At 37.0% G+C, this 113,060-nt stretch overlaps 5 protein-coding genes across 6 annotated transcripts; 1 reads left to right on the forward strand and 4 right to left on the reverse strand.

Annotated features, from left to right (window-relative positions):
- Positions 1-7,147: 7,147 nt before the first annotated feature.
- On the reverse strand, positions 7,148-16,083 carry LOC136217996 (nuclear poly(A) polymerase 1). 2 transcript variants are annotated; one of them, XM_066004714.1, is made up of 13 exons: positions 15,823-16,083; positions 14,324-14,923; positions 14,150-14,227; positions 13,887-13,994; positions 12,291-12,353; positions 12,034-12,195; positions 10,797-10,910; positions 10,620-10,682; positions 10,196-10,525; positions 9,666-9,830; positions 8,687-9,556; positions 8,189-8,265; positions 7,148-7,361 (listed from the first exon to the last, which is right to left on the reverse strand). In XM_066004714.1, the coding sequence occupies exons 2-13, from the start codon at positions 14,447-14,449 to the stop codon at positions 7,316-7,318; spliced, it is 2,202 nt and encodes a 733-aa protein (XP_065860786.1). In that variant the 5' UTR covers positions 14,450-14,923; positions 15,823-16,083; the 3' UTR covers positions 7,148-7,315. The 2 variants fall into 2 exon arrangements, with proteins under 2 accessions (XP_065860786.1, XP_065860785.1); XM_066004713.1 differs by having other exon boundaries at positions 15,819-16,083.
- Positions 16,084-45,535: 29,452 nt separating this feature from the next.
- Positions 45,536-61,541, reverse strand: LOC136217997 (2-oxoglutarate and iron-dependent oxygenase domain-containing protein CP2-like). Its single transcript, XM_066004715.1, has 9 exons — positions 61,005-61,541; positions 52,662-52,709; positions 51,702-51,878; positions 50,578-50,728; positions 50,410-50,496; positions 47,385-47,509; positions 46,690-46,808; positions 46,032-46,143; positions 45,536-45,863 (listed from the first exon to the last, which is right to left on the reverse strand). The coding sequence occupies exons 1-9, from the start codon at positions 61,329-61,331 to the stop codon at positions 45,828-45,830; spliced, it is 1,182 nt and encodes a 393-aa protein (XP_065860787.1). The 5' UTR covers positions 61,332-61,541; the 3' UTR covers positions 45,536-45,827.
- A 21,992-nt stretch (positions 61,542-83,533) lies between these two features.
- Positions 83,534-85,152, reverse strand: LOC136217998 (shewanella-like protein phosphatase 2). The gene has a single exon (XM_066004717.1). It carries the CDS (start codon positions 85,004-85,006, stop codon positions 83,819-83,821), a length of 1,188 nt encoding a protein of 395 aa, XP_065860789.1. The 5' UTR covers positions 85,007-85,152; the 3' UTR covers positions 83,534-83,818.
- A 2-nt stretch (positions 85,153-85,154) lies between these two features.
- LOC136217999 (uncharacterized) lies at positions 85,155-90,992 on the forward strand. The gene is made up of 3 exons (XM_066004718.1): positions 85,155-85,439; positions 85,656-85,793; positions 90,552-90,992. Exons 1-3 carry the CDS (start codon positions 85,311-85,313, stop codon positions 90,732-90,734), a joined length of 450 nt encoding a protein of 149 aa, XP_065860790.1. The 5' UTR covers positions 85,155-85,310; the 3' UTR covers positions 90,735-90,992.
- Positions 90,993-92,487: 1,495 nt separating this feature from the next.
- On the reverse strand, positions 92,488-94,700 carry LOC136218000 (uncharacterized). The gene is made up of 2 exons (XM_066004719.1): positions 94,364-94,700; positions 92,488-92,897 (listed from the first exon to the last, which is right to left on the reverse strand). Exon 2 carries the CDS (start codon positions 92,880-92,882, stop codon positions 92,706-92,708), a length of 177 nt encoding a protein of 58 aa, XP_065860791.1. The 5' UTR covers positions 92,883-92,897; positions 94,364-94,700; the 3' UTR covers positions 92,488-92,705.
- Positions 94,701-113,060: the final 18,360 nt, after the last annotated feature.

Consider the following 113,060-nt stretch of genomic DNA (forward strand, 5'->3'; position numbering starts at 1 on the left):
CTCTCCAGAACGAATTGGAAGCTGTACTGAGGCAGGAAGAGCTACTTTAGTTTCAGAAATCTAGAAAGGCTTGGATCAAAGATGGAGATCGCAATACCAGGTTTTTCCACCTTTCTACTATTATTAGAAGGTAGAGGAATCGGATCGATGCTATCAAAGATTCAAATGGAGATTGGGTCTATGAGGAGGAGGAGATTCGTCATTCGGCCCTTAATTTTTATAAAGACTTATTTAAAGAGGAGAATGTGGATCTGGATAAAGCTCTTTCTAGGACTTCGTTTCCTAGGTTGGAAGAAGAGATGATTCAGGAAGCTTTCCATCCTATTGACCAGAAAGAGATTGACCTGGCCTTCTCGAGTATTGGAGCTACCAAAGCTCCTGGGATTGATGGTATTCCTGCCAGTTTTTATCACAAACATTGGGATACTGTAAAGGAAGGCATTTACAGTTTTGTTAAAAGAGTTTTCAGTGGTTCCGACGATATTAGGCTTGTGAATAAAACTCTTCTGGTCTTGATCCCAAAAGTTGAGAAACTGTCCTCCTTTTTACAAATGAGGCATATTAGTCTTTGTAATGTGTTGTACAAAGCTATTACAAAAATTGTGGCTAATAGACTCCGGTGTATTCTCCCTGAGATTATTATCCAGAATCAAGGCAGTTTTGTTCCTGGCAGACAGATGATGGATAATGTTGTTATAGCCCAGGAGATGGTTCACTCCATGAAAATTAAAAAGGGTAGGAGAGGTATTGTGGCTCTGAAGCTGGATCTGGAGAAAGCTTATGACCGTTTAAACTGGAGTTTTCTTCTGGATAGTTTGAAGAGAGCTGGTATCCCGGATAGTTGGAGGAGATTGATCGAAGTCTGCATTTCTTCTCCTGTTTTCAGGTTTTGATTAATAGAGATATGTCGGAGGAATTTACACCTTCCAGGGGGATCCGTCAAGGGGACCCTATGAGCCCTTTCTTGTTTGTTATAGCTATGGAAAGACTGTCTCACCTTATCCAAGAGGTTGTGGGCAATGGGAATTTCCATCCAGTTTCCATCAACAAATTTTGTCCTGCGATTACTCATTTGTTCTTCGCAGATGATGTTATGATCTTTGTGGAAGGGAATGACGAGCAAATTGGTGTGGTTATGGATATCCTTAACTGTTTCTGCGCCGCTTCTGGCCAGAAGCTTAATATCCAAAAATCTCGGATGTTGTGTTCTAAAAATATGAGTAAGGGTGTCTGCAAAAGGCTAAGTGAAATATCGGGTATTCCTCTGACAAAATCTTTGGGTAAGTATCTGGGGGTTCCTCTCCATAGTGACAGAGTCTCCAAAGCCTCATTTAAGGACACTCTAGACAAAACTAATGGAAATGTGCAAGTCGGAAAGCTAAGACTCTCTCTCTTGTGGGCCGTCTTACTTTGATTCAGTCTGTCAATAGTGCGGCTCCTAATCATATTATGCAAGCTTGTAGATTGCCTGAGCCTGTTCTTAATGATCTTAATAAAATCAATCGGTGTTTCCTTTGGGGGGACTCGGCGGAGGGGAAGAAGATCCATCATGGGAGGCCTGGGATAAGACAAGCCAAAGACAATAATAAAGTTTTATTAATGAAGCTTCTGTGGAGAATGTGGCAACTCCCCTCTTCTCTTTGGGTTCATCTTCTTTGTGGAAAATATAGAAAAGATAAGATTTTTGGGGGCCCCAAGGAGAGAGTTGTCAATTGTTCTTTTCTTTGGAAAGGCCTCAGTTCTGTGTTTTCAGAGTTTTGCTCTGGGATAGGTTGGGAGGTGGGGAATGGTAAGTCCATCAGCTTCTGGAATGACATTTGGATTGGAGGCAAATCTTTATTAGAGGTGTGTAGCTCCCCGCCGCCTAGTAATATCTGCAATTGGAGGATCGCTGATGTGGTGGATTCTGATGGGGATTGGATTTGGTCTAAATTTGACTCTTTTTTTAGTCTGGATACGCTCCTAAGGATTAGAAGGGTTAAGATAAGTAACAAGGAGGAAGATAGGGATAGTCATTATTGGGCATTGACAAACAATGGGGCTTATACCTGCAAGTCTGCCTTTGAGGCTTTCAACTAGAATGGTACGGGTCCTCACTCTGAAGTTTGGAAAATCATTTGGGCTTTAAAAATTCCTTATCGCATTAGGAGCTTTTTGTGGCTTGGTGTTAAGGATAGGCTGCTCACTAACTTGGATAGAAATAGACGGCATCTGGTGGATTCAGGTGCTTGCAGCAGATGCAGAGGGCATGTTGAAACTATTTGCCATGCTCTTAGGGACTGTACTAGGAGTAAAGAGGTGTGGAGAAAAGTTCTCCCTCACCACCTGCTTTCTACTTTCTTGGCTCACTCTGATCATGACTGGTTTACAGATAGAGTTAGTGGGAAGTTGTTGGCTAACCTTGAGCATGGTGATATTTTCTTTGCTATTGTTTGTCACCAGATTTGGAAGTGGGGGAATGAGGAGATCTTTGGAAGAAAAATTGTTTCTATTCCTAATTTAGTTGAGTTCTTCTCGGAAAAAGTATTCAATATTACTGATAGCTTCAAAGGAGATTCTCTTGCTAGGTCAACCCAGAAGAAGACTGTTCACCTCCTTGGTTGGTGTAGGCCTAGGGAAGGGGTGGTGAAATTAAACACGGATGGATCTTGCCTGAAGGACGGTAAGATTGCTGCAGGAGGTGTTCTGAGAGATGATGGGGGTGCCTGGGTTTGCTCAGAATCTGGGTTTGGGTTCGTCCTTTTTGGTTGAGCTTTGGGGGATCTTTTCTGGCCTTAAACTTGCCAAGAGTCCGGGTTTGAAGAAATTGATTGTAGAATCTGACAACCTTGAGGCTATCAAAATGATTTCCGATAAACAAAAATGCTATTTGTTTAACTAGTCATAATCTTATCAAAGGAATTAGAAGGTTTTGCTCTTCCTTTGATTTCATAAATTTCAGCCATATCTTCAGAGAACAGAACCGGGTAGCGAATCGTTTGGCGGCTGTTGGCAGGGCCGGCCCTGGGCCTAAGCCAGGAGTGCGCTGGCCTAGGGCCCAAAAATTTTATTAGTTGTAAACGTTTATATAAATGGTAAAAAAATATATACAAAACTCTTTAAGTGTCCAAGTGGTAAGGCTTGCAAACCTCATTCTATGCACATATTATTTTAGATATCCCTTATGTGGAGAAATCAAATTTTTTTTTTCCAATTTTTTTTATACAAATTCGATTTTGGAAATTCATTTAGAATTATATAAAGTGATACTTTCTGTTTAGCCCATTTTTCTGTTTAGGATATAAAGTGATACTTTAATTATGTCCATTTTTTTTTTTTGCAAATTCACTTTTAAAAATTCATTTAGAATTATATAAAATAATACTTTAAGTTAGGTGCCTTCTATGCTTACTTTATAAAAAAACAAAGTAAGCATAGCCTAACCCCCTTAAGTTATGTCAAACAAATAAAATTATTATTTTTAATATATTTTAAGGATTAAGATTTAAAATTAAGAGTTTAGGATATATTTTTATGAATTGTGGTCTAAATTTTTTAAATTAGAATATAAAATCATACTTTATTTTTTATATATAAAAAATAATGATATATTGAAAAATAATTTTTTTGATGATATGATTTAATTGTAATTTTTTGTAACCAATTGTGATATTCATGTAAAAAAAACTTTAAAAATTATTTAGATTTTAAAGGATCCAAATAATTAATATTTTAAACTCAAAAGAGGCCCAATTGATTTATTTTTTTAATATAGATTGATGGTTAATTGAAGAATTACGCTCATATTTGGTTTTTGTAGTATCCAAAATTTTATCATATCATTTGGTAATATTTTCCCATTGAAGTATTTCATAAGTGACATTTAACATATTTTAGATGGAAAATTAATCGATTTGTTAATTTTTTCGCTACATGATACAATTTTTGACATGCCGTATATAAATGCGGAAATTAATTTAATTTTTTACCATATAGATTTAATATGTAAATAAATAAGTAATTAATTTTTTTTATTTATCCACATATTAAGTCTATATAGAAAAATACAATAAAAAAATTATTGGCGAAAAATTTAACAACCCAGTTAGCTTTCTTTATCCAAAATGAGTTAAATGTTTCTTATGGAAATACTACAAGGGGCAAATGTTATCAAATAATAACACATTAACCAAATGATAAAATTTTGGATATCATGGGCAAATAAGGGTTTAATCCATAATTTAAAGAAATTGTGGAACATTATTTTTTATTTTGGATAAACAATTGTATTTAGTGAACTCCGTATAATTATTAATAAAATACTTTTTTATGTATCATGTATTAAAATATATTTTTTTTTACGTAAAATATTTTTATTAAAGGGGCTTTTATTTATTATTTCGCCTAGGGCCCGTGAATTATCAGGACCGGCCCTGGCTTCTGAGCATGAGAGGATGTTGGGGGTCACAATCTTTTCTTATCCTCCTGACTATCTTTACTCTCTTCTTAGAGCACCTCTAGTGGGTGTTACAAGGTTGTTCCTTGGAACCCCCAACCACTAGAGGTGTTGTTACATCTTTGTCATTGATTTTTGTAAGTTACAAATTTAAGTAACAAAGAGCTAATTAATGAAGTGGGCCATATTGTTATTTTTTATTATTTAATTGTACTAACTCAATGATGTGATTTATTATTATTATTTGTTTATTCTTCTTATTTATGTTAACACATTTTTTTTAAAAAATAATATAATATAAAATGGACCTAAGTAACAAGGATTATAGTGGGTTATTTTTTTTGGATGTCTTCAATGCATAGGTGGCACTTCTAGTTTGTTACCACCACTATTGTTGCTCTTATGGAAGATGTGGTAGGGTTTATCTTCTCTAGGCTAATCCCAAGCTAGGTTTTTTTTGGCTTTTGTTTTTCCTTTTTTTCTTTTCCTGTTCCTATCAAAAAAATATATATATATATATAAATATATAAATTTATTAATCAATATTAATAGACGGGTCGGGCTCAGGGTCGGCTTGCCTTTAAGGCAACCAAGGCCACCGCCTAAGGGCCCAAAAAAAGTAGGGCCTCATATGTATCTTTAGTTTAATATATTAGGACCATCATGAAATTTACTTATTCTTCTATCCAAATCCAATATATATCTGTCAATCAAATCCATATTTTATATATACACATGTCTATCGAGTCTATATTCTATATATTTGTCTGTCAAATCCGTATTTTACCGTTTTTCAAAATCTTGCAACGTCTCTATTTTTTACCTTAAAATGACATAAAAAAAAAGCTATATATACTATTAAAGCACATGGTTTAACTTTATTATCTATTGAAAAAGAAACATTAAAGGACATTGAATTTAAAATTTTAATTAGTGATTTTGCATATCAAAAGGCTAGAATAATTTTTCGATAAATATTAAATTTTATATTACATGAATATATATTTTTTTCATCTTTTTTTAATTCTAAAGTATTTTTATGTCAAAAGAGAGGATATTGCATATATATATATATATATATATATATATATATATATAATATAATTTTACTTTTGTATAAAAGGCCTATATTTCATATCTCGTCTAGGGCCTCAAACAGTCCGGAGCCGGCCCCGGTCGGGCTGGATAGCTATGTGCTATTTTTATAAATCTCAAGTCCGTCCAAAAAACAGGCGGGCTTTAGAGCGTATGGACCAGACTGGGCCTAAAAATAAAATTTCATATCTTAGTCCGACACAGAGGATACGGGCCGGACGGATACCCAGACCCGTGAACATGTCTAGTTAAAATGATTGAATTAGTTTTTAGATGGTTTGGATGGATTGAGTTATTGTGGATTGGATGGGTTATTGATATATATAAATTAATTTATTTATTATGGGCAATAATATACAACAATGCAATTCTACTTTTTTTTTTTATATATTATATATGTTTTTTATGTGTTCTTTATTACATGTTTAGCTTAACATTTTTTATTGATTTCTTTTAATTGAAATCATTTATTTATTTGTTTGTTTGTTTTTTATACACTAAATTAAAACTAACTGATTTATGTTTATTTGGTATATGCATTTTATGCTTCAAACGGAATAATATAAATTTAAATTTATGAAATAGAATTGGTAAGTTTAAACTTTTATTTGAGTTTTAATTTGGATCCTTTTATGATATTTTTCATTGAATTATTGATATTCTTAAATTTACGAAACAGAATTAGTGAATTTAAAATATTGAAGTATATCAATTATATTATTGAAAGGATACTAGTGACAATATTGGTATAAATTAATAATGAAAATTTTATTTTTTTTAGAATGAGATTCCCTGTGGAAAGATAATGCATGTAGGAATGGGGGTAAAAACATTTCGAATCTTTTTTTTTTTTTAACTTCTCTGAAACTATATCCACCCTACTCCGTTACCATCCCTAATTTTTTAGTTTCTGATATTTAAACTTCATTCTATAGAAAATTGAACTACAAATCTTAAATTTGATCCTAACATTATTTAAATTTTGTATTATTTTGTGTTATTTCATTTTTTCTCATTTTTAAGTTTTTTTTTTTCTTCTCTCTTTTATTTCTTCTTTTTCTTTTCATTCTAGAATTTTCCATTTTATAGGTTTTCTTTTCTCATTTTCTTGATTTTTTTTGTTTTCCCTTGTTTTCAATTTTTCCGTTTTTTAATTTTTTACATTTTTTTGTTTTCTCAATTCTCCATTTTTACAATTTTCATTTTTTCGATTGAGAAAATAAAAACATATATCAAATCATGAATAAAAATATATTTTTTTAAATTCAATTGAAATAAATGAAAAATGAAACAAAAACATAGAGAATTAGATAGATGAATGAATTATATGAATTGCTAGTTATAATAAACTATAACCATAAACATTGTTTTTTTATAGATTGGATGAGTTGAAATTTGGTAGATTACACCCAATTTTGAACACCCTAAAAAGAAGACTTTAATTCTTTATTATTTCTTTCTCATTTGAATTAAACACATAAAAGAACAACTTATCTTGTAAAAGATTTTTTTTTTTAAACGAAATTTTGAAGATTAAAAGCCCCGGCTAACGTTTTCGGTAGAGATACAGATTTGAAGGCTTGTTAATCATATAAATTTCCTACCCAAGACAAGAAGGAAAGACTTGCAAATCAAAATTTATTTATTTAAATATTAAATATTTTGATGTTACATAATTATTTTTCCCTTAATTTTCTGTGTCAATACAATAAAATTAAGGTAGACCTTGTCACTTGCACATTTAACATCAATTGATCTTCTCTTTCCTTTCTCCTTGTCTCTTCTCTAGGAGCTTTTGCTGTTGGCTTTACCAAAAGAAGTGAAGTTCATCCTATGCAAGTAAAAGCAACATATAAATAAAACGCCATTTCCATATATACTCTAAGGGGGTGTTTGGTTTAAACTTCGGAATCGGAAACGGAATCTGACGGAATCTGAATCGGAATGACTATTTATTTATTATGTTTGGTTCAATCTGGAATCGGAATGAGATTCTCTTTGAAGCTGTTTGGTTCTTTAATGATCGAAATCGGAATGGATACAATATTTATTAAAAATAAATTTTGTAAATAATTATTATTATAACATCAATTAAAAATAAATATAAAAAATATTAAATCATCTATTAATGTAAAAAATTTAATATATTAAAATAAAATTAATGGTTTTTTCACTGATTATTCTTTTTAGTATTATTATAAATAAAAAATGGTATTATAAATTCAAAAGAAAATAAACATTGGTATATAATATTGATATAGTAATATATAAATATAATAATCATCATTTACTTACCAGGAAAAAAAAACCATTTGAAAAAACAAAAAAAAAATAAGCATAACTTTGAAAAATAACCATTCCAAAACGTGGGTGGGTTTTTCACAAAAAAAAAAAAAAAAAAAAAAGAAAAGAAACAGTCGTGGGTATGTAATTTTTTTTTAATTTATAATAAATCAACCAGGAATGGGAATGGAAATTTGATTAACATGGAGAGCGGAGGGAATCAATTTTTCCCATAGTTGGGGAATGAGATTATCATTCCCAAATTATATTTGATTAACCAAACAATAACAAAGGGAATAATTAACTCTCATTCCCATTCCATAGCTTAAATTTAGTGAACCAAACACCCCCTAAAGGATTTTGCATATAAAGTACCTGATAAGTGGCTTCTTCTGTGCCACAGGTGCATGAAATGAGAACCCGCTACATACCGGTGCAACAAGCTCGGCAGGCTTCACCAAAAATGAAAATAAAGAAAACAAGCATTAGTACACTCAGTAATTTAGACAAATTTTAGTAAAGCAAATATCACATTAAGTTATCAAATTTTGAAAAAATAAAATAAAATAAAAAGCTTCAGTAAAATACTATATTCATTTTGCTCAGGGAATTCAACCGTTCAAGCACCTAATAATCTTTTAACATACGAGTTATCAATTAGGGACAGGTCATTCATGCAGGCATTTGCATATGTTGAATCCATCTCAGAAGAGTGTAAATTCTACGCATGAAAAATTAACTCTTTCCAGCCAATTAATCATCTTGATTCCCAAATGTACACAAGATATACAAGGCTTAAATTAAGCAACCAACCAAAATCTAGCATACAAGTCTAGCAAAGCAATTGACATATAACACACAGTGCGAAAAAACCTCAAGTTCCTCCAGGAAGCTGCAGTTGGATGGACCAGCTCCATTCACAGATATTACTGGTGCACTGACTGTTGTATTTTCTGATGGAGATTCCAACAGATTGTTCTCTGTATTACCCCTTGATTCTTTGACCTGATGATCTCTGTATGCGAAGTCATCTTCTAGCTCTTCCAGTTCTTGTGGTAATGCTTGGTCGGTATCATAAGGACCAGACATCATTTTCTCAATCGCAATCTTCTCAGCTTCCTTAGATGGTGCGCCACTAGTATCTGATGGATTAAGCTCTTCGTTTTGAGCAAAAATCCCTCCTACATTTATTGGAGTTCTTAAGCCATCAATTGGACTATCTTCTGTTTTCTCTTCCATTGCTTCTCCTATCTGATTTGTACTCACACAAGGGCTTCCTTCAGAAACTTCAGCACTTACAGGGGCTGTTGCTGGGGACGTAGCAGTCTTAACAATATTTGCCACAACATCATCCACCCGTTTTCTTTTCTTTCCTTCATCCGATCCATCTGAAACTCCTTTAGATTCAGATGACTTTTCTGCTGAACTTCGTCTACTATCCCAAGTAGCTCTCGATGGACGAGAAGCACGAACACCACCAGGAAAAACATAGCTAGGTATGTTCCTCCTTTTCACATGGGCTACAGAGATCTCCATACCAGGTTTCCACATGGTATATATGTTGACAGAGTGCTTAAATTCCTCGACAGTCAACCTAATATCAAATTGTTCACCTTCATTTGCAGCAAGCCCTTGCTTACGCTGCAGACCCATAAAATAAGAACAATGTAGATATCTTGATTTATCTATAAATTCGCCTGGATGTGGATGACACTGAAGCTTGTCGAATGTGTGCCTCTCAATCTATGTTATAAGATAGACAACACAAATAAATTTCTCAGTATACAATATACCAAAAAGGAAAGCTGAAATGAGCATCCAATGCTTGAGGATGGGAGCAAGGGATCTTCACCTTCAAAGTAAGCTGACGTAGACGAGATTCTACCCAACCTTTCCACTTCCTTAAATCATCTTCATTTTCTGCAGCGATATCTATCTGCAGATAATGCTTGTATGCGTCAAAGAAGGAAAAAGGCTCAAATAGAGTATCCCAATCGGCCTTGCTGGCTTCCATTGCCTGCAACCCCAAAAAAACATCAAATTAATGGGAGAAAGATGACGATGATGATGACAGTAATGTGAAGAAATGTATGCAACAAAACTGAGTATAAAAAGAAAAGCAAAATGAACAAATCCATTTTCTGTCTTCCTTCACAGATTTTGAGAAAATAAAAACATTTCTCCACTCTCTTTACATCTGTACTTCGTAGCAACAAAAAGCAATTCAAGAACTCCAATCATACTTGATAGCAAAGACAACCAATCATTAACACAAGACATTGGTGGAAATTCAGAGATGATACAAAACCAATCACACTTAAATCTGTATATCAGAAAATTAGAAGGAACAAGTAAGCTATCGCATGAACAACATAATCATACCTCACATATCTCATTCCCCCTCTGGAACTCTTCTAACATTATGCGCAAAGTGCTTGAGGACACATTATAGCTAGAATTCATGGATGGGTAAGCAGGAGTAATGATAGGCATCAAGTGAAACCTATCCTTGGGATATCTTCTAGGATCCCAAACCTGAAGACCAAGGGATCCTTCTTCTATTGCACAAAGCATAACTGGATTTGGCCAACGCCATTGAGTATATACCCTGAAGAACCGAGACACTAACATATTGGGAAGCGCATTGGGATAAAGCTGGCATATGCGAGCAACAAGTAATGCCCAATTTATACCACCAAGAAACCCTGCAACCTGGAGATGAAAAGCAAGAAAAAAAAAATTGTTAGACAAGAAAAAGCAATGATAACTGCATCAGTATAATATTCAATACCAGAGAGAATCATACATTTGAATACACTCCACGCCGCTTTGCCCAAAATCTCATGCATCGTAATGTTGTCCGGAAATTCTGGAGTTCAAGAAAGAAATTGATCAGAGACAGAGAAGAAGGGGGGGGGGGGGGGGGGGGGGGGCAAGACAATCAGAAAAGCATAAAAGCACAAAAAAATTAAGCCCACAAAACCTGAATATTTGGGACCAAACTCAAAATCTGATCAGTAACTCTGCAGCCATTGAGACTGCGTACAGTCTGTTCATCTGCATTTTGTAGTATTGAATCTTGTGATATATCCAAGTCCTGTGACAAATCAGCTATAGTGTCAAGCTAAAACATACATGATTGTTGAAAAGACACGGGAAGTCGAGCATCTAGTGTCACACCACAAAGAACATGCGAAGACATGGTTAGTGTGCCCAATCAGCTTATAAGGGTTCAAGTGTCTGTAAACTTTTGGTACAAGAACAAGCTTAAATATAAATAACAATAGATTTGGTAAGAGCATGGATTAACTTCGGACATAGTAGATTATAAACTAAGAATAAGAATATGTGTGTGTGTGGGGGGGGGGGGGGGGTGTTTATAAGTTCTCATAGAGAAAATATGGATATTTATTGAGAACATAAATTTATACAGATTATGGAACATTAATTTGTTTAAGCTTAGAAAAAGAAATAGAGACAGATAAGTATTGGATACAGATAGTATACAGTTAGTGGCATCCAGATTTGGTACCAAAACTAATTCAATAATCGGCCTTGGGGTGGCTATGGCTAGCATACGCAATTTCTTGGGTGTCCTACCCACTGCAATCCCCAGTACAGACCAATAGCATTTACCAAGTAAAGCATGGAACATTCAATAATAAAGAAAAACAAAAACAGGCAGTTAGCACAAAATGCACAGAAATCATGAGTTAAAAGCATCCACTGTCACTAAAGTTTAACCTATGTCCCACTAAGGCCACTAAATTTCAATCTGGCAAGATGGCTCCGTATCTGACTGGTACCTCAGCACCAGGTAGGTGAATTTTTTACACGGCATTGGCACGTGTCTGACTGTCAAAATATATATTTTTTCATTTTTCTGGCATGAATCATCCCCGAATCATTTCGGGACTAAGGCTTTGTTGTTGTTGTTGTTGTTGTTGTTCTGGCATGAATCATGTCGACCATGTATCAAAAATTCACCTACCTGGCGCTGACACCTAGATATGGAGCCATTTTGTAAGGTCATCATTCCAGTGGGTTTTTTTTCAGGGAACCAGTCATAGTGACTTTATTGGTCAAAATATCAAAGTTAAGATATTTTATTGGTAGAAAATGAAATTTATTGATCACCATGGAACATTGACCAAACTTTACTGACCAGGGGTGCTTTTGACCATAGAAATGACAGATCCTATGCTAGACCAATGACTTACTTCAGGAATGACCCAAAGGGAAAGTTTTGCGTAAAGAAGATCTATAGAAACACCCTGAAACTTGAATCTCATCACTGGAACATGTGCATCAGGCACAGGATGCAACTCTGTCACTTCAGGCAGCTCCGAAAGTATTCTATGCAGCTCACCGAAAAAATCTTCCTGCAATCAACATTAGAGGCATTGTTAAATTTGTTGAGGATTAAACATAACTGATTAAAATTTGCTGCATCACAATGGGCAAGAGCTGATCGCACTTCTCGTGTTGCGTGCCTTGGTCCCACGCATAGAGTGTCTATATCTGCACCAGGGCCATGCACCTGAAAGAAAAAGAGACGATATATTAGAGACAGCCAAGAAGTATGTCCACCAGCAGAATAACTGAAAACATTCTGAATGTAAACCACAATAAAAACAGCATATTTTTTCCTTTTGAATTTTTGAATAAATAGAAAAGATTCAAAATGGCAGACAAGACACCACCATATTCTTCTTTACTTCTCTAGGTTACAATATAATCTGACTAAAATAATTATTTGGAATGATGACCTGATACGCATGAGACGAAGAAGATATAACAATTCAACAAACCCACATGACCATTTTCTATAAGTTGCATATGATATTAAGAAAGAAATGCCCATAAATTCACTCTAAATACGACGGTGAAAAAGACTGGTCAGCAAATTTATTCTACATATTGGTAAATTTTAAATGCCAAATCAGTTACATTCAACTCAAGCACATTAACAACAACATTACTTTAAAAATCCCTCTCAAACTTGATATATAACCTCTTTTCTCATGTAAACCAAAGAAAAAAAAGGCAGAGATGTAGTGCCCGCCAGATATTGTCCATGGGAAGAGATTAAAGTACCAACAAATCACTCTAAAAATTCATTACAAAACCTTATTAGCATAAGCATTCAACAAAGCAAAAAAAATAAGAATTTAAAGCAAAAGAAAGCTAAAGAAAAATAAAAAGATAAACATAAACTGACATAGCTCAACTGCTTTTTTTTTGTTTTTGAGAAAGAATTATTTTCAACATACTTATCTTGTTTCCTGTAATTTTAAATTACTAATTCTTATTCTGTAAGTTCTTAATAGTGCAAATTGCACCAAGTTCCCATAGAGTATAGCAAAAACCTTCAACACGGATTTGAAAGCAACTGTGCTGATTAAAGAGTTCTTTCCCCTTTCCTTCTCCCTCCCAAACCTCATTATTATCTTCTTTGATTGATTGTAAACAACACAGTTGCTAGTTTCTAAAACAATAACATGCTTCTTTCATATATTATGCACAACCAATGCCCGCAAACTAGAAAGTCCGGTCAGCCAGAACCTCTCCATTACTTCTAAGTCAAACTTTGGAAGAAGAAAATCTATAGTAGTTCAGATGCCTCTAAGTAAAGACAGGAAAATCATTCATTTTTTAAGTTAGCAGAAACCCTCTACAGTTATATAAATTCACATGTCAAAGCCCAATGAACCACATCAAGGTACTAGCTGTCAGAGAATGGACATTACTCAACCAACCCCCAGATAAGACATCAGTATTTAACATATTTGCATCAAAATCATATTTCATCAAGAGGGATCTTCAATTATGACATTTGCAAGAATCTCAACCATGCCACACAACTATAACCTTATCATGCACTAGAGAATAAAAACAAAAGAATCACTAAATAACTGGTCAATCAGAAAACAAAATGAGCAGAATTATACAAACAAAACATCTAAGCATCACAGTAAGGGATAAAATCAGCTAGCTCAGAGTAGAGCATTGAAATCATTCCTCCTGTCCCCAAAACAATTTTCCATGATAAAAGATAAGATTAGTAGCATACCCCAAGTCGATAAGAACCAAAGGTGAAAATCTTAGCATTTGCTTCTTGCACTAGTTGCTCATTCAACCCTTTTGCACGGCTAATCACTTTCACCCAATTCTTCACAATCTGTTTCATTTTATTTCATCAGCATAAAACATACTTCTTTACAGGAAAAGATAAAAAAAAGTTCTATTAAGCTCCTGTTAAAAACAGAAACGTTAATGGGGAAAATAACAAAACATGCTCTCTGAAAATTGAGCAGAAATGAAACAAATGTCAACCTGGTCTAGTCTCCCAAGAACTTCCTCTCTACTCACAGCTTCCTCGCTACTTTCGTACAGTCCCACATCTTGCAAACACTAAACATGTTCAAATATACTGAAATTCAGCATTTATAGAAACCTAATTTAACAGTTGCAGAATAAAAAAATGCAAAAAACCACAAAAAAGAAAACCTTTTCAAGTTCCCGACTCTTCGTCACGTCATACTCTGTTGGCCCACCCAGCGATATAGGTTCTGTAATTCCTAATCGCTGCTGCTGATGTCCATTATTTCTAATGCTTAAACCTGGGGTCCCCATTAGTAATTTGTCACAAAATTTTATTATTTTTTGGTTTTTAATGCTTTTTTCCTCTCCTTTTTTTTCTTTAATATATGGGGATGTCACGCACAAAATTTTATTGATGATACCGTTCAACAAAAATTAAGGAAAAAAAAAGAACAATAAAAATAAAATAATAAGAACCAAGAAATAATCGTTGATTGTACAGTATTAGACGAAGAGAACTACAATAAAATGGTGAACAACAAGGCAACCCCAAAACTTATGAAAATGAAAATCCAAAATCAGGAACAAGTAACATCTAATTAATGGACTGAGGAAATCCCCTTGTAAACGCAGATGCTCCAGTGAGTGGCAGCTCCCAGATCCAGTAACGAAGTATGACAAATGATCAGTTACTGCAATGTTTTAAGAAGCCTAAACAAACCAGCTGCTTTCCTAATGCAGGATACTCAATGCAGAAGGCTTGGACTTCAATGGAGAGATCCTTAACTGCAAAGACAATATAGTTTGTTACTTGCCAAAATCCATGGACTGAGCTAGCCAAAAAAAAGTTTGGAAAGAGGAGACAGACATGTAACAGTAGTGATAAAAAAAAATCCAAAGGAAGTGGGCATGAACAATCTTTTGTAGAACATGAATATGCCAATAGACAAAAGCCTAACGTTCAAGAATTGCTTCGTAATGCAGATTGCACACAGATCAATCAAATCAACAAAATAGTTGTTAAAAAAGAATTTTCGGTCTATCCTGCAGTGCCAACACATTAGTGAATATAAGATGCAAATATGACCAAATTGGCAAGATTAAAAAAGCATTCAGCTACAACCTAAACTGTGATATTATAGTGTACAAAGAAACTTTCAATTGAAGTGTAGTAAGAAACAAGAAATCATCAATGATTCAAAGTGCAATACTACTGCAGATTTTCCAACAGGCTTCAACATTAGAAATTCACAACAGAATGCTAAACTTGCTCTTCTTTATATTCTCTTCAAAATAATAAATGGCGGAATTCCAATAATTCAGCAACTAATCATGAGGCCTTTTCCGCATGCAACTTCCTGAAATTCACCCATAGAAGCTTTTACATAGAAATTCCACGTTATAGAAAAAGCTTAGTTACTATTTTACTTCAATGAACATGGAAGCAAAGTATGCAGCGAAGCAGAATTTTATCCCATCAAACATCAGTAGTTCTTTCCGTAAACAGAAAAATAAGCATGATAAGCCAATATTCCCAATCGCAGAAAACCCCAATTTAGAATTGAAACAAAACTGATTAACTAACCCCAGAGGAATAGAAACTCAATACGCACACACATAAACACAACAAGAAGAAGAAAAACATATATAATTGTTAATGAGACCTAGGGAATCAGCGAACCTGCCGTAGGGAGAGAAGCGAAAAGTTTTTCCGGCGATGAAAAAGGCGATCGACGAAGATTGATGAAGAGTTGAGGAAACACTGAGACAGAAAGGCGAACAGCGTAGACGAATAGCAAGAGCGACGATGGAGATGGATATCCTGACGGATAAAGATGGAGCACAAAAACCGGCGATGAAGATCGTGCAGTTGATGAGAGAGAAGAGGGGCCGAGGAAAACTGGATTTAGTGGATATAATAATGGGGTTGGAGGGTTATTTATACGGTTTCGAGCAAAGTTACTTAGGTTTTAATTTAAAACTTATTCGGGTTGAGTCACCGTAGTGGGACTTAGCTTAGCCCGTAGAAATAGGGATAAGTTAACTGATAAGTGTACGAGGAACGTGTTTACAATCTAAAATGTTAACATTCCTACTCAGATGGAGTATTTACTTTCCTTTTCTTACTCGTTTATTTCATCTTAATTAACTAGTCTTTCACTCCGTGCACGGCTGTATAAAAATTAGGGTAATTAATTTATTAGTCCTTATATTTTTATAAAATACACTGTTTACTTTCTGTATTTTCAAAAACACATGGTAAGGTCCTAACTTTTTTCTCGATGAACTGTTTAGTACCTAACGTTTTTCTCGGTGAACTGTTTAGTCCCTAACATGAGTTGAGAATATGGAGAAAATTAAACTCACCATTGAAAGTAAGAGGACTTCCACCTTCAATTCGAATAGGAAGAGTAAGCGAGAGAGATTTGAGTCGATTTCTACATTCAATTCAAACATGAAGAGTGAGCATGAGTGATTCAATTATGGGTTAGGGATTCAATCATTTCTCCACTTTTTTTGTGAGCGCGAGTTGTAAGAGAAAGATATAGAGGTGTAAATTGCTTTTGACTGATAAATAGTAAAGGGTAATTTAGTCATTTCTGAATTCATAAACGGTAAAAAAACCTAACAAACAGACGGAATGACTAAACAGTTCATCGAGAAAAAGGTTAGGGACCTTACCGTGTGTTTTTGAAAATACAGGGACTAAACAGTGTGTTTTATCAAAATATAGGGACTAATTAATTAATTACCCTAAAAATTATATAATAATTTGTGTTTTAATATTAGAAAAAAGTATAAAAATAAATCTTATGAGTTATACTGTTTTCAAACAACATACATGTGGTTTAAAATTTTATAAAATAACATCATGTATTTCATTCCGTTAGCAAACACATACCAAATTGACTAATGGTGTTCAAAATCAAAGGGAAAAGAGTTAATTTGATCCTTATATTTATTTATTTTATAAATTAACCCCCTTGTTATCTAATTATCACAAATAAATCTCAAAATAAAAAAACAAAAATCAATTACATCATCTTTTTTTATCTCTTTTTTATTTTTTACTTTTTTTCTTTCTTTCACCTCTTTTTCTACTCTTTATTAATTTATCTCTCCAAAAAATAACTTAAACCTATTTTGATACTTCAGCGTAACTTAATATGATTAAGAAAAGAACTCATATTCAAAATAGGTACCTTATTCCATAAATTAATATGGTTAACAACCAATATTTGTGATATTAATAAATTTAATATTTGTATACATATACTACGACCGCATGTTCTTCTAGAAAGCAAAAATAAAATGTTATTTTACGACTTAGGTGTCGTTTGATAAAACTGAAAATTAAGTACTGAATTTTAAGTGTTGAATATTATAAGTGCTGAAATTATTAAATGATATAAGTGTTTGATAAATATTAAAAATAAGTGCTGAATATTAAAATATTAGTTGATAATGTTTAACTTAAAATTTTAAGTTAAATATTTTGACTTAACAAAATAAGTGATGTGTAGCTTAATTAAATAATTTAAGTGGTTAATAAAAAAAATCATTATCAAACACACTTAACCTAAATAAGTGTTTAATCTATTAATTTAAATGATTTTTATTGTTATCAAACAGGACCTTACTTTTCTTTTTGGGTATATTCTTTCTTGCTCCTCTAGAATCCAGCCATGGCCCTTTTTTAAGCTACATACTTATTTTCATCATCATACATTTCATATTCATATTTATAATTTGTCACTTCATATCCACTACAACAATATATCCAAATCTTCAATTCTCTTCCTTCCTACCTCCCCAATCCTTCCTTCCCTTTCCATGGATTTACAACAATGGAAGTTACTAAGTACAGTTCTAGAACAAGAAAGAAGAAGAAACACTTTCTCTTGTGATATTGCCTTAAATAAGAGTACTAATTCAGATGGTTCATTCCATGAAGATCAAAGTTCCTCTTTTGATGATCAAGACATATTCAAATTCGTTAGCTCTGATTTCATTACTTATCCCAAAGATAACATCATCTTTTGCGGTAAAATGATTCCATACAAAGGAGAAGAAAAATAGCACAATTTAATCAATTTCGCCGCTAAACCAAAAAAGAGTTTTATATTTCCCTGGAAATATTCCTACTCATTCTCATCGTTAAAGATGGAGGCAGAAATGACTTACATAAATTGTAAGACATTTCCAGAAGCAGTAGCGGAGGAGGAGGAGGAGGAATTTCCGGCGAAAAAGGGAGGGAGGCGGAGGAGGTCAAGATGGTCCTTGTTTGCATTTGGGATGGGAAGATACAGAGGGGATCAGATGGAGCTCAAGGATATTAAGACGAGGCAGAGTAAGATGATTAGCGACGGAGCTTGAAAGGTTATGATGAAATGGAAGAGAGTGAGAATGAGATGAGAGAGAAATTAAAGAGAGATATTAATAAAGAGGAGAGAGAAAGGAAAAAATAAAAAATTAAAGAGAGATAGAGAAGATAGTGTAATTGATTTTTATTTTTTATTTTGGGGGTTTGTTTGTTATAATTAGATAATAAAAGGAGTTAATTTATAAATAAATAAATATAAGGACCAAATTAACTCTTTTTCCTTTGACTTTTAATACCGTTAGTCAATTTGGTATGTGTTTGCTAACGGAATAAAGTACATGGTAACATTTTGCAAACTTTTAAACCACATGAGTGTTGTTTGAAAACAGATATAACCACAAGGTTTATTTTTATACTTTTCCCTTAATATTATCATGTAAATAAAAGTATTATTAAGTATAACATATTTTCAATATTAAACTACATAACTTTTTCAGTCTCTACTTGATGACAAAATTGAGTATTGAAAGAAAAATGTTTATGTTGTTGGATTTATGTGTATTGTGATAATTCTATAATTAATTAAAGGATAAATTTAAAAAAAAAAAATCCTGGTTTCATTTTTTTTTTTTTGCTGAAAAATGATTATGGTTTTTTCTTTTCAAATACAGGACTATAGTTTATTCTATTACACTATTTACGGATTTGATGAAGATGTCGTTTATTTGCTGCCGTGGCTAAAGGGCAAATATGGGTTTTTAAAAAAATTGGGGTAAATTAAAAAAAAACCCTATGGTTTCACTTTTTTGCGGAAAAAAGACTGTAGTTTTTTTCTTTTCAAATACATGACTGTAGGTTATTCCGTTACACTATTTATGGATTTGATGAAGATGTCGTTTATTTGCTGGCGTAGCTGAAGGGCAAATATGGGTTTTTCAAAAAATTGACTATAAAAGGCCTTGAACAACCATGTGAGATTTGCACTCATGTGAGATTTTATAGTCAATATTGTAGCCTCAAAATAGTTATAAAAAAATTCACTAGTCAATAGAGTATACCTATGACTAGGGAGGTCATGGGTTCGAATCACATTCGGGTGGAGTGGAGATTTTTCTTTCTTCTTAATGTAAGCGCATTGTGCGCAAATTTTTAAAAAAAAAATATTGTAGACCCAAAATAGTTATAAAAAATCCATTGGTCAATTTTTATAAAAACTCATATTTGCCCTTCAGCCACGTCAGCAAATAAACGGCATCTTCACCAAATCCGTAAATAATGTAACGGAATAAACCACAGTCTTGTATTTGAAAAGGAAAAAACCACAACCATTTTTCTGCAAAAAAAAATGAAACCATAGGGTTTTTTTTTTTAATTTACCCCAATTTTTAAAAAAACTCATATTTGCCCTTCAGCCACGTCAGCAAATAAACGGCATCTTCACCAAATCCGTAAATAGTGTAACGGAATAAACCACAGTCCTGTATTTGAAAAGGAAAAACCAGAGTCCTTTTTCTGCACAAAACAAAAAAGTGAAACCACATAGATTTTTTTTTTAATTTACCCTTAATTAAATAGGTATGTAATAAATATTGTGTTTTTGGTGCTCTTGGCCTACAGATTTTAATTATTGATTAAGATCATTTTTTTGTCCTATGATTTAGGTTAAGCCTCATATACCAATTTTGTCTATTATTATTTTGAGGAAAAAATCTTAGTTGTATTTATCAGAATTAAGGGTAAAATAATCTTTAGATTTAACAATCAGGTTACTTTAGTCCAAATCCAATTATAAGTATTAACTCAAGTTGTTGGTAATATTTGAGAAATTAGTTTAAATATGATGAGTTTTGATACCTATAAATTTATAAAATTTGAATTGATTTATTAAATGTTATTATAAGACTTGGTTGATACCTAAATTTCATTTTAGATTAAACTTAGTCATATTTATAAATTTTATGAGTAATTTTAACTCTTAAATCCATTTATTATACATCCGATTAATTTTGTTATTGTTTATATGCATGTATAACCTACATTTAGGTTTTGATATGGGAATTTCAAATGTTCTAACATTTAAAATACAAAATCTCAGTCTTATAACTTAATTTGCTCTTACATGGCTATTATGATTTAGTAATGTCTAAGTAGAAATATATTGACAAATAAGATCCATTTTTTACCTTTGCTAGTTCAAATAAAAAAAAATATAATAATTACAATTTAAACTGCTCTCCCAATAATTGATCTGAACTCTTGAATCCCCTAAAAATAATGCTTGAAAATGTCGCCCAGTCTTTGTTTGCTTCTAGTTTCTCCAAAATTTTAAGGCACCATCTTATGTTGCTTCTTTTGTTCAAGTCTACTTTGGTCTTTATTCTTTTCATGAGCTTCACTTTGATCATCTCATACATTGTGATGATTCCCTTGTCTCTTGCATAAAGAATGTATTTGTTGAAGCATTCACAAAGGTTATTTAATAGCATATCACATTGAGCGCTATAACATTATACACAACATACCTATTATAAAATTTATAGAAGTCGCATATGTAATTTATAGACATTTATACATAGGAATTATCTATCAAAGAAACACACTTTATCCCAATGTTCACTTGGTCTCTTTCTTAACCATTTTCTAACTTTAGGTGATTTCTCCTCTATCTTTTTCAGTCATTCCTCGTGTTTGACCATGTATAGAGCCTTGATTGAATTATAGAGAAGATCTTTCAACTCTTTCTTTTTAAATTTATTTATGAATTTAGCAACAATTACTACTAAATGATACCAAAATAGCAATTCTCAAATATATACATCACCAACTGCATAGTCATGTTTTTTTCATTGTCCCATTATAATGTAAAATGATAGCAAAATAGCCAAATTGAGGATCTATAAGACATGTAAAAAAATAACTAAATTATTAAACTACATCAAAAAATTGATACAAGGACAATTAACTAATTAACAAATCATATCATAAAAGATAATTAACTAACTAACTACACTAGCAATTAACTAATTAACAAATCACCAAAGGAGCATAGTTCAGTTGGTACACCTCTGAAATTAGAGGTGAGAGGATGTTGGTTCGAACTCATCCTCTTACAAAAAAAAATCATCAAAAAAATTTAACTAATTAACAATCATAACTAGTAATCATAATTATTAAGCTACACAATTCATTGTAACAAACATAAGAGATAGAGATGGAGGAAAGCATGTGGAAGAAAAACTTACGAGTAAGTGTAGGTCTTGTCGAGTTCATCAAATCCCAATGAGATTTGGATTTCTAGTGGGAGACAACGAAGAGGTTCCCGTATTAGACGAAGAACATATGACTTAAGAGGAGGCTCTTCTAAACCCACACTCCAAATCACGGCTTGAGGCCATGAATTCTGAAATGGACCATATGTACACCAACCAAGTGTGGACTTTGGTTAATCCATCAAAAGGGACAAAACCTATAGGGTGCAGGTGGGCCTTCAAGAAGAAGACCAATATGGATGGAAAAGTTAATACCTACAAGACTAGGTAGGTAGCGAAAGGTCATTGTCAAAAGCAAGGTGTTGACTATGATGAAACATTCTCTCTAGTAGCCATGTTTAAATCCATCAAAATTTTGCTTGCTATTGCCGCTCATTTTGAATTATGAGAGGTTTTACATTAAAGATGCAAATAAAATTTGCAAACTTCAAAGGTCCATATACGGACTTAAGCAAGCATTTAGGAGTTGGAATAAATGTTTTGATGAAACCATAAAAGAATTTGGTTTTATGCAAAACGATGAAGAGGCTTGTGTGTACAAGAAAACTAGTGGGAGCTCGGGTCGTTTTCTTAGTGTTATATGTCGATGATATTCTTCTAATAGGAAATGACATAGCTATGTTGCAATTGGTGAAAATTTGGTTATCTATTAAGTTCTCTATGAAGGACTCAAGAGAAGCAGCTTATATCTTAGGGATTAAGATCTATAGAGATAGATCGAGAAGACTACTTGGTCTCTCCCAGTCCACATACATTGATAAAGTGCTAAAGCAGTGTTATGGAATCAAGTTAAGTAATCTTCAGTGGCCCAAAACCGAGGATGAAAATAATTGCATTGTTGTTATTTCATACTCCAGTGCGATTGGTTCGATTATGTATGTCATGCTTTGCACCAGGCCTGATGTAGCTTTTGGACTCAGCATGAAAAGTCGCTATCAGGAAAATCCAAGTGATGGTCACTAGACTGCTATCAAGAATATTCTTAAGTACTTGAGAAGGACTAAAGACATGTTCCTTGTGTATGGAGGAGATGATATGAAAATAAAAGGATTTTCAGATCTAGCCATCTACGAGAATGATTTCAAACCCCAAACATGATACATGTTTATTCTAAATAGGGGCGCGGTTAGTTGGAAGAGTTCCAAGCAAGGAAACGTAGCTTTCTCTACAACCGAGTCAGAGTATATTGCACCTGCTGAAGCGACAAAGGAAGTTGTTTAGATTAAGAAGTTCGTGACAGAACTAGGAGTGGTACCTAACATTGTTAATCTCATTACTATATACTATGACAACAATGGAGCCATTGCACAAGCAAAGGAACCACGATCTCATAATGTATCCAAGCACTATCTTAAACGGTACCATTTCATTCGATAGATAATAACTAAATGAGATATGAGAAATGAAAGAATGTCCACCGAGGACAACATCACAGATCCTTTTACGAAGACCTTACCCTAGAAGGTTTATGTTCGTCATGCAAATGCTTATGGAATTGTTTTTAGAAACAATTAGATTTAGTCCAAGTGGGAGAATGTTGGTTTAATGTCCTATAGACAATTATTTTAGAATATAAGTTACTTGATTTATTTGATATAGTAAGTTTAACTATATAATTTATAAAGGCATTTACTTTTTATCAAAACTAAACAAGTTAAATAAAAGTAATGCCTAGTTTATATAAAAGTAATTATAAAGTGCTCATCCAAGATGAAGTGAAATCATACTTTATGATTCTAATTGATTCTAATTAATTGATAAACTTAAATAAATCCAAGTCAAGTATTATGTTCTGGGATTAACATAATACCATATAGACTTGCATGTAACAATGTCTTCTGTTCCTGAATAGAAAGTTGATCTCATAAACTTTAGATATATAGACAGTTACATAGATCCAATGAAAAATTTCATTAAGATTGAAACCCGACTTGAGATAACATGATGGATGGATCTATCTAGTGTCGCATGTCTTATCTCAAATGTATTAGTAGGTATAACTAATCCTCAAACTCAAACACTCATTAATTAGTGATTTTGGAGTATATGGTGTGATGCTTTGACTCTGTTATCCAACACGACAGATACGTGGGGTGTGCCTTGGGCAGAGATTGGGTATCACATGAAGTAATTACATAATATTTAATGATAAATTGAGCATTCGTCGCTCCTGATAGATGGGAGATATATGTTGGTCCCGTGTGATTAGTTCCAAGGGGGGGTTAGGAACTAATATAACTTTTTCGCTAATTAATCTTACTGACTTAATAATTTTGGTGAGTTTATTGACTCAGCCTTTGGTCAGCTTGGTCGAACTTAATGTAAGACAGCTTTAGTCAGATGCTGACTAAGACTGTTTTACTTGTGAGTTGGGAATTGACACTTGTGTGGTCAGCTTCCAACTCAGCACTCCAATTTACTCAGTGTCAGCTTCTAACAGTTTATATGCTGAGTAAATATTACAACCAACATAAGCACATATATATATATATATATTTGAGAGAGTTAGAAATTACTCAGTATCACTTATCCTGGTTCGGCCTCTCCGCCTACGTCCAGTCCCTAAAATCCTCCGGGCTTTCAGAATCCAATACTGAACTCTTTAAGGGTAGAGCACAAACCGATTACAGGCAGTTGAATATGCAAGAGTACCTTCCTCTATTCGTCTACTCAACTCCTACTAAGTGCCACAACCCAGCACTTAGATTTCTCTACCACTAAGTACTAAATACCAAGTACTCAGCACACACACTCTCAATATTACAATTGATCACACACTTATTCCTTTTAAGATAAAGAACACTTTAGATGATTACAAATAATCAATCTAGCATTTACACAAAGAATAGAAGATTTGGTGTAAGCTTTCTCTTTTGTTTTGAGTGCTTTGAATTTGTATCTTTCTCACTTGTAATTTTCTGTAAATCGGCAATGTTCCAAATGATATCCTTGTCCCTTTTATAGTTGAAATGTGAGGAACAAATCATTTGAATTTGATTTGTCCGTTGAGTCCAAAACGGCTCTTTTGGGGGGACAACTTCTGGTCAGCTTCAGATGTGCAGGCCAATCCTGTCTTTTGAATTCTTCAGACGTCAGATTTGTCTTCTTCCTACAGACTTTGTCTTTTTGCGGCAGTTTGTCTGTAGCATAGAACAGTTGACCTATGCATCTTGGAATTTGGCTTTTGCGTAATTCAAAGCTACTATTATTGGTGCAGACAGTTGTCGAATTTGTCTTTTAGCTAACGGATCATTCATGTTGTCCTGAAGATTACTCAGCTTCACTTCAATAATCACTGTCTTCAATTTTCACCAAGTTTCATACTGAGCTCTTTTTCTACTCAGCTTTCATGGTCAGCTTCGTTCTGTAGAATCCATTCCTTTGAGCAGATTTCTTCTGTGCTAAGCTTCGCTTTTACTCAGCTTCTTTAATTAGCTTTATTCTGAAGCTGTTATTCTGAAGACAACTTATCTTCTCTTATGCTGAGTTACTCTTGACTCAGCTTGTGTTGTGTTCTCATGCTGACGTTGTTGGTCCCTTATAACGTTACAAGTATAGTTCCAAGGGGGGGTTAGGAACTATTTAAAAATTTTAAGCTAGGGCAGACTTCTTTTTTGTGAGAAAAAGGTTTGGACAGCGGTGCTGAGTGAATAGCAAGATACTGGCTTAGTCAACTAGTGACTAGGTCAGTTTCTTTACTTGAGTCAGGAGATAGCACTTAGAGTCTATTCCTGAGCTCAGATATTCAATGCACACAACTCAGCTTGACCTCTTTACTTGGTCAGTTTTTGTTTAAGCAAGCAATAAATATATAAAGGAGTTAAAGGTTAGAAATATGTTACTCAGCAGATTTATCCAGGTTCGGCCTCCAAGCCTACGTCCTGTCCCCGGAACACGTTCCGAGATTTTGAATTCTCTACTGAGCTCTTTAACGGTAGAGCATCAAACCTTTTACAATCTTAGCAACTGAGTATAATAAGAGTACCTTCCTCTATACCTCTACTCAATCCTAATCTCTCGCTGAGTACTATAACCGAGTACTCAGCTTCTCCTTTCTAATTCTAGAAATGATAAGTGTTTGTCCTAAACAACGATTGCTAAGACACCTTAGATGATTGAATAATCACTCTAGACTTTTACACAAAAGATATGAAATTTAGTGTAAGATTGCTTTGCTTTTTCTTGCAGAACTTTGCGTAGAAATTTGGTCAGCGTAATGGCTTGATCAAGTTCTGTGTTGAATGAAGCAACTGAAGGGCTCTATTTATAGAGACGTCTGAGGTGTCGGTCATTTCGAATTTCGAAATAACTGTTGGAGGGAAACGGCTTCCTGTCGTTGTCATCCTGTCTTGCTCAGAGCTCTCGGCCAATCAGATTTGAGTATCTTCTGTCCTTGGTCAGCTTTTGGTCAGCTCGGTAGAATGTCTCCCCATTTATGGTAAGGTCAACTAGACAGCATTCTGTGTCTTCTGAACTTTACCCAAAGTGGAAACACTTTGTCTGGAAGTTGTTCTTGCTCAGCTGCTGTCTTGTACTCTTTGTCGAATCAACTCAGCAGCTTCGTCCCGAAGTTGTTCCACGAAGGTCTTCTAGATCCTTCTTCCGCTGAGCTGCGTTTTGTACATAACGACAGCGTTTTGACATACGCGGGCCAAGTTGCCTTAAACTGTTTGACTTGGGCTTTTGACTTCCGTATTGGGCTTTGGGCCTTCTAATCTTTGTGTCTTATAAACAATTTAACTCAACATTGAACAAACACATTAGTAGAATAAATCAAAGCATTTAAACTTAGTGTGTTTAGAATATTTTTAATTACACTTAAACAATTTTGTCAAATCAAAATTATGTGGAAAGGTGTTTCAACAAACTCCCCCATTTTGATGTTGGCAAAACTATTCAGCGAAGAACTCAGTATTGAGCTCCCCCATGATAGTTGACCTAATATAACATAGCAAACTCCCCCGTCAGGGTTGAGCCACTGACTTAGTTTTACTCTAAACATTTAAAAGTTTAATCGAGTAAGTCTGAGGTCAGTTTTCAGATATAGGCCAGCTCATGAAACATATTCTATTTTACTTAGTGTTTAAGCGGAAGTTTTAACATTCAGAGGGCGCTGAGTAATTTGTTGTTCAATGAGTCTTATAAGACAATGTTTTATAAACATACAAGTCAATGTCAAACATGTTATCAGCATTGGGTACGATCAATAAGTTTTATAAGCACTAAACATAGTTGATGTACTTGAAGATACATACTAACTTAATACTCAGCATCGTATATAATAACTCATAACTCAGGTTTGGAGAAAAAGATGCAAGTATTGATATTAATAGAAGTAGTCAGCGTATACAACAAAAGATAAACATAGACATAGAGACCACAAACTTAGCATAACTGAGCTAGCCTAATTTCTATTTCTTTTTCTTTTGTTTGGACTGACTATGCTCATGCTGTGTTCTAGCTTGTTCTTTCTCCCCCGTTTTGTCAGCATCGGGAGGAGGAATCCTAAAGGCGTCGGTTAAGACGGCTCTGGTCAGTTCTGTGGACAGCTCCTTAAGTCTATCGGCGCTTTCATTGACGCCGTTAAAGATAGCAACTCCATCATCGGAGACCTCGGTGGGTATATTGAGTTCAGCAGCGCTGATCATGCTTACTATGAAAGCTTGAGATTTACCTATCCAGGTAAGTGCATCGGACAGACCAGCAACGACTTGATGAAAAGTCTTCAGTAAGGAAGTGTCGTAGTATTGACGCTGAATGTTACTGTGACGTACATGGTTGAAAGTTTGTCTGGTGACAGATAATATCTCATTTTGCTTCATGGCGTCAGTGTCCATCTCTTGTTTGTTCAAGTTCAACAATCGAACAGCCTCTCCAATTTGCTCCACTGAGCATTGAGAATATGAGACCATTTGCTCGTTGGTCTTGATTTGCTCGGTGTGAAGCTGAGCAAAGAGCATTTTGACTTCATCAGAAGTTGCATATCGCGTGTTCGTAGCTGACAAGGTCTGAACTTGACCTTGAAGAGTGTTGAGGTGTTGAACAATTGTCAGCTGGAGCTCAGCCAGCTTTGTGATGGAATCCTACTTAGGTTGCTGTGCTTGAATGGAAACTATGACATTCAGTAAATCCTTGAATCCCTTAACTTCATTGAGAAGCTGAGTTACGTGGGAGAGCTGAGTTGTCTCAATAGTAGAAGACCCAGCAGCAGGTGGAGTGGTTTGATGAAGGTCTTTAATTAATGTTTGCACCGAGTCGATGATTCTTTTACCAGACTCGGTGGCATGCAAGTACCTGAGAGAGCCTTCATTAACTTGCCTAGTTTTCTCAGTTTGACCGGTTGGAAGAGGAGTCAGAGGAATAATATGGTCAGTGACTGGAAGTGTGTTTTCAATCTGCACTTGAGTCTCGGGTAGAGCTGATTGATCGGCAGATGTGTTGATTGGAGAAGAAGTAATTCGAATGCTGTCTGTGCTGACTGGAGCAGGAATGTCTTGAGTCAGTACAATGCTTGTAGTAACAGCATTAACGGGAATTTGCTCCATTTGGCTTGTGGAATTAGCTGAAGCATTCAAGTCGGCGTGTTCCTTTGGTGAAGAAACAGAGGCTTGCTTTTCAAGAGAAGCCGATGGAGTAGAAGATGGTTGTTTTCTGAAAAATTTCAGCTTGAGTGTAGAGGGATCCTTGGTCGGCTTCTGGATAGCAAAGTTAGGGACAGTTGGTTTTTGAACAGGAGGGTCAATGACAGACTTCTGACTTGCCTTAACTAATCTTCTTCTGGGAGGAGGAGTGTCAGCTTGGATAGACTCTCCTGAGTGAGAGGGAGAAGTTTCTTCTTGATCAGCATTAAGCTGGTCAGCTTGTTCTTGTTCTTGATCAACATTGGGTTGGTCAGGTTCTTGTTCATCTCCAGCAGCCAACTCAGTATTGGTTGGCTCAGCTTCAACCTCACTAGCTGTCTCCTCAGCGTCATCAGCGTCATCCTGACCGCTTGCTTCTTCTTGTTCATCATCTTCTTCACTATCTCCATCTAACTCTTCCTCAACTTGTGCAATGAACTGATCGTCCAGATGTACATCATCTTCTTGATGCATAGCTTCGGTTCCTAGACACTGTGTGTAGTGAGAATCACCAGGAACAACGAAGTCAGTAGGGATAGCATCAATAGGGGTCAGCTCTGAAGACTTATTCTTCTTCAGGGGATGCTCTTCTGTTTCAGGCTCATCTTGCCTGCTCCTCTTTTCAGCTGACTTAGGTCTCTCCTGACCTTTTTCAGCAGCTGACTTAGGCTTCTTGGCCTGAGGCTCAGCCTTCTTTGAAGGAGTCCCAATAGCTTTCCTCTTTCGGGCAGCTGGAGCCTTTGTCCTTTTGCCTTGCTTTGGAGCGGTTTCCTCAGCTTGTTGTTCAGCAGCAGCTTTTCCTTTCTTTATTGGCTGATTGAACTTCAAAGCCCTCAGTGAAGCAGCTGTTATCTCAGATCCTCTAACCTTAGTTTCCTCAAATAGATCAATTTGATGATCTAGGAGGATTCTGGTGATGAGCGATCCCAGCCTGAGAGTTCCAGTGCTCCTTTGGAAGCCAGCAATCAAGAATACTGGCATGTTGATCGGCTTACATATCAGCATATGCCATATGAAGCATTGCTCAAAATTTGTTGCTGAGGTGGTACAGTTGATCTTGGGATAAATAAGGTAGGTCAGTAAATAGTGGGCCATCTTTTGGTGCTGACCCATAGAGGTGCTGGAGATTTCTCCAGAGTGGCCAGCGGGCTTACAGAAGGTGGTATCGTACCCAGTTCCTTCGTGCTCCCCAGATCTCCTCAGTTTTGTTCCCTCATTCTTTAACTTCAGCAGGTTAGCAAGATAGGTAGGGTTTATAAAGATGGTCTTTTCCTTTACCACAGTTACCAGATAGTCCTGGTTATCATTGGCAACTCAGAGGTTGTGGTAGAATTCCCTTACTAGGTCAGGGTAGGTGTGGTCTCTAATGGAGAACAGCTCGGTCCAGCCATTCTTCGATATCCATTCGCAGAAGGGTTGCTCGGATTTTACGAAGTCTTCTGACACCCATCTAGAGAAGTCTACTTTCCATTCCCTAATGTCTTCGAATACCTTGGTCATCTTTCCCTTAGAGGAGGTAGCTTGGCCAGCTTTGCCTTTGCTCGGCGTAGTGACCTTGGTGGTTTCAGGCAAAGTAGTTTGCCTGGAGGGTTCATCGGAGCTGGTCTTAGGGTGACCGGCACCGGAGATGTTGACGGAAACTCTAGTCATTATTTCCGAAAAAGGTTGGGAAGCTTTTAGAGTCTTAGAGAGAGAATGCTTTGCCAGAGATTTCGTTAAGTGTAAAGAAAATAAAAATGGGGATTTACCCATTATTTATAGCGGTGAAGAGTGGATCTTATCAAATCCATGTGTCAGTTTTGCCTAGGGATTGTCAACCGATAAAGATCCTGGCTTTTATGAAACATTAGGTGCATACGTCATCCTAGGTGGCTATTCGCGTGCTTTTGCATTTAATGCAACGGATCTTATACTCAGCGTTTAGAATACTAAGCATTTTAAATTCTAAGTGGTCAGTTTTATACATACGGATGATTTCTCAGTTTGAGATTACTACTCGGTGTGCACATTTACTCAGTATTGATATATATTGCGTTAAGTACTCAGCATAACAATCACTCAGCATGCATTTGCATAAATCATTCAGCGTAGTAATTCACTCAGCATAAATTTACATTTAGAACAGGAATTTACTGAAGAGGGTTAAACATACCAATGGCTTCTCTCAGTATGCTGAACTGTTCACGAGCCAGTGGCTTTGTGAAGATATCCGCAAGCTGCTCATCCATTGGGACGGAGGTCAGCTTTATCTCACCCTTGAGTACATGGTCTCGAATGAAGTGATGTCTTATGCTGACATGCTTCATTCTGCTGTGTTGAATTGGGTTCTTTGATAGATCAATTGCACTTTTGTTGTCACATTTGACCTCAATTGTCTTTGTTTGAACACCATAATCTTCAAGCTGTTGCTTAATCCATAGGACTTGAGCAACACAGTGACCAGCATCAATGTACTCAGCTTCAGTGGTATACAAGGCTACTGACGCCTGCTTCTTGCTGAGCCAGGATACAAGACAGCTTCCTAAGAAGTGACATCCTCCAGAGGTGCTTTTTCGTTCTAGCTTGTCTCGACCATAGTCAGCGTCAGTGTATCCAACGAGTGTAAAGCCATGAGTGTTGGGATACCATAAACCTGCGTTCACTAAGCTTTGCAAATATCTAAGGATTCTTTTTACAGCTATGTAATGAGATTCCTTAGGGTTAGATTGATATCTAGCACAGTAGCATACTGAGAACTGAATGTCCGGTCTACTTGCTGTTAAGTAAAGTAGAGAGCCTATCATACCTCGATATAATTTGCTGTCTACCGACTTACCATTCTCGTCAGCGCAGAGGACAGTATCAGTGCCCATAGGAGTGGATATTGGCTTGCAATTTTCAAGATCATATTTCTTCAATATCTCATTGGCATATTTAGCTTGACTGATGAAGATGCCATTTTTCCCTTGTTTAATTTGAAGTCCAAGGAAGAAGTTGAGTTCTCCCATCATCGACATTTCAAACTCAGTCTGCATTTGCTTGCTAAATTCCTTGCACATTGACTCATTAGTAGCACCGAAAATAATATCATCAACGTATATTTTGAGCCAGCAGGGTATCTTTACCCTTTCTCTTAATGAATAAGGTTGTATCAGCTTTGCCCCTGACATAGTTTCTAGTCAGTAGGAAACTGGTCAGCCTCTCATACCAAGCACGTGGTGCTTGCTTGAGCCCATACAAAGCCTTTTTGAGTTTATAAACGTGGTTTGGGAATTTAGGATCCTCAAACCCTGGAGGTTGATTAACATAAACTTCCTCGTTTATAACTCCATTAAGGAATGCACTCTTAACATCCATTTGAAACAGTTTAAAGTTCATGTAAGATGCATATGCACATAAAATTCTAATAGCCTCTAGCCTTGCCACTGGGGCAAAGGTCTCACCGTAGTCAATACCTTCTTGCTGACTGTAGCCCTGAGCTACAAGCCTTGCTTTGTTCCTGACTACATTTCCTTGCTCATCCAGCTTGTTGCGGAAGACCCATCTTGTTCCAATGGTCTTCTGACTCCTTGGATGTGGCACTAGTTCCCATACATCGTTTCTTCTGAATTGGTCAAGTTCCTCTTGCATTGCGCTCATCCAGAATTCATCTTCCTCAGCATCAGAGAAGTTCTTAGGTTCCTGAACTGAGACGAAGGCTACGTTGCTGAGGTACCTCCTGAGTTGGTTTCTTGTCATCATGGTATTCTCAGCGGCATCAAGGATTGCACTCTCTGAGTGCCCTCTTGGAATCCTTATCTCCTTGGGTAGATTGATGTCTTGTGCTGTCTGTGTTTCAACAATCTCTGCAGGTGTAGACTAGTCAGTGAAAACAATGTTTGGTTCACTTTTACCTTTGGTCAGCCCTTGAGGGAATGACTCAGCGGCTGTATCTTGGTCAGCGGGTGCTGAGTGTGGATCATCCTCGGTCAGCGGCAGATATCTTCCTGCAGGGTTAGTTTCGTCGAACTCAACATGGACTGACTCTTCTAAAACTTGAGTTCGTTTATTAAAAACTCTGTATGCTTTGCTGTTTGTTGAGTAGCCTAAAAAGATAGCTTCATCAGCTTTTGAGTCAAACTTAGCTAGGTTATCCTTAGTGTTTAAAATAAAACATTTACAGCCAAAGGCACGAAAGTATCCAATGTTGGGCTTTCGTCCTTTCCAAAGCTCATAGGGGGTTTTCTTTAGTATAGGTCTAACAAGAGCCCTATTAAGAATGTAGCACGCTGTGTTAACAGCTTCTCCCCAAAAGTACTTTGGAAGCCTATGCTCACTCAGCATTGTCCTGGCTATTTCAACCAGTGTTCTGTTCTTCCTTTCAACAACCCCATTTTGTTGAGGCGTTCTAGGAGCAGAAAAGTTATGGTCAATGCCGCTGGCTTCACAGAATTCAACAAACTGTTGGTTTTTAAATTCTCCACCATTATCACTTCGGATGTGAGCCAGTTTTAGGTCTTTATCATTTTCAAGTTTTCTAACCAAATTTGAAAATGTCTCAAAGGTCTCATCCTTGCTACTCAGCAAGATGACCCAAGTGTACCGAGAGAAGTCATCTACAATGACCAAGGAAAATCTTCTTCCACCCAGACTCAGCGGCTGGACTGGACCGAAGAGATCCAAGTGTAGTAATTCTAACGGACGCTTAGTTGAGACAATGTTTTTGCTATGAAAAGATTGTTTGGTTTGTTTTCCAGCTTGGCAAGCGTGGCATAATTGATCTTTTTCAAATCTAAGTTCAGGCAGTCCCTCAACCCATTACTTTCTTGCTAATTTGGCCAGGAGGTCCATGCTTACATGACCAAGTCTCCTGTGCCATAGCCATGAATTTTCTTCCTTTGAAACTAAGCATACAGTTTTTGAAAACTTTTTCTCTAAGTCTAGCATAAAGACATTATCAATCCGAGGGGCAGTTAAAATTAACTCATTTGTTTTTCCCTCGTATATTTTACATCCAGTAGCATCAAATATAACTTTTCTCCCATTGTCACATAGCTGAGCTACACTGCGTAAGTTATATTTGAGTCCACTGACTAGGGAGATGACTCAATAGTAGGATTACCTCCGATGGTTCCTGACCCTACTATCTTACCCTTTTTGTTGTCTCCAAAACTTACGCTCCCTCCTCGTTTACGCTCAAACGTGATGAACTGAGTTTCATCACCAGTCATGTGCCTTGAGCATGCGCTGTCAATATACCACATCTTTGACTTCTCAGCACACCTCAGGCTTACCTGCATTGTAGCTAGTTACTTTTAGGTACCCAATTCTTTTTGGGTCCTTGCTTGTTAGGTTCAACAGGTAAAGCATCATATTTTATTTTATGGCGACATACTTGAATAGTATGGCCATTCTTTCCACAGAAGTCACAGCTGACTTTCCATTTAGGATTTCTCACTGACTGGTCAGCACCCCAGTGCTGAGCGTGCCAACACACCTTTGTGGTGTGTCCTTTCTTCCCACAGAAGTCACACTGGACATTCCGCTGGGGATTCCATCTCTACTGACCAGTACTTCGGTACTGAGCGTTCAGAGGAATATTTCTTTTGTTTTGAACCTTTAGTTGGTTCTGGATATTTGTGATGTCCTTTCTCAGTTTCTTTGAATCTGATTGGACTTCAGTGACAGACTTATGTATGATCTCCATGTTATCATGCAAAGTTGAGTTGTCCTGAAGAAGGAATCTGAGGTCACTTAGCTTGACCTCTTCAACCTCGTCACAGCGCCTGCTGAGTGCTTTAATTTTCTTATTACACTTTTTGACAAGTGTATAGAGGTCACTCAGGGCATTACCCATTTCATTTCTGAGCTGGGAAAGTGATATTACCTCATTTGATTGCTCCTCATCATCAGATGCAATGGAGGGGTCAGCATGCTCAGAGACGCATGGCTCAGCAAGTTCGTCAGCCATGAAGCATATCTTCGCTGACTCGGTGGCCTCAGCTTCTGTTGATGAAGACTCATCACTGTCGCTCCATGTTTCCACCATTGCCTTTTTGTCGTTCTTCTTTTCTTTCCTCAGCGTGGGGCAGCTTGACTTGATATGGCCAGTTTGATGACATTCAAAGCATGTAATGGGCTTTGAGTTGTCCTTCTTGTATTTGCTGTCGCTGGACTCAACTTTATACTTATCAAACTTTCTGTAAGGCTTCTTAGAGTATTTGTCATTCTTTCTGAACAGCCTTTTCATCTTCCTTGTGAACATAGCCATCTCCTCATCATCTGTTGAGCTCCCATCAGTGGAGTCAGCTTTCATGACAAGAGATTTTTGCTTCTTGTCTTCAGACTTTTCCTTCACCTCGAAATTCTTCATCGAGATCTCATGGGTCAGCAGCGAGCCGATGAGCTCATCATATTTGTAGGTGGTTAAGTCCTGAGCTTACTCAACAGCGGTCTTCTTTGCTTGCCAGTCTTTGGGAAGGCTCCTGAGTATTTTCTTGACTTGTTCTTCCTCAGTGAAGATCTTCCCAAGTCTCTTGAGCTCATTGATGATGTTGGTAAACCTTGCATTCATGTCAGATATTCCCTCATCATTGTTCATTTCGAACAGCTCGTACAGTCTCATTTGCTGGTTCACCTTGGACTCCTTTACTTTATTTGTTCCTTCGTAAGTGACCTCCAGCTTCTTCTAGATCTCTTGCGCCGACTCACAACCTGAGATTTTATTATATTCTGCAGCATCGAGCGCACAGTGAAGCATGTTTATAGCCAAAGCATGATTTTGTAGCTTCTTGAGATCATCCTCTGTCCATTTGGCCTCAGCTTTAACAACTGTTTGGCCAGCCACAACTTCGACAGGTACAAATGGACCTTGGACTATGGATAGCCAGGCACTCATATTTGTAGCCTGAATGAAATTTTTCATCCTATTCTTCCAGAAGGTGTAGTTAGACCCGAAGAATAGGGGAGGCTGAGTAATGGACAGCCCCTCAGGTAAGATCTGAGTTGTTTGGTTTCCTGGGAGAAACCGAGTGCTGTTTTCGCCCATAGTGGGGATCAGCTCAAGGTGGTTAAACCTTTTACAGTGAGCTTTTAAGCTCTGATACCACTTGTTGGTCCCTTATAATGTTACAAGTATAGTTCCAAGGGGGGGTTAGGAACTATTTAAAAATTTTAAGCTAGGGCAGACTTCTTTTTCGTGAGAAAAAGGTTTGGACAGCGGCGCTGAGTGAATAGCAAGATACTAGCTTAGTCAACTAGTGACTAGGTCAGTTTCTTTACTTGAGTCAGGAGATAGCACTTAGAGTCTATTCCTGAGCTCAGATATTCAATGCGCACAACTCAGCTTGACCTCTTTACTTGGTCAGTTTTTGTTTAAGCAAGCAATAAATATATAAAGGAGTTAAAGGTTAGAAATATGTTACTCAGCAGATTTATCCAGGTTCGGCCTCCAAGCCTACGTCCTGTCCCCGGAACACGTTCCGAGATTTCGAATTCTCTACTGAGCTCTTTAACGGTAGAGCATCAAACCTTTTACAATCTTAGCAACTGAGTATAACAAGAGTACCTTCCTCTATACCTCTACTCAATCCTAATCTCTCGCTGAGTACTATAACCGAGTACTCAGCTTCTCCTTTCTAATTCTAGAAATGATAAGTGTTTGTCCTAAACAACGATTGCTAAGACACCTTAGATGATTGAATAATCACTCTAGACTTTTACACAAAAGATATGAAATTTAGTGTAAGATTGCTTTGCTTTTTCTTGCAGAACTTTGTGTAGAAATTTGGTCAGCGTAATGGCTTGATCAAGTTCTGTGTTGAATGAAGCAACTGAAGGGCTCTATTTATAGAGACGTCTGAGGTGTCGGTCCTTTCGAATTTCGAAATAACCGTTGGAGGGAAACGACTTCCTGTCGTTGTCATCCTGTCTTGCTCAGAGCTCTCGGCCAATCAGATTTGAGTATCTTCTGTCCTTGGTCAGCTTTTGGTCAGCTCGGCAGAATGTCTCTCCATTTATGGTAAGGTCAACTAGACAACATTCTGTGTCTTCTGAACTTTACCCAAAGTGGAAACACTTTGTCTGGAAGTTGTTCTTGCTCAACTGCTGTCTTGTACTCTTTGTCGAATCAACTCAGCAGCTTCGTCCCGAAGTTGTTCGACGAAGGTCTTCTAGATCCTTCTTCCGCTGAGCTGCGTTTTGTACATAACGACAGCGTTTTGACATACGCGGGCCGAGTTGCCTTAAACTGTTTGACTTGGGCTTTTGACTTCCGTATTGGGCTTTGGGCCTTCTAATCTTTGTGTCTTATAAACAATTTAACTCAACATTGAACAAACACATTAGTAGAATAAATCAAAGCATTTAAACTTAGTGTGTTTAGAATATTTTTAATTACACTTAAACAATTTTGTCAAATCAAAATTATGTGGAAAGGTGTTTCAACAGACGTTATCCTGTCTTATTCTTTATTTCTTTTTTTTGCATTTGTACTCAATATTGAACAAACGGATTAGTACAATTAAATCAAAGCACTTAAATTTAATTGTCTCTTAATCATGGATTAAACTTAAATGATTTTGTCAAATCAAAATCTTGTGGAAAGGTGTTTCAACAATATATGCATGGCCTCTTGTGGAGAATTGACTTGAAATCCTTGCAACGTGATAAGGTTAAGAGATGAAATGGAGATTTCGCTTAACTTATTTATTCAGAGTTAATTCTGCCTGGACAAGTAAAACAAACTTCTTTGTATATGTAACTTGACAGTTTTTATAGTTACGATTCGTTTAAGGATATAGCTGATGGAGGATCGTATTGTACTGCATCTAATACAGAAAGGTAAACGTCAAAACTAACCTGACTTCTTATGGATCTAGGAGAATATGACGATTCTAATAATTTAGTCTGCGCACTCATTCTATTATATGTTTTGATTGAATTAGTTTGATTAAGTCAATTGCAATAAACGTATACGGCCAGTTGCGGTAAGAACCTAATAGATCACATACTAAGAATTAAAAACAAATGAGGAAATGGTTATTAAAGGTGAAAATGAGAGAGGGTCGAAAATTGGTGTAGTATGGGATAAGTTGTTTAATTGATTTATTGTATAATTATAATTAGATTATGATTATGGATAAATTAATTAAACTTATTATAATTCTAAAAGGAAATATGAATTCCAATTAAAATAGTATATATATATATATATATGAGATATAATTAGTGATTATATTTCCTATTTAATTATGTAAGTATATAATGATTAAATCAAATTATAATCCTGAAAGGAAATAACAATTCTAATGAGATTAGAATTAGAATTATTAATTATATTAATATAGTGTATATATATATATATAGAGAGAGAGAGATTAGAATTAGTAATTCTTTTCTTATTTAAATTAGTTAACCTAACGTGATTAGAATACTAATTAGTTAATTTAACCTAATTAGATTAGGAGTATAATTAAAGACATAAAACCTATATATATATCCTACACTATGCAATTCGACTACACACATATAATTTGGTGGCAAATTTTCTATATAATTCCAACACAAGTAATTACCTCGTTCGTTCATTCGTTTCTTAGTGTCTCGATATTACTAGAGGCAATCTATACGTGATTGCTATTCAAGGTTGATCAAAGAACGTTCAAGCTTTAGGTTGATCTAGTTCGTTGAGAAAATTGATAAATCTACGTGGACATTTCGTTTGCAATGGTAGATTGTTCTTCAAATAAGGTACATAAGCTTAATCTTTTGTGATATGAAATCACGATTAATGGATCTTACGGGATAAAGGAATAAAAAAATTTTGTTTTCCGTTCTGCCTATGACGTTCTATTTCCTAACATTTGAGCAACACAACTACCAACAGAAACCTATTCTGCTTCAGTTGTGAACATAGCTACAAAATTTTTCTTTTTACTAGACCATGAAACCAGGGCATTTCTAAGAAAATGATAAATTCTTGAAGTACCTTTCCTTTCTAATTTGCAGCATGCATAATCTGCATCATTGTATCTAATTAAATTTAAATCATTGCATTTAGGATGCCAGATGCCTGTTCTAAGAGTACCACTAAAATATTTGAAAATTTGTATGACTGTTATCAAATGGGGCTCCTTTGGATTGGCTTGAAAGCAGGCAAATAAGCAATCACTAAATGGAATATATTATCCACTAGCAGTTAAATAAAGAAGTTATCCTATTATACCTCTATATTTCCTAACATCCACACTATTTTCTTTCCCATTTTTATCCATATTAATGGACAAACTCATAGGTGTTTTGAAACCTTAGAGTTTTCCATCTCATATTTTCTGGTGAGTTCCTTGACATATTTTTCTTGGCTGATAAAACTAGCTTTCTTTCCTTGTTTAATTTGCAAGTCTAAAAAGGATTTCGATTCTCCCATTTGGGACGTTCCAAATTCATCATGCATTTCCTTTGAGAAGAACTTACACAAGGATTCATTTGTAGAACTAAAATTGATATCATCAACATATATTTGAATTATGAGTAGATGATTATTTTCATATTTCATAAGCAATGTAATGGTTTGGAAATTTGGAGTCTTCAAAACCCGGGGGTTGTTTAACATAGACTTCTTCATTTATGACTCCATTCATAAATGCACTTTTGACATTCATTTGATAGAGCTTAAAATTCTTATAGCAAGCAAATGCACATAAGATACTAATGTAGCAATTGGAGCAAAAGTTTCATCAAAGTCTATACCATTCTATTCGTTATAACCCAGAGCAAATAGTTTAGCCTTATTTCTAGTAACATTACCAGACTCATTAAACTTGTTTTTGAATACTCATCTAGTTCCTATAATATCCTTAGGCTTAAACACTAGATCCCAAACTTTATTCCTTTCAAATTTTTCTAGTTCTTCTTGTATTGCAAGAATCCAACTATCATCGCTTTCGGCTTCCTTAAAGTTTTTGGGTTCTATTTCAGAAATAAAAGTTAAATTACTAAAGCATTTACTAGAATGGGCTATAGTCATAACTCTTTCAGTCGGATTATATATAATGTCTTCCTATAAATGATATCTAGTGAACCTAATTTCTTTAGAAAAAAAAAACATTATCACTATTGTTGTCATCAACTTTACTTGACTTAATATTATTTGGTTAGAGATTGGATAGGAAATGATAGATGAGAGATGAGAGAAGTATGTACTTTAATGGTTATAGGAGGGAAACCAATAAAGGGTACTTTAATAACTACACAAGGAATGAGTTCGACTTTTTCAAATAGATATGATGAAAATGTGGCAAGTTGACTTTCATTGACATGTCATTTTTCCAAACTATACACCAAAATATGAGGTCACCTATAAGGTTATGTATTTTAGTGTGTAAAATTAAAAGCTGTACACCAAAGTGTGAAATTGTGCAAAAGTTGTACATCATGTATATAATTTACCCTCATTGATAGATATGAATGTATTTCAGTAGGATTTTACCTTCATTGTCAAGCTTCTATGTAGTTTTCACGTAGCATTTGTTTCTGTCTCCGAGTTACTAGTCATTGTTGTAAGTGCAACAATTATACTGAGCACTTATTGTAGCATTATTACTTAGGTACTCGATGAGCTATTTTATTGGAAATTTTTAGCTGCTTACTAAGTTCATGAATTTTATAATGTTTGATGTTATGGTAGTGTGTATGTTGTGTGTTGCATGGACTCTACTTTCTTATTGATTTTTTTTACTCTACCTTCTTATTGATTTTTTTTTTCATTTATGTTATGTATTCATCAAAATCATGCAGGTTGTATGCTTTGGATGCTAGATTGTAATATTTTTTTCAGTACTTCTTAAATATTTTCATATTCTAGAGAAATGTAGTACGCTTTCATACCGACCGGAGACTATTATCATCTTTGATCTTCTGAATCAATTATTAGAAATGCAAGTGCAAGATCATAGCTACAATGTAAATATATATTTATTTTTTTGGTGAAATTTAAATATTTTATTTAAAACTAGAGTATATGTGTGTGTTTATATACATATTATTGTTTTAAGACAGTTACCCATCCTGTCTTGTTTGCATATTGTGATATATGTTCTTATATGGAAATAAAATTCCTTTATAGAAAAAATATGGAATTGATTTCTTAAACATTTATAGTGTTTGATATTGGATTTAGGAAATGTTAGAAAACGACATTTTAAAAAAATTTATTTTAATTTTACAATAATTTTCAGATAATCCACAATCTAAGTTTCAAGTTCCGTTGATATTTGAACCTGTAGCCGAAACTATGCTCTATGCAAGTAGTTTACTAATTAAGTTGTTCATAACATACAAAAATTGTTTATGTTTGTATTTTTACATTAAATAGGTCAATACAATGAACTTTTCACAAGGTAAAAAAAAAAACTGGCCCAATGAATTACGCGTCTCCGCTAAGGCAGGATCTAGAAAGAGGTCACACCACAAGATAAATCACAATAAAAATAAAGGTATTGTTATTTACCGCTTCCAAATTACCAGTTACTGCTCCTTATTGGACAAATTTACCCTTTTTATAAAAAAAATTCAAAACTGAAATTTTATATTTTTTGAGAGAATTCAAGGCCAAGGAGGAGCACAAGGAACACTGCAGTAGGCAATACTCAAGACAGCAATGTAACTAATGATTCAAGCAGAAGACCATGCACAAGAAGTTCCCAAAGGCCATGGCGTTAAGTGTTAATTGTGTTCTACATTATGGGACCTGTTTTTGATGTGTTCTGGCATATGTTTTTTGGTGTTCTGGCACATGTTTTTGGTGTTCTAGCACATGTTTCTGATGAAGTTGTAAATTTTTGGGACCTGTTTTTTATTACGGTATGTGTATACCCAATAGTGCATTTTTTGGGACCTGTTTTTGTTATGGTATGTGTATACCCAATAGTGCCTTTGTAAATCTTTTAAACACATTTTGCTCAATGATAGCAATCTCTGTTTTTTTTATCAATGAAAGCAGTTTGTTGGATCATATTATAGTATGCTCAAGTTGATGAATATAAATGTTGGTTTTAAGCCCCATAACAATGTATTTCCTAATGACCCGTAATAATGCCCATTCCTATATGTGTACTGCCAAATGACCCATAATAATGCCCTTTGTAAATAATGAACCAAATTACCATTCTTTTTAGCACTTGATCCTCGGTATTGCCTAATGCCACACAATAATGCACACGATAACTAAAACGCATAATTCTGAAAATAATGCACCAAATAACCATTCCTTTCATACACTGTCATCAGAATTCGTTTACATTGAACTACAACCAACAAAAGCACAAAATAATGCACCTAATACCATCAAGTCTATCTAACCCAGCAATATCTTAGAAATACAGCTACCAAGCAAAACAGCACAAAAAATCCCAATCCAGTTGCACATTTGTCCTCTCTTGCTGTCTTTCTCATTTCCCTGGCTCCGGATTAGTGTCATTCCTTCATCTGTTTCTCTTTCCATTGGCAAGCAATTATCATCGTTTCCTTCTTTTTCACAATTCTTCAGTCTCTCACATTCTTTCTCAATTTTATCTAACTTCCGCAGTAATCCCAAGATGACAGATTTTGCCCTATCGTTCATTGGAGGATCCTTCCACTCAAAGAATTTACATGCGTTTCGATTCTGATAGAGAGAACAAAAAAAATTAACAGAGCTTAACAGAGCACAGAGAGGATGAAGCAATTTTTTGTTTTAGAACTGACTTACCCCAAAATTCTTACAGTTGAAATATCTTCTCCCTGGGTTTGAATCGCTCCAAGACGTTGACAGAGGTGCTTGGATTCCGCAATGGCAAATCCATCTTCCCCCAAAGTTCTGTCCGTTCTGCGCAGATGATGAAGAAGGCATCTTGGATCTTTTTTTGGATTTCGCAGCCTTTAGCCCTTGCGTTGAAGAAAAACGATGGATGAACGAGGAAGACGTAATGTCAGATGAAATATGAGAGAGGAGAGAGGAGAGAGAATTTGATTGCTTTTATAATTTTTTAGGGAAATAAGAAAGGGGGTATTAGGGTCTTTTCGCAATTGGGGGGGCACGTTTTTTTTTTGGCAGAAAATGAACTTAGATGACGTGGCAGCGTTGACCGTCGTTGACCGGTCATAATAACCGGGTGTACACTTTAGTGTGAGGTCACCTGAAGTTTGTACACCAAAGTGTGATAAGAGGCAAAGGTTGTACACCACATATGTAATTTACCTGGTACTCGATGAGCTATTTTATTGGAAATTTTTAGCTGCTTACTAAGTTCATGAATTTTATAATGTTTGATGTTATGGTAGTGTGTATGTTGTGTGTTGCATGGACTCTACTTTCTTATTGATTTTTTTTACTCTACCTTCTTATTGATTTTTTTTCATTTATGTTATGTATTCATCAAAATCATGCAGGTTGTATGCTTTGGATGCTAGATTGTAATATTTTTTTCAGTACTTCTTAAATATTTTCATATTCTAGAGAAATGTAGTACGCTTTCATACCGACCGGAGACTATTATCATCTTTGATCTTCTGAATCAATTATTAGAAATGCAAGTGGAAGATCATAGCTACAATGTAAATATATATTTATTTTTTTGGTGAAATTTAAATATTTTATTTAAAACTAGAGTATATGCGTGTGTTTATATACATATTATTGTTTTAAGACAGTTACCCATCCTGTCTTGTTTGCATATTGTGATATATGTTCTTATATGGAAATAAAATTCCTTTATAGAAAAAATATGGAATTGATTTCTTAAACATTTATAGTGTTTGATACTGGATTTAGGAAATGTTAGAAAACGACATTTTAAAAAAATTTATTTTAATTTTACAATAATTTTCAGATAATCCACAATCTAAGTTTCAAGTTCCGTTGATATTTGAACCTGTAGCCGAAACTATGCTCTATGCAAGTAGTTTACTAATTAAGCTGTTCATAACATACAAAAATTGTTTATGTTTGTATTTTTACATTAAATAGGTCAATACAATGAACTTTTCACAAGGTAAAAAAAAAAAAACTGGCCCAATGAATTACGCGTCTCCGCTAAGGCAGGATCTAGAAAGAGGTCACACCATAAGATAAATCACAATAAAAATAAAGGTATTGTTATTTACCGCTTCCAAATTACCAGTTACTGCTCCTTATTAGACAAATTTACCCTTTTTATAAAAAAAATTCAAAACTGAAATTTTATGTTTTTTGAGAGAATTTTTTGATTTTACCCTCAATGGCCAGGCGGAAATTTTGCCCGCCTAGGGCTAAATCAAAATTTTGACTCCAAAATGCAAAATCGGCCAATTTTTTGTGCTGAAAAATGCACAATCGTCTAATTTTTTGTGACGAAAAATGCAAAATCGTCCAATTTTTTTTTACAACTCATCAATTATTTTCAGAATTTTAGTTTTTATCGGAATAGAGATACCATTCAATAACGTATATTTTCACGAAAAATGTATCTCATCCAATTTTTCCGACTCGTAATCATCCATTTCTGGGGTTATCGGGTTGTCACGCATCAATTATTTTCATAATTTCAGTTTTGATCAGCCTATTGTCATGCATTTTTTAAAAAAATGCATCAATTTTAATGTTTCTGACTCGTAATCATCTATTTCTAGGGTTCTCAGGTTGTCACATATCAATTATTTTTATAATTTCAATTTTGATTGGAAGAGAACCAATTAACAGTTTTTAAAAGAAAAATATAAAAAAAAAAACGCAAAAAATGTCGACATGGGGTGGTGATAAGCAATTTGGGGGGGCCGGTATCATCACATTTACATTTGTTTTCAGTCACATTCCAGTAATAAACATATGATTCTACACAAACAAACAAGTAGAAATACATCTTGATTATGCCCCAAAATACATGTACAATTATATGTTCATAATGAACATTGCCACCCTTAGGTGTCGTTTGGTTCGCGGAATAGAATGGAATGGAATAGAATGGTTATTCCAAAGGAATAAAATAGCAAAGAATGGTATAGAAATTCTTAGGAATTGCTATTCCTATGTTTGGTTGGTGGAATAAGGTAGAATGGAATAGATAATTTTTTTATTAAAAACACAAAAACAAAAGAAAAAAAATGAGATAAAAGTGGAAAAGGGTGAAAACGCGAAAACATATAAACGTGTTAACAAAAAAAAAATGAAAAACGTGAAAAAATCGAAAAACATGAAAACATGAAAAAGTGTTAAAAACACGAAAAATGCGTTTATAACGTTTTTTTATGTTTTTTCGTGTTTCCCAAGTTTTCTTGTTTTTTCCGTTTGTTCACGTTTTCGTATTTTTCACGTTTTGTCATGTTATTGTGTTTTATTTTGCATTTTTTCGATTTTTCACGTTTTATTTTTTCGGTTTTTCCCCTTTTTGTTTTTTTTCGCGTTTTTGTATTTTTCGTATTTTGTTACTTTTTCGTGTTATTCACGTTTTTCCATGTTTTTCGTATTTTTTCATATTTTTGTGTTTTTAACGTTTTCGTGTTTTGTTTGCGTTTTTCGCATTTTCATGTTTTTCACATATTGTCACGTTTTTGTGTTTTAGCATTTTTCGTATTTTTTCGCATTTTCGTGTTTTTATTTTTCACGTTTTTTAATATTTCGTGTTTTGTCACTTTTTCGCTCTATTCCTATTTTGTGTTTTCGTGTGTTTGCTTTTTTTTTGCGTCTTCGTGTTTTTCGCATTTGTTCACGTTTTCATGTTTTTCGCATTTTTTATTTTTTTGCATATTCTCGTGTTTGTAACATTTTCACATTTTTCGTGTTTCATATTTTTACATTTTTTAACGTTTTCGTCATTTTTCCATTTTTCACGTTTTATATGATATAAATTATGGATTGACCAAAATTTATAAGATTTGGGAAAGTGATTAGAGAGAAGATTGAGGATTTAATGGAGGATAATTTTGTAAATTACAAAAATATAATATTAGGAATAGGCTATTCCTAACCTAAATTGAAGAATAGCTATTCCATGAAATCAATGAATAGGGATTCCATGGAATAGCTATTTCATAAAAAAAATCAACCAAAGGTGGGAATAGCTATTCTTTAGGAATAGGCTATTCTATTCCCTCTCTATTCCGCGAACCAAACGAGCCCTTATATCTACAAGAAACCGTAAAAGATAGTGAGTTATGAGGGGTAAACACGATTAAAAAAATGTACCAAGGATGAAGCCACATGTTCAGTTTAAAATCAAGTAAAAAATAACTTCATTAATTAAGATCACAACAAAAATTACAAGTTACAGAAATTATTGACAATGCAAATGCCCGAAATCCCCCCCCAAGCAAGTATAATGCTAACTAGAGCGGTCAATCTTTCTACAACAAATGAAATTGTGAAACAATTTTTTACATACATGATTTCAGAAGAAGTCATAAAGCCAACTTGGATCGGTTAAATTGCCGGTGCTGTACTGCTATGTCATCGCAGTGTCTACATAATGTTACAAGCACCAGACAACATCTTTCTTACTGTTAACACCTCATGCTGTGGTTTCACTGTCTCTCCTAAGCAATTCCTACACAAACATCAGATCAGTAATCAATTTAAGCAAGCAGATTATATGACCACTGCAAAGCAACTACTAGATAGGAGTAGTATACTTCAGAAAGAAAAAGATACAAACATCCTAAACTATCCTGAGCAAATATACAAGAAAGGGGAGAAAAAAAAAGTTAAAAATTACTGATTTCGTGACAGCAATAGATGCCTGCTGCCTTTCTTTCTTCTCACGCATGCATTCTCCACACCAAGTAGAGAAATCTTTTTGATATTTTTTCATCTCTCTAAATACTGAGCTGCAAAGAGAGCATGAATTCATGTGTAAAGCCAAGAGATTTTTAAATTGAAAATTTAAGAAAAACTCACAATGAAAAGCTTATTGAAATTTTGAAAAGAAAAAACAACTAAGATGGCCACAAGATATTTGCCAGTGGAGCTAAGTTGTAGTTCAGATATGTATATTAAATATGAGAATAATAAACCAAGTACAGTCCTCCACACACGTGGTACCAATAGAATTGTCAGCCACTGTTAACTGGAACATATCGAAAAGATTTTTACCAATAGAAGATTTAGTAAAATAGCTTAAATGTATACATTTAAAGAAAACAAGATCTTGAGTCTTGACAGATAGCATCAACAAGCAATGATCAAAACACTGCATGTTTGACATGGAATTATCATGCAACAATCAAATGGCTGGATGTTTCAAGAGAATAATGGTGTTCAGAGATTCACAATGGTGGCTCTAAAAATATGATTTGAAATTGAATCCTTGTAATACAAAATTTACAAATAGTTTATCAAACCATATAGCCTTGCAAACATGAAGAGTTGAGTACCTTCTGCACCACAGAAGAAGATTGATCCTATGACCAGCTGTTGTGGCCCTAGCACCATGCCTGTGACGTCCACGATGAAGCACAGCTTTACCAGCTTCATGAGAGTAATCATAGATTTCCTGTTTTCACAGAAATACCTCATAAAGAAGTGAATAACAATGAGAAACTCATGGGCGAAAAGGAAAAGCTATTAATAAGCCAAAACACTACGTTAATATATTGATTCTAACGACAGGGAAAAGACAGAAATATCCCAATGCTATGTCGTCATATAACCAGAGATTAACAATTTTATTAATTCCTGAAAGAAAAAAAACAAGAACATGTTTTGAAACAAAAATTCCTTTGAGCATCTTCTTGATAAGTGATAACAATGAAAGGTTATGTTTTTTTGTAGCAAAGTATGTCATGAGACCATCATATACACAAACTTACAGTAAAGCCATTTGTAAGGAACTTTTTGAGTACTCATTCCAAGAATATACAGCAATTGCAATAATACAAATTAGATACAACACAACACATGCCTTCACTCCAGTAAACTAGATGTTTACCTCGCTAATATTTACAATTGAATTATAAGTTTTTATTGTGTACTCATAAACCATAACAGATTCTTTCTTTGGGAAAGATAAATGTAATACACTCTAAGCTATGTCTGCTTGACAGTTGCTCCATCTTCATGACTAACATACCTCAGGCTGACTTCCAGTATTTACATGTTTATCACATCGTATGCCACGGAAGAACAATTCTCCGCCAGAAAATTGCTTACCCAAGCAAACATTCAAAGTTACCTCAGAGTCGTCCACATGAAAGCCTACAAATGTAAAATCATTTACTTAGACTCCATGGTTCGGTAGAGAATAATCTCAAACTATCATGAAAGGCTTTAGTTATGTTTTGAGTTGCAATCACTGCTAGAAGCCAAGAAACCTGTCACTTACAATCATTAAGATAAAACTCGCTGACAGGCCGTAAACCAGCTGAATGGGCATACATGTCAGCCATTACAATGTACCTTGAAGAATACTTTCTTGCATCAGAGAGGAGGATACTGGATATATCAGCAGATGTTGATACTAATCTATCTTATCCACACTTTTTATTGCAACTCATTACCTAAAACGATCAAAATTTTGCAGTTTCTGTGCTACAGTAGCTGAAATCCTCATGTTTTGGGAATTCTATTCAATGGAAATTCCTCTTTCTTTTCCTAAATAACAAAGACTCTATCCTGCATATTAACGATTACTTTCATGCCTAACCTTGGGCTTTTAAATTTTTTATTAATGATATCACTAAGGGCCATCTTGGCATTGCTGTGGCCAACAGAATAGAAGTTCTAAAGGTCAAGAAATAAAAAATATATAATATTAGGTTATATTGAAAGTCATGGCTATTTTTATCCAAGAAAAATTAATATCAGCTTTCTTGATAAGTTGTGACACTACTTTCCTCAAAAGCTAAAACTTGTAGCTTTTCCAGAAAGCAGCTTCCCAGCTCTTAAAAAAGCATTTTTGCATTTACCAAATGCTCTTTTTAGCCGGAAAAGCTTGGAAAGCTGCTTTTAGGGTCTGGGAAAGCAATGTCAAACGCGCCCTAAAACAAATGGCTTTAATTAATGGCAATTGAGGCATGTCAAAGTGGGCTCAATGTTAAAAACGAATCTTCCCTTTAAAAAGAATTAAATGTGAAACTGCAAACTCATTATCATAAAATCACCAAACTGTTACAGTAGCTGAAATTCTCATGTTTCAGGAATTCTGAACAGAATCACAAAATGTGGGCCAGGCCTTAGGTAGCTCAGATAATGGTCCGAGAACCTTGAGGATCTATACAGGCGTAAGAACTGAGATTACAAAAGGAGAAATAAGACAGCTAGACAGTTTTTATGCAACTTCGTCTTTACTGTTACTGAGCTGATAGCGTAAGGTGTAGGTAGTACCTACAGCGGATTGTCTTTGTTCAGGGGTATGACAATTTGGTATTGGCTTCATGCTAGGCTCTATTAATGCTTAGTAGAGAAGGAATTCTAGCAATTCCTCGGGGATCTGGGTAGTGATATCTCAGATTCAAGTCTATTCTTGTTCTTTCTTTTTATTGCTTGATTACTTCAAGAAAAGCTTATCTCAGTTAGAAAGGGCCTAATCTTTTATCACTGTGCTGTTACCCTGTGTGCATGTTTGCGAATAAGTTTCTATTAAAGTCTATTTAGTAGAAATTCCTCTTTCTTCTTCTAAATATGAAAAAACTTTTTCTCCTGCATCTTAATGTTTAATTTCATGTCTAAACATTAGCCTTTTAGAATTTTTATTTATAACATCCTAGCTACTAAAAAAACTTTTTCTCCTGCATCTTAATGTTTAATTTCATGTCTAAACATTGGCCTTTTAGAATTTTTATTTATAACATCCTAGCTACTAAAACAAAATGGCTTTAATTAAAGCCAATTGGGGCATGTCAAAGTGGGTACAAAGTTAAAAATTTCCTTCAAATATAAAAGAAAATGTGAATAGTTAAGCTCACAGATAATTGAGTCCCTATCTCAGAATTAGCAAATCATCCTGGTATTATTCTTCATAAAAAAAAAAAAAAAAAAAAAAAAAAAAAAAGAAAATACTAACTCAGGTATCAGAAAAGAATTAAGATTTTGAAATTATAGGATTATATTAAAATTTCAAACTTTAAGTACTGATGTTTTAATGCAAATTTTACGTTTTTATAAAATAAGTTATCAATATACAATATTTATTTCTAACAATAATCAAACATTCATCACATGATTTTCATTTTATGTAAGTAAATGAAATCAAAGATTACCATAAACAGTTGAACACGATTTAATATTTCTTACTAGTAAGTTGTTGGTTTGTAAAATTTTAGCATATCTTCAATAAAATTGATAAAAAATGTTAAGTTAACCAATTGAGCACACTACTTAATTTAAAATGTAAAATGTAAAAGCAATGCTTCAAAATTATTTTAATCCATAGATTTTTTCTTTTCTTTTCTACTGGTTTGTAATGTTAAAATTTTCACAAATGACCTTTATTTGGTATTGATAGATGTAAAATATTACCAAATTACTTTTTCACCGATTCATCCAGCATGAGCTACCAGTTGAGAAATCATAATTTAACTTTGTTAGGCACATGTACACTGATAACAAAAATCAATTATGTTTTATATGCTCTTATAATCCTATTCTAATATCTAATCTTATATCCCAGACTCCCAGTTGTGTAAGAAAACTAATTATTATCTAGATAGTATCATGCTAAACATTCTCTGTAATACCATTCCACCACCAATTTAATTTAATGCAAACCCTCATGCAACCATATTAAGCAAAAGAACGCCTGCAATAACATTTCACCTGCAATGCAGTCTTGTACAGATTGGTCATTATCAATCTTAACTATACATTTAGGATCTTTTAATTGCTCTTTTAGTGCCTTAGAGTAGTGGCATGTCAACTCTGCTGTCATATTTTCCAATTAATGCTCATGAAGACATTCCATAGTCAAGTTAACAGACTAAAACCCATGATAGAGCAATTCATGTGGTTCCTACGTCACAGATTTCTCCACAGAACTATAAGCTATAAACCCATAAACTATAACCCATGAATCCATGATACACAACTGCAAGCTATAATAACACCAGAATGAGAAGGTACACAATTTTTAGCAAAACAAAAAAAAAAAAATAACTTACCCAAGTCAACATCCCTATCTTTACCATATTCAACAACAAAACCATGATGAGAGTCCAAAGTTGACCCACCAACTTCAGGGAAGAAAACTGCATTGAAGGAAAAGAAAGATGAGTTATAATATGCTCTTTGTGCACCCATCCAGAAATTTAAAATGTACAACTACTAACCTTTAGAAATAGGACGAATGTAACCATCCATAAGCTTGTCGAGCATGGTCTCAAGGCCAAAGTCATCAAGGACAGCACCATACTTATTCATTGTATTTGGCCGCATGATGCGAAATTTTGCATCCTCAACCCACTTCTCAAAATTTTCAACCTAGATAAACACGAGAAAACATAAACCATAGACAATCATCGGTCAATCTATTTATAGAGTAAGCCTAAACTCTGCACTTTTCAATTTTAGATCTATTGACTTCATCAATTTTACCCTTGACCTTTCTTTTTTTTTTTTTTTTTTTTGTCTGCATTTCAATGGGGAGCACCAATGGAGATGATAGAGGTCAATGAAGATGGAAAAAAAAAAGGGGGTGGGATGGTTAAGCAAAAACCGGCGGGGAATAGAAAATGCTACTTTTAAGTAAGGGGATGCGAAAACATTCAAGGCAATTAAAAGTTATTATTTTGTTACTGTCCAGAATCAACAGAGGCTTCACCAAGTGAAAACTAATAACAAAGTTCTGCAAATTAAGAGTGCAGGTTATAAAAGATTTCTTATGTGGTCTGCTTATCAATCCAAATAGAAACCTAAATACATGCAAAATGCTGGTACGAATTCTCATAAAAAAAGGGCAGCCCAATGCACTACGCGTCCCCGCTAAGCGAGGGTCCGGGGAGGGGTCCCACCACAAGGGTGTACTGGGTGCAAAAGCCTTTCCCTGCCAATTTTTTGGCAAGAGGCCGCTCCTAAGACTCGAACCCGTGACCTCTCGGTCACACGACAACAACGTTTTACCGTTGCGCCAAGGCTCGCCCTCTGGTACGAATTCTCATACAGAAAAAAAAAAAAAAATCAGTGGATTAAAAAAAACAAAACAAAAACAAATTGAAGTTCAATGACCTTACCTGAAATTTAAGCAATCAGTTGAGTGAATATAGGTAACTAAGCGTAAAAACCTTGTTTTGCCAATTTCAGTGACATGGTCAAAATTGTTACATATGCAAAAGTCTAAAGTAAAAATTGATGCAATAAGACTGAAGGAGTGCAGGAGATAGGATATTCTATGGACCTCTCAAAGCAAGAAAGTATCTAAATGCAATAGCACAAAAGGAAGAAAGTAGATAATTACCTCTGATAATAATAAGTTACAGAAGTGTGGCTGAAGCATCTCGAATGTAAATACACCAGGAGAAGGTTCAGACATTATACTTCTAAAGCTTTCTTCTGTGTTATCACTGAGTGCCTTTGTAAAAGAAGGGACAAAGAATGTTGCCGGGTGCATTGAATATAACTCCCTATTCAAGGGCTGCACAAACATCACAACTTATATGTACATCCATAAGGCGGGTTATCGTCTGGTGTAAGCATATATGAACAAGAAAGGAACTTCCAAGTTACACCCTTTTGAGAGACAAAGTATTGACTCCATAAAGCAAAAGCATGCCTAACCAGTGAATCAAGTTTTTTTTTTTTAAATAGTGAATCAAGTTATTTAGTCTAAAAAAACTTCAAATTCCAGTTCAATTTGATCAACAAAAAATGGTAACTTTAATAATACCTATATAGTTTCAGTATATAAAGTTATTGATTATAAATTGTATTTTTTTTTACTAATAACCAGAACAATTCAACAAATTGAACTGAAAGCTATCTAAGGTATTCAATTCCCCTTATCGTTTAAAAGTTCCTGAAAAATTCTATTAGCATGAATGTGTTGTCCAACCCAGTTACCGAAATGGTGTATTTACAATTAAAATGAATCAAAAAGGTTGCAAATTAACAATAGCCATAACATTTCAATTGCAAGATAACAGCTAAAATTGCAAGCATAAGTTTCATTTAATAAAATTCTATCCTTTGCTTTCCTGGGAAAAGAGGCATGAGCAGAGTGGCCAACTTTTAAATGCCAAAAAAGTAAAGAAGAAAGTTTATGATCATAAGTCTGCCCTAGCAAACAGAGATATTGATCCTTGTTCTTAAAAGAGATGGAAAAAGGAAATCACAACATTTTATATACTATTTCAGTGCAGGAAAAAGCAAAGTGAATGTCCCTGTCTCCAAATAAAGCCAAATATCTCATGCCTTGTACCTGATAATTTGATATAATCTTCTGCCTGTAATCCCTATGTCTCTGAACCTAAGAAAGGGCATCAAGGAAGAAACATACTTAAAACTTTGAGATTACTCAGTACACTTTAAACACATAAACAGCCAGTTCTTGCATGTTGTGTGTGTCAAGAAAAAAAAGCGAACATCTGAACAGACGAAATATATTTTATCATTCAAAATGTTTACCATAATAAAGTTCCAATTATTATCCATCAATAAAAAAATTTAAGATCTATAACATTACAAGCTTACTACTACATTGGCATCAAAGATCAAATTCACCAATATCTTGATTCTAAAAGAAACTTAAATAATATTCCAATGGGATTCTTTTAATAAGATGAATATGACTTTATTACAAAAATAAAATTTATTTATTCTCTCTTAAATAATCATTTTAAATTCAAATAATAAATTCATGTACATGCACCACCACATTACATATAATAAATGGACCAAATAAGACAAGATTTTCATATTTGTTGTGACATAAACCTAAAATGATCTGTAATTTCTATGTCAATTGAAACTTATAAAATTAATGATTATTTTAACAGAAATAAATTATTCACAAGTACAAAATATTAACAAATTATATAGCACAAAAAGCAAAATAACTAGTGCCTGAAACTCACACATGCACACGAACAAAAAAAAATAATGGGTTTCAAGAAATATAATAATGGTGCAAATAACCAAAAACAGCTAATTATAATGTTAAGAATCACTAGAAAGAAAGAAAAAGGAAACAATGGACTGATGCCTTAGTAATATTAATGAAACAGTAGAATGGTCTCCTCTACAAATGGAATACCACACAGGGACAAGCCCCCATTCCTCCTATCGAAGGTGGAATCCCCCAAAATAACATAATACTAGCCTGTCCACTACTGAAAAACTTAACTGATATCAAAGAAGAAAAAGGAAACAATGGACTGATGCCTTAGTAATATTAATGAAACACTAGAATGGTCTCCTTTACAAATGGAATAGCACACAGGGACAAGCCCCCGATCCTCCTATAAAGGTGGAATCCCCCAAAATAACATAATACTAGCCTGTCCACTACTGAAACCCACAGAATTATTTTCCCCACTACAGACAACTAACAGTTACCCTACTAACAGACATCCTACCCTTCTTACGTCCGTTTAACATTTCTTCTTGTGTATACCCTTAATACCTTGTTGGCCCCTTTCCTCTTTGTCACCTTCTCTAACATTGCCACCCTCTTGAGAATCAGTCTTTCCATCAAGACTGATTGGGAAATTGAGATTTGATATGGATTCGTCCTCCCAAGTTGCTTCGTCCACAATCTTGTCATGCCATTGGTTCACTTGTTCACCTCTTTTATTCATTTTCCACGTAGCCAACACCTGTTCCGGACAGTCAGAATCACCAAGCGAAACCTCAAATCCTTCGGGAAGGAATGGTTCAACTGGGCGTGACTGGTTCGCGCTTTTCAACATGGATACATGGAATACCGGATGTATATTGGACTGCTTCGGTAGCTGCAATTCGTAAACCACCTCTCCAATACGTTGAACAACTTGGAATGGATCATGAAAACAAGCTGCCAATTTCTAGTTGATTCTTTTAGCCACCAACTGCTGCCAGTGTGGTCGCAATTTCAAGTAGACCCAGTCCCCCTTTTCAAAGCACACATCTCGCTTCTTCTGATCAGCCTTTCCTTCATTGATTGCTGAGCTTTGCGTAGATTAAACCATAGTTGAGCTAGGGCATGAGTGCAATCAGTAAGCTCTCTTGCACACATCTCGCCTCTTCTGATCAGCTCTTTCCTTCAATGATTGCTGAGCTTTATCTAGATTAAACCGTAGTTGAGCTAGGGCATGAGTGCAATCAGTAAGCTCTCTTGCACACGTCTCCCCTCTTCTGATCAGCTCTTTCCTTCAATGATTGCTGAGCTTTGCATAGATTAAACCGTAGTTGAGCTAGGGCATGAGTGCAATCAGTAAGCTCCCTGGCCACCCATTCAACTTTCCCCGTAGACCACCTCAAAATGGCGTAGTTCCTAAAGAAACTCGAAAAGATGTGTTGAACCAGTATTTGGCCATGGAAGCAATGACTCCAAGTGCGGGGTTGCTCCACTGAGAAACACCTTAGATAAGCCTCCAAGCATCGGTTTGTCACTTCAGTCTGTCCATCCATTTCTGGATGATATGCCGATGATAACTGTAATTTTGTCCACTGTAGCTTAAAAAGCTTAGACCAGAAACTGCTCATAAAAATAGGGTCCCTATCGCTTACAATCTCCTGCGGAATACCATGGAAGCGGACGATTTCCTTGGTGAGAATGTCCACAATGGTCCTTACTGAATATGGGTGCTTCAAGGGAATGAAGTGCGCGTATTTGCTTGATCTGTCCACCACAACCAAGATAGCCTCAAGCCCCCTTCGACTTTGGCAGCCCTGTTATTTAGTCCATGGACATCCGTCCACACAACCTCTGGAATATTCAACCTGCTGGAGCTAAGGTGGAGGCTTTGAACCTTTGACAGATTTCACAATTTTTGACATAACTTTGCACCCTTTTGCTCATACTCAGCTAATAAATGTTCGCTACCAGTTGCCTAGTGTTAAAAAAAAATGATCATCAGGCCTTGTCTAGGCGCTCAAAATCAAGAATTCATTTCGATTTTTCATGATTAGTCCCTCAGAGTTTTTGGACGCATGGCGCCGCCTCCCAGATGATGCCTAGACCGCCTGCCAACACGTTGATCTAACAACAAGCATCTTTTTATTATTGTTTATTATTTTTACTTTATTATAATTCACTTTAAACATTATCAAGTGGTTTTTGATGAATTAGGTTTTTATTTCCAAATATTTTTGTTTAATTGTGTTTTCTACTTGATATGGTTTAAGACTTTAAGGACATTATTTCATAGTTTTTGGTGAGTTGTATTACTTATTGAATTTTTTTTAGTTGTTTGAGTTGTTTCAATCATATTGTTGTTGAAATATTATTGTTTGCACATTTGTAAAGATATATTTAACAAATACACATGTTTTTCTATATTAAATCATTCTATATTATTTTAGATAGTATAATACATAATTTAATTGCATTTATATAATAATTTATTTATTAACAAATAAAAAAAATACAAATCCGACTAATCCTTGAAGGCCAATCCGCCTAACTAGCGCCTAGCATTTTTTACAACCTTGGTCGTTGAGTGTCCCCTGTAGGAAAGGAGTGGAATTCATGCAATAAAGACGGATCAAAGAGGACCTCGTTGAAATTACCAACTTATTTCTGTAAAGAAGCACCCCTACTTGCAATTGGAACCTGGCTTAGCCTGCAGATTTTGTTGCAACTCATCTCTAATCTTCTTCAACTGGGGATCTTGTGCCCATCTTCCCATTGTAGATAAGAATTGATCAAGCCCAGTTCCCCAAAACTCAGTTCCCCTTCTTCCTACGCCTAGAAAGTGCATCAGCAGCTACGCTGTTTTGTAAAATATGTCAAATTGTTAACCCAATTTTGTTGATCACATGTCGTAATCCGATGGTTGAGGAGGTGCTTTAGGCTTGTTTGATTCGTAAAGATTCGGAATTTTCTGCCTAACAAGTATGTTCGCCAATGGTGTATTGCCAATGTTAAACCTATAATCTCCTTATTATAGGCAGATTTCATCAAACTTCGAGCTACCAATGCCTTGTTGAAAAATGCTATCGATCTTGAATTCAGCATTAGAACAGTGCTCACTCCCTTCCCTGAAGCATCAGACTCTATGTCAAAGGTTTCCTCAAAATTTGGTCGAGCAAGGACCAGGACAGTAGTAAGGGCATGCGTTAGGGCTTCAAATGCTTCATGTGCATTACCATTCCATTCAAATCCGTCTTTCTTTGTGAGAACAATTAAGGGCTTTGCTATCTTCCTATAATTGGCTGTGAATTTTCTATAGTAGCCCGTCACACCGAGGAATCCTCTTACACCCTTGAGCGTCTTTGGGACCGGTCAAGCTACAACAACCTCCAATTTGGCGGGATCCATAACAACACCGCCGCCCTAATGGCATGCCCCGAGTACTCAATCGTAAGGCCAAACTGACATTTCCTCTTGTTAGCAAAGAATTGATGTTAAGACACATTCAGCACCTCCTCCAAGTGTTTCAGATGTGATTCCCAACTATCACCAAAGACTAGTATATCATCAAAGAATAGCAAGATTGAAATCGTAAAAACGAGTGAAATGTCATTCATTGAAGCTTGAAATGTGGCTGGAGCATTTGTTAATCCGTAGGCTATGATGAGGTACTCATAATGTTCGTTATGGGTGCGGAAAGCCGTCTTCTCCACGTCATTCTCTCGCATTGGCTTTTTTTTTTTAAAAAGAGGGCGAGCCTTGGCGCAACGGTGAACGTTGTTGTCGTGTGACCAAGAGGTCATGGGTTCGAATCTTAGGAGCGGCCTCTTGCCAAATAAATTGGCAGGGGAAGACTTGCCCCCAGTACATCCTTGTGGTGGAACCCCTCCCCGGACCCTCGCTCAGTAGGGACGCGTAGTGCACCGGGCCGCCCTTTATTATTTTATTTTTTTAAAAATTTGCGCACAATGCGCTTACATTAAAGAACAAAGAAAAATCCCCACCCCACCCAGATGTGATTCGAACCCATGACCTCCCAAGACATAAGTAAGCTCCACGTCATTCTCTCGCATTGGCATTTGATGATACCACAATTTCAAGTCAATTTTCGAAAATTAGCTACCCATATAGCTCCTCAAAAAGCTCCTCCACCGCCGGTATCGAGTATTTATCTGGAACCATTACCTTATTCAAGGCACGATAGTCCACACACATTCTCCAAGATAAGTCTTTCTTTCTAACTAGCAAAATTGGGCTGGAATAAGCACTTCCGCTGTTTTGAATTATGCCCTGTTCCAACATGTCTTAAACCTACCTCTAGATCTGAACTTAGAAGATAATCCAATTGTTTCTATTGATTGCCCTCCAACTCACCTTCCTTCCCCATTTGGCCGTGCTTAATGGCCATAGATTTATCCTTATCAACCATCCACATCTGAAGCGAAGCCATTTCTTTGCTGCCCGTATTCATCGTTGTGGTTTCTACCAACTTCCCATCTTTCCAAAATATCATTCCTTTTACTTCGAGCCATGTCGCACCTCGCCAAGGGTTTACAACCAATCGATCCCCAATATCAAATCCAAATTCTCGATATCTAACACCAAGGACTTAATTTGGCAATCTCATTCTCCCATTTGGACTCTGATACGTGGGCAAAGCTTCACGACCTTCACTTGATACCCATTCCCCTAGCGGGTAGATAACTCCCTTCTTCACTATTGAGCCTCAATGCCTTGACAAAACATCCGGATATAAAACTACGAGTAGCCCCGATGTCTACAAAAATTGAAACTGGAATTCCAGCAATCGTGCTAGTGAATTTGAAGGTTTTTAGGCCCACATCTCTACTCTACCTGCACTCTCCCTCTGTGTTGACAACTTCGGCAAGAACGATTTCCCCTGCATCAACTTCTTCATCGTCTTCCAGCAATAAAATTCTCAAACTCCCCTAAGCACAACGATGTTGAGGTGTATATGGTTGTGTGCATCGAAAGCAAATATTATTCTTCTCCCTCTCATCCCATTCTTTCTGGGTAAGGTGTTGCAGTACTTGATTTTGCAAAACAAAAGAAGTTTGTTATTGAGGACATGGAAGAAGCGAGTTATCCCCTCTAAACCCAACTGACTGCTTGCTATTTGACACGACCCACTTGTATCCATCTTAGCCCATGGAATTATTATTTCTAGTAACATTGAAGCCCTCCACGTGCTCTTGGTCACGTGACTACTATTGCCTTTGTCCTTCAATCCCAAGTTAGAACCCATATTAGCATTGGCTCCCTTGTTCTTCATCGTCGTTGATTCTGCAGTCCGAGCAAGACACATAGCTTCCAATCTAGTTGGTGGGTGGTGCATCTATACCTTGTAACGTATGTCTTCCTTCGGTCCGTTCACAAAATAGCCCACATATTCCAACTCCAACTAACAAGGAAGTAATGACGCCACCAACTCGAACTCTATGAAGAACTCTGTCACAGTACCCCTCTGTTGCAATGCGGCCAGTTCTTCATAATGGTTGGGAAGGTCTGATTGACCAAATCGTTGCAAGAACTCTTCTTGAAAAAAAATTCCATGATAGTTCTGAGTTTAGATTCTCAGAGAATCGTGAACTAGTTAATCGTCAGGCCTTCCATACGTATTTCTGCAATACCAAGTTTATGTCAGAGATTAATATAAGATCTATGATTGGGCCTTAACTATTAGCTTAACCTTTTAGTTCAAACAGTTCCATGAGAGTCTCAACCTTTTTAGTGTTTGGTTAATCCTAAAATAAGTTTCTACTCTAGTAAGCCACCCACGAGGATCTACACCATCTAACATAAGCAACTTCACCATTCGTCCGACGAAAAGTGGATCCGTGTTGGAGGAGTTGGTTTTAATATACGGAGTGTCATTTCTGCCAAGTTCAAGAACACGTTGGGATTGAACCTCCTCTCCCATGGTCGGTGCTCCCTTCTGTTCCGTCAACAATCTTTGCTTCGCCCCAAGAAGCAGAGTCCTCACCACTGTCAAGTTGTTTGTCCAGTATCTCAACTGAAGTCAGAAATTGAGCTCTGAAATCTTCCAAGGAATGTTTCTCCACTCTGGTAAGTTGCTTCTCCACTCTAGTAAGGTGTTTCTCCACCCCTGCAACTTGCTTTTCTACCCCCACTATTCATTCTTCTGTTGCTTCAAACCTACTCTAGATCCTAGGTTCCATATAGCCGCCAATTTTGGACACCGTCGGACCAAATGTTAACAATCACAAGAAAGGAAGCAACTTAACCAATATCAAAGAAAGAAAAAGGAAAGAATAGGCTTATGTCTTAGTAATATTAATGAAACATTAGAATGGTCTCCTCTACAAATAGAATACCACGCAGGAACAAGCCCTCATTCCTCCTATCAAAGGTGGAATCCCCAAAATAACATAATACTAGCTTGTCCACTACTGAAACCCACAGAAATATTTAATACCCTTGTTCCCACTAGAGACAACTAACAGACATCCTACCTTCTTACGTCTATTTAACATTTCTTCTTGTGTATACCCTTAACACCTTGTTGGGCCCCTTTTCCTCTTTGTCACCTTCTCTAACATATAACCAGAACTCCATCACAAAAACTAGTCACTAGCTTAATCACACACACCGTGGATGTTAAAGAAATTAGAACAGTGCATCTTCTCTAGCTTAGAAGACAATTGTACTTTTCTATTCAGAAATAAACATTATTACACATATAGGATCTAACAGTCTACATACAGATATAACTTCCAATTTTGAATCACTTTCAAGAAGATAGATGGAATTCTAACATATTAACTTTAGATTAAGATTTTTGCTGCACTTTTAGATTCTAGTGGATGAGATGCAAATAAGCTATGGCATAAAATGCCCTTAAAATTTGAACCTTTTTGCCTTCAATTTCAGCAAGCAAAGTACTTTCCAACTCAAGTAAATTGAGTTCACTGAACACTAGAATTCTTTTCCACGAAATCCAGATTCATTTATCTATCAATTACTGCCAAAATAACACACTATCCAAAGACATCGTTGAGCAAGAACTATTCACAGAACTGAACTCTAGCAACTATGTCAGCCTTCAAAACTTTGACTTTCGTCCCTTGAATACTTTTTCCTACACACAAATACTTGAAAAGGCCATTTATTCCTGATGTTTCCATCCACTAAAATATATGTAATTCTAACATATTGGCTACATTGTTCAAGGGACCTGAAAAAACTACTCCAGAGTCCTATAACAACTATGCATTTCACATTCTTCTGAACCTTCCTCTTAATCCAAGCAATTATACAGCCAACTTAAGCAAATCTTGCCACCATAATTGAAAGTGGGAAATGTGTGCGTGAGTGTGTTGTAATTGGGTCTGAACGTCGGATGCAAGCAACAAGAAGTGCCTGCGCGCTCAAACAGAACGCAGGTTGTAACAACATTCCTTTCAAGTAAAAACTTCGATTAATAAAATCACATATTCCATCAGAAAAATAAACAGCAATTGAGAAATCCTAAAAGCAGAATTTTACAATACGCCTAGCTTTGATTGTTAACCAAAAAAAAGGAAATTCCAGGAGAAGAGAAAAGCTGACAGTGAGAACAAATAGGAAAGAAACAAATAAAATTCAGTTCAATCTCCATTCATTGCTCAACTTAAGTGATGCAGTTTTGTTTTTGGAAAAAAAAAAAAAAACAGACATAGTTGAACGTACCCTGGTTCGCTCTCCATGAGGCAAGTATTTCAACAGAATTTCCCTCATGAACTTCACCTTATCGTCTCTACTCACACCAAGCATACTCGGCGGCAAATACCGCTCCAGCGAACTAAAAACGGACGGAGTAAAATCCAATTGCAGATCCTCATAAGTCTCTGGCTTATGATCTTTATTAGGGTTCAACCTAAGCCTTTGGCTAGGCGTCACTGAAGCAAGAAGCGGAACAGTAGCCTGCTTCCCATACTCCCCAGCTGCTGCCACGCCATTTCCATTTCCCTTTCCATCTTTGGAAGCCGGAGTGACATTCCGGCGATCGCCGGACATAGTGAATGTGACAATGAATGGATTATAGAGGCTAGAACGAAATCATAGGAAGTAGAAAGTGGCAATGGCAGAGGGTAAAAGGGGAATCTTGAAGCGAATTAGGGTTTTCAATTGTCCCTGTGGATGAGAAAATGGTGTTTCTCGGTGCAAACGTGATGTTTTTTGCCCGTTTCAGTTAGGGCTTGGTTGTTTTTGCGCGAGAGCGTTACAATTTTTGAAGCAGTATAATTTTTATACCCGCTCTTTTGGAGCGTGGAGAGAACGCTTGCTTTTAAATGGATAATAACTGGTTTTTTGCCTTTCAAAATGGAGCGTGCATTTAATTGTTTAATTAGCCCATTAGGTGGCAGGGTAAGTTTTAAAATGTGTTCCAGGCTAAATATCAAAATATCAAAAATAAAATGTTATAAGGGAAAATTATAAAATTGAGTTAAATTAGAGCATCATTTACACATCCAGACACATTTAAAAAAACATTACATATCTAAACTATTTCATCATGAATTATTTATAATACACTTCATATATATAATAATTTATTCAAATTGTTCCTCTTTTTTTTTTATATCTTTCTCTCTTCCTTTCTTGAAGTTAGATTGGAATCTTTCATTTTTATACTTCAATACAAGATTCAAGCTTTTCAAGTAAGTATTATGTTAATTTCATATATTTAAATCCCTTTGAACTTATTAGTTTTGTGTTTTTGAAGTTAGAAATTTGAAAATTTTGTATTTGAAGTTAGTTTTGGGTAACCCGATAGCTTCGCAGTATGTGATTTTTCTTTGCAGAAACGCAAACTGCGAAGACCACTTTACATCATGAAACACATAACTACATTCGTAGATTCATGATATGCAAAGACTGCGAATTCGCAGTTTGATGATATGCAAAGACTGCGAATTCGCAGTTTGATGATATGTGAAGACTGTGAAGTAAATGTAATTTGTTTGCTTTAGTACATTGTTTGACACAATCTTTTGGTTTCCTTGTTGTTTATCTTTGGTAGCAGTATGTCAACCAACCATTTATTGTGTGATTATGTGAAATGGCCAATAGAAAACTATTGGAAAAACCATGACATACGAGGGGTGAATCAAAGTTGCTTCGGTTGTCAACGAAAATCAACTTTGAAATGCTTCAAGAGAGAGTATACACTTCTGCACATGTTGATTCAACATCATTTGAAGTACGTATGCCTATGAAAACTACATACGGTCCAAAAAAAGTTCCTGGGATAGTAGTTTTGATTGTTGATTTAAGTGATATTGAGTGTTTCATAGAGTATTCTCGAATGAATCCAAGCGATGTTATCCTGCTATATGTTAATTTTGAATCACGAACAATCCAACTACGAGCTATGAAGATAGAGAATGTTATTCAATCAAGTTGTGATGCCACCATTGAAGTGGACACAACCGCTGAAGTAGACACAGTCGTTGAAGTCCGAACTCATCAGTCAGGAAAAGAAAAGATTACTATTTTCAACCTTGCATCCAACCTTGGTTTAAATGATATTAGCTCGAATCCGATTTTCTTTTCGAAAGAAACGACGTACAAATAAGACATATGGGGTCATTTTGACACCGAAGAAACGATAAACAAAGAAATAGGAAATGATGAACAACCTATCCCTCAGAAACAATCTCATCACGAAGATGTTCTGCAAAGTAATGTATCTGCAAGTATATATGAGGCGGATGATTAAGGAAGAAGAAGAAAGAGGACCACTCCATTTCGATGGCTCACAAAGGTCCATGATGCACATGTTCTTCCTATTGAAGCTAATACATCAAAAGGGGTTGTCTGTTTAAATATGCATGATATATTCTCAAACAAACGAGCATTGCAAGATGCATTAGGAAAATATGCAGTTAAGAACATGTTCGAATGGAGAGTGTACAAGTCTAACAAGTCCATATTTAAAGTTAGATGTAAGCATGATGATACATGTAAATGGCATGCTATAGGTATTGCGATACCCAATTCTGATATTTTAGGCTCCGAAGAATGGATGAAATGAAGAAACACACATGTGCCAAAGATCAAATGTTACCACATCTTGTAGCCTGAACTAAACAATAAATTTGTATAATGTGAGATCAATGTTGAACTTCTGAAGGAAGGCGGTCCTTCCAATCAGGATGATGACGGTCGACGTTCCTTGAGGATCGAACCTCCTGGATGAAGGTTGAACGTCTCTGGATGAAGGTTGAACGTCTCTAGATGAAGGTTGAACGTCCCTGGATGAAGGTTGAACGTCTTTAGATGAAGGTTGATCTTCCTTGAGGATTAACCTGTTACAGTGTGGGAAGCGGTCTTCCCACAAACGCTCTGATGCTTAAGTCAAATACCGTAAAATATAGTATTCTTTTCTCTCTCAAAAAGCCAACCTTTTCCTCTTCAGCTTTCAACCTATTTATAGGAAAAAATGAGGAAGTTACCTGTGAGCTATCGGTAAAAGATCGTGCTGAACATGGGTACAATTATCTAGGACTATAAATACGTGGGTAGTGGTTATATCAATTGCTCCCCACTGTTATTTTCGGATTATTTTCCAAAATAAGAGTGAGAAAAATAAATATCCATAACCGCTCGAGAAATGATTCTAAAAAATAGTAGCACGAATCTCCCTGATAGGATTATCGATTTCGTACAAGAAGTAAAAACGGAATAAGTTTTTTGGAAAAATGAATGAAAAGTCGGGTTCTTTCCCGATGAAATAAAAAAAGAAAAGCATCGAACTTCAACGCTTTTTTATGATTTTTGTTTCGGAATAATCGACCCTCAATGGAGTTTGCGTTTTCTATTTTTTCCAACAGTTCGAACTTCACCGTTTTTCCGACCTTTTGCGTTTTTTGAATAAAAACGATCCTCGAGGTTTTTGCGAGATCGAACAAAACTCGGACCTCTAACGTTTTTGTGTTTTGAAAAAACGATCCTCAACGTTTTGCGATTTCGAACAAAACTCGGAACTGCAACGTTTTTTCGTTTTGAATAAAAACGATCCTCAACGCTTTTGCGGTTTTAAACAAAACTCGAAACTCCGACCTTTTGCATTTTTTGAATAAAAACGATCCTCGGGGTTTTTACGAGTTCGAACAAAACTCGAACCTCTAACGTTATTGTGTTTTGAAAAAATGATCCTCAACGTTTTGCGATTTTGAACAAAACTCGAACCTCCAGCGTTTTTTCATTTTGAATAAAAATGATCTTCGAGGTTTTTGCGAGTTCGAACAAAACTCGAACCTCTACCGTTTTTTCATTTTGAATAAAAACGATCCTCAACGCGTTTGTGATTCTGAACAAAACTCGAGCTAATGTTTTCTTGTTTTTTATGAAATCGATCCTCAACGCTTTTTGACGATTTCCATAGTTCGAACCTTTAACGTTTTTTCACGTTGGATAAAATTGATCCTCAACGTTTTTGCGATTTTAAATAGAACTCGAGCCTCCACCGCATTTTTGTTTCGAATGAAAATGATCCTCAATGCTTTTTGCGATTTTCAATAGAACTCGAGCCTCCACCGCTTTTTCGTTTCGAATAAAAACGATCCTCAATATTTTCAAACGAAACTCGAGCCTCTACCGCTTTTTCGTTTTGAATAAAAACGATCCTCAACCGCTTTTTACAATTTTAAATAGAACCCGAGCCTCCACCGCTTTTTCGTTTTGAATAAAAACGATCCTCAACCGCTTTTTGTAATTTTGAACGAAACTTGAACCTTGGCCCTTTTTTGCATTTTTTCTATTTTGAGTGTGGATCGATCCTATGACGTTTTTGCGATTTTTGTCTTTACAAAAAATCGAACACGCAAAAGTCTTTTGCGATCGAACCTCAACGCTTTTTGACGATTTCCATGGTTCGAACCTTTCCATTTTTTGTCTTAATCATTTTTTAGCTTTTTCTTCTGCATCTGGCTTACTTCGTCTGAAAATATTCATCATGGTTCGCACTAAGCAAACATCAAGACACATATTCAAAGCATTAGGGCCACACTCCTTGGATGTATTAGCCCTGTGTGTTCCTACTTGTCTACCACAAGATGATGTTCGTACTTTCAAGACAATGTTCTCATTTCCGTCTGATTGGGAGGTCCGCCTCCCTTCAAACTCGAAGACTTCTTTTGCCTTTGTGCCTTCAGAATCGTTTGCCATTCATGAGGTCTTGTTGGAAATGGGAGTTCGTTTTCCTTTACCTTCTTTCTTCATGAAATTTTTGAAGAGCAACAAATTGTCTCCGTCTCAGCTTCATCCTCAAGGATGGAGATTGCTTCTGGCATTTTACGCGCTTTGTAACGAAAAAGGGAGTAGTTCCAGTCGTCAACATTTTTCATCTTTTCTACCTCTTTAGATCTCTCAAGGACAAATCTGGGCGATTTTCTCTTCAGAGAACCTATATGTGTGAGGAGGGATTATTCATCAATGATCTTCTTCCCATCGAGAAGTATGAAGATAGAGGGATTGTCGTTTTTCCTCCTGAAAGGACATGGAACATTCCTCTTCCATGGAGCTGGTGTTGGATTAGGCGAGGTGTCTCACGTCCATCGCATTCCAAACTTTTAGATAGATATTCATCTGAGATTCTTATTCTTCAGTATGCGAAAAATCCTCTTAGTCACTTTTTAAAGGCTTTCCGTCGTATCACGATTGGTTTGGGAGATTACTCCATCCTTGACATCTGCGAAAGAAGGCAAGAGTTTTTGCTCTTTATCGGAAAAAACAACTACGGCCTCTGGCCTTATGGACATGACATCTGCATCTGATTTTGTCGATAGCCCATCCTTGGTTGAGCAACAATTTAATGTTCCTTTGACGTCTCAATTGTCGAAAGATTCTCCACAGTTCATACCTGAGCCTAGTGAATGACTTAACATGTTACGACTTCAACGCTTTTTTTTTGACGATTTTCATCTTAATCGTTTTTTGAGCTTTTTCTTCTGCAGTTAGCTTGTTTTGTCTGAGGTAAATTCCTCTTTGAGGTAGATTCCTCTCTGATGTAGATTCCTTTTTTGCAGGAAGCTCAGGCCTTGTTTGATAAAACACTTAATTGCTTAAATTAAAATGTTAAGCACTTATTTAATTTAAGTGCGTTTGATAACGATTGTTTCTCTTGGTTAATTAAGTTAAAAATCACTTATTTTGATAAGTCAAAATATTTAACTTAACGTTTTAAGTTAAACATTATCTACTATAATATTTTTATAAAAGTTATATCATTCAATATTTTCAGCACTTATAATATTCAGCACTTAAAATTCAGTACTTATTTTTTCAGCACTTAATTTTCAATTTTATCAAACAGCACCTTAGTGTAAAAGATGCTTTTGATTTGATTTTGATCCTGAACCCTTCTAGATTCAATCATTCCTGCTCCCCAATCACTTGAAATTCACTCTGAATTGAATGTAGATTTCTCTCTGAGGTAAATTCCTCTTTGATGTAGATTCCTCTTTAAGGTAAATTCTTCTTTGATTTGATTTTGAACCTGAACTCTTCTAGATTCAGTCATTCCTGCTCCCCAATCACTTGAAATTCAATCTGAATTGAATGTGATTTTGATGAACTTTATTGATATTGCTTTAATAGAAATAACTGCGTGCACTTTGGTGAAAGCATTTAGCTTTTTTCTTTTTTTTTTCTACACCAGGTGTCTTAACAGCCTTGATAACTGCGTGCACCGTGGTGAAAGCGTTTATGCTTTTTTCTACACCAGGCGTCTTAACAGCCTTGATAACTGTGTGCACCATGGTGAAAGCGTTTTTGCTTTTTTCTATACCAGGCGTCTTAACAGCCTTGATAACTGCGTGCATCGTGATGAAAGCGCTTTTGCTTTTTTTCTACACCATGTGTCTTAACAGCCTTGATAACTACGTGCACCATGGTGAAAGCGTTTTTTCTTTTTTCTACACCAGGCGTCTTAACAGCCTTGATAACTGTGTGCACCGTGGTGAAAGCGCTTTTGCTTTTTTCTACACCATGTGTCTTAACAGCCTTGATCCGCGTGCATTCATGGTCTATTACACCCATATGTCTTAACGGTTTTGATAACTGCGTGCACCAAGGTGAAAGCGTTTCGCTTTTTTCTACACCGGGTGTCTTAACAGCCTTGATAACTGCGTGCACCGTGGTGAAAGCGTTTATGCTTTTTTTTACACCAGGCGTCTTAACAGCTTTGATAACTGCGTGCACCGTGGTGAAAGCGTTTATGCTTTTTTCTACACCATGCGTCTTAACAGCCTTAATAACTGCGTGCACCGTGGTGAAAGCGTTTATGCTTTTTTCTATAGTAGACGTCTTAACAGCCTTGATCCGAGTGCATTCATGGTCTGTTACACCCATATGTCTTAACGGTTTTGATATAGACAACTACATATGCAATGGTGAAAGTGTTAGCTTTTCCTCCATATTATATATATATAAAAAATTCAGGAGTATGTATCATAAATAAGGTAAGATGAGATGTCAATCGGTGAAGTCCTAAAGGAAGGCGGGCCTTCCAATCCGAATAAGGAAGAAGGTCGAGTTCCTTGAGGATTGAACCTCCTTGAGGACGGTTGACGTTCCTCGAGGATTGAACATCCTTGATGAAGGTCGAGTTCTTTGAGGGTCAAACCTTTTTGAGGATCAAACCTCCTTGATGACCGAACCTTCTTGATGATCGAACCTTCTTGATGATCGTTCTTGATGATCGAACCTTCTTGATGATCGAACCTTCTTGAGGATTGAACTCCTGAAGAAAGGCGGACTTTCCAACCAAAATGATGACGAAGGTCGACGTTCTTCGAGGATTGAACCTCCTTGATAAAGGTCGAAGGTCCCTAGATGAAGATGAAGGTTCTTTGATGACGGTTGACCTTCCTTTATTCATAATGAGCGTTGTACAATGCAATTGCTTTGAGCTTCAAGTAATTTGCCTTCTATGTCTTGTGAATCTTAAGCGTTGAACTTCTTTAATGGACGTAGGAGGCTTCATCTCTGAAATAGCTTGGATTTTCTCTGGACTTGCCTCAATTTCTCTTTCAGTTATCATGTAACCTAAAAAAAATTTCTGATTGTACTTCGAAAGTACATTTGTTAGGATTTAGCTTTATAACGTGGGTCCTCAATACATCGAGCACTTTGTCGAGCTTTTCCGCATGTGATTCACCCTTCTTACTTTTGATAATCTTGTCATTTACGCAAGTTTCTATGGTATTATCCAACAAAGATTTGAAGACTTTGTTAACCATCATAGGGTATGTGGCCCTTGCCTTTTTAAGCCCACAAGGCACAACTTTGTAGTGGTAGGTTCCTCTTTCAGTGATAAGTACAGTTTTCTCTTCATCAGGAGGGTTCATCTTTACTTAATGATACCCCATGTATGCGTCGATAAAGCTCAACAACTTATAGCTAGATGTTTTGTCCACCATCTTGTCGGTTTGGGGCAACAGATATGAATCTTTCGGACAAGCTTTGTTCAGATCAGTGAAATCTATGTATACTATCCACTTTCCGTTGGGTTTCTTCACCATCACAATGTTTGCAAGCCAATCTGGGTAATAAACTTCTCGAATAAAGTTTGCCTCAAGCAACTTGTCAACTTTTTCTTCTAAAGCCTTTTGCCTCTCTGGAGCTATTATTCTTTTCTTTTACTTGATTGGCTTGATGTTTGGATCAACATTCAAGTGGTGGGAAGGTACCCTCAACTCCAATAGAGGAGGTTGACTAAACTCCCACTGTCAATGAGAATTCTTTCCACTGGGAACTTCATTATGGTAGCAAAAACCACCATTGCATCATCATGGGGTATCACTACATTTCCTTGATCTGCAGGGGTAAAAGTTATGGACTCTTCTTCTTGGGCTTTCATCACATTGTTGACCTCATAAGCTTGTCTAGCATAAGCCTTCTTTGATGAAGAGGATCCATCTGTCGGTTTGTTGTTAAGAGCTGGAGCTTTATCTTTTTTTTCTTTTTATCATCTTTTGCTTTCGGGTACCTTCGACCATCACTTTCCTAGTTCTCCATGTACCTTTCTCCTTTTGGGTTTCGTGGTTTTCCTCCTCTCCAACTTTCTGCATAAATGAAATTTTTAAGCTTACCTTATCGTACTAGTGATTTGATTTCATTCATCAATTGCTTGCATCAATCAATTGAGTGATCTTGAGTCTTGTGGAATAGGCGTCTGTAAACTTTTCCCTCACTCTATCGACTTTTGGAGGGAATGTAAGAGGCCTTGATCTCTCAATAGCTGCTAGGATGTTAGAATGAGGTTGGAGTGAAGGCATGAAACCCTCGTATCTTGATTTAGGGATATGTCTTGATTTATTTCTTCTTCCAACTTCATCTCTTTCTTTTCCTATCTTGATTTTTCCTCGCCCCTATGTTCTTCATCACATCCTCGGAAAGGATGAACTTATTAGCCCGGCTGAAAAGATCTCCCAAGGTTGAGGGTTGATCATAAGAAAGAGATTTTTAGAGATCTCGCGATCTCGTTCCCTGGAGTATTTCTGCAACTGCCATTCCAGCTTGGAGATCCTGAATCTCCAGAGTTGCAACACGAAACCTTATTTTTCATCTTGCTTCATTGTGAGGAGATACATCGCATCCTTCTTCCTTCTGGTGTTGATGATGAATGTTGTTATGAATTCTCTTCTCAATTGATCAAAGTTAGAGATGGAGCTTTCCTTTAAGCTATTGAACCACGCGCAAGCATGATCTGATAGAGTGAAGGAGAAAGCTCGACACATTATGGCGTCTTCCCATCCGTGTAATAGAATTACTTCTTCATAACTCTGCATATGATCGTAGGGATCACCCTTTCCGGAATAAGTGGCGAGTTAGGGCATCTTGAATTTTTGAGGGAGAGGTTTATTCATGATCTCTCCCGAAAAAGGAATTTTCCTTGCTGCTTGTTCGTCATTGCTCGGACCTAGCTTCTTTTGTTCTAGGACCTTTTCAATCATCTTCTTAAGGTCTACTGTCTCTTTCGCGTTGAACATGGATTCTTCTCCGGCTTTCTCATGTGCCTTCGAATTTTCCATGCAAGAACTTTCCACAACTTCATGGATCTTTAAGTTGTTTCCCTTGCGCTTTCCTCCTTCACGTGGTTCTGAGACTTCAATTTCATCGTGTGGTATCTCTACTTCAGGACATTTTTCCTTGTTTAGAAACTCTTTGTCTCGCATTTCTTCTTGGACAAAAAGCATTAATTCTTGGAGTTGATTATTGTTTTCTTCAAAAAATTTCTTCAACTCTTCATAATCCGCCAAGGGAACGGTAGGTGGATTTGTTCTTGACGGCCTATGTTGGTCTTTAACATTTTCAACACGTTCTTCTTCGTTGGTTGGATATGCATCGTGTTCGTCCGGAATATGGGATGCTTGAGAAGGTGGAACTTGAGATTTCTTGGGAGGCATCTTTTTATTATGAAAAGTAGATGATGTAGTCCCATAGACACGCCAATTGTTGTAGCCTGAACTAAACAATAAATTTGTATAATGTGAGATCAATGTTGAACTTCTGAAGGAAGGCGGTGCTTCCAATCAGGATGATGACGGTCGACGTTCCTTGAGGATCGAACCTCCTGGATGAAGGTTGAACGTCTCCGGATGAAGGTTGAACGTCCCTGGATGAAGGTTGAACGTCTCTAGCTGAAGGTTGATCTTCCTTGAGGATTAACCTGTTACAGTGTAGGAAGCGGTCTTCCCACAAAAGCTCCATGCTTAAGTCAGATACCGTAAAATATAGTATTCTTTTCTCTCTCAAAAAGCCAACCTTTTCCTCTTCAGCTTTCAACCTATTTATAGGAAAAAATGAGGAAGTTACCTGTGAGCTATCGGTAAAAGATCGTGCTGAACGTGGGTACAATTATCTAGGACGATAATGGAGTACGTGGGTAGTGGTTATATCAACAGGAAAACAGGGAAACGAGTTGTTGCAATACTACTTGCAGATAAGTTTGAACTCGAGGATAAAGCGTATAGACCAAAGGACATTGTGAAAGATTTTGAGAAAGTGTATAAAATCAACTTGTCTTACATGCAAGCTTGGAAAGCAAGATGTTAGGCGTTAGAAGATGTGATGGGTTCACCAAAAGAATCATTTATGTTGTTATCGGACCACTGCGAGACACTGAAAAAATGCAATCCAGGTACAGTGACACATATTCAAACCAACGATAATGATAAATTCAAGTACTTCTTTATGGTGTTTGGTCCTTCACTTGGAGCGTTTAAAGAACATATTTGCCATGTTCTTTATGTTGATAGAGCATTTTTAAAAGGTAAATATCTCGGCCAATTATACATTGCAGTTGGCAAAGATGGTAATAACCAGGTTTATCCTATTGCTTTTGGGGTTGGACCAAACGAGAGCAATGGGGCATGAACTTGGTTTATGGCCAAGTTTAAAGAATGTATTGGGGATGTAAAGAATTTTTCCATAATCTCGGATAGGCACAAGAGAATTTATTATGTCGTGAATTTAGTGTTTCCAAATGTGATACATGGATATTGTTGTCAACATATGAGAATGAATGTGAAAGCTAAATTCTGGAAAATTAGAAAGCTAGATGAGGTGTATTTGTGAGCTGATAAAGCTTATAGAGTTTCATATTTAGAGCAAGCTTGTATTGAGAAATAGTCACGTGCATACTTTCATACCCATCGGTATAATATAATGACCATAAATATTGCAGAATCATAGAATGCAGTTATGGTGGTAGGAAGACGGCATATCACAATGTCGGTAGAGTACATTAGAGCTACTGTCCAACGATGGTTTTACGAGAGACAACAATTGGCTGGTAAACATTTTAGATATTATATCTTTTGAATATTGGATGCTATATAAGTATATTAATAGAACAACTTTAAATTTTAGGATCACGACAACATCATTTGTCGTATTAGAATGAAAAGAAGATGATGAGTCATGTAGCCAAAGCTATCCCTTGTACGTTCTTTGGAATAAGCAAACATGCATTTCAGATCGGAGATCGAACAAAAGGGGGAGTTGTGGACTTAAATGCAAGCACTTGCACGTGTAGGAAATGACAACTTTCTCAATTTCCTTACAAAGTTGCGTGTCAGCATCGTCTGAGTAACGCATACCAATGGGTGGATAGTCAAATTCCTTTCACTATGCATCATTCCTCTCCATTCTAGATCCAATATATGGTTGTGGTCGTCAATTCAACTTTTAACTACCCAACAACCGTTTTCAAATGCAGCACCGATTTTAGCTTTACAACCTACATTTTTGTACTTTTTTCGAGCTACTATTTCCCTCCTTCTGTCATAACATAACGGCCTATACTTATCTTCGCCTCCTTTGCCTTTCATGGATGATGAAATTATAACATAAAAACCTTTGAAACTCTCATTTTGTCTGTATATACCAGTCAAACTCTATAAAGTCGGATATGACATTTTTATCTATGGATCATGTTTCACGTCTATATTGTTATCACCTGATGTACCTGTTTCTTCATGAATGGTATTGTGCTCAACTGTAACATCATCTGTTTACTTATTCAGGTTTGTGTTATCAATAAAATTGTCGCTATCATCATTTTCTTCATTATGCAGGGTTGTGTTATCACCATCGCTATCGTCATCTGATTATCCAAACATCTGCTCAATTGCCGATCACCCATCTCTCTTGTTAATAGAGTAAAATTTGATGTTCAATTTGCTTTTAGAGGAACAACATGCAATTCCAAATGCACAACCATTCATGTGTATTTAAATGGAGGAGGCTATTATTTAATATTTCAGCAATCATTACATTTCTCGTAAATGAAGAGCATTAGATGGAGGATGTTGTTGCTTAATATTTCATCAAATCATTACCTTTCTCGAAACCTATGAGCATTAAATGGAGGTAGAAATTGTTTAGGCGGGAGTCTAGATGTGCAATTGTTCCTGCCGAAATATGCATAGTCTAGCGGCAAGCTATACAATGGTAGTTTATGTCCAACCAGAGAGGGAAGCCCAAGTACCGACCTATGTTGATCGAAGTAGAGGCCCCTAAGATGTGGGATATCACAGAATTCAGTTCCGATGCTACATTACTGCTGCAAAAGAGTCCTGACTTTCCAAGGTTTACCGCATGCCCTGATGCCGCTTAATAATCTTCCAACACTTGTTTCACAACCCGACTCTCAGCAATTGATGTTCTGAAAAGCAAGAATGCATCATCAGCAAACAGTAAATGTCTGATAGGTGGCGCTCCCCGCGCCACATGGCATCCATGTAAATTGCCACACGTTTCCTCCTTTGAAAGTAAAGTCGAGAGTCCCTCTACACAAAATAGAAATAAGAATAGGGATAGCAGGTATCCTTACCTAATACCTCGATGGGGTAATAAGACCCACCACTTCATTATTCACCTTGACAGAGTACTTAACCGTGGAGACACACAACATCATCATATTAACCCATTTAGTTTGAAAGCCTAATTTCAGCATCACAGCTTTAAGGTAATTCTAGTCCACCCTATCATAGGCCTTGCTAATATCAATTTTGAAGGCAACATCCCCAATTTTTTTTTATGAATGTTACGTTTCATGTTGTGTATGACCTCAAAGGTAATAAGCATATTATTTGTGATACTTCTACCCTTAATAAAAACTGATTGTGATTTAGAGATAACCTTGGGCAAGACTCTCTTCAATCGGTTTGCTAAGAATTTCATAAAGATCTTGTAAAGTACGTTGCAGAGGGTGATTGGTCGAAGATCCTTCATGGTGCGTGGCTCCACACATTTGGGAATAATGCAGATGATGGAATCATTGAGATTATCAGGGAACTTACCCGAGTCGAACCACTGCTGACTTGCTTCAAAAATATTATCTCCCAAAACATCCTAAAACCTCTAATAAAAGCTAGTCTTGATGCCTTTAGGCCCTGAGGCTTTGTCAAGGTGCATCTAGAACAGTGCCTCCTTGAATTCAGCTTTTAAGAGAGGGCCTAAAAGCATGGCATTGTCTAAGGTAGAGACTTTAGGAGAAATGAATTGCAGCACCCGGTCAGAATTACTATTGCTAGGAGAAAATAGGTCAAAAAAGTACCGTGATGCAATCTGGCAGAGACCGACATTATCATATTCCCAGACCCCTTCATTATTCTGTAGGCGGGAGATTCTGTTACGCTTATGTCTGCCACTGGCATATGAGTGAAAGAACTATGTATTAATATCCCCTTATGTGAGCCAAAATATCTTAAACCATTGTCTTTAATGATCTTCTTCTTGTAGTATGAGGGATATTAGTTTTTTTTTCTGTCTTGTATTCAGTAGCCACCGTTGGGGAGGTTGACTCATGGAGCTGCTCTAACTTCCTGTTACTAGACTTGACTTTTTGCCTGTAACTTTTGTTTAGTAGTTGTCCCCATTTACTTAGATAGTCAGCCACTCTGCTCAGCCTTTCAGATATCGGGAGGAAAACCAAAGCCTGCCATTCTTAAAGTACAAGGTCGCTGATGTCGGGCTCCTGAAGCCATTTATTTTCAAAGAAGAACCATCTAGATGAGTGGTCCAAGATCGGAGCGATTGTATTCTGAGCGAAGTTGTTCGGAAAATTAACTGCTAGTTTGTCGAAGCAAAAACTCGATCCAATCTTTCTTGAACCTCGTTATCTTTACCTCTATGTCGAATCCAGGTGAAAGGGTACCCTTCTAGCAGAATCTCATATAACCCACATGCCTTAATGGTTTCTCGAAATCCCTTAAAACACCAATCCGGGTGGGCAACTAGCCCCTTATTATCTGTTGGGGAAAGCAAATCATTAAAGTCACCCACAATTGCCTAAGGAACTACTTAAGCTACTACAATGTTGCGTAAAATTTACCACGATTGTTTCCTTCTTGAACTCTCCGGGCAGCCATAGAATCCAGTCAGTCTCCAGTTACCCCTCTCTCTATCTTTAATTTCCAAATCAATGTAATTAGTGGAGAAGGAGAGTAGTGCACACCAATATGCAATCTTCCAAAAACACATATACCTCCACTTCTCCCCACACAATCCACTGCATAACAACCTTCATAACCCAAGCGAACTCGGATTTCCTCAACTCTAGTACTACACACCAACATCTGAAATAAAAAACGATATCTGGTTTATGAGCTCTAATAAGCTCACAGAAAATTGGAACTGCCTGGACATTCCCTAGTCCCCAGCAGTTTCAGCTCAGTACCTTCATTGCGCAGGGCAGACCCGAGCACTCAGGTCTGCCAATTTTCCGTTTTTTGAGACGAACTTCTCATTCTGTGCTGTTGTAGTTAGGACTAGGCATTTGGACTGAAGATACTGGACTGGGCTGAATATCCGAGTCAAAATATCCGAAACTGGACTGAACTGTTGACATTTTTTAAAGAACCGGACCGTTGACTTTTTATTAAAGAACTGGACCAAAATTATCCGAAACTGGACTGATAACCGAATTGGATTGAATTGGATCGAACTGGATTGAAAAAACCGATAATTTATTGACATAAAATTTATCATTTCAAATTTTATTATTAGTTTTATATTTTATAAATAATTAAATGGATAGCATAATAAAAGGGTCTACAATTTGGGGATTATTCAGTTAATGGGCTTCAAATTCGGTTGACCTAATGATTAAACCCAACCCAATTCAAACTCAACACAAATAAAACCCAAATCTAACCTAACTAAACCCTAACTATATATATCCTAAGCAACCCTCACTATTTTCTACGCCTCCCTATTTTCTCTGCTTCCATCTACAACTCTAATTCTCTATCAATTAACCCTCTCATCTCCCTCTAACTTTTCACTCTCTTACTTTCTTTTCTCTTAACTTCTCTTAACTTAGTTTTTATTGTTTTTAGCTACATCAAAACCCCCTTTTTTGTGTAAGTTTGGAAACGTTGTTCTCCGGTGATTCAGGGTGGGCTTTTTGGTGATGGTAAGAGATCTCCCTTTTAATATTTTTATTTTTTCGAGTTTAATAATCAGTTTTCTTGGTTCGTTTGATCTGATTTTTTTAGATCTATATTAAAGGTAAGATCTTGATGAACTAAAGGAGAAAGCAAAACATCTAGTGGTAAGTGGAGTTGGACGAACTCCGATGACTGTGGACGGCGGACGATAGTGGTTTAACGGAGGTACAAACATTTTTGTTTTTATCTCTGTTCTTGGTCTCGGCTTTAGATCTAGATCCATGTATAAATGTGTGTTTTGATTTTGTGAGATTTATGTGGTTGGTGTTTCGAATTAATAATATTATAATTATTAAATTTTTGTTAATTTTTTATTAGTATTTTTTTATTTTGTAAAAGGAAAAAAAACAAAAACTATTTAATTAGTTTCTAATTATCTTAGAAGTGGCCTTCACGAATTGGACAGATGCATTAAAAAAATGAATTTGACACTATGACTAAAAACAATGCATATAATGAAGTGGGTGTTTACTATATTCTATTTCATTAAACAAGTGGGTGTTTACTGTATAGTTACTGCATAATTCAATTTGAACTATTGTTTTTTGGGATATTGGTTTAGTAATTCGTTTGAACTAATGTTTTTGTAATTTAATGAAGGAAAATGTCTTCTTCGGGCATCAAGCGGAAATCAACGTGTGATAGTTCATCAACAGATAGTGTTAAATTTAACTCTATGCTACCACCCCGACCACAATCACATGCTGATAGTACTAGCATCAGTGGACCAAATATCCAAACTGACATTGTTGGCTCTTCTCCATCTCAAAAAGGTGATGCATCTCTTTCTCAAGAAGATAGCAAAACTAGATCTTTTGTGTGGGAACATTTTACAAAGCTTCGTGATTCACAAGGAGAGTTAACTGGTAGAGTAATTTGTATTTGGTGTCATGGAAATTATCAAGGAATAAATGGGAAAGGAACTTCAAGTCTATGGAAACATTTGAGAGAATCTCGTAAAAAATTTCCACATAAAGAAGATTTGACTGAAGCACAAAAAAATAAAGATAAAACTCAGCCAATTTTAGTATTTAACAAACCAAATGATAGTAAGAAAGCAAAATTGGTTTGTCATAGTTTTTATCAGGAGCGTTGTAGAAGAGATTTGGTTAGAATGATTGTAATAGATGAATTGCCATTTAGGACTGTTGAAAAACATGGGTTTAGAGATTTTTGTGCTAACAATCTTCCAGAATTCAAAATCCCTTCAAGGAGAACTATCACTAGGGATTGTTTTTCTTTGTTTAACAAAGATAAAATGAAATTGAAACTTTTAATCAACTCCCAATGTCAAAGAGTATCTTTAACTACAGATACTTGGGCAAGTCTCCAAAATGTGTCATACATGTGTTTAACTGCTCATTCTGTTGATAGTGAATGGTGTGTGCAAAAGAAAATTTTGAATTCCTGTGTGGTAGAAAGTCATAAAGGGATTCATCTTGCTAATGCTATTAGTTCTTGCATGGAAAAGTGGGGATTAACTAGGATAATGTGCATAACTGTTGATAATGCTTCAGCTGATGATGTTGCAGTTGAACAATTGAAGAAAAAATTGATTAAAAAAATGCACTTGTGTTGGATGGAGTTTCTTTTCATATGAGATGTTGTTCTCATATTCTTAATTTGATAGTCAAAGATGGTCTTCAACTAGTTGATGAATCAATCAAAAGAATAAGAGCTTCAGTTAAATACATTCGTAATAGCCCACAGAGACTTGCTACCTTCAAACGTTGTTGTGAGTCATCAAACATTAAGTATATAAAAGCATTATGTTTAGATTGCCCTACTAGATGGAATAGTACTTATTTGATGTTGGATGTTGCATTAGGATATCAAAAGGCATTTGACAAGTTAGAAGATCTTAATAAGAAATATGCAGAGGAATTTGTGAATGATATTCTTGTTGAGAGTGATTGGGTGAATATTAAGAATCTGTGTAGGTTTTTGAAAAGGTTTTATGACATAACTTGCAAATTATCTGGCTCATCATACTCTACATCAAGCCTTTATTTTCCCGAGGTGATGAAAATTCTCAAGGATATAACATTATGCCAAAATAGTAAAAATTCTTCTTTGAAACACATGGGAATTCAGATGAGAGCAAAATTTGATAAATATTGGGATTCTATTGACACAATGAATATGATGCTTTTTGTAGCAGTAGTTTTAGATCCAAGGTATACGATGAAATATTTGATGGCTAAATATATTGAATTTTATAGCAAGAGTAATGCTAATGAGTTGGTGGCACGAGTTACAAAGATTATTATTACATTGTTAGATGAATACAAGGTAAAAGATGTGGATTTTGGAGCACAAATTTCTAAGTTTGATGAAGTGGGTGATGACATTGATGATGATATTGATGATTATTTTTTGAATGTCGATAAAAATAATGTGGTAACTGAGGGAGATTGGGATAGTCAATGAGTTACCTGAGAAATATGTAGTTGATTTTGACCTTCTAACGTGGTGGAAGGTTAATGCTATAAGGTATCCAGCTTTATCTCAAGTTGCTAAAGATGTTTTTGCAATCCAATGTTCTACTGTGGCTTCCGAATCTATATTTAGCACGAGCGGTAGAACTTTAGATCAATTTAGGAGTTCTTTAACTCCTATTACTGCTGCGGTGTTGATTTGTTGTCAAGATTGGCTAAGAACCTCGACTCTACCGTTCAAATATGAAGAAGAACTTGATGATCTCGAAGATATTGAACAAGGTAATATTTCCTTAAAAAAATTATTTTTATTTATTTATTTTAGTGTGAATATGAATTTATTATGTGCATAATTTATTATTTATAGATTTTGATAAAATTGGATTAAAAAGAATTAATTAACCATTTGTCTTCTTTAGGTTATACTGATTACATATTCAGATGTATTCTTAGTATGAATTTATTTTTAACTTTGTTCTCTAATTTTGCAGAGATTAGTTCTGATCCTGATGTTGCAGCGTCTTTTACATCCATATTTCAATTGGAGTGTTGAAGTTTTTCAAGCACATTGATTTTGTTTGACAATTAATATGTATTGTAAACAAATGTTATTTCATTTGGCTAAGAATTTTTATTTTACTTAAATATTTTTATATTTTTATCTTATAAATTTAATTTTTATTTCATTAGAATATTTATCCGAATAACCGAATAACCGTATTGGATTGAACTGGATTGGACCGGAACCGATCTCCGAATCTCCGAACTGGATTGAATCGAACTTTTTGGTACAATCCAATCTTGGAGATTTAATCTTTCAATTCAAGTTTGGAGATTTCTATTTTGATATCTCCGAACTACAATCCAATCTTGGAGATTTTTGAATCTCTGAATTGGACCGGACTGTACCTAGCCCTAGTTGTAGTTACTGTTTTATTGCCAGGCTGAGTGGTCGAGCGGTGCTGATGAACATCAGTTTAATTATCCTTCAGGTTGTACTGGTCCACTTCCATTGTGCTCACGACATCTATTACTGAAGTGCCTGTTAAATTTACTGAACCCCTGTACCCGAATCTCTCTCTTGACCCACTATAGCTGCATTACATCTCCTTTTTTCTCCTTAGGTATTTCTATTCCACTTTTCATGTTCTGATGAATTAATGATGTCTTGAAGCACTGCCTTATCCTTTCTTATTAGGCTGGCCCCCAAATTGTTAGCCAAACATTACAGATTTCTCAGACCTAGAAAGCTGCCTTGGCCACTTCCCTGAGACGGTGAAGACCTTGTGACTTTGTTTAGAGTTGTGTCTTGTGTTGCCAAACTTGATGTATTCCCTAGACCATCCGCTTCTTCCTTGAACCATCTCTCCCCTCCCAGATTAGCCAAATGTTTGGGTATGGCACAGAGCAAGATATCCCAGTCTCTGTTTAACTCTTCAGCGGCATTTGATAGTAACGTTCACAATTTCGATCAATGTGGCATATGAGCCCACAAATAAAACAAAATATTGGTAACTTCTTATACCTGAAGGTGAATGTCAGCCACTCTCCTCCTGCCTGCCTTCCTTAGTTTCTTTTCCTTTTTCAATGGAAGCCTTATATCAATTCATACTCTGATGCACATAAAAATCTTGCCATGAGTCTAGACGTTTTTAGGATCATAAGAGATAAAGCTCCCAATGTAGTCAGCTAATGCCTTACCCACAATTTATGTGAAAAAGCCCATTGCGAAACCATGAACCTGCACCCAGAAATGTGCAAAATGTAATGGTGCTTCAGACGGGTCTTCCCTAGGAATCAATTCATAGAGAACCACGAGATGATTATCGAAGGTCTAGGGACCCCATCCATGACCCATCTCAAATCATAGGCGTGGAAGAAATGAAAGAGGATTAATTTGCTTCACAATTCTTCAATCTGTAATCCTTTCCCAGGTTGCCAAACATTAGCCAAACGATGTTTCAGAATTGTGAAATTGTACGAACGAGTTGTAATTACCGTACCAACCAGACAAAATTCGTATTCGTTTGGCAGATGAGAGTTGACTAGTTCTTGAAACTCAAAGCCATCGTCCGCAATGTTTAAGAGTTGTAGTTGATCTTCCATAGTCTAACACCGAGAAGAACTTCAGGCGAAAGAGATGTATAGAAAACCAGAGTCCGCGGTTAAAAACAAACCAGAGGAACCTTCGAAAATCCCCACCCGACCAAAAAGAGAAGACATCAACTACCAATTCAAGGGAATTGGCTTTTGCGAGAGAAGTGAGTTGGAGAATTAAGAACCGCAGTGAGAGGAACAACCAAGAGGCGGTGAAATCAAAAGGTATGGGATGGAACCCTAGCAATCCTCAACAGGGGAAAAAAACCGCAACTCTCAACAGGGGTAAAAAATTTCCGTTAGTTAATTATATGTATTTAGTAAACCATTTTATATTATTATTTTTAAGTAGTACAATACATATTTTAATTCAATTTATATAACAATTTATTTATCAATAAATAAAATCCGATTAATTTCTGATTAATCGTCAATTAATTTCCGATAAATTTTTAAGAGTCTATCCATCCAATTAGCGTCTAACACTTTTTTACGATGTTATTTATCCTATTAAAAATAATTTCTCTCTAACTACCATAATTATGTTCAACAATTATACCCATTCTCAAATAAGTGAGGATATTTTACTTTCTCTAGGAAAATATTTCTCTCAAGGAAACATAATTTACTCTCAATTAGTAATAGGGTAAATTTAGAAAGAGTTTTACTATTTAATGCCCCTAAATTATTTATCACCGCCTCTACCCTTTTCATAATTTTTTTCAAAATTGAATTTTTTTGAGAGAATCTGCCAAAATTTGGCCTAAACGGATGCGACATTCGTTTAGGCCAAATTTTGACCAATGCAAAATCATAAAATTTTTAGTGACGAAAAATGCAAAATTGTCGTAAAATATATATATTATTTTCATGAATTCTTTGATAAAAATGTAAATTTTAATGTTTCCGACTTGTAATCATTCATTTTCGGAGTATGGGTTGTCACACATGAATTATTTTCATAATTTCAACTATTGTTGTTCGGGTTTATGATTTTGGAGAGAGAATTTTCAGTTTTTGATCAAAATTATGAGAAGGGCAAAAAAGTCAAGATAAAAACGGTGATAAGTAATTTGGGGATGATATTTAGCAGTCCACATTTAGAAAACATAAATTGTCAAGGGTTTTCCATGCTTTGATATGATTATCATTTTATATCATATCTAATCATATCAGTTATATTAGATCACATATTAACATGAATTTAGCTTTTAACTATCATCTTCAATTTTCAATTCAGTATCATCTTAAATTTTTAATTCAATTGACTATGTGACACGATATCGAGCATCTTTAACTAAGTGATCAACGATTCAATTTTCGACAATTCTATATATTGATTTATTTTTAACACATGTCATGTGAATTGGACACTTAGCTATGAGCTTAAACCTTTAGGCCCCGTTTGGTACTATGTAATGGAATACCTATTACAATGAAAACTCATTACCAAGTTTGGTTAGTCCTATAATTTTTATCGTAATGGAATCACAAAATACATTATTCAATTTTTCAGTGAAAAAACCGAAAACGAAAAAAAAGCAAAACCCGAAAACGAGAAAAAACGCAAAAATTGAAAAACGGGAAAAACATGAAAACGAGAAAATATGTGAAAACACGAAAAAAAGAAAAGGAGAAAAACATGAAAAATGAGAAACACGGAAAAGACCAAAAATAGAAAAACAACGAAAACTGGAAAACCGAAGAAAGAAAAAAATAATGGGAAAAACATGAAAACACGGAAAAAAAAGAAAACGGAAAAATGCGAAAACAAAAAAAAACGAGAATGCAAAAAAAAAAAAACATGAAAATTGCATTTAACTAGAGCTTAATGCATATTTACACCCTTAGAGCATCTCCAACACTAACTAGCTATTTGACTTTCTAAAATAATATAAAATATTAGTTTAGCCAAATTTAGCTAGCCAAATTTATGCTTTGCTCCAACCATACTAGCTATTTGACTCTCTATTTGATTATTTTATTATTAAAAGTGATTAAATTTAAAGAAAAAAAGAAAAATTAGAAAAAAGATACAAAGAGGAAAGAGAAAAAATAAATAAAAAATAGAAATAGCAAGCCAAAGAGACTAGCCAAATTTAGCTAGTGAAAATGGCTAGCTATTTAATTTAGAGAGCCATATCACCTTGTTGGAGTGATCACTCTCTAAATGGCTAGCTAAATTTAACAATTTAGAGAGCCATGTCACCCTATTGGAGATGCTCTTACAGTCGGCAAGTTTTGCCTTGAACTTTTTAAATAACTTATCACAAACTTATACTTAGCTAAAAACCTATCACACACCTATAGTTTACATTAAAAACCTATCACACACCTGAAGTTGGCTCATTCGGACCTCCTGCACACAAAATCACTGATCTGTCATCTTTGACATATGAGATGACATACAGAACGAACTAATACGCTTTCATTTTTTCTATAGCACTCACATGCGTGTGTAATAAGTGTTTAAAGCCAACTATAAGTGTGTGATAAATTATTTAAAAAGTTCAAGGTGGCAATAGTCAAAACTTGCCGAACTTTAAGAGTGTAACTTAAAGTATTGTAATGATAATTTCATTTTATATAAAATTTGCATGGTAATAGAATAATTATTTCATTCTATTTTATTCCGCATTTAATTACATTACATTGTATTAAAGAAGTACTAGTTCAATTCGTTGTATGACAACCTGCATGGAATGTGAAGAGTATAACTAGAAGAAATTGAGATAGTTAGCCCTAAAAATTAGCCAAATAACATCTGTCCAAATGGTAAATAATCTAAAAATTGCAATGCCAGAAATGATTAAAACCTGATGATGCCATTTGCAGCCCAAATTCCAGGGGCATTTACAGAGCCACCAATAAGAGTAGTGGCTATCATATGCAATTTTCAAAAAGAATTTATCAACACAATTAAAGGAGCAAGCTTTTCTGCTTTTAGAATCCCTGTTTCTGCTGCTGAACAAACTCCATCCTTCCATGATTGAATTCTCACTCTCTAAGCTTTCACTTCCACTTGCATCCGCAACTCATTCCCTTCCTTCTTCCTATCAGCTTCCATATCCAAATTTGATGTATACTTGTTCTGATACCATGGATTGGATGTCAATATCCTTAATTCTGACTTGTCATTGATCTCCAAAACTTCAGGCAACCCATTTGTGCAACCTCTTGACATACCCACATCAATCCTTATTGCCTTATTATCACAAGCCCCATTAATCCCAGCTTGCTGAATTGTGTGCCCCATTATCATTCGCTTCACCCCTGGAACTGTAGCAAGAACATGCTCCAGAGCTGCACAATCACAGTTCATTGCTACTTCATGTGAGAATTTCCTTAACCATACCACTGAATCCCTTCCTCTGCAATAACTTGGTGCTGATTTTTGGGCTAACCCACTTATCCAATCTCTTACTTCCTTGTTCATTCTCTCCAATCCATAATCTACATGTTCTGCTAATAATCCACCATGAACAAAAATTGAATCCCCAATGACCAATACTGTCACATTCTTGGACAAGAATTTATTGGCAATAGGGCCATCAGGCCTTAATGCAGCAATTCTAGCTCTAATGCCATTCAAGAACTCTTCTTTGACTCCTCTGAAACAGGAAGGAATTCCAGCAAAGATATCCTTTTGCTTTTCCAATCCATTGCATAGAGACTTCATTTTGTTACCTGAAGAGTACCAAAAGGCCCAATCCGAAAACTCTTGTAATCCTAACTTTGTTACAAACCTAAAATCGCCTTCTATATTCATTATCTCATGGTTCCCGTTCATAGTGATCAAATTGCCTCCAGATTTCGTTGCTTCTCTCTTCAATTTCTCCAGAAAATAGAGGATTTTCAGCTCCTCTCCACCGCGATCAAGTACATCACCAATTTGAACAACCGTTGCAGATCCTCCCGACCACCGATCGGAGCCATCAACCAAGCCCGCTAACCTGAATGCCTGTTTGGTTTTCTCCAAATCTCCATGCAAATCCCCAACTGCAATCAGACGATTCGGAGAGGGATATTGAGTTCTTAAATCCGAGGTTTGTTGATTTTGAGAATCAAGAGAGGGCAAGAAAAGACCACCACTGACAGAGAAATCGACGAATGTATCAACAAAGGAGGAGAGAAGAGACGGGATAGCTTTGCAAATCGGACTGCTTGCTTTGACTTCCATTTCCCTCTCCATTGGAAGAATGTGGGTATTGATTGATTTTTGAATTTTGAGGATTTTGAAAGCAGAAAGAGACCCAAAAGAGACGGAAAAAGAGACAAAAACGATCTTGATCTCCTTACGTTTAAATGGGCTGGGTGTTGGGTTAGAAATAACTTTTCGACCCGATCCACTTATGACTTTCTGTGCAACCGATGCCAAAAACCCTTAAAACCCTCTACCTACTATTGCAGCATACAAGGCAAAAACCCTATTCCTTTCCTTCAAAAAGAACTGGTTGAAATCTCTCACATTGGTAGCAATTTAATTGACGGAAATAATGGATCACATAGCTGCAATTGAACAGCAGATGGTGTCAGAGAGATTAAGGAAGAAACTCAACGATGTAAATGAAGCTGCACAGACCCATCTCTCTCCCATCCAAGATCACGTCAATTTCACTCTTCAGGTTTGCATATGTTATCTATTTCCGGGGGTTGTGAGATTTAGGAACCTTTTTTTAGGGTACTTCTGGGTATCCAAGAAACTTTATTTGGTTTTGCTCTACCTTTTAAGCTTTTGATATTTATCGGAGAAATTATTGATTTTTTTTAAATAGCCAGATTGTATCAGGTTGTCTTTATGAGTCCTTTTTGTATAGTGTTTGAAACGTAACTTCTTGCAGCAAGCATACTTCAAATGTGCATATGAATGCTTTGATAGGCAAAGAAAGCAGGAAGAGATAGGCAGTTGTGTTGAGAGATGCAGTGTTCCTGTTGTCAACGCTCAACATCTGTTTGAGAACGAGATGGCCAAGTTTCAAGTAAGTTGTTTTATATTTCTGACTGATTTTTTCTTCGAACATGATTTTGATGTCAAGTTAAACTTAAACATGATTTTCAGGATAGAAATTGGACTTAAGCTGAAAACATGATTTTGATGTTAGTCAACTTGAAAATAGACTTGGCAAGCTAACAATGTCGTTCTATGAGATTGATAATTTAACCCAGACATATGAAGCCTGATTATTGTGATCATACCCCACCGTCATTAACATTTTTTTGCAGGGTTTCATTGTCAGCTAATTTTTCCCAGTGATGTTTAGAATTCTAAATAGACTAAAAAACATTTGATTTTCTTTTTTAAATAAAAAAAGCAAGGCAAACAGTTTAAAAGAGAATCAAAGCACTCAACATAAGCCGAAAACAAACCTCAATAACAATAATTAAACTTCAGGAAATATGTACCAAAAAAATGAAAAAATAGCTACATTCACCCATAGAATGCTTCAGTGTTAGATACATCACATGATTAGATATGCAATAGAAAACAATAAGCTAATAATAAACTTGCAAAGACGAAAAGGAAAAAAAATCCATACTGCCCAAAACCAGCTAAAAGCAAACTGAAGTTATTTACCTCATAATAGAGAAACAGTTTAGCTTATGTTCAAGTGGGTGAAGTTAAGTGGCTAATTTTCTCAGTTACTGCCACCATCTTGGATAAACTAAACTGTCAACATATGGAGATGCAAAAAAGGAGCACGTATACTTACTGTAGTACGTGATATTATCGCCTTGAATCACACTATCCTCAAAGCTACCATCTTTTGTGTCATAGATTCTAAGCATGCATTGGCTTCCATAATTCTTGTTGGCCTTCAGAGTTATCATCCACACTTCCTACAGACTCCTTGTGTGATTCATCACTTTCAAACATTTGAGGTTTGCTGAAGGCAGATTCACATACTCCAAACTTTCTTCCACCAAAGGAAAATTATATCATAAAGTTTGTTTCCTCATCTTCATAATACTCTGTTGTGTAAACAGATTGGTGGAATTCGATCCTTTTCTTTCTAAATTAAACACCACATATATTATCATTACCCGCAGGTGTAGTTTCTCCCTCCGCATGTGAGGGTCACTTGGTGGCATTTACAGCCGGTCCCAAGCCCAGACAAAGGAGGAGGGTTGCGGTAGGTTTGTGGCGGCCAGCGTAAAACTTAGCTACATCTTATGACATGAACCATAGTATGAATATCGTGGGGGTGTTCCCTACTCAGCGACGCGCTGCACTTCTTAGACCCGGGTGTAGTGAAAAATATGCAAGGGTTGCTAGGTCGTCGCCCCGAAGCGGCGCGCCACCCCAAGACCCGGGGGTGGTGTCAAATATGCAAGGGTTGCGGGTAAATAAGCTAGTCCATGGTAATGGTAGGGGTAGGGGTAATAGGTTACGCTTTGGGACATGGAACATAGGCTCTTTGACAGGAAAATTAGCTGAAATTGTAGATGTTATGAAGAGGAGGAGAATAAATATAATGTGCCTACAAGAAACCAAGTGGGTTGGAGCCAAGGCTAGAGAGATAGCTCATTGGGGTTATAAATTGTGGTACTCAGGAAAAGATAAGGGTAGAAATGGAGTAGGTATTGATAGGGAGTATATTGATGATGTAGTAGCGGTGTCTAGGAAGAGCGATAGGATTATGAGTGTTAAGCTTGTGATAGGAGATGAGGTTGTAAATGTCCTAAGTGCATATGCACCACAAATAGGATTAGATGTCTCTATAAGACAAGCTTTTTGGGAGGACTTGGAGGAAGTGGTGCAACAGGTTCCTAGCGATGAAAAGATGGCACTAGGTGGTGATCTCAATGGACACGTAGGTTCTAGGCGAGATAGGTTTGAGAGTGTTCATGGAGGGTATGGTTTTGGAGATAAAAATGAAGCAGGAAATGATATCTTGGAATTCGCATCAGCCTATGACTTGAGTATCATGAACACATGGTTTATGAAAAGAACATCCCACTTAGTGACTTATCGGAGTGGCGGTAATGCAAGCCAAATTGACTTCTTCCTAGTAAGGAGTGCTTGGAGAAAGAGTTATATTGATTGTAAGGTGATCCCTGGTGAGAGTACGACAACCCAACATAGAGTAGTGGTGCTTGATTTTCGAAGTAGGAGATGTATGAGAAAACGAACACCACAAGTGGAGACTAAGATTAAGTGGTGGAAACTGCAAGGGGAGAATCAACAAAAATTTGTGGATGAGATGGCCAAAAAAGATATTTGGACATGTAATATGGATTTAGATATAGATTCAATATGGACTAAGATGGAGCATAGTATAAGGGAAGTAGCGAAGGAAGTTCTAGGGGAATCTAAAGGTAGCATGCCACCGGGTAAGGACACATCTTGGTGGACAGAAGAAGTACGACAAGCAGTAAAGAGTAAGCGAGAATCCTATAAAATATTAGGGAAGTGCAGGAGTGATGAGAACTACGAAAAGTACAAAGAGGCTAAAAGGGAAGTAAAAAAGGTCATACGAGATGCTAGAGCAAAGGTGAATCGGGATCTGTACACAAGATTGGATACGAAGGAAGGGGAAAGAGACATATATAGAATTGCTCGGATGAGAGATAGGAAGACGCGAGATCTCGGAAAAGTTAAATGTGTGAAGGATGTGGACCAAAAAGTCCTAGTTGGAGATAAGGATATCAAGGAACGATGGAGGTCCTATTTTGATAACTTATTTAATGGAGATCGCGGACAAGAGGTTGGAGATATAAGTATCCCTCACGATATGATAAATCGTGAATGCATACGGAGAATTCAAAAGGGTGAAGTCAAAATGACATTAAATAAGATGAGATTGAAGAAGGCAGTAGGACCTGATGACATCCCTATTGAGATTTGGAGATGTTTGGGAGAGAGAGGAATCGAATGGTTGACGACGTTCTTCAACAAAATTTGGAGAAACAATAAGATGCCATCCGAATGGAGGAAAAGTATCCTAATCCCGTTGTATAAGAACAAAGGCGATGTCCAAGATTGTGCCAACTATCGAGGAATCAAATTAATGAGTCACACTATGAAATTGTGGGAGCGAGTGATCGAACAAAGGCTAAGGAGGACGGTGAAGATCTCGGAAAACCAGTTTGGCTTTATGCCGGGAAGATCAACTATGGAAGCCATCCACCTAATGAGACAATTAATGGAACACTATCGAAATAAGAAGAAAGACTTGCATATGGTTTTCATTGACTTGGAGAAGGCATATGATAAGGTACCAAGGGAAGTACTTTGGTGAGCCCTAATAAGGAAAAGCATTTCGCGGAAATATGTTGACATCATAAAGGACATGTATGAGGGAGCATGCACGAGTGTACACACTAGTGTTGGGAAGACTGAAGAGTTCCATATTACGATTGGAGTGCATCAAGGTTCTGCACTAAGCCCATTTCTTTTTGCCATCGTTATGGATGAACTAACGAGTTCACTTCAAGATGGTATACCATGGTGCATGTTGTTTGCAGATGATATTGTGTTGGTTGATGAGACGAAAGAAGGCGTGGAGAGGAAGTTGGAACTATGGAGACAAACTTTAGAATCTAGAGGCTTTAAGCTGAGCCGAAATAAGACAGAATATTTGGAGTGTAAGTTTAGCGGCGATAGGAGTAGGGAGGCAGGGACAATCACCCTAGATGGGAGAGTTGTTCAGGCATCGGATTGCTTTCGGTATTTAGGATCTATTATCCAAACGGATGGAGAAGTAGATGGAGATGTTGCTCATAGGATTAAATCTGGTTGGGCGAAGTGGAAGAGTGCTACGGGTTTCCTTTGTGACCCCGACATGCCCAATAGATTGAAGGGAAAATTCTACCGCACGGCAATCAAACCAGCACTGTTATATGGGACGGAGTGTTGGGCAGTGAAACCCTGTCACACTCATAAGATGTCGGTGGCGGAGATGCATATGTTGAGATGGATGTGTGGTCATACGAAAAAGGATCGGGTGAGCAATGAAATAATTAGGACAAAAGTAGGGGTTACATCTATTGAGAATAAAATGAGGGAAAACCGACTAAGGTGGTTTGGCCATGTAAGACGAAGAGCGCTTGATGCGCCGGTTAGGAGGACTGAAGAGTGGCAAAGGGATGTAGTGGTGAGGGGTCGGGGAAGACCTAAGCAAACTTGGAGGAGGGTGATCGAGAGTGATATGAGTATATTGGGGATTGAGGAAAATATGGTAGTGGATAGGAAAGAGTGGAGGGAAGAGAATTTGTGTCGCTGACACGACTTGATTTCACGGTTTTATATGATGGTTCATGTTAGCCGACCCCAAATCATTTCGGGACTATGGCTTTGTTGTTGTTGTTGTTGTTGTATTTGAATGTGATTATTGAAATATCCAAGTTATGGGGGTTTGAGGTGGTTATTTCTCATATATTATACCATTTGTATGTTTTTGTTTCATTCAATGGACTAGGTAATTCTGTTTCAGAAAATCTCAACTTTTCTGTGAAAGTGAGGAGGAAACATGTTACTTGTGCTTGAAAGCTATATATCAGTTTTATTTTTTCCAATTACTTCTGCTGAGCGAGCGATCTGTCTTGGAAGCAGAGAGGAACCTTTCAGACTGTGTTTGTGGGGAGAGATTAGAGAAGCACATATCTAAAAAGCTTTTAAATAATGCATCATTGCTTCTATAGTGTAACTCTAAAATGCATACAAGTATTTCAGGAATGGATTGTGAGGTTACTGCATCACTTGATACTGATATTGATTTGTTATTGAATTTTGGCAGGAAAGGTTGAATAGGTCATTGATGGTATGCCAAGACAAATTTGAGGCAGCTAAGCTCCAAAAGATAGGATCTGATGCTGTGAATGTTCTTGAGTCATGTGTGGACCAGTCGATTCAGGATAATCTCAAGAGCCTACCACATCTGGTTGGAAGATTGAAAGCATCTCTTTCCATCAGAGATTAAACTAACCCATATTTTGACTTCGGATAGGTACTAAATTCCTTTACTGGATATTAAGTCATGAAAATTGGCAGCAAGTAGTAGTAGTAGTTACTTTGTTGTGCTTTTTATGGCGCAATGAGGTGTATCTGTTAAATTATGCTTACGGAATCAAATTTGAGGCTGCCTTCAGTCCAAAAGGCAGTAACAACATTTTTTTGATTTAAGTTTATTGCTCTTGGAGAAATTTAATAATAATAAAAGTATACTTATTTCTAGATAGTACGAGTAGGTTTGGTTTCTCTTATCTTTTTTTGGTAAGCCTAATATATATTAGGTTATATTGAAAGATATGACTATTTTTGTCTAAAAAAAATTAATATCAGTTTTCTCCAAAAGCTACACTTTCCCATCTTTTCCAGCTTTTAAGAAAGCAGTTTTGCACTTAAGCTAATTAAGCAGGAAAAACTGTTTTTAGGCTCTTGGAAAGTAATGTCAAACTGACCCTTAACGTAATATGCCTTCAAATTAAACTTAATTTAAGCTCATCTTACTGATAGTTTGGATCTCTCTTATGTCTTAATAATTTCAATAATGAAGAAATTACCTGCTTGGAATTTACTGATTCTTGTACTGGGTTAAATTTTCAAACTCACCATAATGAGATGTATGCCTATTTGAGATATTTTTGCCAAAAAAAATATTGTGCAGTTAAATATTTTTCTGATTTTCGATGTTTGTTTGTTTAGGAAAATAAGTTAATGGAAAATTTTAGGTTAGTAAAAAGAAAAATATATGAATAAAGTAAGTATTCTTTGAGAAGAGTAAAACATTTGGAACTCTACTCCAAAACTTTTTACTGTTTTGAAAATAGTTGTTATCCATCATTTTTTCTCGTTTTCTTTTGTTGTTGTAACCAAACACCGACAAATATTTTATTTTCCATATTCCCTTGCCCAATATTTTTTTAAAACACTATATTTTTCTTTTGTAAACAAATGGGGCTTAGCTTATGTTGCAAGTTAAAAAATGCATATTCCAGTTTCCAGTTTCTATAGATAGCTTTTCTCATTTGATTCGAGACTTTATTAGCACTAAAATTTGAATTTGCCTCGATAAAGGTATTAAAATCTTATTTTCTTGACAATTTTCCAGCATTTCAATGTCAAATTGCTTACTTGTATGGTTAAAATAAACAATTTAACGATTCTAGCGCTAGATCAATAAATTTCAAAATTCATGAATAACTTGTTATCCATTCACATTTTGACAAATTGACATTAATCTGATTGTCATTCCAGTATTAAAATTGACAATTTTTTTTTTTTGCCAATTTCAACAAAACTGCCTGTTTATGTTCAATGAGATCATAAACAAGAAAATAAAAATAAAGTTTTATTGAAATTGGCATTTTTCTTTTGACATAAATAAGAAAAGAATAATAAAGAAGTTTTTTTAAACCATTCGTAGCATTATATACTGCTCCTAAACCGTTTGCCTGCAACCATACTTTAATGGAAAATAAACAGTAGCAATATATTTCACTACCTTGTCTATCGCCAGCTAAAACATCCATGATCGAATGTTGATTAAAATTCTCATCCAACATTTTATACATTTTCTGGAAATATGATATCTGATCGCATCTCAAAAAACAGTCAAGTGCCATTTCATGCAGGACACTTTCTGACTTGAGCCATTGAGCTACTGCCTTCAGACTCGAGAGAGAACCTGGAGGTTCTATATTACCCTTAAATAGGCCATATGCATCATCATGGACTAAAAAATCTATATTCAAATACAAAGGCAAAAAACAACATATGGATTCCTTTTCCTAAATATTATTTTTAAACAAAGCTAAGCTTGTTTACCTTCTTGTTCAATATCCATGCAGATCAGAAATTGTACAAAATGCAAATACAAAACAGCTCCGTCTGAAAGATTATTGTAGTTTCCATTTACATGATTATATGAGAAGATGATGATGATGATGGCTCAAGCATCTTGCTTGTTTTTGTGGCCTTCAAACTTATCTATAGCAACCTGTAGCTCATCTGTACCTCCCACAGCTTTCATGGTGTAGATATACACCCCTGCTACAAAACCAGTCAGCCCACCAGCAACTAACAGATTCTTCGTTTTCGGTGCAAGGCTCTTATATATTCCACTCATCTTGCAACAATGATGCTGAAAAGTAGCCAAGAAAACAAAAACAAAGATGAAATTAGTATTAACCCCTCGAACCGGTATCAACTTTAAAATGCCAGATCCAAAATTCTTGTTAACACTAGTCACAATAATAGAAACTAGTCTAATCAAATCACCCTAAAACCTAGCCAAATTGTACAAAATAACCCACGAGATTAAAGTTGAAAGGTTGATTTTTTTGCTTAGTTTGAATCAGGAACCTTTACCGAATCAAGAATTATTATTTACTCCCTCTCGCTATTATCTCCCATCATTTTTTTATAGCAGCAGAAACATTCCCCTAATATCAAAACTCTAGAACAGGGAAGAGAAGCATATCCTAACCACCATAGTTTTTGAAGATATGAGGGAGAATGAAGTCATAAAAATAAAAGTAAAGAGCAGAAAGCAAGAAACTAATCTTAGAATTTACTGACTCTGCAAATATCAAAACCTTGCGAATCCTTCAAAATAGGAGTGTCGACAAGTACAATACTCACGAAAAGTGCTCTACCCATTCATTAAAGATCGAGGTATCTGAATTTGTCCCAATAAGATTAAAATTGTATATACACCCTGTCCTAATACTAGGGATGTAAATGGCGTGGGGCGGGGATTTGATTTCCCATCCCCATCTCCGCCTAAACGGGGATTCCCCGTCCCCGTCCCCGCCACCTAAACGGGGACAAAAACTATCCCCGTCCCCGCCCCACGGGAAACCCCAATTAATACAAAATTATAAATTATAATTTATAGTAAATTCTAAATCACCTAAAAATTAAAATATATCATATTCATAATTTCATTAAAAAAAAAAACCAAATCACACCACAATCACCTAAAAATGAATGAGATTTAAACTCATTGATGAGTGCCTCACTAAAGGCAACAAACACCAAATACAAATCATATATAACCCCAATATATTTAGATGAATACAATTTAAAAAACTTCAGAGTTTAGAACGTCAAATATAAAATTTCAAATACAAATCATCAATAACACCAAATACAAATCATCTATAACTGAAGGCAAACTACAGTCAACAAAACCTCCTGAAACTACAGTCGCTTCCCGTCCAAGCAGTATTGCTGCCATTAGAATGAAGATGCAAGAAACCCAACAAGCACAATAGTGGCTCAACAAGTTTGTCTACAAAATCACGAAATCCATTTTGTCTGTAAAAGTACCAGCATTTCCAAGCTTCTCATCAAAAAATTTGGTTACAAGCTTAAGAATTGCACTGACTGTCGAAATCCACGAGTCCAAATTTTCATTTGACAAGCCACCATGATATAAGAATACAAGAGAAACACAATCCAGGACAACACTATACAATTTAAACTCATCATCAGTAAAAGCAAAATATTTGGAATTCGAAGATGTCTCTGTGAGTAAGAACAATGCATTGCTAGCAATAGAACCAAAGGCTCGCAAAAAGGTCCTTCAGAGTTTAGAAAACTTACCCGAGTAGGAGAAGCGAAGAGGTGGAGGCGGCGGTGGAGGAGGTCGAGATCGAGAGGTGGAGGAGGTGGAGGCGGCGCTGGAGTGGAGACAGCGAGTAGGAGAAGCGAAGCCGCTCACTGTTTCCGGCGTCGTGTGCGAGGTGGCGGTGCGAGGTGTGCGAGCCGACGTGGTGGTGCGAGGTGTGCGAGCCGACGTCGTGGTGGTGGTGGTGGCGGTGGCGGCGGCGGCGACAGAGTTGAGTGTGAGATATAGAACCCTAGAATATGAAGGAAGCAGAAGCAGAGAAGAATGGAGCGTTGCGTAACAAATTAACAATTTGTGAATCTTATTTTATGAATTGTGTGAAAATTCTAATATTCTAATATTTCAACCTTATAATATATTTTACATAATTAGTGAATGGTTCAAAAAGTGGAATGTGTTCGGATGGTGAATACATTTGACGGTGTTCAATTGGTTAGAGGTTTGATTCTCCATATTTACATTTTAAGTAAATAATTTTGCATTTCAGTTATAAACGGGGATTTAATCGGGGATTCGTGACGGGGCTTCACGAGTACGGGTACGGGGCAGGAGGGAATCCCTGCCCCGTCGGGGCGGGTATTCCCCGCCCCAGTTACATCCCTACCTTTTTTTTGGTAGAAAAAAGAAAGAAAAGACAAGCAAAACACCAAACCAAACTAGCCCGGAATTAGACTAGGAAAGCTAACCCCACATTATCCTCCGAGAGCAAAGAAAACAGGAAGTCAGGAGGAGAAGAGAAAGTTGAAATGTCCAGCACCCTTTCATGGCCCTCAGCAGCTAGCCGGTCAGCCACCCGATTCCGCTCCCTAAAAATATGGCAAAAGTTGATAGAGTCAAATGAGGAGCAAACCCTTCTAATCTCTTTAACTAAATTGTGGCTACCTAAACACAGAGCCTTTTTTGTCAGAAATCATCTTGACTGCCTCCAGGTTGTCTGCCTCCACAAGCACTCTCTTATGACCCAGATTAATAGCGAGCCTAAGCCCAGAAAGAATACCCCAGAGCTCTACAGTAAACGAAGAGCCCAAACCCAGATTCTGAGCGAAATCAGACAACCAAGCACCCCCCAGCATCTCTTAAGACACCTCCAGCAGCTATTATGCCGTTCTCAAGACACGAACCATCAGTATTCAACTTAACCATCCCCTCTCCAGGTCTACTCCAGCCAATGAGATGAATAACAGTCCTCTAGATGGAACTAGCTAAATTGTCAACCTTGAAGCTTTCTATGATTGTATTAACTTCTTTAGAAAAGAAAGCAAGCAAATTAGGATTAACAACAGCACCTTCCCCAAAAATATCCTCTTTCCTCCAATGCCAAATCTGTTGGCATACAACAGCAAAAAGGATAGCACCATGCTCCAGCTCAGCCAACAGATTCCCTCTAACCCCCTCACTAAACCAATCATGTTCTGTATATGCAAAGAAGGCAGAGAGAAACTGGACAGGAAGAACTTTCCTCCACACATCCTTACTCCTAGCGCAATCCCTAAGAACATGGCAAATAGTTTCCGCATGAGCTCTACATCTACTACAAGCGTCAAAATCCACCAAATGACGTCTTTTCCTGTCAACATTTGTAAGTAGCCTATTCTTTACACCAAGCCACATGAAGCTCCTAATTCGGTAACGAACTTTTAAGTCCCAAATAATCTTCCAAAGGTTCGAAGGAGGATCATCCAAACTCCGATTGAAAGCCTCAAAAGCAGATTTACAAGAATAAGCACCATTGTTAGTAAACTTCCAATAGTGAATATCCTCATCCTCCTCAATGCTACTAACTTTAACCCCCCGGATTTTCAGGAGGGTTTCAAGATTAAGGAAAGACTCAAACTTGGACCAATCCCAATCCCCCTCCGAATCCACAACGTCGGCAATACTCCAATTTCGAATCTCAGGAGGCGGAGGATAAGAACAAATATCTATTAAAGGTCGATTCCTAAGCCAGGCATCGTTCCAAAAACTAATTGATCTACCATTGCCCACCGACCAACCAACCCCAGAACAAAACTCAGAAAACACAACATTAACCCCTTTCCATAAAAAGGAGCAATTATGAATTCTCTCTTTGGGGACCCCCAAAAATCCTATCCGTCCTATATTTCCCGCAAAGTAACCGAACCCAAAGAGCGACCGGGGATTGCCACATCCTCCAAAGGAGCTTCATTAACAACACTTTATTATTGTCTCTAACTTGTCTAATCCCAAGGACTCCCTTATTTTTAGGTTGACAAACCTCTTTCCAAGGAACAAGATGAACTTTTTTCCTTTCTCCCGAATTCCCCCAAAGGAAACGCCGATTGATTTTATCAAAATCTCTAAGAACAGGCTCAGGCAACCGACAAGCTTGCATAATATGATTAGGAGCTCCACAGTTCACCGATTGAATCAAGGTAAGACGGCCCGCCAGGGAAAGGGAATTAACTTTCCAATTAGCACACTTATTATTAGTCTTATCCAAAATATCTTTAAAAGAAGCTTTAGAAACTCTATCAATATGGAGAGGAATCCCCAAATAGTTACCCAAAGAATTAGTAAGAGGAATACTTGATAACTCACTCAGCCTTTTACAGACCCTTTGATCCATATTCTTAGAGCACAATATACGAGATTTTTGGATATTAAGCTTTTGGCCTGAGGCAGAGCAAAAGTCTTTAAGGATATCCATGATCACACTAATTTGCTCCTCACTACCTTCGACAAAGATCATAACATCATCCGCAAAGAACACATGAGTAACCGGGGAACAAAATTTATTAATAGAAACAGGATGAAAGCTCCCAGTACCCATAGCCTCTTGAATAAGGTGAGTCAACCTCTCCATAGCAATAACAAACAATAAGGGGCTCATAGGATCCCCTTGGCGGATACCCCTAGAAGTAGTAAACTCCTCAGACATATCCCTATTGATCAGAACTTGAAACACCGGAGACGTAATACAAACCTCAATTAACCTCCTCCAATTATCCGGAATCCCAGCTCTCTTCAGACTATCAATAAGAAAACTCAAGTTAAGCCGATCATATGCTTTCTCCAGATCAAGTTTAAGAGCCATGATGCCACACTTGCCTTTTTTCACTTTCATAGAATGAACCATCTCCTGAGCAATAACAATATTCACCGGCCTAATATCCTCAGAACCCCTAAAAATCCCCTCAACAAAACTGAAAATCCCATCCTTCACAGTTTCCCAATGTTTATGATAGAAACCTGTCGGGAACCCATCAATACCAGGAGCTTTAGTAGCCCTAATACTAAAGAAAGCCTGAGTAATATCTTTATGATCAATCGGGTGAAAGGCTTCAAGAATCTTATCCTCAGAAATCGCACCATATAAAAAAACCCATTTACTACCAGAACCTATTAATAACCGTTTAACGCTATTACATAATAAAATAAAATTTAAACTCACTCTAAAAATATCAAATTAACAAGTAGACAAAGTATTCAATCACAGGTCCACAACTAAATAGATATATTAAATCATTCAACAGCAGTTAAGAATGTAGTAAACCATCCAATACGACAAATTAAATCCTGACATTTTTCAATTCTCCAAGTCTTGAGATATCATTCATCAACCTCTAAGAAAATAAAATGTACAATGATTAATTATGTAAATATACAAGAAATTTCCTTCCAGTGGATTTGGTATTGGTTAAGACTAGGGGTTGTGCATTTCTAGTGGTTGGTGTTCCAATAGTGAGAAAACAACATTATCATTTTTGCAGCTACCTACTCATCTACTTTTAAATGTAGATATGGTGCTAAAATTGCAAACAGAACGCATGCCAACACAAGTACAATCAATACAAATAGAAAAGTAAAGTAACAACGAAATTATATATGTCATATATCGTAGAACAATTTTTAAAGTTTTGGGTTAAAGAGTTCAAGGTTTCCAGTTTCCACAAAACAAAAAGCCAAATCTGCCAACAGTTCAAGGATTAAAGCTAAACTTATCATGCAAAGAAAATTGAGCAAAAAACATGAATATTGCTTTTGAATTAATCTTTATTCCTATGTATCTTTCCTATTTCTTTGGAATATTCTTCTCCAATTTTCAGCAGGAACTGGAAAATTAATTTTGACAAATACCAATCCGTATTTATTTTTCATTATTCTAATTCAAAGTCCAACTATAACTGCAAACTTCATATATATATATATATATATATATATATATATATATATATATATATATTATTTTTAAAATTAAGAATGTATTCTCTAATCATCTGATCTGAAAATGTTGGTGAAGGCTCTTATGTATTGTTTTGGTTTCTCAATTAAAACATGGGTTTTTTTACAAAGCTAGCACAATGGGGAGACCCATTTAAAACCCACTACACCAAGACTCTTCGACGTCCGGATTACCCATAACACCCTTGTTCTGTTCAAACCCCTTACATTCTCATTCCGGTTTCACCTTCGCTAAAGAAAAGCGAATTGCGAGGCGAATAATGGCGATTTGCGAATCAAAATACAAACGAAAAACATGGCGATGTCCTCCATCTTTTTTCGTTTGTGCATTGTTTATTTTGGCTAGGATATAGGTTTATGTTTAAGGTTTTGATTTTGTGGTCCACAACTAAATAGATATATTAAATCATTCAACAGTAGTTAAAAATGTAGTAAACCATCCAATACAACAAATTAAATCCTGGCATTTTTCAATTCTCCAAGTCCTGAGATATCATTCATCAGCCTCTAAGAAAATAAAATATACAATTATTAATTATGTAAATATACAAGAAATTTCCTTCGAGTGGATTTGGTATTGGTTAAGACTAGGGGTTGTGCATTTCTAGTGGTTGGTGTTCCAATAGTGAGAAAACAGCATTATCATTTTTGCAGCTACCTACTCATCTACTTTCAAATGTAGATATGGTGCTAAAATTGCAAACAGAACGTAGGCCAACACAAGTACAATCAATACAAATAGAAAAGTAAAGTAACAACGAAATTATATATGTCATATATCGTAGAACAATTTTTAAAGTTTTGGGTTAAAGAGTTCAAGGTTTCTAGTTTCCACAAAACAAGAAGCCAAATCTGCCAACAATTCAAGGATTAAAGCTAAACTTATCGTGCAAAGAAAATTGAGCAAAAAAAAAATGAATATTGCTTTTAAATGAATCTTTATTCCTATGTACCTTTCCTATTCCTTTGGAATATTCTTCTCCAATCTTCAGCAGGAACTGGAAAATTAATTTTGACAAATACCAATCCGTATTAATTTTTCATTATTCTAATTCAAAGTCCAACTATAACTGCACACTTCATATATATATATTATTTTTAAAATTAAGAATGTATTCTCCAATCATCTAATCTGGAAATGTTGGCGAAGGCTCTTATGTATTGTTTTGGTTTCTCAATTAAAACATGGGTTTTTACAAAGCTAGCACAATAGGGAGACACATTTAAAACCCACTACACCAAGACTCTTCGACGTCCGGATTACACATAACACCCTTGTTCTGTTCAAACCCCTCACATTCTCATTCCGGTTTCACCTTCGCCAAAGAAAAGCGAATTGCGAGGCGAATAGTTGCGATTTGCGAATCAAAATACGAACGAAAAACATGGCAAAATCTAGAAAGAATCAATATGTGAATAAAACCAAATCAAATGCAGGTGTCCTCCATCTTTTTTGGTTTATGCATTGTTTATTTTGGCTAGGATATATGTTTATGTTTAAGGCTTTGATTTTGTGGTGATTTTGTTTATTTTGGCTAGGATATAGGTTTATGTTTAAGGTTTTGATTTTGTGATGATTTAACATGAATTGAATGTGTTATGTTTGGTTGCTTAGTGTTAAAGGATATAATGATGATTTTCGAACTCATTTGAGTTGTATATGTGTGATTTATTAGTTTAGAACTTCTCAGTTTGACTACAATATTCAAATGTGATACTTTGCAATTACAAAATTGCGAAACGATAAACCCATAAACCGTCATTCAGGGTTTAACAAATAGTTAAATTGCGAAGCCTCCCGATGATTTGTGAAACTCTTTTTCAGCAAAAAGGATTTCGCAGGCAAATGCAAAGACTTAAGGCAAATTGCAAAGTCCTTTTTCAGCAAAAAAAAAGGCTTTGTAAATAGACAAATGCAAAGACTTATGACGAATTGTAAAGTATCTTTTTAGCAATACGTGCTTTGCAAAATGTATATTGCGAATATTCAATATGGATTTCTATTCACAATTTTTATTTAGAAGAAGTACTTAAAGCGATTACCATCATCAATTTTAATATGGGTAACAGTACCTAGATTAGTACTCTCCAATGTCATAGTAGTTCGGTAACATGTATTACTCTTACGGTGTACTACATTGAGCTTCTAACGCCCAACTTCTTGCCCTCCAAGCTTGCATGTAAGAAAGGTTAATTGTGTGCTCTTTCTCAAAATCCAAAATAATGTCCTTAGGTCGATAAAATTTATCACCCTGATCAAACTTATTTGCTAGAAGTGTGCCTGCAACACGTTTCCCCGCTTGCCTGTGATGTGATAAAATTTGATCTCTAGGACAAGTATGTTGGTCCATCCTATCCATTCTTTGAAGCCTGAACATCTCGGAATTCTGTATCAGGATAGCTCTAGCCCGCCACTTACATACATCATCATGTCTACATTTAACTTCAAGCAAAAAATTATTGGATTTGTAGACTTTCCACTCATATTTCTCTTGAATTGCATATCTCCCAAGTGCATCTTGCAATTCTCATTTGTTTAAGAATATATCTGATAACTTGCTGGATCCGATTTGATATTCTTTGCCGGAGTTACCTGCAAAACAAAACCGGAGACAGGATCTCCGGGAAAACTCTCCGACGATCAAGTCAGTTTTTGTAAAAATGAGTCTATAATTTAGCAATAGCTTTGTGGGAAAAAAATATGAACGTACCTCCCCCTTTATTCTTAAGGCCTTTTATAGGTGTTTTTGGGTAACCGCCGAGGGCGGTTACTCCTTAGTGGGTCACGTTCTGAGGGCGGTTACCCCTTTTTAGGCCATGTCCCTTTCGTGGCTTTCATGGCAACGAACGTGGTTCTGAGTGGGAGTCTTGACGCTCCGTTTAGGAATTCGGGGCGGTTTACTCGCTGCGCCCGCTTCCTTCATTCGGGTCCCGTCCAATCTTAGCCCATGGGGCTTTAATATGGGCTGGGCTTGCGAAATGAATAACCCGTTTTGGGCTTCGCGGGTTATCACATGCCTCCCCCTTGGTCTAGCAAGAGCCCTTTTAGGGTCTTTTTATAGGGGACGCTTCGTCTTTGTCCGATTAGTTCAAAGTTTTGAATTTGTGCATTTTCCCTCTTTCGTTTTCTTCGGCGTCGACCTTTTTAATTCCGTTACTTCTTTTCCGGCGTTGACCTCTTAATCCTGTCACTTCACTGTGTTGTCTTTTTCATGTAAGTTTTTCTTTTCACATTTGTTCCTTATTCGGTTTTTTGCTTCTGTTTTCCTTTTATCGATCATGTCAGACCTCGACTTCGCGCCGTTTGACGACGATTATGTCCGCGAGGTCTCTAACGAGGTCGAAGAGATGGTTGAGGAAGCTTCAACCAGCTCTCTTGGGTGTAATTCTCATCCCGCCGAATTCCTTCATCTGGCGAATACAACCGACGAGGGTTTAGGTTTTGACCCTAAAAAGTTGATTCCGCCACATGTCCCAACCCCTCGTTTGTTACCAAAGAAGGACAGGTCGGGAAGTCTGGTTTGTCAAGAGACAATCGATGATTTGCGGGAGCATTATCCCTGGCTCCGAGGTCTCGAGACTATCATTCCTGGGGAGGATAGGGGACCGGGCGATTACCCAAAGGGGTACTTCACTATTTTCGTGGCCCAGATTATCTGCGGCTTTACTTATCCGCTGGCGGATGAGATTGCTTCCGTCCTAGGCGGTTACGGAATCGCGCCCGGGCAATTGCATCCTAACGGCTGGGCCGATTTGACTCTGGACAAATTCTTGGCGGATTGTTTGGAGGTTCCCTTTTCGCCCAAAATCTTCTCCAAGCTCCACCATTTCAAAAGCTCGGCGGGGTATTTCACTTTCATCCGCCAGAGCGGATACTATGGTTTTGACGAGAAGCTGAACAAGATCCGCGAGTGGGATCGATCTTACTTTTTTATCAAGTTTAATGAGGAAAACCTGAACTTCCTTCGTTGCTGGAGCCGACCCAACGTAAAGAGTTTGAACTTCGGGTATCCCAGCAAGGAAGAATCCGCCGTTATCAAGTTCCTGAAGAGCACTCCTCCTTTTGTATGGACATACGATCAGGCCTTTCATATGTTAAGGAGCCGAGTGGCGATTGCGTACCGTGAGGGGGATCGCGTTGTCTATATTCCTTATCGCGTTTTTGTGCAAGGTACTTTTTATTTCCAAGTTGATGGTTTCTTTTAACCCTTTGCAGGGGTGATCCTTTATCTCAAATCGTTGCAGATCGGGAGGCTAAAGCCCTGGTGAGAAGAAAGAAGCGGATGACGGAAACCGCTTCCGTTGTAGGGGCGGATCCTTCTGGAGGGACGATTCCCTCTATTGGGGCGGCTTCCCCGGTTAGGGCTTCCGCTTCACAAGGTCCCGCTTCTGCCTCCGAGGATCTTCCTTTAACCAGGAAGCGGAGATAAGTGTGGATACAGAGTCTTCTCGTTCTAAAAAGAAGAACACTTCTGTGTCCCTTACTGTTGGCGGCGCACCTGTATCCGCCTCGTCTAAAGGAAAGAGCAGTACCCCCATTCACGAGGTATCTTGATCTACTCCCTCTCGTATTGCTACTTTTTCCTCATGAGCTATCTGCCGTTCTCTTGATATTTTTCTTTATGCTTTTGCAGCCAATCCCCGATATTAGCGGATGGTGGACTAGGACTTTCGGCCTGGCCGTGAACTTCTCTTGCAAGGATATTGTATCTTCCATATGCAATGTCCTCGGGCGACTTCCCTCTGCCTCCCGTGTGCGCGAGCAAGTACCGCTCCCTACTGCTGTGGAAGGGATCGAGAAGCGTTCTGTAGAGGTATATTATTGCTTTGTCCTTCGCTTTCAAATATCTTGTGTTCATTGTAATCGCATATTTATATTCGCCCATTTTTATTTGTGAGACGTGTTATATGCAGATTATCAATTTCGCTGAGGGCATTCTCCGAAGGGATGCAGAGCGAGCCAAGGAGTTGGAAAGTCTTGGTACGGAATTGGCGACTCAGAAGTCGCTTTATGATGATGTCCAAGGGAAGGTGAAGGTCCTAGAGGGCACCTGTCAGAAGGCCATGGGCGAGAAGGAGGAGGCCCTTAAATCCCTTCAAGCCAAGTCCGATGAACTGCAAAAAGCCCTCGACGACCTAGCTGCTTTCAAGGAGGCCCAAAAGAAGAGGGTTGAGGAGATTTTGGCTGAAGATGGCGCCCGCATCTACTGGTATGGGGAGCGGATTCATGCGGCTTATGAGCACGGGCATCAGGGTCTAGTACTTAACCGCCCCAAAGTTCCCATCCCTGAAAAGGATTTAACTGGGGAGTGGGATAAGCTGGAAGCCGAGGATGCTGATATGGATGAGGTACTCTTCTTAGATTGGAAGAGTCTTCAGGATCCTCCGATTAGCTGCGAGATCCCTATTCAGCCCGCGGAAGGAGAGGCACCCCAAGCCGTTTCTCAACCTGTGCAAGAGGTACCTCTCACCGAAGAGGTTACTGAAGCGGTTACTGATTCAAGGGTTGAGGATTCGCTTGAAGTAGATCCTCCTACCAGAGGAGATGAGGGAGTCGTCGCAGTCCAGGAGGGCATTAGGGGCGAAGGAGAGGAAGCTGTAGCATAGCTTAACTTATATTTGGACTTTTGTATGTAAAAACCATGTAACAAACCGCTCTGATATATATATTTTCTTTCGGTTGTTGCTTTTCATATGTGTGTGATTGTCACTTTTTTGCCCTTTATATGTGCCCTTTGTCCTTTTGCCGACTCCATATTTGTGTTTCTTCATAGCTAGGGTGGCCAGACCCTTTTTGCAATTTTGAGTACTCGTTTATTCGCTTAATTTTATGCCTTAACTTATAATTCTTCTTTCGAAAATAATCATAAGTTTTGATCATAAGGTTTTGCGAGTGATGCGTAACCATGCATCCGCCTTTCTTTAATAGGCAACACATTTATGTGTTTTTTGAGTTTAACCCTAAGGGTTTTGCGAGTGATGCGTAACCATGCATCCGCCTTTCTTTAATAGGCAACACATTTATGTGTTTTTTGAGTTTAACCCTAAGGGTTTTGCGAGTGATGCGTAACCATGCATCCGCCTTTCTTTAATAGGCAACACATTTATGTGTTTTTTGAGTTTAACCCTAAGGGTTTTGCGAGTGATGCGTAACCATGCATCCGCCTTTCTTTAATAGGCAACACATTTATGTGTTTTTAAGAATAATCCGCATTCGGGCGTAACAAAATGTAATAATTGAATACCTTTATTGATAAAGAGAAAAGGTTTATTACATAGGTACACCAACTGTGTGGGATCAAAGCCTCATTAAAACCTTTTATCAGAAAACCCAATGGGAAAAACTCATAAAAGGAAAAAGAGTACTCGTCATTTCCTCGAACTACTCGGCCTTTTTATATAGGCGTAGATTCTCTAGATTCCAGGTGCGTGGGAGCTTCTTTCCGCTCATTTCTTCTATTTCAAAAGTGGCTGGTCCCAGCTTCTTGGATACTTTGTATGGTCCGATCCAGTTGACGCCCAGCTTGCCTTTGCCATCTCTGGATTGTATTTTATCCGCTTTTTTCAAGACCAAGTCGTTCTCGTTGATTATTACTTTTCGCACTCTTCTGTCATGATATTTCTTGATTCTATTGCGGTATACTGCCATTCGCATGTAAGCTTTTTCTCTTCGTTCCTCCACAGAATCCAAAGCATCTCTAATGTTGATAGGATTTTGTGTGTCGCAATAATAAATTATCCGATCTGTGGGCGACTTGATTTCAACAGGTAGGACTGCTTCGGCCCCATAAACTAGCGAGAAAGGTGTTTCGCCTGTTGCTGCCTTTACAGAGGTTCTGTATGCCCACAACATATGGGGTATCTCATCCGCCCAACCTGTTTTTTTGTCTCCTAGCCGCTTCTTGATGCCTTGAATCATGGCCCTGTTGGTAACCTCCGTCATACCATTCGATTGGGGATGGTTTACGGAAGAAAAATGATTTTTGATCCCCATGCTTTCGCAGTATGCTTTGAACTTGGCACAGTTGAACTGGGTGCCATTGTCGGTTATAAGCTTTTGCGGGATTCCAAATCGCATGATAATGTTCTCTCGTAAGAACTCGATCATTCGCTCAGGTGTTTGTGCGGTTACTGCCTCCGCTTCTACCCATTTGCTGAAGTGGTCAACTGCGACTATCAAGTACTTCCTTTTCTTTGTCGTTTCTGGGAATGGACCCACTATATCGATTCCCCATGTTGCGAATGGCCACGCCGTCATTATAGCGATTTGTTCGGCTCCGGGAACATGCTTTTCATTCGCATGTATTTGACAATTGTGACATTCCGCAACCATCTTCTGGGAATCTTCCACCACCTTGGGCCAGTAGTATCCCATCAGTTTGACCTTTCTTGCCAACGCCGCCGAAGCTTCGTGCGCGCCACAGATTCCTTCATGTAATTCTCGCAGCACGTAGTCTCCTTCATTGCGACTAATGCATTTCAACCATGGACATGTGTACGATTTCCGATACAAAGTTCCATCCCGAATTGAGTATCGAGCTGACTGCCCAATTAGCTTTCTGGCTAAGCTCTTATCAACCGGTAAATCTCCCTGCTCCAGATATTGGCGAATGGGCATCCGCCAATCTTCATCGTCTTCCAGTTCTTCGATGACCATAATCTGATCGACCTCGAATGCTGGTGCCGATTTTATTTCCAAATTGCATGCCTTTTGACTCCATGGTTCTCTACTTGCCGCTGCTTTTGGCAATTCGTTAGCCTTTGCATTTTGGCCTCGCGGAACATGCACCATCTCCCAAACGACTCCCTTGTGCGTTAACTCTTGTGTCAATCTTCCGACTACCTGATGGTATTTTACTAGCTCCTCCTGTTTCACCAGATAATTTTTTGTGATCTGGTTTATCATGAGTTTGGAATCGCTGTAGATTACCACTCTTTCTGGGGTGAGTTCATTGAGCAACTTTAATCCGCATATCATTGCTTCATACTCTGCGGCATTATTGGTAGTTTTGAAAGTTAATTTTGCTGCATAGCACAGGCGAATAACCTCCGGGCCCTTGATGACGACTCCCAGCCCAGCTCCATCTGTAGATAATGCCCCATCTGTGTACATGCTCCACTCTTCTTTTTGTGCCTTCGGACATTCATCGTCATCCCAGGTGAATTCGTTCACGAAATCGGCAAATACTTGGCTCTTTAGCGCTGGTCTCCCTTCATAGCGAATATCGAATTCTCCCAGGCGAATTGACCATTCCATCAACCGGCCGGATGCGTCAGGTTTCTGTAATACCTTTCGCATTGGGATGCCAGTTCTCACAATTATAGTATGCGCCTGAAAGTATGGTTTCAATTTAGCCGCCGTGGTTATCACTGCGAGGGCCATTTTGTCCAACTTCGAATACCGGAGTTCTGCATCCTTTAGGACTTTGCTCACGTAGTACACTGGATATTGTTGCCCTTCTTCTTCTCGCACCATCACAGTGCATATCGCCATATTGGTGACGGATACGTAGAGAAATAAATCTTCTCCATCCTCCGGCCTACTAATTAAGGGCGGATAACATAGTAATCACTTTATCCCCTCAAATGCTTCTTGACAATCCGGCGTCCATTCAAAGGACTTGGATTTTTTGATGGCATTGTAGAAAGGTAGACATCGCCTAGCTGAGCATGATATGAATCGCCCTAATGCCACCAACCGCCCGTTCAGTCTCTGTACTTCCCTTATGTTCCTTGGCGTCTTCATCTCCATTACTGCTTTAACCTTCTCAGGATTCGCCTCAACCCCTTTGCCGCTAACAATGAAACCCAGGAACTTTCCCGCTCTTGCTCCGAATGTACATTTCTCTGGGTTCAATTTGAGGCCATATTTGATCAACACTTCTAGGATTTCTTTGATATCCCGCGGGTGGTCTTGCATTTTCTTGCTTTTGATGATCATGTCATCAACATAGATCGAGAAGTTCTCGCCGGATTTGTCTGAAAATATCTTGTTCATCATCCTCTGGTATGTTGCTCCCGCGTTTTTCAATCCAAAGGGCATCACCTTGAAGCAATAAGTCGCCTGGTGAGTTATGAATGATGTTTTGATTTCATCCGCCTTCTCCATGGGTATCTGATGGTAACTGGATTTCACGTCGGTGAATGATAAAGCTTCATATCCTGCAGTTCCATCTACCAATATATCAATGTTAGGAAGTGGATACATATCTTTCGGACATGCCTTGTTCAAGTCTTTGAAGTCGACGCACATTTTGTACGTTCCATTCGGCTTTTTGACTAGCACCACATTGGCTAGCCATTCCGGATAGGTGACTTCTCGAATCGTATCCGACCTTAGCAAGTCCGCCACTGCTTTTTCAATCGCCTTTTGTCGCTCAGGAGCATGTCCCCTCTTCTTTTGCCGCACTAGGGTTGCCCCTTTGTCTACATTCAACCGATGGGTTGCTACGTCTGGGCTTATTCCTTTTAGCACTTCATTTGGGGCGGCAAATGCCGACTCACATTGGATCAATACCTCGGTAATGGCCTTCTTTGTTTCTTCTGAGAGTCCAGCCGCTATTCGCACGTTCTTGTCATTCGAGATGGCGAATAGTTCCGTTTCTCCCAATGCTTCCGCCGGCAGCTTCTCTTCGACTTTATCCTCCTCTTCCGGTTTTGGTTCAAGTGATAATGTATAGGCCTGTTGAGATACAAGTTGATCACCTTCAACTATGACTCGCCCTTGGTGTGTTGGCAAATGTAACGTTAAATGCTTCATTGAGATGAGCGACTCCGTCTCCGACAGGAATGGCCGTCCCAGAATTATGTTGTAGGCCAGTGGGAGATCAACAATTGTGAATTCTAAATCACCTCGCCATTTTAGATTCTTATCGCCCATTTCTGCCTCCAACACCACCTGCCCACTTGTTTGGGAGGATTGACCCCCAAAACCAGTTACATCCATGAAGGTGTGTTCCACCCGCTCGTCGTTGATTCCCAACTTGTTGAATGCTGTCCGGGTAATGACGTTGCAAGAACTGCCTGTGTCGATAAGGACCCGCTTGACGTCCCATCCTTCAACGGCCATCGTGATCACCAGGGCATCCGCATGTGGCTCCGTGATTCTCGCAAATGAGTAATTGAGGGCATCCCCCCTATGTGTGTTGCTCTTTCGCCGTTCACGGCGAGTTCTTTTTGTTGGAGGCTCGTAGATTCCGCCTGCTATCACGTTTATCACCCCTTTCTTCTGCTTCTTTTCTGGCCGTGTTTCTCCCTCATGCGGGAGCGTTGTTTTCTCATCAGCTGTTTCTTTTCTTACAAATTGACTCAGCTTGCCTCTCTCGATCAGTTTTTCTATTTCCTTCTTCAGTTCGTAGCAATCATCTGTGTCATGGCCATTCAACCTGTGGAACCTGCAATACTTACTAGGATAGCGCCCCAAACTAGTTCGGCCTTTCACCTCGGGGAACCGCACATCCTTCTTCAAGGGGCTCTTTTCGATCCAAAGTAACACCTCTTGGCGAGTCGTGTTTAGTGGTGTGTGATATCCTCCACCTTGAAAGGGACGATCGCCTCTTCGAACAAAATTACTTTTGGACTGGGTCTGACGCCGACTGTCCGAAGTGGTTCTAGCGGCATCTCTTTCTCGCCGAGTTTGGGCCCTATGTTCCCTGTTGACATCATCCACTTCCATGAATTCCTTTGCTATCTTCATGAGCTCGGCTACAGTGCGTGGTTTGTTGCGGATGATTTCCTCCCGCATACTCCAATCTGTGGTTCCATCTGCCATGATGTTGCGGATGCTCACGATATCCGGGTTTTGCAATCGCACCAGAATATCGTTGAATGCGACAACAAATTCCCTTAGGGAATTATAGTTCCTCTGTTTGATCTCCTTCAGCTGCCTATCCGTCACATCCGCTGCTTTACAGCCCACAAATTTCGCACAGAAATCCCGACTATATTGATGCCAATTGTGAATAGATTCTGCGGGTAAAGATCGAAACCAATCAGATGCGGCTCCGCCTAAAGTTGTCGAGAATAACCTGCAAATGATGCTTTCACTCGCTCCTGCAACATCCATTAGTTCTCTGTAGTTCCTGACATGAGCCTCAGGATCAGAATTTGGATCCCCATAGTATTTAGGTATCGCGGGCGCTTTGATTCTATGATCTGGAATGAATTCCCGCAACGAAGGGGCAAAAGGTGAATCGCTCTGGACCTCTGCTCTCGGCCTAGGCGAGTACCCCATTCGCTCCATCATGCTTCGTAATTGATCTTCTAAGTCAATATCGGGTATTCGCCGGACTTCTTCCATCCGCTGCTGGTGAATTCTGGGTGGCATCCACCCGCCCATCGATGTTGAGACGTGTGCCTGTTGGGGGACTACCCGCTGTCCCGTTATAGGATCAAAGTTCCATGTGTGCTCTCGCCAAGGAGTCATCAACTCCAAATGTTTGTGAGGAAAAGGTTCCACTTGCTGTAGCGGAAGAGTGCCTTGCACTCCTGGCAACGGTTGGGATGGCTGCCAGGTCGGATGTATCGTCGTAATGAGATCTGGGTGCGAGTAGTTGCTCGGGTGGCTATGTGGGTTTGTGCGACTACTCTGGCCCACTTGATTTGGCGCCTGAGATGGCTGCGGGAGGGCCGATATGACAGGGATAGTCGGTGATTGTGATGAGATAACCACAGGTTCTTGAGGCGCAGCCGCCACGACGGTATTGTGTTCGGCGAGAGCAGTTAGTAAATTAATCATTCGATCTCCAGCCGCCTGGCTCATGTTCGAAGCCAAGACTTGTCCTGCCATCTGCACGGAATCACTATTGGACATTTCCATCTCAGTTTGCACTTGGACTTCCAATAAGGGACTCAATTGTCCCGAAGGACCCGATGAGCTAGGCACCACAGGCTGTGTACTTGCAGGTTGCGAATTCGCAATCCGTCTGGAGTTCATACTGGTTGATCTAGTGGTAACGCCGGTCGTTTGTGATGGTTCTGACATGTTCTTCGCGTACCTTTAACCAAATGTTGGTAAAAAAGGTCCACGTTCACCGCACCAATGATAACTTGCTGGATCCGATTTGATATTCTTTGCCGGAGTTACCTGCAAAACAAAACCGGAGACAGGATCTCCGGGAAAACTCTCCGACGATCAAGTCAGTTTTTGTAAAAATGAGTCTATAATTTAGCAATAGCTTTGTGGGAAAAAATGTGAACGTACCTCCCCCCTTATTCTTAAGGCCTTTTATAGGTGTTTTTTGGGTAACCGCCGAGGGCGGTTACTCCTTAGTGGGCCACGTTCTGAGGGCGGTTACCCCTTTTTAGGCCATGTCCCTTTCGTGGCTTTCATGGCAACGAACTTGGTTCTGAGTGGGAGCCTTGACGCTCCGTTTAGGAATTCGGGGCGGTTTACTCGCTGCGCCCGCTTCCTTCATTCGGGTCCCGTCCAATCTTAGCCCATGGGGCTTTAATATGGGCTGGGCTTGCGAAATGAATATAACCCGTTTTGGGCTTCGCGGGTTATCAATATCATGCACCTTTAAACCAATTACCCCTTTTGATTCTTTAGATATAATAGGAATCACAGGTGCATCATGGACCTCCGGAAGCCACCGAAATGAATCAGTCCTCCTTCTTTTTCTGTCTTTGTCATCTGTCTCATAGATACTTGATGGGACATGGTCAGCTTGTTCATTTGTTTCGGGAACAACTTTCTCAATTGGTTGTGTTTCAAGGACAAATGTATCTCCATCATCATCATGATCGGCGTTATAAGTACCCCATTTATCTTCATATGTCATTTGATCAACAATTAGATCACTACTTGATTGATCTGCTACATGGTTTGGACATGTATTGTCTTGCTGAAGGTTACTTGTCTCAACATTCTCTCCTTTACAACCTCGAGGTATTTGTACATCTATTGTTCGCGGTATCAATTCAACATACAGTGGCATCACAAAAGTCGGATTCTTCCAGCAATACTCTAGGAAGCATCGTACATCATTGCGATCTACAATAGATACTACTTTGCCAAGATCTTTGTTTGGACCATCTTTTGCTTGCATGGACATACGTAGGTAAAATGAGGTTCAATCAACACTTACAAAAGTGTAAATTCTCTCTTTTAACTTCTCCAACTTGATTTTTGTTGAAACCCGAAGCAACTTCGATTTACCACCCACGTATGCCATAGTACTTGCAACTTTTTTCCATTGGCCATTCCATGAGATCAGACAAATAACTAACTCTGTGGACATACTTCTACTGAAATGATTAAAATTCATCGTCAAATTCCTATAAGAATCATATCATATATCATATTAAAGATATAGAATAGGTAGTTCGAAAATTAATTGAAAAATCATATTTTGGTAGCTAGTTCGCATTTAAGGAATTGCGAATTGCAATTTTACATACTGGTTTGCTATTTATATAAAATGTGAAATAAGGTTCGCATTTCAATAGATTTAGTTCGCATGTTGTAGATTGTAAAGCACTATACAGAGAGTTCCTTCGCAATTGGGCTGCAATTTATACTAAATGCGGATGATAAAAGATAGTTCGCAATTTAGCAAGTTAGTTCACAATGATTTGTGAACTATCGGAACCTAGGTTAAGTGTAACTAATGGCGTACAACACTTGTATATAACTAACTTAGAATTGCAATTGATTATTATATATTTAAAATCAACAAAAACTTAAGTGATGTTGAGTTTAGGTTGATTCTTGAAAGTGATTTGTATTGTTCTCAAAAACTTACATTATGAATTATGTTGTTTGTTATATTTATACTAAAGGTGTTTAAAAAAAATATGTAACGAAAGAGTCTAGTTTGATAGCATATACATCTAAATAGACCTCACCATCGGGACAGTTTTGTAAATTTCCCTTGCAACATTAATGAAATAATGAAAATTAAGCAAATTTCTCCTGTTTAAAAAATAAACTCCAATACACAATCATGGGCAGTGGCACTACGCCTAACACTTGTGAATGCCTATGAATTCATAATAAATAACGATCAAGAGGAGTGACCTACTTGTACGAAGAGATTTTTGTTAATGGACCTATGCAATGAATCTGATTCTCTTCCAATGAAAAGCAAAAATTATTCCTCTAAAAGTTCAAAAATCAAAGAAATTCTTCACATTAACTCTTCAAATATTACTTACGAGTCATTTACCTATTCCGCTACCTATTGTAATTCGTGATTCAAAGAGCTCTCAAATTGAAAGCTTCTGAACAGATGGATAGTGCTGCAATGGGTGCTAAAGAGTCGAGCTCCTTTGTAACACACTGCTGCTTATCTACGATGTAATTCGTGATGAGGTGCTTTTGATCTCCGATCAACCGTCAAACATATAAGAAAATGAGAGTCAGAGACACAGATTGAAGAAGAGAATGAGAGGACGCAAGCGAGACTGCAATCGAATTCGAGAGAGGCTAGGGTTTTGACAGTTCAGTGCATTCTCATCTTTATGAGT

This window comes from Euphorbia lathyris, chromosome 2 (assembly GCF_963576675.1).
Source record: "Euphorbia lathyris chromosome 2, ddEupLath1.1, whole genome shotgun sequence".
Classification (NCBI taxonomy): Eukaryota; Viridiplantae; Streptophyta; class Magnoliopsida; order Malpighiales; family Euphorbiaceae; genus Euphorbia; species Euphorbia lathyris.

What these genes read in the sequence shown, in the direction of transcription:
- LOC136218000 (XM_066004719.1), bottom strand. Translation starts at nt 92,882, where the DNA reads ATGAGTGGAATATATAAGAGCCTTGCACCGAAAACGAAGAATCTGTTA.
- LOC136217997 (XM_066004715.1), bottom strand. Translation starts at nt 61,331, where the DNA reads ATGTCCGGCGATCGCCGGAATGTCACTCCGGCTTCCAAAGATGGAAAG. An exon ending in CTCATGGAGAGCGAACCAGG is followed by an intron (nt 52,710 to 61,004) that starts GTACGTTCAACT and finishes GCCCTTTCTTAG; the next exon opens with GTTCAGAGACATAGGGATTA. An exon ending in CTATTGCTGTCACGAAATCA is followed by an intron (nt 45,864 to 46,031) that starts GTAATTTTTAAC and finishes ATGTTTGTGTAG; the next exon opens with GAATTGCTTAGGAGAGACAG.
- LOC136217999 (XM_066004718.1), top strand. Translation starts at nt 85,311, where the DNA reads ATGGATCACATAGCTGCAATTGAACAGCAGATGGTGTCAGAGAGATTA. An exon ending in ACGTCAATTTCACTCTTCAG is followed by an intron (nt 85,440 to 85,655) that starts GTTTGCATATGT and finishes AACTTCTTGCAG; the next exon opens with CAAGCATACTTCAAATGTGC. An exon ending in ACGAGATGGCCAAGTTTCAA is followed by an intron (nt 85,794 to 90,551) that starts GTAAGTTGTTTT and finishes GAATTTTGGCAG; the next exon opens with GAAAGGTTGAATAGGTCATT.
- LOC136217996 (XM_066004714.1), bottom strand. Translation starts at nt 14,449, where the DNA reads ATGGGGACCCCAGGTTTAAGCATTAGAAATAATGGACATCAGCAGCAG. An exon ending in TTGGTTCTTATCGACTTGGG is followed by an intron (nt 12,354 to 13,886) that starts GTATGCTACTAA and finishes TTTTTCTTTCAG; the next exon opens with GTGCATGGCCCTGGTGCAGA. An exon ending in TACGTCAGCTTACTTTGAAG is followed by an intron (nt 9,557 to 9,665) that starts GTGAAGATCCCT and finishes CTTATAACATAG; the next exon opens with ATTGAGAGGCACACATTCGA.
- LOC136217998 (XM_066004717.1), bottom strand. Translation starts at nt 85,006, where the DNA reads ATGGAGAGGGAAATGGAAGTCAAAGCAAGCAGTCCGATTTGCAAAGCT.